We start from the raw sequence: 144179 nt of genomic DNA on the forward strand, positions 1-144179 counted from the left end.
AGAATATCCACAAGCCATGGGATATTTAGAGAGGAAAGAGAAAGTGCAAAGTATGGCATGGTGGTGGGGTGGGGGGAGAATTTCTAACATCAATTTTACTTTATTTTATTTTTTGTATTTAGCAAGATTAGTACTACAAAGCAGATGAAAATTACTACTACCCAGGAATTAGTAGGCAAAATTTTTTAAATAGTCAAAGAATGTCTAAACTGCTCCATGTCACTCAAACCCCTGTGAGTTTCTCAACAAGGGATGAACGTGGCCTTGACATTGTGCTTGTCTGGTCAGGGCTTCATTCTTTGCTGGAGCCTTGTGGTTCTGTCTTCTGACTGAAAATCATGCATTCACAGATTGTCTGAGCTGGAAGAGATAAGAAAAAGCATCATATTTAGTTGCTCAATTTTATAAAAGTAAGGCATGTAAAAAAGAGAAAATGAAGACACATTTGTCTAAGCTGACTCAATGAGTTTAATGTTGGTGCCACAACTGGTTAGGATTGCAAATTTTGAAATCAGAGAACCATGGATTCAGATATAGCCATGTAAGCTTATTTTACATGTAGGTTTAGGCAAATTATGATTCATTCAGCTTCAGTTTTCTTAAAAAAAATTTTTTTAAATGTTTTCAAAAGCAATGGCTGAGATAAAATGGGTAAAATGGATAGTATACTGTTGGCAGATAGTGAACAATAAATGACAGCTGGTAGACGTGGTAATTAGAATGGTGACATCAAAGAGGAAAGGAAGCATAAAAACTGCAAGATCAAGTTGAAAAGCCAGAAGGTCCTCAATTTTGTTTTCTTCCTTCATTTGTTTGAGTTACTATTTGTATTAGTCAGAATTCTCCAAGGAAAACACAACCAATCTAATACCTGTGTATAGAAATAAATATAAATCTCCTTATATATGAAGAGATCTGTTATCATGAATTGGCTCACATGATTTGGGAGGTGGGGGGGGGGGGCTGATAAATCCCAAGATCTGAAGACTGATTCTACAGAGTAGAATGCTAAAATAGTACATATCTTAAAACGAAATATCAGAGAACATAAAAGTTATATAGTTTCTAGAGACCCAAAGAATTAATTAGATAGTTCAGGCCATGCCCAAAGTCCTGAGAGCCAGGAGAATCCACAGTATAATTCCCATCCCAAAGGCTGGGAGGCTAAAGACTCAATGAAGAAAGATGTTTCAGTTTGAGTCAAGGCAGGTAAAAAGCCGATTTCCCAGTTTGAAAACAGGTGGGGAAAATTCTCTCTTATTCATGGAAAAGACTGCTTATTTCTCTGTACAGATCCTTCTCTCTGGCTGCTGCGCACCTGCATCTGGAGAGGGCAGTCAGCTTGACTAAGTCTGCTCACTTCAATGTCAACTTCACCCAAAGCATCATCACAGAAACATCCAGAATATCCTTTGATCAAATGTCTGGGCACCCTGTGGCCCACTCAAAAGAACACATGAAATCAACTATAATGTCATCTATCAACTTAAAAGTGAAAAACAGTAATGATTTTATGTGCTTCCCACAGGATCATGAACTCTGCTTCATAATAACCCATTCTTTCATCACCCATCCGCTCATCCACCCTCCATCCATTGACATACCAGTTAACAAAAATCTAATGCTCATCTCTCCATTTTAAGCCTTGTTTTGGTCCCTGGATTCAGTGTTTCCGAAAAGGAAAAAGAAATGATTCAGGCTTTTCAAAGATTTGACAATAATTTGAGGTATCCAGGAGGAGGGATAATTTGGGTGCATTTCCTAGGTTTGCCACAAAGTATAGAAAATAATCACTGAGTTTGATGAAAGACTAAAAGGGCATTTCATCTCTACTTCTCTCTCCAAAATAGTTTATACCGAAAAGCCCAGGAAATTCAATATAACATTGTGCATAACAACGAATCTACTGTGCAGAATGCCTTTGAAGTGAACCTTCCTTATCACGGTCATGTTCACTGTGTTAATCCAACACATATTCTCCTGGGAATTTTTCCCTGAATATTTGTACTATGGCTCATAGTTAATAAATACATTTTTAGTGTCGCAGGACTTCCTATAAACTATGTAAATTCTAATCTTTTGTACAGATGGGTGGCTACTTCTTGAGTTTGCTTTGAATTTAAGTTAGACTTTGTAAATAATATTTTATTTTGGAAAATGAACAACAGTATGCAAACCTGATGTTAGCAATATAAAAAACGATGCCTTAATTAGAATCATATCATTTTTACATCCTGATGTGTGTCTGCATCTGGTCCTAGTCAGCTGAGCTGAGAAAAGCTGGAATTGATCTCTGTGAGTCAATTATGATGAGATGACCTTTGTAATCTCTCAAAGGAACTCTGCAATCACATCTCCACTTTGACAGCTGTTTCCCTATGAGGCAAAACCAGCAGGGGGAGGTAGAGGGAGGCTCAAGGCTGAAAGTAGAAAAAGGGATTTGCTCCTCCCTGTCTGCTTGTTTTGCTTTGTTCCTGTGAGTGGCACCCAGCAATGCTGCATAATCCGGAAAGCAGCAGATCCTCCCCTAGAACTAGATGAATTCTGTTTGCAGATTTTCTGTCACTCACAGAACCAGCTTCTTTGTGTTCACTTTAGAGACACCAGAACCTGGAAGCTAGGGTCTCCTTACAGATCTGAGTCCCTGCCCAGTGAAGAACCTTCTTAAAACCTAGAGACCCAGCAGCTGCCAAGTAATGTTCCCTTCCTCATAGATCTGGGTCCCAGCCTTATGAGGCTCCTTCTCCAAGGTCAGAAACAGCAGCACCAGCTGAACAGCACCCCCCCTCCTCAGTGGTCTGAGTTTCAGCTTCCTCTAAGTTTCTAAGTTTTAATGTTTCTAGCATCTTCCCTGTATGATCATAGCAATCTTAGTAATGTTGTTTCCTATATCTGCTCCCTCTTTGATACCTTGATGTACCCATGTTACCCAATTAAGAGGAATCTTTCTAGCTAATAATTATTTTTATGTTTAAAATCCTCTTAGCTAAAACAGTTTCTATCTACTAACAGGATCCTGACTAACGTGCTACTCCTCTGGTATAGCTAACCTGGCACTGGGAGTCTGAATGGTCAATCTTCCCATCCCTTTCTGCTATACTCATCTTTCTTCTGGCATATCATGGCCCAATCCTCTCATGCTTTCTCTCTCTGACTCCCATCTTTACCTGCTTGCAACTCACTATTGGATTGGAGTGCACAGGAGCAATTCACTCACAGACTAGAATGACCTGCTGTTTTCTGCTACCCTCTTCAGTATTATATGTCATCTCAAAGGGGAAAAGGTCTTCAACAGCAGAACTATATTTCAACAATTGCATCTGATGTTTAAATAATAGATACAAGATAAAGCGGAATGTTGTGGATATTTTAGAACGGGCTTTCTTTCCTTTTGCAATCACATCACAAAGGAACAAAATTCTATCATCAATTGCTAACACTGTCCCAGGGTGCTATTTCCACTTAAAGAGTCTTCATTCATCTAATCTTTTACATTCTTTGTTAATGCTTTAGATACTGAAGTAGGCTCAGAAAGCAGCAAGCATCTAATAAATACTTTGAATAATGATCAAGAGCTATCTTGCAGAACAGGTGTGTTGTCTCCTCATCATGTAAAAACTATCACTCACTTCGATTGCCCTCATATTGATTGGACTCTTCCCAAACTTTCAAAGAAATTACTGAAAAGAGACTTCTTGCCTTTTCTTTCTGGGTGAGTGGCAGGAAGATGAAGGTACAAATTTCCAAGGAGAGGAGGTTTTGTTGCTGGTGGCATCTTGAAAGTTTAATTAGATCTGAGTTACACCAACTAGGACAGAAATCATTCTCTTAGTCAGCAGGACACTGAACTTTTTTGGTGAGAAGGGGCAGCAGATCTGGGAATTGACTGTGGTAGTTCAGAAGATATTTGGCTTCCCCGAAGGCAGCGTAGAACTTTATGCTAAAAAGATGGCCACAAGAGGTCTGTGTGCCATAGCCCAGGCAGAGTCACTACAATACAACTCTTAGGAGGGCTTGCTGTACAGAGGGCCTACTATGATGTATGGTGTGCTAGGATTCATCATGGAGAGTGCTACATACCAATATTGAATCAGTTCATCTTGACAAAAAGAAAGATCTAAGGTTTCCTATCTATATACAGAATAAAACCAGTTGGGCATGTTGCAATAAAGATGTAAATCTTTGTCCTGAGAATTGGTAGTGAAGTTCAAAAAGTTAAAGATTTGGGGTCAGACTTTTTTTTTTGAGGTATACTAGTCTATTCTCAAGAAACCAGTTGTCTCTGGATTGCTAGAGAATTATCTCAGAGTCTGGAAGTCGACACTGGGTGAAGTATAGCCACAGAACCGGGTAAATAAGGGTAGGGGAGGAGTCAATTTGCACAACAAGTGAAATATCTGGACTATAAACAAGCAGGAGAACAAAATAAAGAACAAGTTATGGGGAGGGGGATAATGTGTAGTTACAAATTATGGGATAAAGTTGATGTCTGAATCTGGAGTATCTAACCAAACTTGAAGATATAGAAAAGTCCAGTATCTCAATAGGTTAGCCAAAGTAGATAGCAACAGGTTCTACCTATGCAGAACATTAGGCAGGTTTGAAATCCGATTGTGAATACTTTTAGGATAAACATTTCAAAATTTAGGCCTGCAAAAAAACAATAAGTAGAAAGTAAATAACAACAACAAAAGCAAGTCCATCTGATAATAGAACACTAGTGCAAATGTTGATACTATAGTCAGATGTTACATGAATATCGTCTCAATTGATGACCACAATAAATGTACAAGATAGATAATATCATTATACACAGTTTTCAAATGAAGAAGCAGTGATTTACTTTAGTAGTTCCACTTTCATTAAGTGGAGCTGGATGAATTTAAGCCTTGGCCTGTGTAGTACATGTAGTGTGCAGAAGTGTTCATTCTCAAAACAACTAAAATATGACTATGGTTACCAGGGCAGTTATCAGCTAGGCTCTCTATACACAAAGATTGTCTTTTAGGTAGGGGCAGTGGAAAATGGTATACTTGCTGTGATTTCTGATTGCTGTCTGTGGCAAAAGTTTCTGGAAGACCCCACTCAATCCCAGGATAAGCATACCTCAAAGATCATAGATTTGGTTCCAATCCAGTGCAATAAAGTGAATAGCAAAATAAAATAAGTCACACAATTGTTTTGGTTTCCCTGTGCACATAAAAAATATGTTTACACTATACTGTAGTCTGTTAAGTGTGCAAAGGCATTATGTTTGCGAAAGTATGTACCTTAATTAAACAGCCTCTATTACTAAAAAAAAAAAAATGGTAACAATCATCTGAATTGCTTGAAAAATAAAACTGATGGATTTGCTTGATGCAGATTTTATAAACTTTCCATATTGAAAAGATTGAAATATCTGAGAAGCACAGTTAAACAAAGTACAATAAAATGAGGTATCCCTGAACTGAAGAAGACCCAGCTATGTCTCTAGAAGCACATTCAGAATCACCAAGTTGTACTTAGAAAATAAACACTCTTCTAATTCAGGATATTGAGAGTAGAAAGCATCTGAATAATGAAAGATAATTGGCAAGGAATAAAAGCGTGCACTTATTCTGTTAATCTCAGCATCTCAGATTTGATGGAAAATTGTTTCCAAACATTTACATAATGGAATATCATCAGAAAATAATATTAAATCCTTATAAAAATGGCCTTGAAATGGACATAATGGTAAAGGTTGATATTACCAGAGAACCAGGCTTCCATTTCTGACATTGATTCTCTTAGATTAGAGCTACAGGTGACAACTTCAGAGTCCCTTGTGCTGATGTTTTAGATATTCACAGTCACTCAGAAAAGAGCTTCAAGTTCTAGTTAGAATTTGAGTTGTGAGAAGCCTTGACCCAACTTGTCCAGACTGCTACAGCTAATGGTAGGTATCCCTGTGCAGGGTCTGTGACCCAACAGAGGGATCCACAGAGTCCCTCAGCCCATGATCCCTGTCCCACTGCTGATTAATCTTCATGTTTTCATCCTTCTGCACTCATTCAGCTGTGGAACCATATTTAAACATGGTCTTGAATGACATGAAGGAGCAAATATAAGCTGAAAAGTCTTTAGCCTAACCAAAAAAAAAAAAAAGGTTCTCAAGATTATTTCAAAGAGGACTTCCTAAAACCAACAGATTGATCTGTAACCTGAGACTTTTGGATTGGCATGCAATAGCCAATAGGTGATTTTTTTTTTTTAGGAGTTCTCCTGTTTTATAAGATTTGTATATTTAAACACTATATATATATTTTAACTTCAAAACAAAATTAATACTTCAGAAGACTTTACATTTCAGATAATAAATTATGCTTATCCTTTAAATTTAAATATTGTTTTGGTACCTCATTGTAGTCCCCTTGGGGTACATGTACCTGAACATAAGCAAAAAATTGTGGCTTTTTTCTTAGTGGAGAGAGATTTCTGGGAATAGCCCAGAGATTAGGGATTGCTTCTGAGTATTTTTCATAATCACCATGAAATTTACAGCCAGAATGGGTCTCTCAACCCTGACCAGTTGATGTGTTAACATGTTGATTTAATCACTTGAGAGACAAAAGGAGAGAATGTATACAGATTAATACAAGTTCTTTACTACTAAGAAGAAACCAAAAAGAATTCTCATATAAAGTCTTTAGAAAGAGCACACATTTTTTACAACTTTACTTCATTCCTAATAAAAGGGTCTTGCTCATAGCAAATAGCATTTGCTTCGTGAATGGCAATGACTACTTTTTGGTGTGCATAATTGGCACTGCCCTCTCTTTTCTCTCCTTTCTCACTTTTCAAAAAAAAAAAAAAGATTATTTTTAATACAATATCTGTGTTCCTTCTGTTCTATTACATTTATATCCTCCACCCAAATAATTCTTATCCTTCAAGGGTCAACTCAAGTCCCACATCTTCAAGGGAATATCTCAGTGAAAACTCAAAAAAATTTATTTTGGACACTGATAATTTAAAAGCAGTTAAAAGAAGAACTCTAATCCAACCTGAAGAGTGATACATTTCCCAGAGTTACACATGAAATGTTAACCGTGGAGGGAAAATCCAGATGAAAACATCTAAAGTCTGCCATCCTACGTTGATCTTAGAGGTGGTTTCCTGGAACGAAAGGTAGAATAAGGTTTGTGTTAAACATTAAGGATGTGAGATGAGAAGAAAAAGCAAAGGAAAAACATAGACAAAGGAAAAGTAAGCTTAAAATCTTTTGGTCCAAAAGAATAAGAGAGAAAACCATCCCTATTTTTGACCGTCTTAGATGCCAGTCTCCTAACATATGGAATTTAGTTTGGTCTTGAAGTAGAACTGAGAACTAAGTATTAGTGATATATTTTGTAGATTGTTGTGGTCATGATATTGATATCCAGAAGAACCAATTTGTAAGTTACATCTTCTAGTTTGTTGAGTGTTTTATCGTGAAAGAGGTTTTTGTTTTCTTCTATTTTTCAACAGTTGAGATAATTACATCTTTCTCACCTTTCATTCTGTTGGTGAGAAGTACAAATTGAGTATCCAACTTGTCCAAAATTCAAAAGTTCAAAATCTGAAATGTAGGCTTGGGGTATAGCTCAGTGGTAGAACAGTGGCCTAGCATGTAGGAGGTCCTGGGTTTGGTTCCCAGAATCTTTTAAAAATGCACACACAAAATATGAAATGCTCCGAAATTTAACACTTTTTAAGTACCATCATGCTGACACAAGTAGAAAATTGCATACCTGGCCTCATGTGGTATGTTTAGTCAAAATGCAACTGCACCAAAAAACATGATATAGGATTACCTTCAGGCTATGTATATAAGATGCATATGAGACATAAATAAATTTTATAAACATCTGTTTAATTACAAAGTTAATATATGTCTATTTGAAATTAATATATGTCCATTTTGTGTATCCTGAATCTTTAGAGCTTCTCAATAAAGCTCTGAGAAGATCTTTTATGGTCCATGTATTCAGTTGGTTACCATCAGTCCTCTGTAAGCCCACATATACCCCACAAAGGTTTAACTCTCTTTTGGTGAAGGATAAAAATGGACAGCTGGTATTGACTTCTCAAAGTAATGGTTAGTCACAAAGATTCATGTTGCCTTTTTGCCTAGTCTTCTGGCTGGGCTGCATTTCTTTGCCCCCTTGCAGTTCTCAGTGACTTTGTGGGTAAGTCCTCACTCAACAGGGAAAGCAACAGTCATGTTTACAACTTCAGGGACAGCGACCCTGTTCAACAAGATGCATACTGAAAATGACAGAGCTTGCATTAGGGTCTCATACTAATTCATGGAACAGAGGTACTTGCTACTTTGAGACACATACCCTCAGCTGTTAAATGAACAAGAAATGAACTTCTCTATTCCTAGAACTAATGAATTGTGCCCAAATCTCTTATTATCATGGTAGCCTTTAAGCTAACCAATAAAACGATCCTACTTGAAAGTGGGACTTAAAAAAAAAAAAGCTGTTTCTACACATGTGTTGCTTACTCAACTTTTGGAGAATGAATGGTAAATTAAGATGCTTTCCTAAATACCAAATCTACCTTATTTTCAGGTTGAGTCTGGGTGGATATTAATTCCTAACTATAAGTTTCAATGATTCTCATTTTAACCTTAGATATGGCACCATCTTACCTACAAAATTAGACAGTCAGTAAAAATAAAATGATGTACAACAATCTCATAGAAACAGATTGATAATACTGAAAGGGAATTTAAAGTTGTTTTATTCTCATCATGCATTTAATTTAGCATCATCTCTTCAAAGATACTTGTCTGCAAGTTTACTTTCCTCAGTTGATAATTCATCAATGATCACCAAAGGCTTACCATTAAGTATTTATGTCATGTGTTTTCCTGGTATGTTGGTGAATTTTCTTCTGGAAAGCTATATCACATGCCATTCTTGGCATTATTTTAAGAAATATTATTCTCACAGTTATATTTAAGGAGTTTCCTCTCCTGAAATATAGGATCATTATCTTCCCTCCCAGAAGGTGAAAATTTTTTATTGGTAAATCCACCTGAGAATCACCTCAGAAATAACTATATTAATTTCCTATCTTTTGGTGCATATCAAAATAACCTTACATCTTCCAGTCTTCATATGCTTCAAATACGCTTTTTCACTTTTTTAAACAATAGTTTTCCACTTGAAATAATTTGTCTAAATTTATTGTATATAAAGCAAATGCATCTCACTAATTATCCAATCTATATTCCTTTCATTTCCTCCACAGAAGATTGATGAAGTGATGAAGTTGGTCAATAGTTAGCACCCTGCTTCTCTTTTGTTTTCTCTGATTTCCTTTCATAAGATCTTGGATATATTTTTTGAACCTGATCCTGATGAAAGATGATTTGAGCATTTATAAAATATCTGAGTTGTTCAGAAGCCATGATGCCGAAACAGAAGGATCTGTGTTGGTCAGAGATAGGTATTTAGAGGAGAATTTTAATTGTGTATGGTGTGTTTTAGAGGAGAGTTCTGAGGGGTTCTTTATAAATATGGAGAAGATTAAAAATGAGAACAGTGACGAAACATAGTTCAGTATTCTAACACTAGAGCAGAGCTAACACCTCTGGGTCTAAATAGCAAGTAGAGGAAGGAGGTACAGAAACATGAAAGAACCATACTATGGAAGTTCTGCAAAGAGCTTCCTGATAGACTATTGGTGGGAACACACAAACCTCCTCATTGTAACACATCAAGGAAGTAGTCTCCTATCAATGCCTCCTACCTCCATGCACCAACCCCAACGTGTAGTGAAAAGGCAAAGTAGCCTGACAGTGAAGCCCTCGTGGTCAGAACCCAATGAACACAGAGTAGGTTGAAGAATTGTGGAGTGATCTGGAGAGGCACATGGAAAACAAAAAAGCACAGCAGCATAAATGCAAAGATGGGTCTATCTCATACACAAAGAGATCTAAGACAAAGTGCTGGAGAGAAAAAAGCATTGGGAGGCCACACTGTGTGTCAGCTGATGGCACTCTTACTTAAGTACAATCCGAAGTCAGCTTTGGGAGGTATGATTATCTCATTTGACGCTATTTCAATTTTAGTGAGGGTTACCATGGCTATAGCATAGTTAGAACCAAAGTCTATCTGGTTTAGGAATCTATCTGCCTTAAAAATTAAAAAGAATCTGTATATGGGGTAAAAATGGGAGCTCATAACCCACTTGAATCAAATTGTGAAATATGATATATCAAGAACTATGTAATGTTTTGAACAGCCAACAATAAAAAATTTAAAAAAAAATTAAAAAGAGTAATACAGATTCTGAGACACCAAACACGTGCCAGCTAAGACCAAAATGAATATCCAGAGAGAAACTCAAGAGACACTAGAGAGAGAGTAAAAGTAAATGAGACATCAGAATATATTGGCATTATCCTTCAATAAGAAGGTAACTAAGAACTCCTTATCCACAGATGGCTCTCATTCCGCATAGTGCAGAGGATGGATCTCTATTTAGAAGACCCTTCCATGGTGATAGGATCCTTCCTGCTCCTTTCAATCCCCTGTATCTAAGTGGCCAACAGTTTCTTCTATGCCAGATGAAAAGGATAATTTAGATTTTACTATGCTAAAATGTTCCATATTTTATAAGGTAAAATCTCTACTTTCTACTGGCAGTGTGCTAAACGCTAGTGATTTTAGCTGAGGAATCTATCAAAATCTGCATTTATATTGCTAATTACACAAAAGTATTTTGGAAGCATGACTCTCAAAAATGAAGAGCAGTACTGCTTGCTATGAGGGTTTCCTAGACACTTTTGGCATTAGAATTGCAAATGTAGCATTCCCAAAGTGGTAGATGGCAAATACAGGACAAGAGAGAAGTGCTGTGCTGGGGCTCTTTCAGTCCATCAGGATTTAAAAATCCCCTGCTTTTAAATTTAACTACGTAATGCCATGGAGTCAGAAATTTCAAGGGTACAATCTCACCTCCAGGACCCCATGGGTATTGTGTTTAAAGAACAGTTATTTCACCTCTCCAGGTCTCACTTTCTTTATTTGTAAAATAAATTATTTGAATTTCATGATCCCTTGTTATACTTTCTTGATTATGACTAGGCTGCCCAGATACAGGGTTAATTACAAATAAGGAGGTTTGATTTCAGTATGATTACCTAAAGAACTCCAAACTACCCTCACACATATTTTTCATATTTTTTAATCAAGCTTTTATATCAATCTTTAAAAATTAAATTCAAACTCTGCCACCTCCATCAGCCATCATTTCTTTACAATTTTCCCACAAGCACCTATAGTTTTTTTAAAATACATAATTTGCATCCAGTAATATTCACCCTTTTGATTGCATAATTCTTCAAGTATTAACAAATGTTAATGTCATGTAACATCCAACATATTTAAGTTCCATCAGGCACAAAAGTTCCTTAGGACAACTCTTTAGTCAATGTCAGCTTCTATAGTTTGACATATACTTCAGAATGTCATATTAGGATTACAGAATATTGTACCCATTTTCATCCTTCTTTTCTTATTCAGAATAATATATTTGAGATGCATCTCTATGGTGGAAAACATTCATAGTTCATTACAATATTTTTTCCTCCATTCTTGAAAGTATGGAATTCTTTCTTTGGTTTTCACTCACTCAAATATTATGTGTCTGGTATGAGATTTTTGTGAAGGGTGTGTGAGTGTGTGTGTGTGTGTGAGTGTGTGTGTTTGCTACTCTCAGATCTTAGATCAGTGGGTTTGTAGTCTTTCTTTAGTTTGAAAAGCTGGCAATTATTATATCCTCACATTCTTATTCTCTCTCTCTCTCTCTCTCTCTCTCTCTCTCTCTCTCTCTCCCTCTCTCCCCCTCTCTTGGGTTCCACTTACTTGTAGTTTATGTCATTTTATATTGTCTCATGGCTATTGGAGACTCTGATCTGTCCTTTCCCCACCCCCATGCCTCTTTCTCTTTGAACACCAGATAATTTGGATAATTTCTATTAACCTAACTTCAAGTTCATCAATTTCTTCTTTAGCTCTATCAAGTGTACTGGTGAATCATGTAGGATTTTTTTTTTTTCATGTATGCTATTGTTTTGTATTTCTAGTATTTCTATTTCATTTTAGTTAGAGTTTTCATCTTGCTGCTAAATTCCTCAGCTGTCCCTACATATTGTCAGCCTTTTCAGCTAAAGTTATTGAAGGTATTGATCATAGTTGTTATAAACTCCCTCTCTGATAATTCTAACATCTGGGTCTTATCTGAATCTGGGTCTACCGATTGAGTTTTCTATTGTCAACATCTTGTCTTCCCTCTCCACACCCACCTCCAATAAAGGAAAGCTTTCTTTCCTCCCTCTTTTTCTAGTAAGGTACCAAGTCCCCCCAAATAAAAATCCAAACCCCTGTTTCCAAATCATTAGACTCTATGAACAAGGGGATTACACCATGAACAAATTCAGAAACATATTTATCCAGGAATTCTCTCTCCTACCATGTGAGGCAACGTCAGGAAAGATGATGTTTGGTTATTGTTTGTGAGTGGTTTGGGTTGCCACAGATGAAAACTGTAGCTGACAAGAGCAATTACCTAAAACAAAGGTTCGAAAGAGATAACTGTTGTGTTTGTAACCCTAGTATTTGAAGTCATGAAAGTTGACACATCCATTCTGATGTAGGAATCTCAGCAGGCATGGAATAATAAGGGTTCCTTTTCTGTAAAGCTGCCTAGTCTCTTGAGCTTTCACAGCATGACCAAATGCAGGACATGCTACTTAGGCCACTCTTATGCTCATACCCAAGATTGTCTATAATTTTGAGAATTATTTTCTCCTTTTTCATTAAGAAAGGTATTGAGGTGAATAGTGTAGGTATATCTGAATCCTCTTGTTTCCGTAAAATAAAATGTAATAAATACCATAGATCTAAAAAAAAAAAAAAAGTTTACCTGCAGAAAACAGGGAGATTCTTTGCTCAAAAAAAGTAATAAAAAATTAAATATCTGTTAAATTATTAACATAACTTCAAACTTGAGCATATAAAGTTTTTATATCTATAATTCTTTGAACTTGGAAGATGTAAGATATTAAGACTCTTTAGTTGTGAGTGACAAATGTTACTTGTTATAATATTTACATTTACAGATCAAAACATCGCTAGTGGGACTGCAAATTGGTGCAGCCAATATGGAAAGCCATTTGGAGATTCTTTGGAAAACTGGGAATGGAACCACCTTTTGACCCAGCTATCACACTCCTCAGTCTATACCCAAAGGAATCAAAAACAGCATACTACAGGGACACAGTCACATGTTTATAGTAGCACAATTCACATTAGCTAAACTGTGGAGCCAACCTAGATGTCCTTCAATAGATGAATGGATAAAGAAAAAGTGGCATATATACACAATAGAATATGACTCAGCAATAAAAGAGAATAAAATCATGGCATTTGCAGGTAAATGGGTGAAGTTGGAGAATATAATGCTAAGTGAAGTTAGCCAATCCCCCCAAAACAAATGCCGAATGTTTTCTCTGATATAAGGAGGCTGATTCATAGTGGGGTTTGGAGCAGGAGCATGGGAGGATTAGACGAACTCTAGATAGGGCAAAGGATGGGAGTGGAAGGGAGAGGACATGGGGGTAAAAACAATGGTGGAGTGAGATGGATATCATTACCCTAAGTACATGTATGAATACACAGTTGGTGTGAATATATATAAAAAAAAAACTTTGAATATTCAAGTCCACATACTTAATGAATGTGCTATTCATTTTTGCCTTTCTTTCTCTCCCTTATCTTTTCTTTTGAAGAATGCTATTAAGAGGAAAACAAAACAAAAACTTGGTAAAATTTGCATTTTTATCCCATCCCTCCAATTCCTGCCAGCTACAATCAAAAAATGGGTTAGGAAGAAGATGGGGTCAAATGGATACATTGCTGTTCGGAAATTATTTGTTATCTTCAGAATTCTATGTTCTCCTCAGCACCACCAGAAAACCTGGAATTAAAAAAAAAAAAAAAAAAAGGAAAATAAAGACATTAGAGAAAAGTGGAGAAGCCCTAACTCTAGGGAATAGAAATGGAATTGCTGGCCACTGACACAGCAGAGTCAACTAATCTAAATACAAATAAACTCCCCAGGTTGTCTTCTCATTAGCTCAGTTAAATCTCTTATAAATAATTTTGGTCTTTGTTGCACTGCACATGGGCAAATAGCATTTTGGACACCATCTGAAAAGAACATAAATCCACTTGTCAATATTAAAAAATGGGATGAGGAAAACAATCTCAACAAGATAAAATGTTGGATTATAAAATATCAATGAATAATCTATTTTACAGGGTAAAAGAGGCACTCTCACTTAAAGTGTGGAATTATGTAGTATAAACAAATATTATATTTTGCATTGTATAGCATACGTAGCATTTCCCCCTGTATCTTATAGCAATGCTCAGGGATAGATGATGTCATCCAAGTCCTTTTATCTCTTTTTATAATATTACCGTGTAAATTTGTAGGCAAATAAATATTTCTCTTGTCCTTAACTTGATGCATTTTTGAGGGTGCAATCAGAATAGGATACTTTCTGAACGCTTAGCTGAGAACTAGCTGTTCTGCCTTAGCCAGTTATCTATAGTTCCTGGCATGACTTTAGGGATATTGTTCACTAGATTACAGTCATTCTCTTTCCCATGAGAAATTTGTAATCTGTAATAAGTAAAGTTCTATTGAAATCACTGTGAGCTTAAACTACAGGACTATACTTCTGACACTGTCTCCATCTCTGTCCTATTTGCTCCTCTAGGTACAAGGATCCTACCCAACATGGACAGCCACCTCTCTATGGCCCCTTAAGTTTTCCAAAGTGGTGATATTTGCAGGGAAGTAACCAGTGAAAATCATAGTCCTGACCATGGAGAGTAAGTTCCAGAGTGGTTCAGGGAATTTCTCAGGTTATACAGTTAAAACGAGATACAGACATAGCAGCCAGGTTTCCTTGTTCCAAATTCAAGTGGGACTTCATAATATTCTGGTACTAAAAAAAACAGCAGTAAAGCAATTAATGGACATCAAGTGTATGCAGTCATCCTTTGGTGTCTATGGGGAATTTGTTCCAAGACCCAAAGAGAGTCCTATATCCATGGATGTTCAAGTCCCTTATATAAAATGTATTATTTGCATACAACTTATGTACATCTTCCCATATACTTTTAATCAACTCTGAATTATTTGTAATGCCTAATATCATGTAAATACTATTTAAATACTTTTAATACTATATTGTTTTGGTAATAATATCAAGAAAAAAGTGTATACATATTCCACATAGACACATTTTTTACATAATTTTTATACACAATTGATATAAATATATATGTATATTTGCCATCACATATATTTTATATTACTATATTGACATTTTATTATTGAAGTTTTTATAAGAACCCTCTATGAGGTGACCCCTTTCATCAAAATTTCACACAGGAGGAAATGATGGCCTGATGTTAAATAATAAGTTCTACAACTGATAAATAACAGAACTAGTATTCAAAGCTGTGCCTTCTAATACACTAGATTTAAAGAAGTGGAGTTTCATGACTTTCAAATATAGTACGTTTATAAACTTAATGACAAAAGCTTTTTCATGTTTTTCTCTTTCTGCCTGAATTGTTCCATGTCTTTTAAAGAAGGTCACTGCTTTTGAATCAATGTGGTACATGATTAAAGCCTTCTAGAGGGGCTTAAATTTGACTTGGGGACTTCAGTTACTAACCTGAGGGAACTTACAAACCCCCACATAAAATTTGACCTAATATTGGAGGCAACAGGGAGATAAAAGAAAGAGAGTTTATGAATAAAATTAGAGTTCACAATGTACCTCCATCATATCCAAATTATAATCTTTGGAGTCGTTCAATGCACAAGATTTGTAGCTAAAATTCACAGGATGGAGCTGTATGAAGGAATCCTTCGTATTGAAAATGCTTCTCTTTCTTTTCCTGTCAGTTGCCTGAGGCAATCTATGAAAATCATTCTCTATTCACTTGACCTAGAAAACCCTACAAAATTATGCAAGTCCAAAACTCAAAGGTTCAAATCTTTGGCTCACTTTAAGAACATTGGTGGCCAGGCATGGTGGCACATGCCTGTAATCCCAGCAGCTTGGGAGGCTGAGCCAGGAGGATAGCAAGTTCAAAGCCAACCTCAGCAAAAAGTGAGGTGACCCTCTCTCTAAATTAAAAATACAAAATAGGGCTGGGGATGTGGTTCAGTGGTCAAAGGCCCCTAAGGTCAATCCCAAGTAACAAAAAATAAATAAATAAATAAAAAGAACATTGGTGAAACTGCCCTGTCCAACCAGGGTGTATCCAAAGCCACAAAGTAACTGAAATATGGCATTGTGTCATTACAATGGTCAAGTTGGTAGGTGTGCCCAGGTCAAACATTGGGGCTGGACCCAGGATCAATGTCCCAAAAGAAAGTGGTGCTGAATTTTTGCTGCACATGTGTAAAAGTGAAGAAGGTAATGCTAAGCTCAAGAGTTTAGAGGCAGATGCTCTTGTCACTGAACATATTCAGTGGAACAAAGCATCCAAGATGCCCCACAGTACTCACAGGTCTCACAGTTGCATTAACCCATGCATGAGCTTTCCCTGCCACGTTTAGATGATCCTCACTGAAAAGGAAAAAATTGTTACTAGACCCAAAGAGGAGGTCACACAGAAGAAAAAGGTATCCCAGAGGAAACTAAAGAAGAAGAACAACAATAACAAAAAGGTGGCATGGGAATAAACTGGCATAAAATAAATGCAAATAAAGTTTAAGAAAACAAAGGCAAAGAAGAAAATGTTTCTGAGGACACTGAATTTTTTAAAATTATATTAAATTGATAGGCATAGTGATGCCCATTTGTAATGCTAGTAACTCAGGAGGCTGAGGCAGTAGAGTCTCAAATTGAAGGCCAGTGTCAGCAACTTAGACCTTCTCCGATATAAAAATATAAAGGGCTGTGGTGGATCTCAGTTGCAGAGTGCCCTTGGATTCAATACTCAGTACCATTGGGGGGAAAAAACTATTTTAAACAATTTAGGGACTATGAATAGGCCTTGTGAAGTATGAAATTCTTAATCACAAACACCTAAATTTTTTGCCTACCCTTTCAATCAAATCTTCACTTTTTAGTTATTGAGTCTTGAAACACTGATAACATATGGTCAATTGCGATATATATAATTTCTTATTGTAGAAGCTAAAACACCAAAGTCACAAACAAGTAATTTCCTATTTTATTCTTTTTATGGAACTGTGATGATTCAGTTAAACCTAAACCACCCATCTCAACCCCTGGCTTTCTTATGGGAAAGGGAGAACTGACATCTGGAATTCTGACAATCTCAGGCATGTGAAAGTGACCCAAGACAGAGGAGCATATGAGAAATGAGGAACAGAAACCATTGTGCCCATAGAAGAAATTTTGAAAAGATTGTCCTGTATTCAGTTGTACTGCTAAAGCAGAAGAGGCAAATATGCAAATAGATGGAAAAGGAATCTTTGTTATTTTCATGCCTCCTAAAATTCTCGAGCATTCACCCCTCCATCAGGATAGGCATGTCAACTCCTGTGACTTCAAAAGCTGACATAGCAAAGCAGGACAGTTACTCTTTAGAAACTCTTTTTCGGAGCAGTTCCCCTCGTCAACTGTGATTTTAATCAGTGCCAACCCAAGTCATCCATAAACAACAACCAGGCATATATCTTTTCTGACATTGCCTTTAATATGGGAAAGAGAAATGCCTGTCCTTGATTAACATTGTGTTTCTTAATTTAATCACAGTGCCATCTGATCATTTGTAGACTCTAATGGGCTTGAATTTTTTTGTCGGATCTCTTGTATACCAATAAAATAAAGGCTTGAAAGAAGGAAAAAAAATTCCTTCAGACGGGTAGAAGTCATAGAATATTTTCATGCTAATTAAAAGTTACGAAATTTTTCTTTTTTTTTTTTTTTTTGGTACCAGGGATTTATCAGGGCACCCAACAACCACTCAGCCACATCCCCAGCCCTATTTTGTATTTTATTTAGAGACAGGTTCTCACTGAGTTGCTTAGCACTTTGCTTTTGCTGAGGCTGGCTTTGAATTCACGATCCTCCCACTTCAGCCTCCCTAGTTGCTGGGATTATAGTCTTGTGCCACCTTGCCTGGCTCTAAAGTTACAAAATTTTCATGTTCCTGTTAACAAACACAAGAACACATAAGTACACATAGGTCAGCAATAAAACACACCAGGGAAAAGATTAGAGGCAAAGTAGCATTTTGGTGTGTTGAATATTGCCCTGCTGACCTGAAAGGTTTACTGCTAACCATAACATATTAAATTATTCTAAAGAAGATGATTTTAAGCAAATATTCTCAGATAACATGATAACATATATCTGTCATATTTATGTTACCAGCATTTATTAAGTCTGCCAAATTTAGTCACCTTTATTGCTTATACAACTTATATACAATTACTTGGTAATGAACTGTAAATATTCAATCAAATTATTAAGTTGCATTTTAATTTTGTGATAATGAATTTTGTATTGGACACTGCATTTCCAGTATGTAATACCTAGAGAAAAAATTTCGAGAATGCAAACACTTCTGTAGTGGATATGTAAGTAAAAAGAAGTGTCCAAAGAAAAACAAGGGAGTGTGCTTGTATAAACCCACATAGCCTTTTGATTCTATAAATGCCTTGAGTTTTATGACTTACTTGTTTTATGCAGTTTTGAAAATCCAGATGCTTGGAGACCAGGCTGCTGAGAGGCGAGAACCATATCATGGAGAGGGAAGTTGAAGAACAATTGCAACCTGGCAGCAGGATGAAAATTGTAAAGATTTTATTCTTCCCTCTGTGCGCACATTGTTGTCCACATGGTCAAACAATATTATCCATAGCCCCATGCCTATTACATAGGTTAGAACCAGAGGAAGGACTTACATTATGAACAATTACACCATAAGCAAGGCATTGTTAGTCAGGCATCATTATCATAAATCACCACTTGAAAACTTTCAGTCTTTCTTTGCCTGTACTATAAAAACATGGGGACTAGAACAAAGACATTGTAATGCAGAATAAAAAAGCTGCCATTAAAACCGTTAGGGATCTGGTAAAAAGATATATTTGAATGGCAATTGCTGCAAAGAGTTCAGTTCTAGATGGATGCTGAGCTAATCAGTGGCCACTTCTAACTGTGAAAATCATCCACCACTCCCATGCCTCTGTAAATTGCTTCCTTCTTGTGTTCCTCTTGTGCTGTATTCATATGGATACTGTTGGGTCCATCCAACTCTGTTACTATTTTTTGTATGAGTTATGAGCAAATGGAGTACCAATGTTAAATTCTTTTGATGACTGTATTTTCTACCTGGCTCCATCAGATCATGGGATAGTTTTCTATGAGAAGAGACAAGGAACTTATAGACTATTAATGGAGGCAATGAAAAGGATATTTATGTTTGATACAAGAGAGGTGAAGGCAAATAAGGAAGGTAAGGTTTGAGTATTACCAGGGCATGGAGAAATGTAATGTCATCCCATCTCAGAAGTCTTCCTGGAAACAGGAGTGTTGGATTGTTTCATGAATGAGTAGATAAGCTTAACTAGATTACAGGTTAGGTGAAGAAATGGAAAACAATGATAGATTATATCAAAAAAGCCTAGTGACAAAAAAATAAAGCTGTGCATTGCCAGAAAGGAGGCACATGATGGAATTTGCTGAAAAATTTGTTAGAAGAGCCTAGACTTTATGTTTGATACATGGGCAGTTAGAGGGAAATTTTTATAAAGGAGAGAACTAGTCATATTTCTATAGCTACTATGGTGCATTTTTGTGTAAAGGATGAATTTGAAGTTCATAATCCTGGTGACTAGAAGCCTAACTAGTATTAAGAGAGGTTTTAAAAATCTTGTGCTATAGGTGTCTTATTAAGGAATTTGGGGCCTAACCCCATGTGATGGAGATTAGGGCCAACTTTTTCTTCTAGTAGATGAAGAGTCTCTGGTTTGATTCCTAGCTCCTTGATCCATTTTGAGTTAACTTTTGTGAATGGTGAGAGAAAGGGATTCAATTTCATTTTGTTGCATATGGATTTCCAGTTTTCCCTGCACCATTTGTTGAAGATGCTATTTTTTCTCCATTACATGCTTTTAGCAACTTTGTCTAATATAAGGTAGTTGTAATTTTGTGGGTTGGTCTCTGTGTTCTCTATTCTGTACCATTGGTCTACCAGCCTGTTTTGGTGCCAGTACCATGCTGTTTTTGTTACTATTGCTCTGTAGTATAGTTTGAGATCTGGTATCACAATACTGCCTGTTTCACTCTTCCTGCTTAGAATTGCTTTAGCTATTCTGGGTCTCTTATTTTTCCAGATGAATCTCATGATTGCTTTTTCTATTTCTGCAAGGAATGTCATTGGGATTTTGATTGGAATCACATTGAATCTGTAAAGTGTTTTTGGTAATATGGCCATTTTAATAATATTAATTTTGCCTATACATGAGCAAGGTATATCTTTCCATCTTCTAAGGTCTTCTTCTATTTCTCTCTTTAGGGTTCTGTAGTTTTCATTGTATAGATCTTTCACCTCTTTTGTTAGGTTGATTCCCAAGTATTTTTTTTTGAGGATATTGTGAATGAGGTAGTTTTCCTCATTTCCATTTCAGAGGATTTGTCACTGATATACAGGAATGCCTTTGATTTATGGGTGTTGATTTTATATCCTGCCACTTTGCTGAATTCCAAGAATCAACAAATGGGACAAATTCAAACTAAAAAGTTTTTTTCTGAGCAAGAGAAATAATATGTGAGGTAAATAGGGAGCCTACATCCTGGGAACAAATTTTTACCCCTCACACATCAGATAGAGCTCTAATATACAAAGAACTAAAAAAGTTAAACAACAAAAAAATAAATAACGCAATCAACAAATGGGCCAAGGACCTTAACAGACACTTCTCAGAAGAGGATATACAATCAGTCAATAAATACATGAAAAAATGCTCATCATCTCTAGCAATCAGAGAAATGCAAATTAAAGCTACTCTAAGATACCATCTCACTCCAGTAAGAATGGCAGCCATTATGAAGTCAAGCAACAACAAGTGCTGGTGAGGATGCGGGAAAAAGGTACACTCATACATTGCTGGTGGGACTGCAAATTGGTGCAGCCAATTTGGAAAGCAGTATGGAGATTCCTTGGAAATCTGAGAATGTAACCACCATTTGACCCAGCTATTCCCCTTCTCAGACTATACCCAAAAGACCTAAAAAGAGCATACTACAGGGACACAGCCACATCAATGTTTATAGCAGCACAATTCACAATATGTAGACTGTGGAGCCAACCTAGAGGCCCTTCAATAGATCAATGGATAAAAAATGTGGCATTTATACACAATGGATATTACTCAGCACTAAAAAACAACAAAATCATGGCATTTACAGGGAATAGATGGCATTAGAGCAGATTATACTAAGTGAAATTAGCCAATCCCTAAAAACAAATGCTGAATGTCTTCTCTGATATAAAAGGGGTGACTCAAAATGGGATAGGGAGGAAGAGCATGAGAAGAAGATTACCACTAAATATGGAAGAGAGGTAGGAGGGAAAGGGAGGGAGAAGGGGAATTGCACAGAAGATGGAAGGAGACCTTCATTGTTATACAGAATACATGTATGATGTTGTGAGGAAAAAGAAAAAAAAGAAGTGTGTCACATTAGATTGGGTAGAGAGAAGTGATGGGAGGGGAGGGGAGGAAAAGGAGGGATAGGAAGGGCAGCAGAATACAATAGACATTATTATTGCTCTTTGTATATATGTGACTGTATGACCAATGTTAATCTGCAACCTGTACACTCAGAAAAATGAGAAATTATACCCCATTTGATTCAAATGTATGATATGTCAAGATCATTGCACTGTCATGTGTAACTAATAAAAAAAATCCATTTGAGGGGGCTGGGGATGTAGCTCAATAGTAGATTGCTTGCCTCTCATGCACAAGGCCCTGGGTTCAATTCTCAGCACCACCAAAAACAAAAATCTATTTGAGGATTTGTAGGGGCCTGAAGTAAGGGGATGAGGTAGTGAAGAAAGAGAGCAGTACTTGGTTCTCCACTTTGGCTTCATGTGACAGCATGTAAGGAGCTATGGATTGTCCTGTTATCCAGTCCAGTCATTATGCCCAGATTAGTTCAGTCAAACTCAACTGAAGTGATAGTACTTTTTAACATTGTCCAGGTGCAGCTAAGGTGGCACTCCTGGACTAGAAGGTTAAAAGTAACAGATATTGATGAACATACAGACAGGTGATAAGTATGAAACCAGATTTCTAGTTTAGGAGATTGGGTATAAGTTTGTTGGGGCAGGTCCCATAATGGCTAGTTAGGCTCCCTCACCAAGGCTGGGCTACGTTATATTTTTAGTGTATAGCCAGGGCTAGAAACTAGCTATATTATGATTAGGTAAGGGCCAGAAACACTCTGATTCACCATATATATTCAAGGTTATAAACACCAATTTGTGAGCATGAGTCCACTTATGTAACCTGTTGGCAGTTTACCTTCTTTGTTTGTTCTACATAATAAAAAAAAGGCATATGGAAAAGACTCAAGGGATACAGGGGGAAAAACAGGGGACTAAAATGGAACTGGCTGGGAAGCTAAATCTGCAGCTGGAGGTTGGAGCCTGGTACCACCTCTGAATAAAGCATGTCTATTATATTAACTTCTTCTTGCATCTTCCTCCACGTGCTGAGTACCAAACCTGTTTCCTGGGTCTGAAACCCCCCACCCCAACCCATGGCAATGTTGTTACTAGATCAAGAATACAGGGGAAATAAAGAAGATTTGGTAGAACTTTGGTGAGATCAGTTTACATATGCCTTGCTGAAGTGAGGGCAGAGCATACAGGAGATATCCAGCCACCAAACTTATGACATCAGAACAGAAGAGATTTCAGCTACGAGTTTACCCTTGAGCAGTAAGTACCCTCTAAGAGAAAGGGTGCTATGCTGCACAGAAAAATGGAAAGAGCCCCAAACCTGCTGAAAACTTTCAAAAGTTTTGTGGTGTAGAACAAAATAAAACAAAAATCTACAACTATCTAAAAAAGCTGTATTTGTTACATTCTGCCTAAGAGAAAAGCAGAGAACATCTGCATAAGGTTATGGCAAGCACAGATTTCAAGGATTAACACAATCACAGAGGAACAAGTATTCAGTGACTGCTGGGGTCAACTGTGGATTTAGGGTTATGAGGTGCATCTGGTTAGTTGGCTGGTTTCATAAGCATGGTTAGTGAAGCAGCTGTCATAAATTGAGTGGTTTGCAAACGCGTTCTGGTGATAATTTGTTAATAAATCTAGTGAATAATTATTATCTCCAAAGAACCAACTTTTGGCTCCTTGGTACTTGTGACTGTTTGTTTCCTATTATATTAATTAAAGTACTTGTTGTTTCCCTTTTTCTATTCTCTTTGGATTTTGTTGTTCAATTTCCTGTTGTCTAGTGTTCATGTTTGAGATCGCTTTTTAGCCTTTCTTCTTTGTAGCTAGAGGCATGGAAAGCTGTAAATTTCTCTGTAATTATCACTTTGTTAGTAATCCTTCATTAAGTCAGATTTATTGAGGTCCGACTCATAACAGTGATATTTAGTCTTTGTAGCTACATACTTGACAAGTTTTTGACAAATATGTTTAGTTATAAATCTCCACCAAACTTATGACATAGAATATTTGCATCAATTTTTTTTTCAATTTCTTAATACATATTACATATTCTTCTTCTTTTTTTAGTATTTATTTATTTATTTATTTAGTTTTCGGTGGACACAATATCTTTATTTTATTTTTATGTGGTGCTGAGGAACAAACCCAGTGCCCCGCGCATGCCAGGTGAGCGCATTACTGCTTGAGCCACGTCCCCAGCCCACATATTCTTCTTTGACTCTCCATCAACTACAATGAATAAGTGGTGTCCTTTCTGTGAAAATGCACAAATCCTTATTATCCTCTTGACCTTTCACAGGTTTTCACATTTCCTTCTGTTGTGGTTTTGTTTTTTGGGCGTTGTTGCTTTTTGTGTTTGTTTGTTTGTTTGTTGTTAATTCTGAGCTCATGTTCTTTGTAGATATATTTCAATGCTTCTACTGAAATTGCGTTCATTCTGAGAGAAATTTTTCTTACATCTATTGGATACTCAGGTTCACCACAAGCCTGGGATCACTTTTAGTAAATATCATCTTGAGCTTTTTTAAATATCTTGGTTCTACATATAGAGACCATGAACCTATATGTAAGGGAGATTTCAACCTTCTCCCTTTCTCAGCTCAAAATCTAGAAAATCTTGTTTACTTGTACTTCACTTAATATTTGTCATTTTACTATCTCTTACCACATGATGAGCTTTTGCAGTGGCCTCCTAAAAGATGTTAATTACCTTCAAGACCTCATCTCCCCTGCAACTACTAAAGTGGACACTCTAAGGCACACGTGAAAGCTAGCTTCGGCATTCACCTGCTCATGTCCTCACTTGGACTTCATTTCATCTTCTGCAAATGACTCATTTCCTTGTCAGCTCAGCAATGAATTTGCAATTATTGTTTTAGTGCTTCTTCAACTTTTATAGTTTGTTTTAATCAAGAGGGCCATTTGGAGTATCTATTACACTATGCTGTGGAAAATAGAAACTGACTTCTATATTTTGAAAATGGTCCCAGGAAAGTCCATATGTACACCTAAATTTGAAAACTACTAAACTAAACCTCATAAAATTTATGACTAAATGTCTGTATGTAGAGTAGCAAGAATCTGAGAAGATTTAAAAAAACAGTTTTAAAACATTTTAAAATGTTAAAAGAACCAAAGCTGTCATTTAAGTAGATTTAATCCAAATCTATTTAATATGAATATGTAGACTAGCCAGTCTTTACCTCCTAACTGTGGTAAGAAGGTTCAAAAAAGTGCCATTCACAATTCCCACATGATATTACTAATGTTCATAAAAGAGTTAGACCTAAATATGTTCATTGTTGTATATTAAATAAATGAATGAGCTCCTTCAACTCTAAAAATGAAGAGGGTAAAGTTGTTGGCAAGTGATTAATGACTCCCACCCCGAACTGCCTTAGAAAAAGCTGGATTTGAAATAGCACAAGTTAAGAGACATTGATTATGTATAGGTAGAGAAGTGATAAAATTCTTGGTAAGAACAAAACTTTGATCAAGATCTCACAGGTAAAAAAGGACATGTAAATCCAGGCTGGAGCGAAGAGGTCAGCTGGGCTGATGGTATGGCAGAGGTGGTCCATAAGGTATATGATAAAGGAGTCAGAGAATCTGAATTCAAACCCTGGCTTAACTGACATTCTCTATCATATACCAAAGAATACTTACTATTTAATTGGGAATAGTCTTAAGCAACCCTCTACATTGTTTAATCTTTATTCTTTTTTGTTGTTGTTGTTGTTGTTTGGCTGGTCACATGTTATTTATTTCTCACATGTGCCTTGATTGAGGGTAGATGATGTACCTATCTGTGTTGGACACAGTAAGTTGGAGGAGGAACAGAGATGGATCTATCTGACCCTCAGCCTTTATGGACACCACACCCTCCAGAGAACCCTGTGAGAAGGAGGCTGAGCTGCCCCAAGAGAGAAATGCTCTCCCCAGAGGAAGAGCTAATTGTAGTGCTTCTCCCCTGCACTGGAGACCTCAGTGTGAACTCAGAGGTCCCATGTGTCCCAACCCCCACTTGGGCTGGATCACTTAATCTTTATTCTTGAGTGGTAACAAATGTCACTCTTTCAAGCAAGGAGATAATAGATTTAAGAGACTAAAAGCAGGAAGATCAACTAGAGGGAAGGGAGGTATGCTGACATTTTCTGGGATCAACTAAATATGTAACTGACTCCCACATAATTTCTTATTCTAGAATATTGCCAAATATACTAATAATTGGTTAACACCATTCAGATATATGTTACTGTTGAAGTTTCAATGCTGCTTCTTGTCTAATCCAAGGAAGACTCAAACTAATGGTGTTAAGAGAACATTTTGACTTGACTGTGTCATATGTGAAATAAGGCAGTCTTCAGCTGTGAGAAGGCTGGAACGTCATATATATTTGAAAATAATGTGCACAATATATATTGACATTCATACTATAATAAACTTTCAGGTAAACTGGCAAAACGCATGTATGACTCTTGTGAAATACAAGTAGCTCATAGATTTTGGATATTTGCCATTTTTATATATGTAACTGCTTCTTCATTGTATGTGTTAACTTAATGCTAAAACAAGGATACACAATTTTCTATTCTACTGAAAACACAGAGCACTTTGATCCTCCCTGATTATGAGTGCCATTCCTTTATCAACAAAGAACAGGAGAGAGCTTAGTGGAGGTGGGGATGCAGGGATCACTAAAAGTTTATTGAGCAATCATCATGTCAGGCTCTTTGCATCTATCAATTAATGTTAACATTCATAAAAACACTATTGATTACACCTATATTCCCTATTTTGAATGTGGCTCATGGAATTTAAATAACTTGCTCAAAATTTCACAACAGAACAGAGAATGATTTGGGCAAATGTCAGATTCTTTGTGCTCCTCCAACCTAGCAACTGGTACTTAATATTGACTGAACTTTTGACTTAGAAGTGCAATGGGAATATTGCTTATAATGATGAACTATTATTTATGAAGACCAGAAAGCAGGAAGGCATTTGTGTGTGGGGATGGATATAAAAAAATATAAATAGTAACTTCTATATTATATTATATTATACTGTATTATATTACATTCATACATATATCTATATATGTTACATATATTGGTACTTAGAATATGGTGTCCAAAATATGGTAGGGTTGGCATGCTGAATGTTTTGAGATGAAGGAGACAGAGAAAATTGTAGAAGAGGGAAGGTCATTCTTTGAACTTTTCCCTCTCTCCTCTCCTGAAGAGACTTTTATGTGGTAGTTGTCCTGCTTTATGTGTGGAGAGTAGAGGAAAATATGACTAAGAAGAATATGAACAAACTAAACTTGCTATGTTATCCCCAGTTTGTCATCATTAGGTCATACTCTTTGATCCTCCAGACACAATTATAGTCTGCATGACTACTATACAAATCCACAGACTGCGTATCTTCATTTATGAACATTCCTATAGCATGCAAAACTCTTTAAACAAACTGCTCATGATTTTCTTTCTTTATTACCTGTTCTTTGTTACAGTGGTCCTAGACAAAGATCTTGCAACCGATGAGGAAAAGTTATTATTCTTGCCAACCCCACGCCCACCCCTCCACACACACACATAAATATATGCACACATATGTTCCCTCATAGATTGAGTCAATAAGAAGGTATACAGAGGAGCAGGAGTTGTGGCTCAGTGATAGAGTACTTGCCTAGCATGTGAGAGGCACAGGGTTAGATTCTTAGCACCACATATAAATAAGGGAATAAATATACAGATCCATCAACATCTAAAAATAGTTAAAATAAAAAAGAAGATAAATAGAAAGATCTTAGAGATCTTATTTGCAGAATTAAATAAAATATTCTGTTGATGTTAAAAGACAAGAGAGTACAGAGAATATGGGAGAAGTGGAACCAGGATGCAGATAAGGTGGGAAATAAAATTTGCCTACAATGGGCAGAGTTTCGACCAGAAGGGATGGATAGTCCAACCCTCTGGCCTTCATAGTCCTAGGTCACAGCCAGAAGTTAAATGGTTGCAAATGCTATGTTAGCCCCCTCAGGATGGAAACAGTTCCATGAAAATCTTCAGAGTAGTAGAGACTTGTCTCTACTGATCATTTCTGTGCCAGTAAAACCAGAATTACCCATAGTCTGTCTCGCTACTTGTCAAAAAATCCTTATGTTTCCAACAACACACATGTATTTACCTTTACATTTATTTCTTTATTCTTCAATAAAACAAAGGTTTTCAAGTTACAGTCAGTGAGACTATGGTGATAGACGGCTGAACAGAAAATTTGGACCAGGAAGTTTACACAGATCCACAGGTGGGTCCCCACCTCCCTGCCTCATTCAAGCAGAAGAGCTCCCACTTATTTATATAGATATTGATACACAGCACATATTTTATTTAAAAATAAAAGTCTGATGCTAAAATTAGTTGGAAAACACCTGTGCTAGTATATGGTGAGTGGAATGGATTAATCAGTTAGAGCAAACACTATTGATTTTAGTGCTTAAAGTTGAAGGGAATTATAAAAACAGTTTTCAAATTGCCAAGAGAGCCTGAATCACAGTCTAGAGGCAGCCATATATGTTGCCTAAAATAAAGCTGGCTGATGCTCCGGCAGACAGTTGGAATTCCTGGATTCAGCTCTTAAACTTCCTTTTTGTTCAATTTTCTGGTTCCAGTACTGATTGATGGTAACCTCTTGTAGCTACCTCATTTCTCTCGACTTCAAATATGGCCCTGTCGCATAGTACCTTACTTCCATGAAAGATTACCTGATACATCTGCACACATCCTTTGGAATGCTTAAAATAAGTCTTATTTTTAAAATAGTACAAAGATGATAAATAGCAAAAGGTAGAAGATTTTTTTAAAAAAGCAAATTCCCCTCCTATTTAGATCTCCCAACACCTGAGATTTCCTCTCAAGGAGCCATGGCTAATAGATTCTCTTGTCTGTGCAGAGGCATTCTCTGTATGGACAAGGAGACAAGTATGTTATTTTCCTTTTTTTAAATAAATCCCAACAATTCTTCTGTACATGGCTTCTATAATTTAACACACATTCTGACAATTGTTCTATATCCATATATGATGATCTTCCTCATTCTTTATTAAAAGAAAACTCTTCTATTATGTAAATATTACATGACTCCTTTAACCATCCTTATTATTTAGGACTTTTTAAAACATGCTACAACAAACAATGTTAAAAATGAATATTTATGCAAGCACAACCATAGAATAAATCCCCTGAAGTGGAATTACTGCTTCTGCTTCAAATAGCCATAGATATTGCCAGAGTATTTCCATGAATATAGTACCATTTTATAGTCCCAGAAAAACATGCAAGAGTGTTTGTTTCCATAGCCTCACCAATACAATGGATAGAAACATTTAATTTTGCTAATTGATAAACTTTACCCTATTTTTAAGTTATATTTGCCTTCTTATAAAGGAGTTTGAAGTTAAGCATATTTCTATACTTTTGAGCCACTTGTATTTGCATTTCTCTGAACTGTCTAAACCTTTGCCCCTTTTACTTTAGATTGCTATTATTTGTTCTCATTTTTTCCTAGTAAGCAAATTAACCCATTTCCTATTATATAAATTGGAAATTTATGTTTTGTTTCTGACCTTTTTAGTGTATTTGCTATGTTGTAGGATAGTTTACAAGTATATAATCAGATTCATGATTTGTTCTTTTATGACCTGTTTTATTCAATAATTAAAAATGATGTTCCCATTATGATATAAAACCAATTTTTCTTCCTGTATTTTCAGTTTTATTCTTTATATTTAAATCTTTAATGCATCTGAAATTATTTTCTTATAAAGTGTGAAGAAATATTCTCAGTTGATTCACCAAATTGCCTCTCTTAAACGTACTAATCATCATTTTTTCCACCTATAATTTCAAATGTAAACTTTGCTATATATAAAATCCATCTCTCTCTCTCTCTCTCTCTCTATATATATATATATATATATATATATATATATATATATATATATATATATATTTATGTGTGTGTGTATAAAATTTTTATTTGTAAACTTTGAGGACCATTCCAATGATCTATTAATATGTTAATTATCCACTATTTTCATTAGAATGCATTGTTTAAAATATACTAGAACTAGTCCCTATTTTACTACTTTTTGAAAAGTTTCCTAAGTCCAAAGTTTGTTTCTTTGTTTCTCTCTCTCTCTTTAAAATATAAATCTCAAGAGTAGATAGGAACAAGGTCAGTTTTGACACAACTTGATCTTAAACACCTGGTAGGAGAGTATAGGCTAGGCACAGTTCTACATGAACATTTAAAAGGAAAAACATTTTTTTTAATGTAACTTAAGATCTACACTTGTGTCAACCCTACCAAAAGTAAGTAAAGTCAGAGGTTCTTGCTTGAGAGTGCCTAATAATAATGATCACAAAGGACTCTAGAGTCACAAATTTGTCCTAAGTTAATTGGAGTCTGATCTCATAGACCTACAAATCTTCCTAATCTCCTACATTGATAACCTTGATCTGCTTTTATTGATAAAATTATGAGTTACTGTCCTCATGGTTTTCAGAGACTAGCTCAAATGCTAAATGCTTTTGTGCTAAGTGTTTACAAAAAAGTAATGTTTTGCTGTCTTATTTATTGCTGGCTTAGCATGATCCCTGCCCTATGGGTGCCTTGTATAATCATCTACCATCTGTCACTGTAGACCTCTGGATGGCTCTGATGCAGAATGCTCTTAACTGTCCATGCCCCACCTAACTGAGAACAAAGACTTTGGGTTAGTTCCTCCAACTCCACCCATTTTCAGCAGGAAGCAGTTTGGAGATGTTGTTGCCCATTTATCCATAGAAATGGAGTATAGAAATTGACTGTGGGGAAATATAACAGTGGTACACTTTATGCTTTGAATATAGGCCTTGCTGCTCTGCCTCTGCAACATATTTTTAAAATGGATATGTTTCTTTTCTCTTTCTCTCTCCCTGCTCTTCCCTAATCTCAGGGGAAACAGGATTTTCTTCTCCATCCTAGGTGGATTTATCTGTCCTTGAACACATACCTATCTCAGGAATGCAATTATCCACACTTTGGGGATGATACCAGAACATCTCAGAAATGACTATCTCTCAAATTAACAAGTGAATTACAACTGCAACAGAGAACACGTGGAATATAACCTTTGAATCACCTCTTTAAAAGCCTCCTGTTCCACCAGCAATGTACAAGTGTACCCTTTTCCCCACATCCTCGCCAGCACTTGTTGTTGTTTGACTTCATAATGGCTGCCAATCTTACTGGAGTGAGATGGTATCTTAGGGTGGTTTTGATTTGCATTTCTCTGACAGCTAGAGATGTTGAGCATTTTTTCATGTACTTGTTGATTGACTGTATGTCCTCCTCTGAGAAGTGTCTGTTCAGGTCCTTGGCCCATTTGTTGATTGGGTTGTTTGTTCTCTTATTGTCTAATTTTTTGAGTTCTTTGTATACTCTGGATATTAGGGCTCTATCTGAAGTGTGAGGAGTAAAGATTTGTTCCCAGGATGTAGGCTCCCTATTTACCTCTCTTATTGTTTCTTTTGCTGAGAAAAAACTTTTTAGTTTGAGTAAGTCCCATTTGTTGATTCTAGTTATTAACTTTTGTGCTATGGGTGTCCTATTGAGGAATTTGGAGCCCGACCCCACCGAATGTAGATCGTAGCCAACTTTTTCTTCTATCAGACGGTGCGTCTCTGATTTGATATCAAGCTCCTTGATCCATTTTGAATTCACTTTTGTGCATGGCGAGAGAAAGGGATTCAGTTTCATTTTGTTGCATATGGATTTCCAGTTTTCCCAGCACCATTTGTTGAAGATGCTATCCTTCCTCCATTGCATGCTTTTAGCCCCTTTATCAAATATAAGCTAGTTGTATTTTTGTGGATTGGTTTCTGTGTCCTCTATTCTGTACCATTGGTCCACCCGCCTGTTTTGGTACCAGTACCATGCTGTTTTTGTTACTATTGCTCTGTAGTATAGTTTGAAGTCTGGTATCGCTATACCGCCTGATTCACACTTCTTGCTTAGCATTGTTTTTGCTATTCTGGGTCTTTTATTTTTCCATATGAATTTCATGATTGCTTTCTCTATTTCTACAAGAAATGCCGTTGGGATTTTGATTGGCATTGCATTAAACCTATAGAGAACTTTTGGTAATATCGCCATTTTGATGATGTTAGTTCTGCCTATCCATGAACAGGGTATATTTTTCCATCTTCTAAGATCTTCTTCTATTTCTCTCTTTAGGGTTCTGTAGTTTTCATTGTATAAGTCTTTCACCTCTTTTGTTAGGTTGATTCCCAAGTATTTTATTTTTTTTGAAGATATTTTGAATGGAGTGGTTGTCCTCATTTCCATTTCAGAGGATTTGTCGCTGATATACAGGAATGCCTTTGATTTATGCGTGTTGATTTTAAATCCTGCCACTTTGCTGAATTCATTTATTAGCTCTAATAGTTTCTTTGTAGAGCCTTTTGGGTCTGCTAGATATAGAATCATATCATCTGCAAATAGTGATAATTTAATTTCTTCTTTTCCTATTTTTATGCCTTTAATTTCTTTCGTCTGTCTAATTGCTCTGGCCAGTGTTTCGAGAACTATGTTGAAGAGAAGTGGAGAGAGAGGGCATCCCTGTCTTGTTCCAGATTTTAGAGGGAATGCCTTCAGTTTTTCTCCATTCAGAATGATGCTAGCCTGAGGCTTAGCATAGATTGCTTTTACAATATTGAGGTATGTTCCTGTTATCCCTAGTTTTTCTAGAGTTTTGAACATAAAGGGATGCTGTACTTTGTCGAATGCTTTTTCCGCATCTATCGAGATGATCATATGGTTCTTATTTTTAAGTCTATTGATGTGGTACATTGCTGGTGGGACTGCAGATTGGTGCAGCCAATTTGGAAAGCAGTATGGAGATTTCTTGGAAAGCTGGGAATGGAGCCACCATTTGACCCAGCTATTCCCCTTCTTGGTCTATTCCCTAAAGACCTAAAAAGAGCATGCTACAGGGACACTGCTACATCGATGTTCATAGCAGCACAGTTCACAATAGCAAGACTGTGGAACCAACCTAGATGCCCTTCAATAGACGAATGGATAAAAAAAAATGTGGCATTTATACACAATGGAGTATTACTCTGCATTAAAAAATGACAAAATCATAGAATTTACAGGGAAATGGATGGCATTAGAGCAGATTATGCTAAGTGAAGCTAGCCAATCCCTAAAAAACAAATGCCAAATGTCTTCTTTGATATAAGGAAAGTAACTAAGAACAGAGTAGGGACGAAGAACAGGAGAAGAAGATTAACATTTAACAGGGATGAGAGGTGGGAGGGAAAGGGAGAGAGAAGGGAAATTGCACGGTAATGGAAGGAGACCCTCAGGGTTATACAGTGGAGGGGGTAGAGAGAGAGGAGGGGAGGGGAGGGGAGAGGTGGGGAGGGGGGAGGGTGGATGATGGGAAAGGCAGTGGAGCACAACAGACACTAGTATGGCAATTTGTAAATCAATGGATGTGTAACTGATGTGAATCTGCAATCTGTGTATGGGGTGAAGGTGGGAGTTCATAACCCACTTGAATCAAAGTGTGGAATATGATATGTCAAGAAATTTGTAATGTTTTGAACAACCCACAATAAAAAATTAAAAAAAAAAAAATTAAAAAAAAAAAAAAAAAAGCCTCCTGTTCCTGTTGACGGGCATAATCACAGCCTCTGGGACAGCAGTCCCCTGTGTTTCTTCTTTGCTAGCAAAGCAATAAACTTCATCTTGCTTTTTCTCCAAAAAAAAAAATTAGTTAATTAATTAAATTAAATACAAAGCTTTGCTTAATTACTCTAGGTATTTTTATTGAAATCATATTAATTTTATAGATTGAATTGGAGGAATTGACATTATTATGGTATTAAATGTTTCTAATCAAGAACATGAAATATTTTTTTTTTCCATTTTCAAGTCTCTTTCTAAGACCTTCAGTAAAATTTAAATTTTTATCTTTATCTAGAATTTGTCTACTTCTTACAAATAAGTTATTTGGAAGTCTCTTTATTCAGTTTTTTAAAAAATTGTTTTGGTAAATCAGGTCTTTTTTTCCATTAGATAATCTATCTGGTTATTTCTGTTTCTTGGATGGTTGTCTGATCATTTCCTTTACATATACTCAAGTAGAAATAGTGTAATTGACTCTGTGTGTGTGTGCGCGCGCGTGCGCACGTGCACACGTACAGCATACATGTGTTGGTTTGGTGTGAGTTATTTTAAACCCTCTCATAAGGGTGGTTAGTTAGCATTTGAACTACATTTATCAGAAATATTCACTCAAAGACACACTTGATAAAATATCATCACTGTCAAAACATACACAAGAAAGTTTACTGAATAGTAAAAGTGATATCAGAAATTTATATCATCTCCTTAGATTAATGGTATTTAAGCCATATGATAAGGCTGAAAAGCTTTGAAGGATGGTATTTAAGCTATGTGATAAGGCTGAAAAGCTTTGAAGGAACCCCACTTTCTTAGCATAAATGAGGTGAGAGAATCCCAAGGAAAGTCAACAGTTTCCCAAAAGTCTGTAGCGGTGATATTGGTCTTGGAGATCAAGAACGGGACCTTGTTCCCAAGTGTTGATGCTTACATACCCAAGAAATTACAAGGCAATGTCAAAAGAAAGTTTTATTTAATAAAGTGATAGCAGCAGAATTCTCTGAAGAGAAGAGACTCTAGAGTTGGCTGTTCATAGGAGGGCTTGTGTCTTACTCTTCTATACCTTCCCAAATCCCCCTTTTAATCATTGCCTTCCCTTTCTTCTCTGTGTATGTGTCTAAGAGCAGGGTCACAGAGGTTAATTGTTAGCAATTCAGAGTGCCCAGGAACATGATCACAGAGGTCAACAACCCACTGTCCTCTCCATTTGATAACTAGTCATAACCAGTCATCATGTTCTCTGGACCCTCATCATTCATTACCTATACTGACCAACTGAACTTCACCCCTGCCTAGGTCAGGTGGGGCTGCAGGCAGATTGCTTTTTGACAAAGAAAGTATGGGGGGGAGCAGTATTAGCACAGTGGACCCATTTTATAGAATTATTCTCTTAACATCGTGTTCCCACCATTCTTGTATATCTGTCCCTTTCCATGAGCATGTAAGACACAGTCTTGTTGATTTTGCATCATTCATTTGCTGGAACTGACCATGGAAGAACCCAGATGATTTGCCATTCTCCAGAATTCATGACCACCTCAGAGTGAGTCTTTTCTGATGGATATTGTTCAAAGTATATCTTGCTTTTAGAGTCAAGAACTAATTACGTGGCCATTTTGGGAATGCGTGAAAGTCATTGTTTGGGCCTTCCTTATCAGACCTTGATCTAAGTCCTGAATTCATCATTAAATACTATGTGGTAATGGGGATGTCTGCTGGCTGGTGTCCTGACAACCTTGTATGAATCCATATAGGCTGCCTAAGGAAGGTTTGGCCACAACTGATCTTGCTGTAATTCTCCTGGAACAGGAGAGCTTGACTCTCTTGAGAAGTAACTGTACAGCCACTTCTTACCCATCTCCTAGAAACTACCTGTAAGAGGGTTTCCTTCTCCTCCCCTGAGGATTTGGGTCTTGCCCTCTCCCTAGCTTCTAGCTGCAGACTCAGGTTAGCTGCAGCATAAAATGAACTCCCAGGCAAGTTTCATTGTCTTCTGCCCCTTTTGTGTTGCCATTGTCCCTTGTCCTGACGCTGGTACAAGAATGTAGTGACATACCACCTTTTATGTTCTTGACTTAGCTGACCATGAAGTAACATATGTCTGAACCTATGAAGGGCTTTAACATCCAGCTCTTTCAGACTTGCTGGACAGGTTTCAGGGGAATAAAGGTCTTATCTCCATAGACTGCTAAGGTTTGGAGGCTACTGGCATTTCCCCAAATATTCTAACAGTTGTTGAATAGAAGAAAAGGTTCTAGATCATCATGTTGGTATATGTGAAGAATATTGATTTTTTGCTTTAAAAAAAACCTTGTCTCCTTATTGAATTCTTATTACATTTTGTAAATATTTTACTTTTCCTCTAGGGATTTCTCATCTCTTTTGATTTGAGATGACATTAGACTTCCATTGAAAAATGGTCTCTAATGAGTTTTGACTGAATTCAGTCTAATTATAGACTTATTCATTGCAGTTATGTTCTATAAAATGGCAGTGGGCACTGATAACAAATGCTCATAGGGGAAACTATAATCCCATATAATTATGAAGAAAAATGACATATATATGTAAACCTCTATCTATTATAAATTATAATATTAAATCCTTAATATTATTTATTCTGGTGGATTACAATTTCTTCTATTTTACAAAATAGAAAAAAAATGGGGTTCAGGGTGTTCAGGGATTTGCCTGTTTTATACCCCTTGGGTACCAGTGTTGTAATTCAACCCAGACATTTTGCACCACACTGAACAATCTTGTGCCCTGTTCATCTCTGTATGAGTGGAAGTTGTATGAGAAGTGTGCCACCATTCTACTCTGCAAATTGTAAACAAGGAATCCCATCCTAAGAAAAGTCCCCTAGCATGTCCTTGCAGTTCCTCAGCTCACACAGGCCCTGGACAAGCAGCAGTGGGTGCAGTGGGCGCAGTGGACAAGTTCTCCCAGGGTAGAAGATTTAGCAGCCCCCTGGTGGGACAGGATAGGAGCCTATATCTGTGACAACAGCAAGGCCTTGAATAGGAAGACTTGTGGAGCATTGCTGCATGTATTCTCTGTAAGAGTTTTTGGGCTGTGTGCCAGCCCAAAAGATAGGCCCTGTATTCAGAAACACAATGGCTCCAATGAAAGGAGGGCAGACATACCCTGGACTTAGAAACAAAGAGATTCAATGAAAGTGGAAACCTGAACACAGGCAAAACCCAAACAGCAGATCACACAAGATCTTCCTCATGTGGAACAGCTGTAGGAGGGAGGTATGCAACCTGCCACATACTTCTCCACATAGATTCCAGTCAGTGAGGGCACCTGGAGCCATTTGGAGGCAAGGGGGCCCCACTGCCCCACCTGGAAGAGACATCGGGGACTGTCTTTTTTTGTTGTTGTTTTATTTTTTAAAATATTTTTTAGTTGTTGATGGACCTTTATTTTATTTATTTGTGGTACTGAGAATCGAACCCAGTGCCTCATGCATGCTATGCAAGCACGTTACCACTGAGCCACAACCCCAGTCCCCATTAGGGACTGTTTTACCTAGAACACTTCCCCCTGCTCTGCATTTCTCTGAACTTTCTTTCTGGATGGCAGAAACAATTCTTAAAAAATTTCTATTTCTCAAAAATCTTATGATAAAAAATGATATTATCAAGTTGTTTAAAAAAAGGTTGCAGTCTCTAAAACACAAGTAGGGGAATGAATAACTGAATCAAGTAAATTCACATAATTGTTTGCTGAGAAGTTATCCTTCTTAAGTGGTATAGAGTTTAAACCATAAAAAAATTCTTCTAACTGCCCCACAAGAGGCCTATAATTATGTACTCCATACCTCATGGGACGTGATCTCTGCCTATGAATAGCAGACTCAGTGATGAGACTGCATTTAGGGGAAGCAACTAAATAAAATTTTTCTCTTTTATTAGTTTCAGTTTTATATACTGTGTGCATGTTTGTCACTTTGTTTTTATTCCCTTGATTTTAACATTATTTTTATGGCCATATTCATTCAGACATTTTTCTTGTATAAGTCACATTACTGCATGAGATCTGGTATTTGTCCTTTGGAATGCTTCTCCTTTCTCCTTGCCAGTTCTTTTAAATAACACTAATAAATTAATGCAGCTCTTTCTTTGGATTCTAGATTTATCAGCTCAGTAATCAGCTCCCAGTATTGTGAAGCTAATTTTTTAAAATTTGTATTATGATGATTATTATTATTGTTGTTATTAATAGTAGAGGATTGAATCCAGGGGTTCATAAACACTAAGGAACATTCCCAGTTTTTTTTTTATTATTTTTTATTTAGAGACAGGGTCTCAGTAAGTTGCTTAGAGCCTCACTAGGTTGCTGAGGTTGGCCTTAAACTTGTGATCCTCCTGCCTCAGTCTTCCAAGTTACTGGGATTACAGGCATGTACTATAATACCTGATTGAAACTAAATTTTCAGCAGCACCAATATCCAAGTGTATTTGATCAAATCCAGAATTGGGTTTCCCCTGGTAGCCTTTAGCTTTTAATTTTGCCCTGATCGCTTGTCTTCCTCGGGCAGCTGATGATCACAGGGCAAGAAGGGGAAGAAGTAAAGAGCAAGTTCATGGGCACTCCTCTTTGGGCAGAGTGAAGCTGGAAGGATCTATGTGGGTCAGGCAAGACCTAACCTCAGGGTGCACAGGCTTAGATTAGACAACACAGTCTGCTTCTCCAGTTTGTCCAATGCTGGACCATCAGATATGTAGCCATTGCCTCATTTCTGGTTACCAAATATGCCCAGGTATCATAATGCCCATAACCCAAGTAAATCATAATCATCACTACTAAGAGTTCTTGGTGGTTGAAGAGTTGGTTGCTAAAATGAGTCAGTGAATATCCCTTACCTTAGATCAGCCATGGGTGCTCCATGATTTGGTATAGGCTTCTTTGTGGGGTCCACAGTCAGTGACTGACTGGTAATGCTTCATATTTGGTGGAAATATGAGTGGGAATGGTATACCTGCATGCAGGACCTGTACATTCATCTCCACAAAGGAGATATCATTAAATGGGAGGCACCCCATGACCAAGAAGTACAGAAGGACACCCAGGCTCCAGATATCCACCATGGGGCTGCATATTCTGTCCATTAGTAGAGACCTGGGGCATGGTAGAATGCTAAATATCATGTCAGCTTCTGTCCAGCTGTGAACTTGCCACCCAGGCCAAAGCTGCAGAGTTAGATGTTTCCCACAGCATCCACCAGAATGTTCTCTGACCTCAGATCTCTGTGCATGATTCCTTTCTCATGACACTACTGCACAGCACACGCAATCTGCCTGAATGTTCTTCTGGGCCACCTCCTCCTATTGCCAATGGCCTGGGATGTGGATCAGTAGCTGCCCACAACCTGCAAGCTCCATCATGAGACAGATGTCTTCAATGGTTTCAGTAATATAAAACAGTTAGATCATGTTTAGCTGTTCCACAGCTTTTACTGTTACCCACAGTAAAAAAGAAAGTTCTGCTCTCTTTCTCAAGACTTTCATACCCATCTCTGTTACCATGGGGCTATGATGGACCAGTTTCACCTGGGAAAATCCTAATGTCCTACAGAATCTGATAATGCCATGTGAGGACAACCTCAGAGGAGGAGCTGTCTGAGAGGCCCTGCCATACTTTCATAACCTATTTCCTATGACTATAATCACTTGCACCTTCTGAGCGATGACACCAATTAAAGATGAAGGAAGGAAGGAAGGAAGAGGAAGGAAGGAAGGAAGGAAGGAAGGAAGGAAGGAAGATCAAAACCAGAAACACAAATCGACCTGAGTCCAACAGGCCACCACAGAGAGCTCCCTGTTCGTATGCACAACAAAAACAAGCACAGCCACGGCCTTACATATATGGTATCTGAAATTTCCTCATACTGTTTTTTTTTTTTTTTGTGAGGTTAGAGCAACAAATGGCCCAGTCAGAGCAAGGTGTAACCCACAGTGGTTTTCGCAGTTTTGGACTTCCAGGACTTTTTCCACTTTAATGCTAGGAAGAATTCTACAAGCTCTTTGCTTCAGTGTTTTAGAGAGAATTATACTTTCTTGTTTAGAAATTAAGGCATGGAGGATGTTTCAGCAATGTTTTCATTTTGAGTCTGAAGAGCTAAGTAAATTTTGGCTTTTATAAGCCTCATCATACCCACATTCAAGATATTAAATTCCTTTTCCTTTCAACTCAGAAAAGTTGTTGTCAAAACTGATGGTAGTTCTTCACTCACATCACAATGCTATAACAAAGTTGTGTATTCCCTTGGTCACCTCAGAGCATGTTATTAACATCTATGGGGCTGAGAGGAAGGGAGCATTTGTCATAATTTTCCCTTAAGGGCCTCATCAGATTTGTCCTTAGAAACCCTGGAACCCAGAAGGCAGTGGAGATGGTATATTCAAAGTGGGAAGGATAAACCTGTCAGCCAAGAATCGTATGACCAACAAAAATGTCCTTCCCACAGGAGAGAGAAATGCAGGCATTCCAAGACGCTTCAGACCCTTCACGCTGTTGTATCAAAAAAAAACCTTAGGCTGAGTAATTTTTAACAATAGAAATTGATATATCACAGTTCTGGAGTCTGACAAGTTAAGATCGAAGTGCCAGGAGATTCAGTATATATAGAGGACTGGTTTTCTGCTTCTAACATGGTACCTTGTTGCTATCTCCTAATGTGGGGGGAGGAAAAGAAAGGATTGAAATCCCTCCCTCAAGGCCTTTCCATTATGTCTTTCCTTCTTTTTTGTTTTTTTTTGGTGTTGGATACTGAAACCAGCATATCATGTGTGCTAGACAAGCACTCCACCACTGAGCTATATAACCCCAGTTCTTTTCATTTCATTCCAACACAGGATCTCATTAAGTTGTCAGTGTTTTTCTTGAACTTGTGATTCTCTTGCTTCAGCTTCCCAAGTAGCATAATATTGTGTGTGTGTGCGTGTGTGTATGTTGCTGAGGATAGAACCAGGCCTTGTACATGACAGACAACAGCTGTTATCTAAATAACATGCCAGGAAGTCATAGCATTGTGGCCCAACCACCTCCTGAAGGTCCAAATTCTCTATATTTGCCTTGGGTTTGAAGTTTTAACGGAATTTTGGAGGGGCACACATATGTAAACCACAGAACCATATAAGGAAGAGTCAAGGGAGTTGGCCACCACTGGACATTCCCTGCATAAGGTGTGTGTGTAGGGGGTTCTTTTAGGTTGAACAGAAGAACATTTAACAGAACACAGAGCTGGAGAAAGACAGAAAAATCTCTGGAAAGGCAAAATCATGACAATTATAAAAGCCAGTGCTACTTACATTTTGATTCAAGAGACTAATTTAGCAAAAACCCCAATGATTACCTTATGTATACATAAGTGTACATTAAGTAACCCAATGTGCACATAAGTAACTTTGCGGCCTCAGTAACTGAGAGGGGACGGGGTTGGAGCTGTTGCAGAATCTTTTATGTGACTGAAGTTAGGCTGCTCTCAATTCCCATCAGACTAGTATCATTTTTGCATGTTAAATGATGCCCTCTGTGAGAACCACAGAGAAATAGCTATAGTATATACCCTAAATGAAAGGGATGGAAATTAAAGCCTTGTGCTGCAAAAATCAACTAAATAGAAAAGAAGATAATCATGCAGGAAATGAGGGGCAAAAAAAAAAGCTATGAGACATATAGGGAACAAATAGCAAAATGACAGAAGCCAGTCCTCCCTTATCAGGAATTGCTTTAAGTGACAATTCATTAAATAGTCCAATGAAAAGACAGTGGATATCAGAATGAAGAGAAAACAGGACTTTCTGGCCACAAGAACTGAGGAAAAACACTCAGATCTAACAGGCTCTGGAGAAGTGCGTTCTATTCTAGGCAGAGAGAATAGCAAACACAAAGGTCCTGGGCATAAATGAGCTTTAGGTAAAAGAAGGCCTGAGCATGTGACTCCAGTGATGGAGTAGGAGCAAACAAAAAGCCAAAGGTCATATCAAGGACACACTAGAAACTGGGAATTGTTTGTTCCTATTTTGCAGATGAGGAAACTGAGGCTCGGGGAAGTTGAGCCATCCTGCCAAGGTTCTTCTCTCATACCCTGGTTCCAAAGTCTTTTCTCCTCTAAAATATTATGCCATGGTAAAAAACAGTTCGAAATCCAAACAACAGATTTTGAAGTACCTGAAATTCACTATTTCCCAGGTGGAAGAAAAGACATATCAGTTGTTTCAATAAAATTAGACAAATGTAGTGGGGAAATACTGCCTAAGTGAAAGTTTGAAGTCTATACATATTTATAAAAATTACTCTATGTTAAAAAATATGGAAAATATTTTAAATAAAATAGATAATAAAAAATTTTCCCCTGTCTTTCTTCAATGCTTTACTCCAAAAAATAATCAGGAATTCACTACATTCAGTCCAACCAGAATTTTTTCTATAACTGTGATGACTTGCTTCTCCTGAAGAACACAAATCAGAGGACAAAGCTTGGTGAGTTCTTAAATATGTCCCAAGTTTCAGAACAAATATCTGAAATATGCAAATAGGCATGGAGATATAACTTGCTCTGAGCACCAGGTGGTGGGGTCCCTATGGACTGAATCACCAGGTCAGTTTCAAATTGGATTCAGCCAATGGGCAGCAACATCAGGAGCCTGGGTATAGAAAGCAAGAAATGTTTGACTGTTTTATGCATGATATCTGCTGGCTTTGATACCAAGTTCAACTACTACCACCACCATTCCTGACACAAGGCCCTCCTTCATGACTTCATCCATCTCGGGATACTGTATTATTAAAATTATCTCTCAGAATACATGAAGGATTTGTTCTAGGTCCCCCTGAAAAAATTAAAATCCACATGTGGTCAAGTTCCTTGTGTAAAATGATGTAGTAATTTATATAACCCACACACACATCCTCCCATGGATTTTAAATCATCTCTAGATTATTTTTACCCAATACAAAATAAATGATATGTAAATAGTCGTTACAGTATATTGTTCAGGGAATAATGAAAATTAAAAAGGTTACATGATCATGTACACATATTTTTTTTTCTCCAATTGAGATTGATTGAATCCATAGATGCATACATATCTATGGGGAACAACTGTATTTCCTTCCCTGTATCTTCCTATGGCAGTAAAGACTAGTATCTGGGCATCTCAGCAACTATCCATTTCTCTCAACTAAAAATAGCTCTAAATCATTGAGCTATTTGCTAGACTAAGATTTTTTTGAACCAATTTTGGTCCTAAATTAACCTTTCGTAGGGGTGCCAGAATCAATTCTTCATGTACCATCTGCTCTCCATCATGAATTTTATAACACATCTTGTTTCTATCTTTGGCTCCACATTGTTTCCCTACCATCCCAAAGTACTAAGCAGCAATCCCCTTCCGCAAAGCGCATACTCCATTGAATTCGGGGTCTCCTACTCATTCCCCATTCTTCCATGGTCATTCTGTCTTCCTGAACGGTCCTCTTTCCATTTTTTTTTTCCATCTGGAGACAACTAACCATTGTTCAAGTCAAATGCCAAACCTTGCTTTACAGACTATAGTCTATAATACAATAAAGTTGAAAGCAGAAAAATATTAATGTGTTGTGTACCTGTGTTCACTAAGAATCCCCCAGTCTCAACTTATGATAAAATTCAACAGTAAATTATACAATTCTCAGCACAGCACTATCTATATCTCTATATGAAAATATTGAATGTTCCCTAATCAATGGTATTTCTGGTTAGTACACCTGCTACATTTCATTTACATTGTGCAAAAATAGCACCTTCAGATTTAAATGAATCCTTAAGTTTTGCCATGGTGACTTTCTTTTTTATAGTCCTTTAGACTTTTCTTGTGCCACATGTCTCAGTGTACTTAGTCACTTCTCAGACCCAAATGTTAGCCTACTCATCTATGGAAACCTTTGATAATTTGTTCTTTTCCTACCTAATCATCAATTCTGAAGCATCCAGCTTGACAATCTCATATCCGCAGACAATACGTAAACTATCCTAATTATGTTAAAATGGAGCGATGTACAGAAATTCATTATCAGTAGGCATTCTCAGTACCCCTGCTCATCTTGTCAAGACTCCAGGTAGAGGTCCCTGTATCAATCTTGAAGAACCAGCTCAAATAGAACCTTCCCTGTAAGTCCTTCTGACTATCCTTGGTTCCAGAGAGTTTCTGTTGCCTTCTCTGTGCCACATCCCTTTTATGTATGTGACATGACATAGCATTGTTATTTTATTTACACACATGTGTCTGTGGGTACCTTGTGAATTCCTTGAATGTAGCTCATATTTATCTACCTTCAGCTTCTAACATTATGATGCCTTCCATTTAAAAAAATAAGAATGATACAATTTTGAATAATTAAAGGCAGGCACAAATGACATGGATTAAGTTACCAAGACCTCCACCTTGAATATGTATCCAGATCATGTTAATTAGGCTTGGATATGTTCCTCATCTCCTAATCACAGGAATGGTTTCATTTTATTGATTTTTTTTTTCTCATTCTGAGCTTAGACTTAGTTATTTGATTTCTAGGGAGTAACTTTACCATTCGTTTGAGAGTGTATCTTTTTAGCCACTTAGATTTGGCTTGTCAGTAGGGCTGACAGGAAGCTGAGCATATTGATGGCTTAACTTTGTGAAGTGAGAATCTTCAGTGAATCAAACATTGTATTACAATTCTGTGTCATCTTCAGCTGACTGAATTATTTTATTAGCTTCCAAGTTGAGGGACATAGCTAATAACTTATTTGTCTAGAACAGCATACATTTTCCTAATCCCTGACTTAGAGAACATATGCCTGTATTCAGGTCTTAAATAGAAATGGTTTATTATAGTGACCTTAGTAGTATATAAACCATTTTGTAAACCCTGAAGTGGTACATCAAGATAAGAATAAATGTTATCATTGCAAATGATAAATGAAGCTCTAAAATCATTTCTAAAAATCATTAGAAAACTGATACTCTCTGCATTACAGACTGCATCTGTCCCTGTCAGCTTATGAAGATTGTCTTGTTGGTGCATTGTGCATTACTGTTAGTATTATAAACTTGCCTTCTGAATAAGGTATAAAAAATTACTACTTAATAAAAAATATTGAGAGCCATGAAACTATTTTTCTGGACTCTGCTGAATACCAAATGAAATGATTTCCAATTTCCTCCTGGAAATATCTAAACTTACTTCTGTAATTTTAGTTCTACAACTTTATCTCCTATTATATAAGCAAACACACACACACACACAAACACACACACACATATAAAATATTTTTAAGAATCACATGTTTCTTTTTCCTGCTTTTCCTCCACTGGCCTTGTGATATTTTTATTAGTGACCAATTCACACTCATTCTTGAAATATTAAGGAACTTCAAAATCATTTAACTAGCAACTCAGATATCATGGGTGGCTTTCCAATACACAGTCAGAAATGATATATAAAGTCTGCTTTAAACAGCATACAGTTCAGTATAAAATTAAAATTTGTTTTGAAGAGTGCTCATAATTCATGGATTTTTTTATGATTATAAATTAATTTTTAGGTCTGTATAAGTATATGAGGGGTGGGAATTGCATATTTATATAGTCAGAAATTCCTTTCTTATTCTTTCATTTTTTTTTCTTTTGCTTTCATTCTTGCTGGGTTTTGCCCTAAACTCTCCATATTAGTCAATACGTAAGAAATTGGTGTCATAAAACTTCAAGATAAAAGAGAATCTTAATTGTTATTCCATCATCATTCTTGCAGAGTGTGATTAAAAGCAGGTATTGCTTAACCAATCTGACTTGTCCAAGAAGCACATAGTGGACAGGAAGAGGAAGTAGTAGGCTTCTTCTCAGTGAGATTACCTTGGGCTACAAAGGTCAACAGAAAATAAAATGAAATAATGCAAAGGCAGATGTAGATTCAGGCAACCCTTTTACCATATCTCAAATCTTTCAAACATTTTCTCGGTATAGCGATCCTTCTCAGGCAGATGTCTCCCATTGTACCCCCTTCTGACTGTCAGGAGCTCTTGCTTATACCTACCCTTATTCACACCGAGTGGGAGACAGGACATATCCCCGCATTTCCAGCACCACAGTGAGATGCACTGCAATCACGTGTTCCAGCTCACCTCATCATTGAGCCATGAAGACAGAAAGCATGATTCCATTGTTCTAGGTTTTATGCCTGTAACTACAGATGGAAGGAAGAAGAGAGAGATGAACGCTGAGAAAAAAATAAAGATGACATCATAATCTCCTTTTTAAGCATAAATGGATCCAAACACTCTTATTTGTCTTTATACAGGAAATGTTCTCTTCTAAATTTCAAAGAATTTTTTTGTCAGTATAATGAATTTTATTTCTTTTATGTACTTTATTTTGCCACCTTGCCATCCTGGTTGGAATGTGCCTAAACAATCAGCAACACTATGAGTCCAACAGCATTATAGACTTTTCTGTGTACTCAATAAATACACTGCATGGGGCTTGGCACACAATAAATACATAGTAAATAGTGAATTGGTATAAATTACTATCTAGCAGATTATTTTGCTCTATCAGGAGGCAGCACATCTTTTTCGGTTTATTCTTCTTGTACCATGCAGAGATTTCCAAGATCTGCAATGATTTAGAGCCAGTTCTATCTGTCTGGCTTTGAATTTATCATTTGCTTTAGGGCTTTGCTTTTTTGAGGAAAAAAAAATCACATTTGGAACACATTCTTTGTTCTGCATGCATAATTAAAATTTTAAGGGATAGTCATTTTCATGAGGACTTTGTCGACTCAATTAAAATATTAATTTGTGTGATTCTGTGTTTGTGGGCCTGGTGCAGATTTAATTTGCAGGTAGAATCACTTAATGATGTTGAAACCATAAGAGTAATAACATTAGGAATTATGGAAGTTCAAGGGAAATGAGCTGGTTTTAGAAAAATAAGTACCTAAACCTCTCTTTGAAAATTTTTGTTCTTCTCTTCCCCTTCCTGCCCACACACACCTGTCAGTAACTGTGGAAGCATACTGAACAAAATGAAAGCAAACTATAGACTCTGAGTTTTTATATGTATCCAGCCACACCCAGCCACCCCATAATGGTGTTGTACGTATAGCCTTTGACAGAACTTTTTTCTTTTTTGGTACTGGAGATTTATCCCAGGGGTACTCTACCACTGAGCTACATCCTTACCCTGTCTTTTAAATTTAATTTAATAGACTTATTTTAAAATTTTGTGACAGGGACTTGTGAAGTTGCTTAGGCTATCCTTGAACTTGTGATTCCTCCAGTCTCAGTCCTCCAAGTCACATGCCACCATGACTGGCTGACAGAACTATCTTTAAAGATATGGAAAATTCATCCAGTAACAACTAGGTTGCACCAGCCTGCCTTTTTGAGGTCCTCATACTCTGAACCCTATTCTGAGCCACAATTAACTCCTAGTGATTACTCCATATCTCTGGGTCATTACATGTGCCATGGACTCCACTTGGAATGTTCTTTTCCTTTCTTTTCACATGGCTAACTTCAATTCAGATTGTAGCTCTTAACACAATACCTCTTACCTGATGTTTTTCCTGATCCATTAATATTAGTTAGCTGTTGTGTAGTAGCACTCTGAAGTTTTACTTCGTAGCTCATATATTTAATTCAAAGCTTGCTGTATATTTATTTTGTTGATATCTGCCTTCTATATGACCAGGAGGCAGAAAACAACATCTATTTTGTTCATAGTTTTGCTGTCATGGCCTAAAACAGTCCTTGTTTATAGAAGCCATCTAATACTTATTCGTGTTTAAGAAATGCAACTTTAAGTCTTTTTCTGAATAATCATAATTGCTATCTAAGGTTATTATATTATTTCCAAAGGTAAACACTGTTCATCTCTTTTTTCCTGTGTACACCTAGTTCTGTGCACAGTATGAAATGGAATGTATCTTCCCTTTCCCTGAATCAGGGCTGGCTCTTAAATTTGCCTCAGCCTCAGCCAATAGAATGTAGAGAAAGAGATGTGCCAGTTCAGACCCAGCCTTAAAATGTTTGACTACTTCTTCCTCTCTCTTGGAAGTCATACCATTACTGTAAAGAAGACTAGGAAAGACTATTGAATGATGAGACAGAGAAAGAGACAACATAGAGGAGTATATTCAGGTAAGCATGCTAGAGTAACTTTCCTGGACCCTCCAAACCAATCACCTGCTAGCTAAATGCAGGCAAGATAAGAACTCTAACCAATGTCCAGGGGTAGAAAAACCTCCCTGCTCAACTCTTCTTAAATTCTTAAGAGCAGAATCATAAAAAAATGATTAATTATTGTTCTTCTAAGTCTTGGGTATTTTTGAGGCAGCAGTAGAAAACTAAAATTGTGGTCTACCAGGAATCTTCAACATCTCTCTTAAAGAAAAGGGAATGTCAGTGAAATTTAGGCCATCTCTCCAGTTACATAATCAGTAAAAGGTAGAATCCAGACAGTGTTGAACATTCTTGTGTGTTTTTTTTTCAGTCTAGAGCTTTTGTTGTTGCTGTTGTCAATATCACATGTACATCAATGCTAATAAAATATATGTCTGAGTTCCTAAACAACTGGAATGTTAAGTATATTTTGTGTTACAAAAAATACAAATGGTAACAGAGTGATTAGAGCTGTTTTGGAAAGAGAAATTAATGGATTGGGAGTTAGAAGAGCTGGGTTGGAGAGTGTTACTGCCCTCAGCTCAGAGCACAGATACTTCATCTATAAAATAAGGAGGCTAGAACTCATTTTCAAGGCCTGTGATGAACTTTAAATACGATCAGGCACATGAAAACCCTTTGTAAGCTGTAAAGAGCAACAGACATATTAGCAAATAGCTGGCCTGAAACTTTAGAATCCAATTGAGAACACTTCAAATTATTTAAAGGTTTACTCAACTGTGGATTACCATCAAATTTGGAGACATGATGTTTATGTGACTAATACTATCAACTGAAATTCTAGAAGAAGCATATACTCTCAGGAAGAAATTGTCTATCTGAATTTTATTAATAACTTAAGAAAAATAGTCTTTGATAAACTACCATCAACTCACTGAATTTCAAAGTTTGAAATACCAGGAGGGTCCTCCATTATCTATATGTCATAAGCTCAGAGATGAAATTCATAAACATAAAACATTCATCTAATATTGCATTCCACTAACTGGTTGACACCATCCACTTATCATATTATTGATAAGATATATTTTTTCTTACAATGGAAGAATAGAGGGCTAATATAAAGAACTAGATGCTAAAACAAAAAACAAACAAACAAAACAGTTTTCCAAGGTTGGCTATGCAGAAGAAAATTAATAGAAGGTTAAAATCATTGGGATCCAGAACATTTTTACCTGTTTCATATTTTGGACTGACATCAGAGCATCTCAGAGGTTAATTAGGTAAAAAAATAATCATTGTTGTATTTTGATTAATGATTGGCTTTCTTCTCACTTATTGGCTCTTTCCAAAACTTCCACCTGACCATTTGATTATCTCTGCTTTCCTTAAAAATAGCACACAGGTTAGGCATTGCTAATCGATTTTGCTGATAACAAAACCAGACCATTCAAAAATATTTGTAGCTGACCTTGACGCTTTGCCTGCAGATTTGTAGGCTGAAAAATAATGGCAGCAGCTGCGATAGACTAACTAGTCTTCCAGGATATGAATCTCTGTAGATTTTGTGCCTGGCAGTCATATATCATTTCTGAAACCAAACTCATCCCACCACTCTTACTCCTGTCAGCTCAATGAGTAGTTCATCTTCCTCCATAACATTAAGAGAGAGAAATCTTCTGGATGGGCAGAAAACAATTTAACTCGGTGACACCTAGGAGAAGAAAAACAAATTGACTCTGAGCCATCTAGACTGTAGCCCAGAGACAAGATGGAGTTGAAATTAATACAAAAACTTCAAACCATCATTTATTTTATAAGTTTCAAATAAGAATCATAGAAGAGGAGCAGAATCCTGCAAGACAGGATCAGATTTAATTCCAAATTTTATGTCTTCTACTTGGCTATGGTCTAACTGCAAATCAGGCAAATTCAGTGGTGTCCAAACTCTAACAATCAAAGCACCAAAGGATTTTGTGAAAAACACAAATTTGGGGTCTCCTTCCTAGATATTCTTATTTCTAAACCACTTTACTAGGGGATCTCAAAGTCCCATTAGAAGCCCCAAAGGCTATGAACAATATTCATTGTATCTGCAGTATCGTACACAGAAAAATTAAAATATACAAAACCTAGAGGGCAAGGTCAGAAGGAAAAACACTCATCATTTTTTTTGACTTTTATATCTTCCATTTACTCTGGAAGAAAGGCAGAACTTCAGAATTATAAGGACTTTTTGAAATTCATTATTTACTGGTGCAATTGTCCTGCTAGCTTTTCACAATGGGGTGAGAGCTAGAATTCTTGGCCCAAACACCTGTGAATCCAAGATCTGCTAGGCCCATCTCCTTTGCTGAAGTCCTACATTACCCTGAAGCAGTTCTATAGAACTGAGTCACTTAGGAGATGGAAAGCTTTGGTAAAGATTTTTTTTTCAGACACAACTTTACCTTAATATAAAATTTCACTACTTCCTATGGCCCTTGCCAGACCTTCAAAGGAGCCAACCACTGCTATTTTAATGGCTACTGCACTTACCAGCTGGACATCTACTCAGGGAAATAAAATAAAGAAAATTTAATTCCTACCTTCCACTCATAACAATAGGGCAGAGAAAAAGCAGAACAAAAAGGGAAAGAGTAATACCTAAATACAGTACAATAGTTGTCCTTGGGTATATTGTTGCTTTTGTTCAGACATGTGTCTTATAAACTGCAGTGTATGGGGGTGGGGGGGTGCTGCCTACTTGCAAGTCCCTTCCATTCCTTGTCTCCAGCCATTTCCACCCCTTGAGCCCAGTGCTTTCAAGTCCTCTTGTTTTCTTGAGTTAAATAAACTCCCATTTGAGGATTATACAGTTAATATCTTACATAAATTCCATCAGTATTCTCTTAAAATGATCTAGCATGTGAAATGTTTGACCCAAAAGAGATCTCAACTGGCAAATGTTAGGTCTCGGTAGGACCTAAATTTAGGAAAGGGTTACCATACCATGTGTGCAACATATTTCTCCTACATGCCCTGAAAGGAAAGTCTCCCATATGCAGCACAAGTTGTACATTTTTAATCTCATTCACAGAAAATTTCTCATCAAGCACAATTCTAAACACCACTCTGAGACATTTCCTGAAATGGTCAGTGGATAACTTAAATAGGAAAAATAAATAAATAAACTCCCTTGGATTATCAAACTAGATGATAGTGAACTAGATATTATAAAATAAGATTATTGGTCAGCTGTAGAGCAGATGGGACAAACTGAGGAAGAAGTCACCAGTGGATTAATTTATAATTTGTTTCCTTAAATATGTAAAACCCTTTATCTAACAAGAATCAAGAAGATTCTGAGACAGCATCAGCAAAATTAAGGACTAGGGTGTATAACCAAAAGTTCAGAGTAAGCTTGACTTGACCTCTAAATAAGGTGAATCTATTATCTATGGTACCAAATAAGTTACTTTTAAAAATAAAAGGAACTATATCTTTATTTGTCTGAACAAATATTTCCAATCCCTCTTTCTTCAAATAAAGTAGTACTTTCCTTCAGCCTGGGCAAGTACTTGCAAAGTCTGAAGAAAAATTTCCTAATTTGAAGGAATAGTAGCATGAGGAAAAATGCTCAGGGTTTGGAAAGACTACAATGGATGTATTTTTGCAATTTCCAATCAACAGATTACCAGTGTAAATTCTGCGGAATTGCTGCATGACACACAGCCACATTGCCAAGAATTTGGAGGGAATCCTGTTATGTTCAAACAAGCTTCACAAGGTGGCTGGTGCACTCTACTGTAGGAAAATTTCAAACCCTAAGGGTGCAAGGCATCATCCCAAGAATGCAGCATTCCCCCAAGTCAGTTCTTGTAAGCAAAATTCTACAAAGAAGGTTTACTATGAGCACTGTGTACCTTGAGAATAAGAGAAGCTAACAGGATGACAGAACTGAAAAATTTGCTTCTAGTATAATAATTTTTAGTAAATATAGGGGTAAATATAGGAGGCAAAATTATTTAGTTAGGAATGCTTACAACCATAGATCCTGTTTTACCTTCCTCAGGCTGATTAATAATTACACTGGAAACAGAAAATATATCATCTCAGAAAACATCACGCTATGTGAAATAAACCAGTCGTAGAAAATTAAGGGTTGAATGTTTTTTTCTCATAAGAGGAAGGTAGAGAACAATCAGGAAAAAAATCAGGGAGAGGGATCAGATATCATGTACAGAAGATCAGTGAAGTAGAAGGAGGAGGTTTAGAGGGAGGGAGGTGGAATTGAAAAGAAAAGGAATGAATTTAATGAAGTCTTGCTATGTGCATATATAAATACACCATAGGGAATTCCACCTTTCTTTATATGTAAAAAAAGCACCAATTAAAAATAAAGAAAGAAAGAAACAAAAGGAAGATCATTAGAGTAGAGAAGAGAGGAAATGAAGGAGAGAACACAGAAGGGGGAGGAAATGGGGACTGAAACAGAGTCATGCATGTATGACTTTTTAAAAATGAACCCAATAACTATGTATAATTATAATGTTCTAATAGAAAAAGAGAAAATACACCATGTTACACTCTAGTCTACTGTTTTATTAACAGAATAAAAAAAAATGTATCAATTTTAAAAATGCAAAAAAGACCTCACTATACTAAGTGGGATAAGGGTTTCATAGTAACTTAAAATGATACGAATTTCTCATCACAATTTCTTGTGGGTCAATCATCTAGGCATGGCCTGCTGGCCTCTGAGTCTGTGTCCCATAAAACTGGCATCAGGTCTTATTGGTCAGGTCTTATTCTAATCTGGAGGATCAATTAGAAAAGAATCTGTTCCCATGTTTATATAGACAGTTGGTAGAATTAATTTTCTTGCAGTCACATGAGGTCCTAGCTTCTTACTGGTTGTAAGTGGGAGGCTGTCATCAGGTTCTAGAAGTCACCTACAGGTTCTCTATCATATCATCATAGGGTGCTCTCAGCATGGCTCTTTGCCTTTTTCCAGATGTCAGAAGGGGCAGGTAGCTAAGGTGGAGTCTCAGAAATGGAGTCTTGTCTACTATATATCATTTATATAAGTGACATTGAGTCACTCGGCAAATAACCTAACCAAGGAGGTGACATAATGTTATGGTTGAGACTTGAGGTGTCCTCCAAAATTTTATGTGTTAGATAATAGAAAAGTTTTAGATTGTTGTAAGCAGAGCTTAAATGATTGATTCTGGTGGGAGCTCAGAAGACCAGAATGCTGATAGACTATGAGCAGTAAACATAGAGCTCATGAGGTTTCAAAGGACAAGGAGGACTCTTATTAGAAATTGGACTAGAGGCTATTAATGTTACATTCTGGCAAAGACATTGTCAACATTTTGCCCTTGTCCTGAGATTTCTGTGAAGCTGAATTTAAAGATGATGGACTAATTTATCTGGTGGAGGATATTCAAGACAGCACAGCATTCAGGGGGTAGCATGGATATTGCTGGCAGCTCTTTTCCAAGTTTACTGTGATAATCAGGAGCAGAAAGTAGAAAAGAAATATTTGAAAAATTTTCAGTTTGGCCAGAAAAGTGAGAGTAAAACTGGGGTTAAGAAAGTAGTGGTTGTTAAAGATCTCACAGTCAATAAAGAGATACTAAATAACTTACCAAAAGGCAATAGAAAAAAAAATGGTTCAAGGACCAATCAGGGATGGACAAGAAATATCTCAGGCTAAAGGGTATAGAATTAAAAATTCCTTTAAGTTTAAAAACCTATGGGGACACTGCTTGCACATAGGGACCTAGGAATTTTTTTTTTTTTTTTTTTTTTTTTTTTTTTTTTTTTTTTTTACCATGTAGCCCTGGGACTCAGAGGTTGCTGCAGTCCTGGTTACAGGAGGCATTACTACTGGTTGAGATGGTAGCAGATCTTGGTATCAACCACATGGTGCTGGGTCTGCAGGAATGCAGGATGTTGGAGTTAGGGGGTCATGGAGGCTTCCACTGAGATTTTCAAGGAAACTTTGGGAGGCCAGGCAACATATATCAGGATGAAAATCCCTGCAGACTGCCCCTGAGAGAGCAATGCATAGAGAGGTGAGAAGAAAGCTGAAGCTGCAGTGGGGACCCCTGAGATTAAGAGATGCCAGTAACATGGTATGTATGCTGAGGAAAGATGCAGGAATCAAGCAGAAACATGCTCAAGAGAGGCCATAGCAGCTGCCACCAGCAAGGCCATAGGGGTGGTGCTGCTCAAGTCCTTTGGAGAGAACATCACAATGCCATGTACCCCAGATCCTGAACATGGAGCTACAGGACTGGTTTACCCAGCTGGGTTTCAGTCTTGCTTTGGTCCCATCCTTTCTTTTTATTCTCCTATTTTCCCATTGTGGAGTAGAAACGTTTACTCTGTACAATTTTCTATTGTATATAGGTAAATTGCTTTTGATTTTACAGGGCCTCACACTGAGAGTTTGCCTTGAGTCTCAGAGGAGGCTTTGGACTTAAACTTTTGGGTAATGCTGTAACTTTTAAGACTCTGGGGACGCTTGGAAATGGACTAAATGTATTTTGCATTGTGAGACAGGCATGATCCTTTGGGGGCCAGAGGCAAAATGTTATGTTTAGATAGAAAGTGTCCCCCAAAAGCTCATATGTTAGTGCAAGAATTCTCAGAGGTGAAATGAATGAGTTATAAGGCCCTTAAACTTTTCAATACATTAATCCACTGATATGGATTAACTGAACAGTAAGTATAGCAGGTGGGTGTGGCTGGAGGAGATAGGTCACTAAGAAAGAGTAGGCCTTTGGGCTTTATATTCTGTCCCTGCTGAACAGAGTTCTCTTCGTCTTCCCAGCTGGCACGTCCTGAGCTACCTTCCTCTGCCTTGCAATTCTGCTTTGCTGTTATGCCTCATGTCATGTCCAGAGCCATGGAGTTTGCTTTCTATGGACTGAGAACTCTGAAAGTGTGACCGTCAAATTTCCTCTTCTAAAATTGTTCTTGTCAGGTCTTTTGATCAGAGTGGTGAAAAGGCTCTCTAAAACACAACTCATCACCTTTGTATATTCTATTGGTGAGAAGCTTGTCAGAGTTTCCACCTAAACTAAAAGGCAGGGGAATATATTCTTATATAACATATATAACATATAAGGCATAACACACTGAAGGTCACCTTAGGGTATGTCTGACAAATAGTTGAACCAGCCCTGCAGAGAATATCTAGAAATTATTTTGGGAATGTGATGGTATTTATCTATTTGTTGAAGCTTCGAAGTTTTTGCAGGAATTGAAAGCAAAATGAAAAGTCCCTGCCAACTTTCTATTAAAAAAATTCAAAATAATTGAAACTTTGGATTCTATGAAAGAAAAGGAGGATTTCAATAAGGCATGCAAGAGATATGGGAATTATTAATGTTTGTGAAAGATTTAGTTCATGTATCTAAAGTACATTTTAGACATCAAGTTATTTGCGATTTTTAAGTATTTTAGTTATACAGCTAACACAAAGCAAGAACAAATAGATAAGAGAACACATCATAATATTCAATAAAATGACATAGTTAAATAAGAAAATTAAGGACAGATAAAATTTTTTTAAGTAATAATATGGATAATAAAAAGAACCGACATTATACAAAATACAGAAATTGAAGTAGAAAGCAAGCTCATATGTAACAGTTAAAAGAAAATAACAAGTATACCTAATATTTTCATAATTTTCATGTAATCATATGATATCTCATCAATATTGATAAATTGAAAAATATGGATTTAAATGTTTTATAAATAATTGAATACAATCATATGTAGGATGAAAAAAAATCACCTATATTGTTTTACTAGAAGAAAAATATTTTTGATTTGAACAACACATAAAAAGAATAACTGAAGAAAATAGAAAACAAAATAACTGAAGGAAGAGTAATAAATCCAGTATGATAAACTTTTGTGATTAATCTTCCTTTTTGAAAAGAACTGATTTAAACTAAAAATTAAAAAAAAACATAATACACATATATAGTGTTAAATAGAATCACAACCAAAATTTGAATTGTGAAAATTTAATACATTTAATAAGGTTGGACCTTTCATGGCTAGGAAAATTAGATGTCACTTTTTTTTTTAAGGATTCTTTTTCTTTGGGGTAGGGACAGTACAGGGGATTGAACTTGGGGATGCTTAATCACTAAGCCACATCCCTAGCTGTTTTTGTGATTTTAATTTTTTAAATTTTGAAACAGGATCTCACTAGGTTGCTTAGGACCTTGTTAAATGGCTGGGGCTGGTCTTGAATTTGCAATCCTCCTGCCTCAGACTCCCAGGTCACTAGGATGACAGGTATGCTCCACCATGCCCAGCTAGATGTCACTTTTTGGTGTGAGAAATGTCAAAAAATTTGCAGATGCTAGTCAGCACTACCACAACTTGTTCATGCTCTTATTGTTATCTCTTCCAAGACTAGATCAAAAAAGGAGGAATTAGGGGCTGGGGTTGTAGCTCAGTGGTGGTGTGCTTGCCTAGCATGTGTGAGGCACTGGGTTCGATTCTCAGCACCACATATAAATAAATAAAAATAACGTTCTACCAACTTAAAAAAAATATTTAAAGAAAAAAGAAAAAAAGGAGGAATTAGACAAAATAGAAAGTCATTATAATTTGGCTGTTGATAATGGCAGACATCCACCCTTCCTGAGGCAAACATGCTTTCATGGGTGTATTTGTTCTATCTTTGGAAATTTATTCAGAAGCCACCTTCTCCACTGCCTAGTTCCCTGAAGAAGTCTTGCAAATATGGGGCTAAATCCTTTCAGGCTTCTTCTCCAAGTCTTGACTATATTAGTGCCACCACCCACATCCTCTTTCTATAAATCTCCATCCACATAGAAAAGTCACTGTTATGGTTGGGCACAGTTGTGCACCGAAGCAGTTACTTTTACACTGGTAATAAATTCTTCTTTGCCTGACAAGTGGTAGAATGATGCTTGCCTAACACTATCTGCTCTTTTCTTGTCTCACTATCCCAGGCAGATCCAGCCTGCTTCCTTCTTTCAGTCACTCTGTGTGTGAGAAGTGGGTGCTGGTTTCTTCCTTCAGGTATGCCCACGAGACTGCAGGGACACATGGCAGTTTTTTTCCCAATTCTCCCACCATACTTCACAGTTTCACGCATATAATTGGGGTGGAAGACAAAAAGGGAAGCCAAGTATATATCTATACTTGTACCAGCTCATTTCGAACAATCGTCTTTAAAATTAAATCTTCAGCAAAAGTTGGAGGTGGATCGATGGTGATATGGCAAGGCAGGACCAGTTTTGATATATTTTGTAAGTTTTCATGAATGTGTCTAGCACTTTTCTTTAAAATTTATATTAAAAAATCTCTCTGCTATTGTCCTGAGCTTTGTGGTTTTAGCCAAAAGTTTGAATAGAGAGAAGTTCCCTTTTATATAATGAATGTCCTACTATAAAATAATGATATTACAAACACAGTGTTATCTAAAACTTCATTTTGTATGCACAACAATTTGAAGAACTAAGCGTTGATATTATGTCAATTTTATGGATTTAGGTAGGATATTCCAGAAAACATATTCTGAGATGGAGAATTGCCAGCTAGAGATTTCCTGGGGAATGCTCTCTGGACCAACTCCTAAAAACAGGTGAGGGTAGCAGGAGTGGTCAGAGAGAAGTGGAAGTTTGTGGCAACTGCAACAGAAATGACAGCTGATCCCAAGGGGAGCTCCAGAGTTGAGGTTACACTTCAGATGTGTCCTGAATTAAGGCACAGGGGCCAGACAGGACTTTTTATCTGTACACTGACCTCTCATTGGACTGAAGTTCCCTATGGGTATGGACAAGGCCTGCAAAGGACTCAATTGCAAGTCATGAGTAAAAAAGAGCAGCAGTGCCTCAGTCCTGAAAACATGAACTGAACACTGCCCCACAACATGTATTGCATGTACTGGTGACAATAATTGGGGTGTACATGGGAACACAGCAAGAACGTTCAGACTTAAAAGTGGAAAAAAATTAATAAACCATGGTGAAAGAAGAAAATTCAATAAAGATCTCCTGGGAATAAAAGCACATTGACCAGATGGACTTATACAAGAATTTCATCTAAACTATTGTTTTAGTTCAGGGCTATTGTGACCTAAAGATCTGAAAAGAATAATTAGAGGAGGAAAAGTTTATTGGGGGGCTCACAGTTTCAGAGTTCTCAGTTCATAGACAGCTGACTCCCTTCTTTGAGGCCCAGGGTGAGGCAGATGTCATGATGCAAGTGTGTGGCAGGGGAAAACAGGTCAAGCCATAGCACCAGGCAACACAGTGAGCACCACTCAAAAAGGACAAAATATACATCCCAAAGACATACCCCTAGGAACCCACTTCCTCCAGCCACATCCTACCTGCCTACAGTTACCACCACTCTTAGGGAATTAATGCATTGACTAGTTTAAGGCACTCTTAACCCAATCATTTCACCTCTAAACCTTCTTGCATTGTTTCACACATGAGCTTTTGGGGAACACTCACATCCAAACCATAACAACTATAAAAACTGCCAAAGATAAAATAGTGACAATAGCAAGTGCTGATAAGGATGTAGAAAGACGATCTTTGAAATATTCTTGATAGAATACAATTTGGGGGGAGGAGGGAGTACTGGGAATTGAACTCAGGGGCACTCAGCCACAGAGCCACATCCCTAGCCCTTATTTTATCAGAGACAGGGTCTCACTGAGTTGCTTAGCGCTTCGCTAAATTACTGAGGCTGACTTTGAACTAGGGATCCTCCTGCCTCTGCCTCCTGAGCTGCTGGGATTATAAGAATACAAAATGGCATAGTTGCTCTAGAAAATGCTACAGAAATTTTCACATGTTTACCATATAATTCAGCAATCACGTTACTGGGAAGGATAATGGAAAATTATGGTCACACAAAATCCTGTAAGAGTAGCAGGGCATTTTTAAATCTTTACTTAAAAATCATCAAAGATTTAAAAAAATCCAAGGGGAATTGCTAAACTGAAGACAATCTGCCTAACAGAATGCTACTCCACAAAATAAACTGTTGATATATTGCAACTATTTAAATTGAGCTCAAGTACATCTTGCTGAGAAAAAAAATACAAATAAAAAATCCATCTTAAAATATTGCAACTGAATGATTCCATTTATATAACATTCTTGAAGTGACAAAATAATAGATATTAGCAGATTAGTAATTTCAAGGGAGACAGGAATGGAAGTGGGTGCAAATACTAAAGTTAGCATGGCAGAAATCTTCCTAATGGTAGAATAGTTTCTATCTTGATTGTGGAGGTGATTTCACACATGCACATATCTATCTGTTGATAGATGCTAAAAGTGCATTGGGTAAATTTAGCAGTCATTCCTAAGAAAAACCATAAGAAAACAATGAAAAAAAAATACTGTTATGGTTTGGCTATGAGGCCCAAAAGCTTATGTGTGAGAAAATGCCATAATGGTCAGAGGAGAAATGATTAGTTTATATGAGTCTTAACCCAATCAGTGAATTAATCCCCTTGTAAGGATTAAATAAGTGGTTACTGAAGTAGTAGGGTGTGACTGCAAAAAGTGGAAAATTGGGGCATGGTTTTGGGGCATATATTTTGTATCTGGAGATTGGCATCTCTCTCTCTCTCTCTCTCTCTCTCTCTCTCTCTCTCTCTCCTCTCTGATCACCATGTGAATTGCTTCCTTCCGCCACACTCTTCCGCCATGATGTTCTGCCTCACCTTGAGCCCCAAGAATGAAGCTGGCCTTCTATGGACTAAGATCTCCAAAACTGTGAGCACTCAAATAAATTTTTCCTCCTCTATAGTTGTTCTGATCAGGTCCTTTAGTCACAGTGGTGAAAAAGGTGACTAAAACAAGTACCTAATTATATTGCTTTTCAATAAAAACTAAAATGACAAAACAGACCATTTCAATTAAAATACTTTCTTCCACAAAATGTTTAATAGTAATTGAACAATAAGTAATTGCTATTAAATTTTTTTTTCTATTATACTGTTATATTTTGGTATATGCTAGTAAATTGACTTAGAGTTAAAATGATAGATTCATAGATAAAATGTAATAATTGATAAATTAAAAAATAACAGTCATAGTGATGAAAATCATTTAGTTGCTGGTGTACCATGCTCAAAACCCAAACTGTCAAATAAGTCCCAAATGAGACATAGAATATGCAAATGTGTTTCTATTAGTAAATTAAAGATTGCCAATTTACTTTCAGGAAAATACTATCACCCATCATGTCAAATAATTTATTTAAATTTTAATAGGTTTGTAGTTTTATTTTGAATCTTATCATTTGTTTTCACTTTATGGTAATGGACACGCACACTGAAATATCTTATGGAATTACATATTTAAATAAAATTATTATGAATAATTTGATTCAACATTGGTATCTATGAGGATTTGTTAAAAATTCCCTTCTCTATCCAAGTTTGATGAATATTGTTGTATTTCAGGCATATACTCCTGGGACCATTTCATTACACAACCAGAAAGGGCTGAAACTTTCTTGTAGGATTATGCTGTAATAAATCATTATAGGTCCAATTTTGCATCATAAAACTATGATAAATATTTAAATGCTAATGTGATAAGCATGCCATAAACACAAGAAAAAATAATTTCATATCAAATGATTGCAGCCAAGAAATAAAATATCTGACCAATAGATTTGCAAAATAAAGGAGACACATAATCAGCATAATTCTCTAGGAGAGTAAAACCCCATGATTATAAAAGCTCCAAAGGAATAAATGTGCTGAATGGTATTTTTGTAACTTTGCCATGAAAATATGAGCTTCTATAAATTGAGTCCCTTTCTGCTTTTGTGTTAGATTAATAACACTAAGAAGAATTAAATTATACAGCTTCAATTTTGTATATACATAGAAAAGATAATCTTTAGTTTAGTAATTTTAAAATAAGCCTTGCCTTTGTGTGTATGAGGGACTCAAGGTCTATAAAAAAGTGATGGGACAGGGAAAGAAAACATCTATTCATTTTCATTTAATTTCTATTTTAAAAATTAAAAAAATATAATGTTTGGTCCCTTAAGTTTGAGTACTCCAAGACTAAAATCACTATTTATCATCTTTAGCATATCATGGATAATGTGAAAGAGGAATAAAAATTGAACTTAGAGATTTGTATCTTGATTTTGAGAGGATAAATATAGTTTCTGGAAGCCAAAAAACAAACTCTCCATGAATTAAGAACAAAATTGTGAACTGCCATTTGGAGGAGAGAAATCAACAATGTAAAAAAATCAATTAAAAATACATAGATACATCTTATTATATTACCAATACTCCATAAAAATAATTACCATAAAGTCCTTGGCCTAAGCCAATAAATTTGCATTCTCTCTCATTTATGGAAGAACTAAATCTGAAATTAAGGTATTGGCAGGGTTGGATCTTTCTGAGGGATTGCAGAAAACTCTCATTCCATGCCTTTCTTTTTCTTTCTCTGGTTGGCAGAAATCTTTGGCATCCCTTGACTTCTGTCAATCCCAGTTCTGACTCCATTATAACATGATCTTCTTCCCTGGGTATAGCTGTCTCAAATCTCCTTCTCTTTCTTTAATAACACTAAACAGTGGCTTCAAAACCCAAATTTAATCAAGGCTGATCTTATCTTAGGAATCTTAATCATACTTGAGATAAATTTATATAGCATGTACAGGGAGTTAAGACTTGGACTTAACTTTTTGGAGGACACAATTCCAGACCACATTAAGAATATATCCTTTAAGAATTCATGCCATGGAATGAAAACGTGAGCAAATCAAGAATACCAATCCGAAGGAAGACTGCTAGACCAGGATCACCCTTCATGTTTAAAGTACATTTGTCTTTCCAATTAGCTGAACTTTCATGTATATGGCTTTTGATATGGTTGTTGCATATCATATTTCTAGTGTTACATCGACCTGTCAGATTTTACAGTAAAATCTCAGCAGTGCCAGATTCATACAAATTTTGTGGACTCCACATTCCTCTACATCAAAATTTCAAGCTAATGGGAGCAAAACCTCTGGGGGTTCAATTTTTTACTTCCCCAGTTCCTAGAGGGACATTGTAAAGAACAGAAGTAAATTCTTCATCTAAGAATGGTTTTCCAGGGCATCCATGTCAAAACACCATCTTTCTATTTGGTACAATTCTGGAAAACTGAAACCAAATAAACACAGTAGGAGAGTGAGTTATAAAATCACATAAATAAGGTTCACATCATATTAAGGACAACAGTCAAATTGTATGATATTTTATATGTGTAGAAACTGGCCAGGGTGGTAATAATGATCATGATCAGGTGGAAGAATATGACAAGAACTATGTGAGGATTTTGGGTAAAACACCCAAGAACATGAACTTAACTTCTGATACTCATCAAAATAAGTAAACCAGTCAACATCGTGTTTTTAAAATATTATTTTACTGTGCCTGCAATAGTTTTTTTGGTATTTTACACATAATATAAAGCCAATAACTTATTATCATAACCCAAGAGGGGATAAAAAATGAACATGCCAACCAACACAAAATTTTGATTTTCAAGCTATTGTGTACCCGACCTGGTACCTCTCCCAGAGTTTCATCCTTTCATACTTTACTTTTAGGAAAGTTATTTGTAGTCTTTAATTTCTTTATCTGCAAACTACTCTGTTAGCTATTACCTAGATTCTACACCAGAATTCTATAAAAACTGCTGATATTATGGATTTTCTTGATCTTGCTATAGTAAAATTCATCAGGTACCTTCCCTATCAACCGCATTAACTTATAGAAATATTCTCCCAGATACTCACCACTCCTGATTTTCCTCATACCTCTAACCATGTGTATTAGTTAGCTTTTTGTTAATGTGACCCATATAGCTGACATAAACAACTTATAAGAATATTTATTTTGATTCATGATTTCAGCATTTCCATCCATGGTCAATGACTTTCATTGCTTTGGGCCTGAAGTGAGGTAGAACATCATGGCAGAAGGGCATGGTGGAAGAACGCTGCTCAGCTCATGACAGCCAGGAAACAGGCGTGGGGCAGGAAAGTGGCTGGAGACAAGATACAGTCCCCAAGGGTTGGCTCCTTGTGTCCTACTCCCTTCAACCAAGTCCCACCTCCTACAGTTTTCACTTCCTTCTAGTAGTCCATTCAGTAATCAATGGATTAATCCAATGATGAAGTCAGAGCTCTCATGATCCCATCACTTCCCAGAAGCTCCACTTCTGAACACTGCAGAATGGAGGACCAAACTTTCAACAACACATGAGTCTTTGAGGGACACTTCAGATTCAAACCATAATACCATGTATATTTAATCTACTTGGCCAGTTTATCATTTCTACTCAATCTCATTGAGACTGTGTCTTAAAAGTATTATGCTGCACGCTCTCTTGCCTCAACTACCATCCATTTATTCATGACTGAACACTTTCAGATTCACACAGTCCAGACATCTGAATCAGATCCACATAACTATCTTCTTGACTTATCTTAGATGCAAAGCAATTATCTTAAATTCATCATGTTAAAACAAAACTAAACATTTTCTTACTTCCAGAATATACTATCCTCTAGTGTTTTATAATTTGGCAAATAGCACAGACAGTCTTCCTGTTGCTTAAACCAGGCTTGAAAAGCATACTTGAGCTTTTCAATCTTATTACCTACATACATTTCATCAGCACTCAGTAACTGAACATGTTGTGTACATACATACATACATACATACATACATATTGTGAATAAAAGTAACTTTGGACTATATTATAAGAAACTATTTGATATAGTGTCACAAAATCAGAAGTATTTCAGGCACTTACATAAAACAAAATAATTAGCCACAGTAATATGTATACAACAACAATTTATTTATTTAGAGAATATGTTGAAGCTTGTAATTCTACCATCACATATACCTCTGTAAATACTACAGCTTTTGTGTACTTATTTAAATGAATAGTTATTAGGTCCACAATTGAAATTTGTGGTCTTTGACTATATCCTTAAGTCTAAGCTACTTAAAACACACACACACACACACACACACATATTGAACTTGAGTGAGAAACATTCAGATAGCTAGATATTTCTCATCTCTTCTGTTGTAGAAATCAGTACAAATTCATTTTTATATGAGTACAACCATATACCAGTAAGTACCAGTAAGTCAAGGTCACTTTTTATTCTCTCTTTTTTTTTTCCTAATATCTTTGGAAAGAACAATGATTGAGCAAGGAGATTTGTTTCGTGTATGTTTCTGAGCCACTTACTTAAGCACAGCTACTATGGGGAGTATATTCTTCCCTTGGTGTCTACTCTATGTTGTCTGGTGATAGCATACAATACAGAAATTACAGTTTTCACTATGTTCTTGTTACCTTCAAAATGGCATACCTTGTTTTTCCTAATAGCACTACCATACAAATTTTATCTGTGCAATTACAAAATGTTTGGGGGATAACTAGAAAAAAAAGAAACAGAAGAGAAAATGTACATACTTAATTTGCTATAAAATAATTTGTTATGCTAATTGTGACTTCAGCTATAAGTCAAGGTAATAAATAAGAAACAAGTAAGTGAATAAATAAATAAATAAATCCCTGATTAGATCATCTATTTCTGTGTAACAAACTACCCCAAAACCTATTATTATCTTTAATGTATTTGATTTCATATGCATTTCTGGAAAAAATTGTTTGAGCCCAAGGCTATTATCAGGAAACATAAACTAAACTTGTAGACATTAATATTACATTTATCTAAGAATTTTAAAATTATAGTTTTACTGGTTCATAGGAGCATATGTAATGGTGGAATATCAGACTTCAGAATGCCCTTTAAAAACAAAAGCCTTTGAAGAATACATCCTGTTTCTGATTTCATCTCACCATTATAAAAGTTTTACAAATTTGTGAAGCTATAATCATCCTAGTCCTTATGATTTAGTTCAAAATTCCATCACATATGTATGATTTTAGTATATATATATATATATATATATATATACTCACACACACATATATATATACACATATATATCATATACATATATACATACATATATGCATATGTATGGAACTCTAATTCAATATATAATAAAACTATGTATATCTGTATGTGCATGTGTATGTGTGTGTGTGTGTGTGTGTGTGTGTGTGTGTGTGTGAAAGAGAGAGGGAGAGAGAGAGAGAAACAAATATCTGAGAAAAGAAACTTAGAGGAGGAAAGATTCATTTGGACTCATGGTTTCAGAGGTTTCAGTTCATGGTTGGCTCTTTGTTTGGGGCTGAATACCAGGCTGAATATCATACAGAATGGTGTTGCAGAGGAAATCTGTTTAGCTCATGGCTGTCAGGTAGGGGAATCAGGGCTGGGGACAAAACATACTCTTCCAGAGTACACCCCCCAATGACCTACTTTCTCCAACTAGGTCCCATCTTCTACATTTTCCACCATCTCCCAATAATTCATTCAAATTATTAACCCATCAAATGAATTAATCCATTGATGAGGTTAGAAACCTAATGATCCAATTATTTCTTAAAATCCCCTCCTCTACACATTGATGTATTGCAGACCAACCCTTCAACCCATGAGACTTTGGAGGATATGCCAGATTCAAACTATAACAATATAAATACATATTTATGTATGTAGATGTATGTGTGTATGAATCCTATTATGTTCAGGCACGGAGAACTGAAGAAACATATGGGAAATAAGAGTAAGGAATGGATCCAGTATGGTTTCCAAATTTCTGGGTTAAGTACATGATGATTATTTGTACTGTTTAACAAATTAAACAATATTTTATTTCTTCTCCAAAGTCTAGAATCAATAAACTCAATGGGAATATTCATACTTCAGGGACTTCTTACATTTGTAGTCAGATGGTAGATGATATTGAGGCCACCTGAAATGTTCTTTAACATATGTTTAACATCTGGACTGGAATATTGGGACAGCTAGAGGCTAGTCGGGCATCTATGACTTACTTGAGCTTTTTTACTGAGTGGTAATCTCAAGATATTCAATTTTCTACAGGGTCCCTGGTTTTCTCCAGAGCAGTCATTTCTAGGGACATAATGGAAATTATTATTCTCTGAAGTTCAGAATCTAGAAATTGACATAGCACCATGTATGCTATATTCTACAGATCGATATAATCTCAGATTTAGGAAGAAAAACAACAGGTCCCATATCCTAGGGATAAGAGTATCAAAAAATATGTGCCCATCTTTAATCTTCTATGATCTCCAATAAGCTGAACAATTCATAAATGTATCAAAATGGCTTTAACCCAATTTTAACAGTTTAAAATTTTTCTTCTGTCTCCTCAGGTCTACAAATAGATTATATAAATACACATAGATCTCCATTCTTTTTTTTTTCCAGAAAATGTATCCCTTTCCCAATAAAGTTGATCTTCTTCTGTGATCCATTAGCCTCTTCTAAAAGTACATTTCTACCAGTCTAAATCATGCAATCTAAGATAAATCCTCAAGAGCTCCATCAAGACAATCCCAGTAGAGTAATTCCCATAGAGCAAGACATTTTGAAATGTCTTCACATGCACAGATTCTGATTTGTCAAGAAAGAAACTCATGATTCAGGCAGGCTTTCATGCACACACATCTTCACACATACATAAACACACATCTACCATCAACAGGAAGATGATCAATTTCCATTAATTTTCAAAACTACTATAATTTAAAGTAATAGTTGACACATTTATAGGTAGTTGAGAGCCAGGAGATAAATAAGAGTTGGGAGGATCCATTCTAAGAAAATAGGAATGCATATGGTAGCAAATGAGATCCCTTGTTTCTCATCTAAAAGATAGGGCTTTCATAGTTCCACAGTGAAATGCAGGACTAACATCACCCAGGTCCCAGGCTGCTGAGAATAAAAGGCTGTCAATAAATGAGACATGTAATCTTTCTCTTAGATAAAATATGACCTCAATATTAGCTTATCTATCATTTTTCCAAATAAAAATTCTCAAAATACTTTTTTAACCACTTTTTTACCACCTTCAGTACATAAGTCAGAAACTTGAATGAAAATGTTCCAATATCTAATGGAATATTAGTTTATTAATTTAGTTCTACATAATTACTTAAAATCACACGTTAAATGCAATAGTATGTTAATTTAAAAATAGTTTCACTAACATTTTATAAAATATTTTAATTTTTCACATGCTTCCAACATTAGTGTAGTTATCACTAGAGTCAATTTTTGATCATTTATCATGTATTTACGTAATACAACATATTCCTTATTTGCTAAATTGTCTAAGACAACACTTTTTAAAATTTAAGTTTGGTATTTTTTCACTGAAAATGTTCTCAGTGAAAAGCAAATGCTTAATGATATATAGTGTTTGCTGTTTTTCCCATTAATTTTGTGGATTTATCTTCTTAATTTTTACAATCTTCACATATCGCTGTATATTATTGCTGTATACAGTGATCTTTAAAATTTTATGAAACACCAACTAAGAATGGTATCTAACATCTGAAATTATGAATTGATATCCTTAGGAATAATGGAATAATTGCCAAATTTGTATTTTTTTTTTGCCTCTTATTTTGTTTTGTTGTTGTTGTTGTTATTGTTGTTTTTTATGGTGGTGGTGGTACTAGAGATAAATCCAGGGCCTCATTCATGAGATAAGCAAGCACTCTACAACTGAGTCACATCCCCAGCCCTCTGTGCCTCCTTTTAATCAATTCACTGAACAGAACCCTAGAGATATCCTAAATTAGACTTAGATGAGGGTTTTGTTTGTTTGTTAAATAATATCTAGTGCTTCAAATTGAGTAATTAAAACAACACCCTATAAATGAAAGAATTCATAAAGACATATAGATGGCAAATTTTAATCAGCTTCTGCTAGGTTTTGCAACAGTCACAATATTACCAGTTATTCACAACAACAGAGCTCACTTCTTATTCACTGTACATGTCAGTTCTGTGCTCTTTGTTTATGCATCTTCTTTATTCGGAGATCCAGATGGGAGGAGTAGGCCTTACCAATGACATGGATCCCCATAGAAAAATTGTTCAACAACCTTTAAAGCACAGACACATCTACTCACATTCCATGGATGGAAGCAAATCAGAGATATGCACATCACTGGGATGGGAAAGTGTACTCGTCCCACAGAGTGACTCTGCAAGTGACATGACAAACTGGTAGAGATATGTCGCCTCTCATCATGAGGACAGCAGACAAGAAAAAAAAATACAAAAAAAAAAATTTCTGGCACAAACTTTTCTAAGTAATAATATTAAGAAGCAACTCTGTCTTCTGTTAGTGCATTTGTAGAGTTTCTTAATTTCTGCTTTTAGCTACACATAGAAAAACCCTTGACCTGGGTACTTCTTAGAGATTAAATTTTTAATCAAAGTATCAGCTTCTTTTCTAACCTGACTGGAGGGAAGGAGTATGGTGATGAGGGAATAGTTGACTTCATTTTCTCAAATAAAAATGAAAAGAACCCAATACTGGCATTTCTACACCTATAAACTTATTTTTCCTCTCCCCCAAACTTGAGATTTTCAAATGAATCCTATGCTAACTGACGTTAGAAATTAATTACTTTTATTATGTTTGGGGAGTTCAGTTGCAATGTTGCTGGAGTAAAAGACTGCAAAATCTGCTCTTGAGACATGTTTTTACTATTATGATTAATTCTATCTGGATCCCATAACATTTATTATTTAACCATAACAATAACACAAAACAATATAATTGCTTAGGTGCTGGTCATCAATCTTTTATGGGACTTTAAATGAGAAAACATAAAAACAAAAAGAATTTAAGGAGTGTTTCACAGTTTTTTGTTCCCATTATCACAACCCTCAAGATTTAGCTCAAGTGTAGTATGGTGATTAAAAATACCAGTTTTGTTTCAGACAGTCTGGAGTAGAATCGCTAATCAGCTGATACTGTGACATTTATTTAACTCTGTGCTTCAGTATCAGCAGAGCAAAAATAATAAGCTCGAACCTCATTTATTCTGAGTGCTAAAAGAAGTACCACATTTAAAAATCATGGCTTATCACAGAATAAATATTCAATAATTGTAAGTAGTTCCTGTATTAGCAATTATGACTCACACCTTCTTAATGGTCGTGAGGAGTACATGAGTATGTTTTTGGAAGTCATTTATAACAGTGCATGGTACAGAAAACACCATTAAAGTGTTACCTCTAATATATTATTATGTACTGTTACTATCGTGGAATACCAATGATAGTTGAAAAAAGAGGTAGAAATTTATATTGAGGGACCAACTGTTGACATACACAGTGATTTCTTTCCCAAACCTGAGTCACCATTTCCCTTTGTTCTTTTCAATACTTCTTAATCTAATATTGTGGAATTCAGAATATTTATTTATTTATTTTAACTTGTCCACTTAATATTCCCATAACCTTAAAAAGTTACTTAACTATTTTTAGGCCTCAATTTGCTCATATTTAACCTACATGAACCATTTATTTCACAGGGACTATTGTATGGTTCAAAGGACATTTTGATGTAAATTAACAGCTTTTGAATAATTACTACTTGGAAAGCATCATTAGTGTGTATCCCCAAGTGTTATTCAGCCTCAAAAAAAATAATGAACTTCAAAATTTCACTTATTGGAAATAAATACACCTTTCTTCCCAAAGTTTTGTCAATTAAATTGCCGCCTTATGTATTTAAGGGATAGTTCAGCCCTTGCTACTTTTTTAGGTAACCTAGTCCATAAACTTATAATAGTATTTAAGAATATATTTCCTATATCTTTTCCTTAACACTTCACATTTAAGTCTCTTTATGACAAAGGATTCCCTGGTTACATACGCTTGAAAAATGTATGATATATGCACATTTCTGAGATTCAAAGTAGTAGAGTCATCCCTCCATATCCAAAATCCATGGATATTCAAGTCCCTTGTGTAAAATGGCGTAGTATTTGTGTATATTTTGAATCATATCTAGATTATTTATGCTACCTAATACAGCATAAATGATATGTAATTTTTTGTTATAGTATATTCTTTAGGTAATAAGAAGAGAAAAGCTATGTTCATGTTCAGTACATATGCAGTTTTTTAAAAATGTTTAAATCCATTTAATATTTAAAAAATATTAAATCCATGCTTGATTGAATCTGAGAATATAGAATTTGTGAATAGGAAAGGAAGATTATATATTAAAGTTATGCGAAATCCTGCCAAAGAAATGTGTTACATGTAGGAAAAATTTAGGAAATAAACTTCATTGTGACTCAAAGTATATTTTACATATAACCATCATTAACATGCTGGAGTTCTGGGAAACAGTTGGTTTTATGCCTGTCCTTACAATTACTTGAAGTCACTAATGTATACTGAAGGAGATATGAGGTTGGGAAACAAGGAGACAAAAACTGTTGCTCCTTGCCCAGGAGAAATGGCACAAGAGAAATTCTTGTTTAAAGGTCTAAAAAAAAAACTATGCAAAAAGGATCTGAGAATATGCTAAAGAGGCTGGGGTGTTTTAGCCTGTAATTGAAAGACATAGCCTTGGTCAAAATAATTGGACATCTGGGAAATAAGTACTTGTTTCTTAACTCCTTTTGAAAAATGCATTTCCGAATTGCATGAAGGGATTTCTGCTCTGACTATAATGGGAAAATCTTGCAGCAGGCCAATTATCCATTCCAAATAAACCAGATAAGCCAGATTAAATTTAAAAAGAAATCTGTTCAAAGGCCTTAAGAGTTTGTGAGGCAGCCAGGACTTGAGGGACTGGAAAGCAGAGGCAAGGAAATACTATCAAAATGTGCCTCATCTTCTAGGTTTTGCTCTTCTCCAGACCTTTACATACTCTTGGCATGAGGCAAGAGGCTGAGAAAAGAAGGAGGAAGCAGCTATTGAGATACAGAGAAATCATTCAAGCTATAAGAAAACTCACAGGAATTAGGAATGAACTTTGGAACCTGAGGTTGCCACAGCAAATGGGATCAAATGATGGAAATCCCAGATGGAGAGGGATTCAGAGAGAAGAAACACTGACCATAAGCATAGTTTTTTTTTTTTTTTTTTTCCCCTCAAGGCGATTTTCTTATAGAGTTGTACAGAGCAAGAGGATAAGAAATTAAGAATAAAATGACTGAATAACAGAGCAGACATTCTTATTATCTCTTAGACCTAGAGAGAAAAAGTAGAACTCAGGGTCCACGATATGAGTGCAATGCTGATTCTTAGTTTATATTTCTGCGTAACTTTTCTTGAGAAGTTAATCCATCGAATTGGTATGAAAATAAGTTTTACAAATACAGCAAAGCAGCCTCAAGTCAGATTGGTCTCTGTTTTAGTCAGCTTTTTCACTGTTGGGCCTAAAAGATCTGACCAGAACAACTGTAGAGGAAGAAGTTAATTTGAGGGCTCAAGGTTTCAAAGGTCTCAATCCATAGATAGCAGGCTCCATTCCTCAGGACTCAAGATGAGGCTGAACATCATGGCAGAAGAGGGTGGCAGAGGGAAGCAACTCACATGATCATCAGGAAGCAGAAGAAGAAAGAGAATCCACTCTCCAGATAAAAAAATATATACCTCATAACCGCTCCCAATGAACCATTCTTTCCAGTTGCACCCCACCTGCTTCCAGTTACCACTCAGTTAATCCCGGATTAACTTGTTGATTAGGTTAAAACTATAAACCAATCATTTCTCCTCCAAACTTTCTTGCAGTGTATTACATGTGAGCTTTTGGGGGATACCTCACATCCAGACCATAATAGTCTCTAACTAGATTGAAGTAATTTTTCCCTCTGCTGCCTTCTACAGAATGGCAATAATCTTGATTAGAAAGAATTAAATCATCCAGAAGCTCTAATTTTTTACATAAAGCATTCAACATACAATTAAAATTTATTGCCAGAAAGAGAACCAGCATAATAAAACAAATAAGAATAGAACAATAGATGACCTACACATCAGTATTATTAGATGTAAGCTTTAACAGTGATTAACATGCTTTAAAAATGAATAAAATGGAAACTTTCATTTAAGAATTAGAATCCACAAATCTATAATGGAAGGTAAATTGAAAAACAGTAATCAGTGTTTAATTGAAAAACACAGTAAATTAAAGAACTCAGTGGACAGGCTTTATTACAGATTAGACACAGCTGAAGAGAGAATTCATGAGCCAGAAGATAAGATATTTGAAAATATTCTTTGAAACACTGTCAGCAAAACCTCATGTCTCACGAGGTTAAAACATTTTGCTAAAAGGAGGAACTCAATTCACTAGGTCTTTGAAAACTTTGATTTTAAAAGACAGATTATGCTAAAAGTCCTTAAACACAATTTGATGGCAATTAATTTCCAGAGTGCAACTTATTAAAATATTCTCTGTAATTTTGTGAGAAATTGAATATGAAAAAGAAATTTGCCTCCCAAACTATTGAATGTTGCTTATGGCTTTGCCTAGAACTATATTATATTCAAAATATTAAACAATCATGTTTAGACACAGATTGGTTTCTAGATTATCAGTACTGCTTAATACTGAAAAAGAATTAGTGCTAAGTAAGGCTCACTCACTTATATGTTATATTTTTAATGTTCCTAATTTAATGTTAGAAATGATGATTTTAAAAAACATTTTTTACTTAAGTAAATCTAATCCTTGTGCCTTTCGATATACCATAAACTCAATGGTATTACAAATACTTTCCTTTGGTTCTCCAGATAAATTTTTCATCTCCTTTACTATCTACCTTCTAATGGAGTAAATTGGGTTAATACAGATGAGCTTGCATGATTAAATAATATGATTTCTCTAGTTTTAGATCCCTGAAAACTGCTACTTAAAATGGTTCTAGGAATCACACTCTATTTCTTTCCAATCAAAGTTCCTTCAGAGTTAGATTGTAGAGAGTAATTCAAGAAGAGTGGAGTGGAAATAAATCCAAGAAATTTGGTGAGGTATTCCCAGTGAGAACTATTGCATTTGGTAGATACCTAATCCTCAGGCATAGATATTTGTTATTCTTTCTACCCTGGAAATGAAAACAAGCTACTTTGTTATTGAATATAAGATTAAGTAATACAAAAGCAAGTGGATCTAAGCAATAATATATATGGGTTAAACAAACAGTAGTCAAGAAAGAGATGTATATGACTTCCACATTGTGAACTGAAGCAATAAATACAAACATCATTTTTCTACCCTACAACTGTGCCTTGAGGTTGACACTGTGTCCTGGAAGCCTCACTTAGCCAAACAACTGGAAAATGGAGTAGGGTAACTGGACAGGAGGCTCGAGTGGAGCCTGGAGTCAAAAGCTCCAAAATAGCAATAAGCAGTAATGCCCCAGAAGGTAATTGGGCATTTGTCCACCCAGTGAACTGAAAAGGACAAAAATTACTTTTCTTATGTGATGGAGCCAGGGCACTAGAAATATCTGATTAAAAGGCTCATAATCAAAAGAATGAAATTGACCAGTTCAACAAAAATCATTGCAATTAAAAAAGAATTATGTATATAAAATATATATATTATGTATTTTAAGATTCACTACTGAAGATAGAGTTAAAACCTTCAAGATATAAAAGTTCTAATTCTGTTACTATAATGTAAGTCCAAGACCAAGTTCCACTGGGGTTGTTCCAGAAACACATAAAGGTGCATTCACTCAGCTATAGGAAAAACACTGAAAAAAATTAGTTATCTATTTTGAGGGTAAGATTAGGGAAAGTGAAAAGTCTATTCTTGACTCTAGAGTTTTCCACCAAAATTTAAAGCAGTTCTATATGCTCTAGAATTGGGAGCTGTGCAACTCTTGGTCTTAAAAGCTGTAGATATAATCAGAAGCTGTTGAACTGAGCTTCTACAGCCTGTGGTTAACTACTGATGGGCAGTTTCAGGGGTGTTTCTATTTGGATTTCAACAACATAAAATTTCACAAACAGATTCTCACCACTGCTGTTCAAATACAGGAAAACTTCTACAATCCCTCATCTTGGAGAGAAACTATATTGTGCAGAAATTCTGTTTCAGCACATATAACTCAAAATAATCCTCCTCAATCATCTGAAATCACAATTGTTCCTCTTTTGGAGGTGAGTTGTGCAGAGCTAGACGAGAACAGAACTCACTTTGTTGCAAACTCCTAGGGTTGTGCTGTTGTTGTTGTTGTGTGTGTGCGTGTGTTGCATCTTTCTTCTTTTGAAGTTGAAGATAGTTTGAAGTTCTTGCATTTGCAGATGTTTGAATGGAACAATGAGATAATGGCATCATTAGAAAATGGGAAGACTCTGAATGAAGTTTGAGAATCTAATGGTGTGTAACCAGCACCAGAGAGAAAAAAAATTGTTAAATACTTCAAGAATTTTGGGGTCATTTTAGAGGATACAGGTTACCAAAGGCAATTCAAGTGTCCACTGCTGACAGATCATTCTCAATACCTCTGAGATATTGAGTGCTGGTGCACCATGAACATCCTCAAGAAATCTCTCTCTGTCATGGAGATTTCAATTTGAAAATGCTTTTTTTTTATTCCAGTCACAGATAATAAAACTAGTTTTGTGTTAACCAATTATTCTTCTCATTTTTACACTACAGATTAGTACACAAACAAACCACAGAACTGAGAGCACAACTAAACATTAATAGATAAGAGGTTCAAAAAGACAGTAAAATCACCAGGAAAAGTGGATGTTATGATCAAACCTAGTATGTAGTTTTTCCTTTCTTATAATAGAAACATACATATATGCAAACAGTATATCCCATTTTCTTGTGTTAACAACTAGATTGGTGAGAGTGGCCTGCAAAAGGGAAGGGAGGGAATGTCATTTCCAAGGTGGAAGAAAGGATTGCAAGAAAACATCCTTTTACCATATCATTTCACCAGGTTGAGTTTGAATGCTAACAAGGAGTATAGGAAGTAAAGGGAACCTTCAGACAACCACTCCCTAGCAAGATTAGGAAAGGGGGGAGGTAAGTTCCAAGAACTCCAGCCTCTAATTTACTTTTAAATTCTAAATTATGTTAAAGAGGTTCTTAAGACTGCTGCAGTTATTGAATTAGTGTATTGAGTGAGAGGTCTTTTTTCTTTTTTTAATTTGCCAATTTACTACTTTAGACTTCTTTCCTAGTATTAAAACTGAGCATGTGATCAGAGTTGTCAATGTACTAATTATGCAGTTGTAGGTTTAGAGAGTTAATGAGCAAGACTGGGGATTTTTTTTTTTTTTTTTTTTGTAGAGGAGGAATGGAAATAATATTCAAATCAGAATGTGGAGAATTTTGAAGGAAGTCATATGCATTGGGGCAAATCCTCTGCAGGTACAGAGGAGTTCTGAGCTAGGATTGAGGCCTTGGAACACTGAGTATGAAGCTGAATTACTAGGCATTCTTTTGTATGACAGTGGAAGAATCTTAGCTCCAACTGCCTTAAGTCAAAAAGGAAATGTATTAGCTCATAGTCTAAAAAGTATAGGGATCAAAATCTGAAACATATCTTGAATATACAGAATAGTATATTGATTAAGGCAAGAACTGCAAAGCCAGACCACCTGGAATTAGATCCCAGTACTGGTAGTTACTTGCTGTATTAATTGAAGCAAAGTATATAATCTTCAGTGAATGACCCAGCTTCCTTCTCCTGGGCTAGCATTTGTGGTAAGTTTCTCTTTTGTGATGCTGGGCAGCGGCAGTGAGCTGCAACTCCCAATTGTATGCAAGTTAACAGGGGAAACAACCAGTATTCTCAGTGTGCTGTGTGGCTTAGCTGTGAGGTCTGGTATGTTGGGTGTAATAAATGCATTTTCAGCTGATGATTTACTGTGGGTTTAACAGGACATGACTGCCATCATACATTGAGGAACATATGTTACAAGATATTTGATTCTCATGAGATTGACATGTAAGTCACATTGAAATCCTTGGTGTCGATAGGGATGGATGATTTTCACTTGCTATGTCTGGGTCAACTGCCACCCTGTAGCTTAGAGTTAGGCTCAACTTCATGGAAATTGAGGATTAAGCAGTCAAAATTTAAACAGATGTTTGAATCTCGTAGTCTTTGACTTTTCTCTACTTTGAGAGACTTCCCTTCATGAGTCATTTCTTCCTGCTTTGCTTCTCTCCAAGTCAGTGATCTTAGATTAGGTCAAAGACAGGCCTGAGGTCAAGTATTTCCACAGTGCTTTGAAGTCATTCCATCCTCAAAGTCTCTACTTCAGCGAAGCACTAAACACTGTTTCCTATTGCCAAGAAGATTTTTCTACTATTAAGTTATCGAGGCCTTTTGGACTAGCACCTGTGGCCATCCACAAGCATTGTGACATGAGGCTGGAGACCAGTGAATCAATGCAGGACTCCTTCCATTTTTCCAATCTCACCCATTTCCTGAACCCTTCCCCCTTCCTGGTCTCCCTCCATATGCCCAGGTCTTCTCTGACCCACTTTATGCAAGAAACTTCCCTAGATTCCTTTAACCCAGACTGGCCTTTCTCTTTTTCACAATCATGTAATTCAGCTAAACCACACATTCTATTTTTCTCTTTTCCAAACATTTATATGATACTTTATGCAATTAATAACTAATGAATGACTAATAATCTACAAAATTCTGCATGTAACTCCAAACAAGTTCATGCAATACTGGGCCAAGCTTTCTGTTAAAATTTTATTTAATGTCCCAAAGCATTAGCCCTAGGATGGGCACATCACAGACACTCAGTGGATGAAAAGCTTGTTGATTTTTTCTAACATAAAATGATAGTTTTCTCCCTTTTTTGTTTCTCCAACTGTGACTAAGTTGGTTGGGGGCTGAAACACCATTGTTCCGTTCCCTCTCTCTGTGCTTTGCTGTTGCTTTCCAATGGCATAAAATCAATTAAGGCTCAGTACTGAGTCTTATCTAAAATATTCTGGTGTCATAAAGCAAGGACCTCTTTTATTGCCCTGTCATTTTTCTATAGAGAACAAACCAAACCTACTATTAGAAAGAAAATGCAATCTACTCTAGAAGTTTTCCCAGTATATATAAAAAAAAATAATAAATTCTCACTTTTCAGTTACAGTACACCTGCAGTAGTCCTGAATTTATGACTCTGAACAGAGAATACAATTGCCATCCCCATCTCCTCCTGTCTTCTTTGTTGCCCTGCTTAATTTACTGCTATTCGATAGCAATTAAAAACAATACTCTCATCCCAGTCTGTAGCAACTGAAAATCGTTACATGCCACAGCTTCTGGGTGATGGGAAGGAGGGTGAGTATAATCTCTAATCCATATGAGAATTATACTCAGTAGTAAGGGCTAAAGAGCAAGCAGAAAGTAATCTTGTAGGGCAGAAGAGTCCAGAGTAAGGAATATAGTACTGGAGTAGGAGAGAGAAACAATGGGCGCCAGCGACTGACACTACCCAGGTAGGCTCTCTTAAGTGGAGCTGAAACAGTAATTGACTTTTGGAGCTGTCCATGTAAATCTGCAACAGAAGGAATGAGGGAGAGCCAAGTGACTAGAGCAATAAACTGGAGTCATGTGCTGTTTTGACACTGACATTGTGATTAACTCAAGAGTGTCATATGGACTTGATTACATAGACAGAATACTAACAGCCCTGATAGAAGCGCACTGGACTAGGATTAAAGATGCTTGGGTTTCTGTCCTGCCTATGCTCCTGTCTTAGCAGGTTAAAAAAAAAAGGCAAATCCCTTAGACTCACTCACTCTCAGTTTTCCCATCTATAAAACTAGGAGATGTTGCAACAATTGAAACTCAGGTGATTTCTGAGCACGATAAGCATTTCAGAAAATCCAGTGGCTTCAAGAACACAAGAAGGATTTGTTCTTGGTCTAAAGTCTTCTAGCACTCAAAGTCAGGTTTTAGAAACCAACAGTTCATATCTTTAAGCACTCAGTTTTTGCCTTAAAAGTAGGTGATTTCTAAATCCTTTCTAGCTCAAATATTCTTTGCATATGAATCCCTGGAGAGCAAATGTCATTATGTAAGCAACTTCCCATCTTAGTCCTAGTATCTAATAAAGGGCGTGGGACAGAGTGATGGCAAATTATAGTTTGTTGAGTGGCTGGCCATTTTCTTTTCATCTTGCCATTCAGAGTGGAGTCCCTGCTTTGTTAGTTTTAGGCTGCTCCCTCGGTGGACAGTTGTTGGCTTCCACCTGCTTAATCACTTTCTTTACCATCCATCTAGCTCGACCTCTCTGTTAATCCCTCTTTGAGCTGTGGGAAGCACCGTTGTTTGTAGTTTTATTGGAAATTCCAGGGACAACATCAGCAGCTACATTACTCCATAAGCAAAGAACATGGCAAAGAAGCCAGCAGTTATCCAGAAGCCCTGGGAGAAGGAGCATCTTTAGCCCTGCTGCATGTTCTCTGCACCCTCTTTTAAGGAGTAACCCCTTCTCTGACTTGAGCCCTCTCTCATGGGCCTCTCTGTTTGGATACCTACTCAATAATCCTTTCAGCTCAACAGCTATTTCTCTGCCTGCTCTCCCTACAGAGCTGACCCAAACTCCAAGCTACTTCTAAGTTATTTCAAGAGGGCTTCCTAGATCAGCTCCCTGGAGGGGCTGCAGAGCAGAACAGGAGCTGTCTTAAAATTGGACCAGATCCACGTCGTAAACAGCTCCAGGGAAATTTCCCTTATTTACACGCCAAACACATAAAATGCTCACTCATTCCTTCTCAAGCCCAAAATGTCTGCAAGACAATCGCAATATTCTTTTCCTATAAAACTTCAAGAGGTCTTCCAAAGAATCCACTTGAGTGACAAATGTAAAGCCCACTCCTAGAAATATACAGGTGACTCTCTTACACTGTAGGCAAACAACAAGTATTAAGTACTTAGAAGATGAGTTTGCATGCTTTCTTTCTCATAAGAAAAATGTGGTATATATTTGAAATGTGGTCCTTTAAGGAATTTTAGCACAGCACTTGCTTTCAGTTAAGGTCCAGAGCAATAAACAAAGTGGGATAATGATATCTTGGAAGAAGAGATAACACCCCAAAACTAACTGTCCTTCTACCTTTTAGGTCCCCATTGCTTTGCCTGCAAATAACTGAGATGTGTTTTGTGCAATTCCATTGTGTTTAGCATGCTAAAATGACTTGGAAAATAGGAGAACAGCATGGCGTATTTCCTTCCCTAAACTGAATGAACACCAAGGCTTTTTTGGTTCAGGAAGCTACAGGAAATTATCATAGATTGGTGGCTTAAAAAACAGAAATTGGTTTTCCAAAATTCTGGGTGTTAAGTCCAAGATCCAGGTGCCAGCAGATCCAATGTCTGGCAAGGGTCCATTTCCTGGATTATGTATGATCACCTTCTCTTGAATCCTCACATGATAGAAAGCAGAGAGAAAGCAAGCTCTCCTGTCTATTTTTATAAAGGCACTAATCACATCAGGAGGGCCCCATCCTCATGACTCATCTAAACTTAACTACTTCCTGAAAGACTTGCTTTCTAATATCATCATCTTGGGGATAGGGTTTCAAAATAGGAATTTGGGGCATAGGGCATAAACATTCAGACCATAGCACATGGGAACTGTTTTAGTTATCTTTTTCATCTCTGTGACAAAAAGACCTAACAAGAACAACTTTAGAGGAGGAAAAGTGTATTGCAGGCTCATGGTTTCAGAGGTCTCAATACACAGATAGCTAACTTTATTCCTCAGGGCTCTAGGTAAGGCAGAACATCATGGCAGAAGAGTGTGGTGAAGAAAGGCAGCTCAGGATATTACAACAGAAAGCAAAAAGAGAGCTCCACTCACAGAGAACAAAATATATACCCAAGAGGCACACTCTCAATGACCCACCTCCTCTATCCACTCCCTCTCTGCTTATAGTTACCAGTCGGTTAAACCCTGCAGGGAGACTAATACACTGATTAGGTTAAGACTCCCATAACACAATCATTTCACCCTAAACTTTCTTATATTGTCTCACACATGAGCTTTTGGGAGACACCTCTTACCTAAGCCATAACAGGAACCATCTGAGGAAAGGAAGACAACTCTGAGGATGGAACCGCAGTCATGTGTCACATAACTACAAGGATATGTTCTAAGTAGTGCATCATAAAGCTCTTTTACCATGGTCCAAACTTCACAAAGTATACTTACACAAACCTGGCTGTTACAGCTCAATCACTCCATGTGGCTTCTTGATGCAATCCGAAGACATGATAAACATGAGATGTCTGAGTCTGCCGTGGTCATAACAGGGCTTAGAGTTTTACAGTAACCTTTTCTTTATTACAAGTAGAAGAAGTACAATCTAAAATGATGAGGAAAAGTATAGTATAGTAAATATAGTAAACACATCAGTGAGTTATTTATTATTATTATCAAATATTAGGTACTCTACATAGTAGGATGTGCTCTAATTTTATACAAGTGGAGCACAATTGATTGTTTTATCCCAGCATTGCCACACACTTAGAAGCAACACATTGCAGCACATTATGACAGCTACAACACCACTAGGCAATGGGAAATTTTTTGCTTCATTATAAGACCACTATTATATATTGGTCTCCTTGTGGGACCAATGATGATAAGTATCTGACCTGTTTGCATATGGCCATCTTCTCTTGTAACCTCAGAAAGCAGAGAGTGAAAACAAACTCTCCTGTCTCTTCTTTTGTGTGTTTAAGGGGTTTGGGGGTGGGGAGCGGGGGGCTACTAGTGATCGACCTCAGGAGCATTTGACTCCTTAGCCACATTCCCAGCCTTATTTGGTATTTTATTTAGAGACAGGGTCTCACTGAGTTGCTTAGTGCTGAGACTTAGTTGCTTTTGCTGAGGCTGTCTTTGAACTTGAAATCCTCCTGCCACAGCCTCCTGTCTCTTCTTATGAAGGCAATAATCATATCATCAGAGCCACGTCTTCATGGCCTCATCTAAACTTATCTACTTCCCCCAAACTCCTCTTCCTAGTTCATTGCATTGGAGTTAGGACTTCAATATATGAATATTAAGGTGTTATTCAGTGCACAATGATAACAGGAATCTTTCTGAGCACAACAGAGGAAATATGATTCAGTTGAACCAAAAAGTATGGGTAGTATCTGAATGGAGAGAGGTAGATGTGGGTTGCACGGAAAGTAGACATTTTGTTTAGATAATAATAAAAAAAAAACAGTTGTGACACAAGGAAAATGTGTTTGTTGAGTCCAAACAGAAATGTGCTAAGTTCTAGCAGATAGGAGGGAATATATTTAGGATAACTTCAAAGACCAGGGAAAGAAGTTAAGGTCTGATGCATGAGACAAAGACTAATAAAATACCTTGAGGACAGTAGCAATCTTATGGGAAAATAACTGTTTATAGTTGGAGAAGAGTACACTTTTGCCACTAAAAACATGACAAATTAGAACTACATTCAGGTCCTTGTCCCGGCCCTACCACCTTGTTTTTTAACATTGAGGAGAAGAAAGATTGTGTAATTTCCTCGCCACTGAACTTGGGAATTATTGTTTTTAATGCCAGGATGGCATAAGAGTGATGTTACTTATGAAATTAAGGTGCACTCTAGGATTTTCAGTTTCCTAGGTGGTCTCTTATATCTTGAGTAGTTTCTAGAAATATCTACTGATCTTTGATTTGGAAGGACTGTTTTCTTACTGACATGCTGTTGGTGCAGGACCAAAATTGGCTAAGCTCCCTTACCAAGACTTCTAATGCTCTATGTTATATTTTTAGTGTGTAGCCAGGACTGGTAATGACCGGTCAAGGCCAGAAACACTCTAATTCAGCATATAGACTCAAGTCATAAACATCAATTTGTGAGCATGCACACACACACACACACACACACTGACACACACCCCATTATGTAACCTGTTGGCAATGTGCCTTCTTTGTTTGGCCTGAATATAAAAAGGGCCTAAGGAAATGGGCAGAGGGAGGGGCTAAAATGGAACTGGCTGGGGGCAGATGCTGAGGCTTAGGGCTGGCATGGTTGTGGTGACCACTGTATAAAGAATATCTTCTATCCAAACTGCATCTTGCATCTTCTTCCACCTGCTGATCCCCAAATCTGTTTCCTGGGTCAGACCCCCTGACTTTTATAGTCCATATCATAATCCTTAATCCAAGCCTCAATATTTCCATCTGTAAATCGGGTTACACATGCTGACCTTTTGAACTGTTGTGAAGAAATACATATGCATGTAATCTGCTTAATGTAAAAGTCCACAAACCATTAGGCAGTTTCCAAACTTTCCTAGAAAACTGAAATCCCTCTGGATGTCATGCCTGTATGTCCTGTATGGTAAGAAATGTAAGAAGAAAAATTACAGCTGAGCCAAAGCCCGGAGCCCTCCTCAATGACTCACTCAGCCCTTCATTGTCAGAGTCCACAAAGTGGATGGGTGCCAGCTCCCCACTGTCACACTGCAGAACCATTTTTAAATGGGAAACCCCCAAGCCTGTTCTGGGAAGTCAACTGAAATGTGATCCTGAGAAACACAGGTAAGGGAGAAGGGAAAATGAACCAAGGGAGAGAGAAAAATCAGGGAAGGAGTCTCATTGCGTAGATACCACTAAGAGTGGCCTTTCCCAGGTATCTGTAAATGTGTTTCCGTGTTTTCACAGCGGGGATGGGCAGCTGATGCATTGACCCACGAATTCCAATCCCATATGTGTTGAAAAATATCCCTGGAGGCATTTCATCCCCATCATTCTTGGCAGCCCAGATGGCTGCCCATTGCTCAGAGCATAGAAGCCATGCCCTCAAAGAGAACCAGGTATGAAAAAGCAGGCTGGTCATGTGATCAAGCAGTGTCACCTCACCTGAATTCAGAGGGGGACATGAGGCATCAGTATTTTCTGCTATAGGAAATATGATTTTTTTGCAAACACAAAATACAGCAATACCACAGAAAAGATATTCACAAATAAATTAATCAAAGGAAGATACTATAAATACAGTTGCAGAAGGATGGTGAGATTTACAAGTATTTCAGCTGTGGAACTTGGGAACCATCTATGTATCCTCCTCAGCTTGCTTAACTTCCCACCAGGAAAAAGGTCAGGGTATAATACTCTCTAATGACTAAAGTTTAAGTGTCTGTTAAAAATGAAGCCGAATGTCTCAGTGAAAATAATGGCTTAGCCATTCCTAGTTATCAGCTAGAATTATCCTATTCACACAGACGGAGAATTAGGTATACCACAAATTGTAATAAGTCTTTGAAAAGACACTTCTTGGATAATCTGCAGTAAGACTAACATGGGGAAAGATAGAATCATTGCCAAATATTTCATACAAGTTTCTGAAAAAAAAATGAAAAGTAGGGTCAAAATATTTACATTGCCAAGGGCAAGAAAACTAAAGAATGTGAAAAGTGCCTCAGATTTGGAGGGGGAAAAAAAAACAAATCTCAAGAACTCTTTCCAGAAGGCACAGGGGCCTAAGTTTAAAATTCTTGATCCAAAATCTTGGCGCCTTTATATAACAACCAAAGACATTGTGTGAACCTTAATTTCATTTTGAATCAAACAGGAAGGAAGGGGAAGGAGGGAGGCAAGAAAAACAAAACAAAACAAAACAGGTAGCAAGAGGAAGCTCTTAGAGGTCAGCAAATAACATTTTCTGAACATGCCTAACCCTGAGAAGCATCAGAGTCTCACAGTGTAAGTATCAAATTAATTAATTATATCACTTAAAGATTGATTTAATGTCTAATTAATTAGTTAATTACTTGACCTAACCATCCATTCAGACAAAATAATCATGGTGACAGTTCTGTCTAGACACTGCCTGATTTTGTCAAGGTCAACATCTAGAGATCATCACAGAAGCAAATTCCCAGGGCAGTGTTCACAGAATTCACAGTGGCTCTGAAGATAAGAGAATCGGTTAGACTTTTCTCAGCTGGCACCTCCTTGTTCACTTGACATTGGGTACAATTCCTGGCCAAAGTTTCCAAAGTTGGATGGAACTTAACAACATTGAGAACTTTCCAGTTACTAATCTTCCAGGACAGGAACTGAGGGCATGTCAATTCAACCGGAATTGCACACATGTGCCCACCCACGTCTCCACTGCAGACACAACAAAAATGTCATAGTCTGTCTTCACCCCAGAACATGTGCAAACAAATGCAGTCAAATTATATACGGATTTCAAAATCTAGTGTAACTTGTCAGGTGTGGTGGCGCATGCCTTGTAATCCCAGAGGCTCCAGAGGCTGAGGCAGGAGGATTGAGAAGCAACTCAGTGAGATCCTGTCTCTAAATAAATACAAAATAGGACTGGGGGTGTGGCTCAGTGCTCGAGTGCCCCTAAATTCAATCCCCAGTACAAAAAAAAAAACCTACTGTAACTTTTGTGTGCTGCCCTGGTCTTTCAAATTAAAGCCATTTATGAATGACTCTAGGATTCTTCTATCATATTCTTTGGACCTTAGAACCTAAGTAACAGTAAAAAGAAGTGTTACTATACAAATATTATTTATTGGAAACTCTCCGTGAAAATAAATATATGAAATAATCAAAATATTTTTCACCAATCCATTCCCTCATTAAGTTTTTCTGAAGGCCATTTTCTCTGTAATTCCAACACGTAGCTTTGTAATGAAATTAGTAGATCAAAGGAGTACTATGTTAATATTTTTGAATTCTCCAAATTACCTACTCATAAGTAGTTTTCCTTAGCCCATGTAGATGTTTGGTTTATTTGATATTTAAGAAAAAAGAGGTAAAGCTGATAAAATTGCCTTGGTAGTTGAAAGGATGCTTTTCAGGACAAATAGCTCTTTTTGATTAAATGCAAAAGCCAACTTTAGATCATAGGTATTAAAGGCAGAAATTTTAGATCATAGGTATTAAAGGCAGAAATTTTTCTCAATTCCTTTAGAACATGGGCTAGCAGAGTACAGCTCTTGAGACAAATCCATTTTGCTGCCTGATTTTGTAAACAAAGTTTTACTGAATCATAGCCACGCCCATTAATTTACTATTTCTATAGCTGCTTTTGAGCTACAACAGTGGAATGAGTAGCTGCAGCAGAAATCATACGACCTACAAAGCCTAAAAACTTACTATCTGTTTCTCTATAGAAAAGTGTGCCAGCCCAGTACAGTATGCATGCCTGTGTTCCTAGCAAATGTAGAGGCTGAGGCAGTAGGATTGCAAGTTCAAGGCCAGCCCCTATAACTTGGAGAGTGAGACTAAGCAACTCAGTGAGATTCTGTCTCAAAATAAAAATAAAATGGTCTGGAGATGGAGCTCAGTGGTTAAGTGCCCCTACTTTCAATCCCTGGTACCAAAAAGATGTGTGTGTGTGTGTGTGTGTGTGTGTGTGTGTGTGTGTGTGAGAGAGAGAGAGAGAGAGAGAGAGAGAGAGAGAGAGAAAGTTTCCCAACATTTGCTCCAAACCATTATGGTAGCCAGTAGTCACTTGTGAGCATTAAGCATTTAAAATGGTTGGTATGAATGAGGAACTGAAATATTAATAGAATTGAGATGTGCTTAAAGTATAAAATTTACTGTGACAGTGTTCTCCAGAGAAGCAGAACAAACAGGAGGTATGTTAATGCACACACATGCACACATCCTACATGAAGAGAGAAAGCAAGTGAGAAACAGAGACAGATTGATGATAAGGAATTGGTGCCCATGTTTATGGAGTCTGGCAAGGCCAAATCTATAGTGTGGGAAGGCAGGCTGGAGACCCAGAAGAGCTGAGGCAGTTCCAGTCTGAAGGCTGGCAGCCTAGAGATCCAGGAAAGCCAACAGTGCCAATGAGACCTAAATATAGTCTTCTGGAGAATTCCATCCTGCTTGGGGCAGTTCTTGGTTCTATTCAGGTCATCCACTCAATGAATAAGGCTCACCCACATTGTGGAAGACAAACTGCTTTACCCAGTGTCGACTGACATAAATATTTACCTCATCCATGAGTCCTTTCCAAGTTGACAGGTACAATAATTGCACCTATTTTTAAAGACATAAGATTGCAAAGACGTGTTTTTAAAAAAACAATAAATATCGCCTTGATTTTTTTAATACTAAATACATGTTAAATTTACATTTTGGATATATTCACTAAGTAAAATGAATTAATAATACTAACTACCTCTACCTTTCTTAACTCTATGATGTTGCTATAAGAATATTTTAAATTATTTTTGTGGCTTAGTTTAGACCTCTTTTGACTGGACAGTGTTGTAGAGTATTCTCACACCATAAAAATCTTGTTTCTCCTCCTCCTGTGTTTCATGTGGTTCTCATCTCCTGAATTTGAATGAACTATCTTTATACAAGTTTTTGTAGACCTGGTATATAAGTTACTCAAGAGGGTATTAACTTGGGTATTCTTACTCCTGCTGTTTTATTTTTTCTCAAATTAATTTATCAAGGGCCTTCCTAGAAACTACTGATGCAATTTTAATTATATAATTCAATATATATTTATTATATTACATAGTTTTATAAAATGCAAATATATATATATATATATATATATATATAGAGAGAGAGAGAGAGAGAGAGAGAGAGAGAAAGAGAGCACTAAGTACCAATATGTTCTTCCAAAGTTATGATCTGAGTGTGATATTTTATTTATTCTAAAGCATACTGCATTCCTTCCTCTTTGGGGGAAGAGGGTAGGTAGTAGGGATTGAACCCAGGGGTAAATTACCATTAAGCTACATCCCCAGCCCACCCTCCCCCCAACATAATCTTCCTGCCTCAAATGGGATTACAGGTGTGCCCAGCTGTTCAATGATTTTTTTAAATATTTATTTTTTTAGGTGTAGATGGACACAACACAATGCCTTTATTTTTATGTGGTGCTAAGGATCGAACCCGGTCCCGCTGGTGCTAGGCGAGCGCTCTACCTCTGAGCCACAATCCCAGCCCTCAACAATGTTTTTAAGTGGTAAATTTTTAAAACCTGGGATTTAAAGACACATAGATTTAGTATCTTTTTTTTTCTTAAGGAATTCATCTTTATTATCCCTCATAATATACTTTATTCTGGAATCTGCTTTTTAAAAAAAATATTAATATGGTCACACCAACTTTATTTTTATTAGTGTTATCATGCATTTTTAAAATCCTTTTTTTATTTTTCCCTATCTGCAGCATTATATTTAAAATAGATTTAGTTGTATATTCCTTTTGTTCTCCAATCTAACAATTTTAGCCTACAATTATTCATATTCTATATTAGTGTTCTACTTGTCTGATATTCTGTTTTATAGCCTCTTGCCTATTTTTAATTCATTCAGCATTCTTAATATTCTGTTATATCTCCTCTACAAACCTATTGCCTATACTCTTTTCAGTATATAGTTGCTTCTCTATGTCTACAAAATAAACCTTTCACCTATCATAATCTATCTTTAATATTATGCTATTTACCATATAGTCTAAGAAGCCTGTTAATTATATTTTCATTTATCTCATGCTACTATCTTGTTATAATAGTGTATATACTTCTCTATATATTATAAATTTCTTAAGACATTGTTATTATTTTTGGTTAAATAGTCTACTATGTATTATTTTTTAAATGTTAGAAAAAACAAAAACTCTATTTACATAGAGTTGACACCACTTCTAATATTTACACCACTTCTAATATTTTTTTCTTAAAGTGCCTTGTAACTATGGATGTGAGGGGATTAAACATTCTTGTGGTCCAGGGCTACTGATAAAAAATTTTCTCAGATTTTTTTTAATATTAGTTAGCAGACCTCCAGAAATCTCTTTATGAAGTCCAGCTACATCACTCCTCCCACAAACTTGCATCTTTGTCTCCTTGGTTCAACAAGACTGCTGTTCCGAAGAATCACTGCTTTCTATGCCAAAATCCAGGCCCCAAGGCCAGAGCTCATCTTTTATTTTTTTTACCTTTTATCAATTCTCATAGTCCTGAACCACCTACTGCCCAATGTTGCTTCAGCTGGTTCACTAGTATTATCTAGTTTTTTACTCATTTTTCAATAGGTAGAAAAGTTCTATAATGGCTTCTATATCATAGCAAGAAGTGGAAATTTCCACATATATTATTTTCAAAATTTATTTCCAAATACTACAATCTTTCGGTTTTATGACATTAATATTTAATTATATCTGTGCAAAAATTGCTTTTGCAGAACAGTACTATAAATAAGATTTCTAGAAACCTGGTGAGATTTTTTTTTTTCTGAGTGAAAGAATACAGATAGTCTTGGGTGGATATAATGGGATCAAGGGACTAAAGGAGGAAGAGGGAGTAGGTGAGGTGAGAAGTTTCAGTGATATTGCATAAATAGCTATAAAAGTCATATTCCTTGTACAGTAATTAATGAATTCTATGCTTATTGATTTGCTTGACCAATACGACTTACACAAGGGGCATAACAAATACAACAGCCAGGAAACCAATATATCATTGTGTCATCTGTTTATGCAGAGACCCTCGGATGCAGAACTTGTGACAAACAAGGCATACCAAAATAGAAATCTATTGTGTCGAGTGTGTTATACAGCTTATTTTCCAGCACATGCTGAAGTTGTTACTTCTGTATAAAGTTCAACTCTGTTTTATGCTTTTTAAACAGGTCTGCCTGTGGCATTTTATTTAAAATATCTCATGCTGGAATTTCAAAACAAATTACCTAAGTATAAAGTGGGTAAAAGTGAAGCTCTATGCAGGGACCTATGTTAGAGTTGTTGAAGAATAGATTTCATAGCAAACTAGGTATGGGTTAAGTCTGAATAGCATCATCTAACACCCTAATGTAATCAGTAACTGGATCCATTGATAAAATACCTAAAATATATTCCCATTCTTTACTGTCAAGACCATATTCACATAATTGTATTTCATTGTTGGTACCTTCTCTTTAATAGGGAACAAATTTTCAAGTGAGAGAGATCAGGAGGTTAAACAGTCTAAAACTCCTGTCTTTTGATCTGTGCTAGACTACTTCACTCTAGCTAGACTCTCCTGCTAGGTGAAAATTTTCTAGCGCTTTGCAGAGAATTTTATTATATGTTCATTTAACTTAATTCACAGCATTCACTGATCATGAGGAAGAAAGGTAAGGAATCTTGTGACAGTTCTCAACCAGTATTATATCTTGCCAAGCAAAAAGCACTGGCCCCCAATTTGCATAGATCTTTCAGCGGAAGAGAGGCATGTGAATAACTAGACCCATATCTGTTAGACAAAAGGCACATCTTACTTTTTCCCAATGTTTAGTCTTGGGAGAATGTTTCACACTGCTTCCATATTGCACCATAAATAACTTATCAACACATTCCATTCATCGGATAAACTACTACCATGGGAAGAAAATCTAGTAAACCATTGTTTCCCTATCTCATTACACATTTGGTATCTTTCCAATGTCTCTTATAGGTTAACAGTACTATAAATAATATTTCTAGAAACCTGGTGAGATTTGTGCTATTTGCTAATTTGTGCTAATTTTTTACATAAGAAATATACTTTGTGAAAAACAGTTGGAAAAATTAGAAGCTTTTAGTTTAAAAATAATTTATTTTATCCAGTCAGGAAAGGCATTGCAACTTTCTTCAAATATTACGTTCTGTGGGTTTATTCAAATGTCTCAGAGCTTATTTTCTCTGTTGAGCTCCCTCCTATTTATGCTTTGATGCACTATTGTCTGGCTTTCCTCCCCACTACTCCAGGAAATGCTACCTAGGTACAACTAGCATGATAAGGGAATGTTAGGGAATGCTATGAAATATTCTTCACAAATATATTTGAAACTTGAATGGAATTTACCACTTTATGAAAAAAATACAAAGTCTTATACTGGCTCAATATGAAATAGATCATCACATATCCCCATCCCCATTAAGGGAATCAATGAATAACTTCAAAACTCTCCCCCATTTCCCTGCAAAAAAAAAAAAATCAAACCTAGGTGGAATTACTGGAAATATCTACTAAATGCTTAAAAAATTAATACTAATCTTAGAAAATCTCCTCCAGAAAGCCAAAGAGAATCCTTCCCAATTCATATTATGATACCAAAACATAAAAAGTTTCCCCCCACCAATTACTAAGAAACAAGGTTATTATACAGACAAAAACTCTTAGCAACATATTAACAAATAAAATTCAATAATAAGTAAAAATAATGTTAAACTAGATCAGATGGTATTTGTTTTATTATACACACCTGGCTAAATATTTTTAAAAATCCATTATACAAACCACCATCTTAACATCACCATCTTCAAAAGAAATATCACATAATACTATCAATTGATACAGAATAAAACATTTAATACAATTCAGCTCTCATTCAGAATAAATACACATAACAATATAAATAGAAGCTGAATTTAATAAAGAATGGCTTAAAAAGTGTTACACTATGTTACCTATAGGTAACATTGTACATAAGGATGAAAGACTGAATACTTTCCTCTAAAACTGTGAATCAAACATAGAAGAATAAGAGAAGTTTTCTTCTCTTACTACTGTTACCAAACATAATACTGAGAGTTTTATTAAGTGCAATAAGCAAGAAAAGAGAAACAAAACAAAACAAAACAAAAAAGACATTCGGATCAGAAAGAAAAAAAAAATAGTGTCCCTGTTGCCAGGAAAATCACAAGCAATCTACCAAAATACTTCTAGAGTGCAGTAAAGTTGCAGAATAAAAGATAAACATAAAACAAACAATTGAATTTCTGCTCATTAGCAAGAAACACACAGACAATGAAATTCAAAATGAGTCATTTATAATAGCCCAAAAAGTAAAAATTTTTGGAGGAACTCTAATAGAATTTGTATAAAACTTATATGCTAAAAACTGTACAATATTGCTAGAGAAATCAAATAAGATATAAATAAATGGAGAGATACACTATGTTCATGGGTTGGAAGAATCAACACAACAAATACGTCAGTTCTACTAAACTGATATATTAGCTTAAAACAATTCCTATCAAAATCCCAGCAATTGTTTTTTGTTGTTGTTATGGATGTTCTGGGGACTGATTCCAGGGTCTCATCTATGCTATGCATAACCCTACCATTGGGTGATATCCCCAGTTAGCTTACCTTTTTTTTCAAACATAGAACAGATTATCCTAAAATTTTATATGGAAAGAGCACACAACAAATGTAGGTAGAATAATTGGGAAAAAGATTAAGATGGGAAGAATCAATCCATCCAGTACTCTACCACTGCCATAATCAAACACATGGGTAATTGGAAGATATGACACATGGATCAATGAAGCCTAATAGAAAGCTCAGAAATAGAACCACACAAATATACCCAACCAGTGTTCCACAAAGACACAAAACCAATCCCCTGGAGGAAGGGCGGCTTTTTCATCAAATAGTACTACAGCAATTGGACAGCTATGTCCCACCCCCAGAAATGATACAATTTCATCTAATTCCACAAAAAATAAGTAAAAATGAACCATGGACTTAAGTAATAAAGCTACAAAACTTTTGAAATAAAATATTAGGTAAAGAGTTCACAGATGTGACATAAAGTCATGCTCTATAAAAGGAAAAATTGTTCAAATGAACGTCATTAAATTTTTATGTGAATCTTTTAATGTGAGAGAGATTCTATTAAGAGTTGGAAAGAAAATCTGAAAAACGGAAAAAAAATTTTGCAGATCACATAAGTACAAAGAAGGAATATCTAGACTATTATAATTCAAATCTCAACAACAAAAACAATATATTTAGAGAACTGAACATGAAGATATACATCCCATACGACAGGACATACAGATGGCAAATAAACTCATGGAAATATGTTAATCATCATTATTTACTAGGAAAATGTGAATGAAAACCACATTGCCAAGAAAAATGTATAATTATACAGTACTTATCAAAAACATTCTGGTCATCTTTTAAAAAAAATATGCAACTCCTATAGAATCCAACAATTGTACTCCTGATCATTTAAACCAAAGAAATGAAAATCTACATTGCCTAAAAAGCCTTACGCAAACATTTATATAAGCTTTATTACTAATAGCAGGGTGGGAAATGGGATGCAGGGGATGAAGTCTCTCACCAGGTAAATGACAAAATGAACTGTAATATCTATTCTGTGGAATACAACTTAACAATAAGAAGAAGCATAGGACTGATACCTGCAACAAGCTTCATGAATCTCCAGAAATTGTTTTATAAAATAAGCCAATCCCAAAATGATATACACTGTATGAATATATTTATATATAACACCAATGAAATGACAAGAAATATAGCAACAGAAATCATATTGGTGTTTACCTGGGGTTACAGGAAAGTTGAGGGTGGAAGGAAAGCTGGTTTGGCTTAAAAAATGACAGCACAAATTGAAGGATTTGATGGTAAAGGAAATGTCCTGATCTTGACTATGCCAGTGTCAATATCGTGTGGTGATATAATTTGTAATATGATACCCTTAAACTTGGTAAAAAAAATACATGAACGTCTTTATATCATCTCACAAACTGCATATGCATATGCAATTTTCTCTAAATAAGACACACGATTTTTTAAAAGAGGTGTATAGGGGATTTTGGCTTACCTTTTTTTTGGTTGCAAGGTCTCTGGTTTAATTCCAAGGTCCTTGATCCACTTTGAGTTGATTTTTGTGTATGGTGAGAGATAGAGGTTTAATTTCATTTTGTTATGCATGGATTTCCAGTTTTCCCAGCACCAATTGTTGAAGAGGCTATTTTTTCTCCAATGTACATTTTAGGTGCCTTTATCTAAGATAACTGTAGTTATGAGGGTTAGACTCTGTGTCCTCTACCATTGGTCTACAGGTCTATTTTGGTGCCAATACCATGCTTTTGTTGTTGTTTTTGTTACTACTGCTCTGTAGTATAGTTTAAGGTCTGGAATTGTAATGCCACCAGCTTCACTCTTCTTGCTAAGGATTGCTTTGGCTATTCTGGGTCTCTTATTTTTCCAGATTAATTTCATGATGCTTTTTCTATTTCTATGAGGAATGTCATTGGGATTTTGATTGAGATTGCATTGAATCTGTATAGTGCTTTTGGTATTATACTCATTTTGACAATATTAATTCTGCCTATCTAAGAACAAGGTAGATCTTTTCATCTTCTAAGGTCTTCTTTAATTTCTTTCTTTATCATGTTGTTGTTTTCATTCATAGTGGTATTTCACTTCTTTCATTCAGTTTATTCCCAAGAATTTTTTTTTGGAGGCTATTGTTAAGGGGGTGATTGTCCTAGTTTCTCTTTCAGTGGATTTGTCACTGATGTACAGAAATGCCTTTGATTTATGGGTATTGATTTATACCCAACTATTTCACTGAATTCATTTATTAGTTATAGGAGATTTTAGGTGGAATGTTTTAGGTCTTCTAGTTACAGAATCATTGTCTGCAAATAGTGATAATTTGAATTCTTCTTTTCCTATTCATATACATTTAATTTTTTTCATCTGTCTGATTGCTCTGCCTAGAGTTTCCAGAACTATGATAAATAGAAGTGGTGACAGAGGGCATCCTGTCTTGTTCCAGTTTTTAGAGGGAATGCTTTAAATTTTTCTCCATTTAGAATGATGTTGGCCTGGGGCTTAGCGTAGATAGCCTTTACAATATTGAGGTATGTTCCTGATATCCCTAGTTTTTCTAACATTTTGAACATGAAGGGATGGTTTTATCAAATGTTTTCTCTGCATCTATTGAGATGATCATATGATTTTTATCTTTGAGTCTATTGATGTGAAGAATTGCATTTATTGATTTCCATATGTTGAACCAACCTTGCATCCCTGGGATGAAACCTACTTGATCATGGTGCACTATCTTTTTAATACGTTTTTCTATTCAATTTGCCAGAATTTTATTGAGAATCTTTGCATCTATATTCATTAGAAATATTGGTCTGAAGTTTTCTTTCTTTAATGTGTCTTTGTCTGGTTTTGGAATCAAGGTGATATTGACCTCCTAGAATAAGTTTGGAAGTGTTCTCTCTTTTTCTATTTCATGAAAAAGTTTGAGAAGTATTGGTGTTAGTTCTTCTTTAAAGGTCTTATAGAACTCAACCGTATATCCATTTGGTCCTGGGTTTTTCTTGGTTGGTAAGCTTCTGATGGCATCCTCTATTTCCTTGCTTGAAATTGATCTGTTTAAATTGTGTATATCATCCTGATTTAGTTTGGACATATCATATACCTCTAGAAATTTGTCCATGCCTTCAATATTTTCTATTTTATTGGAGTAAAAATTTTCAAAATAATTCCTAATTATCTTCTGTGTTTCTTTAGTGTCTGTTGTAATATTTCTTTTTCATCATGAATGCTGGTAATTTAAGAGTTTTCTTTTTCTTCCCCTTCATTAGCATGACTAATGGTTTATCAATTTTATTTATTTTTTCAAAGAACCAACTTTTTGTTTTGTCAATTTTTTCAATTTTTCTTTTGTTTCAATTTCATTGATTTCAGCTCTGATTTTAATTATTTCATGTCTTCTACTACTTTGGTGGTTGCTTTGTTCATCTTTTTCTAGGGCTTTGAGATGTAATGTTAGGTCATTTATTTGTTGACTTTTTCTTCTTTGAAGAAATGAACTCCATGCAATGAACTTTCCTCTTAGAACTGCCTTCCTAGTGCCCTAAAGATTCTCATATGTTGTATCTGTGTTCTCATTTACCTATAAGAATTTTTTTAATCTCTGCTTTGATATATTTTGCAACCCATTGATCATTCAATAGCATATTATTTAGTCTCCAGGTGTTGGAGTAGCTTTTATTTTTTATTTTATCATTGATTTCTAATTTCATTCCATTGTGGTCTGACAGAATGCAGAGTAGTATCTCTACTTTTTTTGTATTTACTAAGTTTTGCTTTGTAGCATAATATATGGTTGTCTAATTATGCCCCGACTTCCTTAATAAGACTCCTATAGCACAAGAATTAAAACCAAGAATCGATAAATGAAATAGATCAAACTAAGAAGATTTTTCTCTTTTCTTGCTGAGTAATATTCCATTGTGTATGTATGCCACATTTTTTTCAATTCATCTACTGAAGGGCATCTAGGTTGGTTCCATAGTTACTCAACAATAAAAGAGAATAAAATCCTGGCATCTGCAGGTAAATGGATGCCGTTGGAGAAGGTAATGCTAAGTGAAGTTAGCCAATCTAAAAAAACCAAATGCTGAATGTTTTCTCTGATATAAAGAGGCTGTTTCATAGTGGGGTAGGGAGGGGGAGCATGGGAGGAATAGATGAATTCTAGATAGGGCAGAGGGGTGGAGGGGAAAGGAAGGGGGCAGGGGGTTAGCAAGGATGATGGAATGTGATGGACATCATTATCCAAAGTACATGTACAAAGACATGAGTTGGTGTCAACATACTTTATATACAACCAGAGATATGAAAAATTGTGCTGTATATGTGTAATAAGAATTATAATGCATTCTGCTGTCATTTATTTAAAAAATGAATTAAAAATAAAAATAAAAAATAAAGATTCTTCTCAGCAAAAGAAACAATCAGTGGGGTGAATAGTGAGCATACATCTTGGGAGCAAATTTTTACCACACACACATCAGATAGAGCACTAATCTCTAGGATATATAAAGCACTCCAAAACCTTCACACCAAAAAACCCAAATAAACCAATCAATAAATGGGCCAAGGAACTGAACAGGCACTTCTCAGAAGAGAATATACAATCAATTAACAAACATATGAAAAAATGCTCAATATCTCTAGCAATTAGAGAAATGCAAATCATAACCACTTTAAGATGTCATCTTACTCCAGTCAGAATGGCAGCTATTAAGAATACAAACAACAATAAGTGTTGGTGAGGAAGTGGGGGAAAAGGCACACTCATACACTGCTGGTGGGACTGCAAATTGCTGCAGCCAATATGGAAATGGGAAACTTGGAATGGAACCACCATTTGACCCAGCTGTCCTACTCCTCAGTTTATACCCAAAGGACTTAAAAACAGCATACTACAGGGACACAGCCACATCAATGTTTATAGCAGCACAATTCACAATAGCTAAACTGTGAAACCAACCCAGATGCTCTTCATCAGATGAATGGATAGGGAAACTTCTGTATATATACACAATGGAACATTACTCCACATTAAAAGAGAATAAAATTGTGGCATTTGCAGATAAATGGATAGAGTTGGAGAATATAATGCTAAGTGAAGTAAGCCAACCCCAAAAAACCAAAGGCCAAATGTTTTCTTTGATAGGAGGATGCTGACTCATAAAGGCAATGGGGGAGGGGGAGCATGGGAGGAATGGAGGAATTTTAGATAGGGCAAAAGGGAGGGAGGAGAAGGGAGGGGGCAAGGGTGTAGGAATGGTGGTAGAATGAATTAGATATCATTACCCTAAGTACATGATGAAGACACACAAATGGTGTGAAAATAGTTTGTGTACAATGAGTGACTTAAAAAATTGTGCTCTATATGTGTAATATGAAATGAATTGCATTCTGCCATCATGTAAAACAAATCAGAATATATAAATAATTTAATTAAAAAAAAAAGTGTATAAGGAAGCAGAAGCCACACTGCAAAGAAGAGGGTGGTAGGAAATAGTACATAGTACATATTGTCCCCTAAGGCAAGTTTGATATGTATTGGTTAAATTTATCTGCTTTTCTCTCTCTGTATCTTACTCCAACAGAATTATTCACTCTAAGCCAGTGCTGGGTTCTGTGCTCTTCTCCTGACACTCTCCTGAGCTTCTCCTGCTTTCTCAAGGTTTTAATGGCCTGTATGCTAATGATTTCTAAATTGACAGTGTCAGTCCTTTTCCTCCAACATTAGTTTCTTACAGTCCATTGCCAAGCTAGCACACTCATGAGGATGTTCTGCAGACAAACTTCTCAGAGCAGGATTCCTCGCTTTCTCTTCTTGCAGTCTCTATTTCAGTTAGTGTCACTACCCTCCAACTATTCAGCCTAATTAGTAACCTGGGAATTATTCTTGACTCCGATAGAACTTTGGGACCCCTTGCCATTCAGGCGCCGAGCTTAGATACTTTATTTTGTCATCTATTTTTGCCTTGTTCGGGTTCTCATGTTTTTTTTTCTCCTCCATACTGCTGCTCTATTTTTCTAACTGGTTTCCTTTCCTTGAGATATTTTTCCCACCTCAAATTATTCCTTTGCACATCTGCCAGAGAATTCTAAATTGCAAATTATCCTTATTATTCCCCACTTCCCACAGCAGAACACTTCAGATGAATGTCACAGTGTTAAAGTCCACTGCGATCTGGTCCCTTTTATGCATCCAACCTCATTGAGGTCCTTTGTCTGCCTGAAACTTTCTGCCCCAGTAATATTGACATGCAGGTAAGTGTTCCATATCAGACATCTTGCCTTTATTTGTAATGACCCCTCTGGTAGCAAGGCACTATATCTTTCCCACCCAATCTTCCCAGAGAGACCATTCCCCACACTTTTTCATCTACTTTATTGTATTTCTAACTCTCACGGAGTACAGTATCTTCTTTCTTAATACTGAAAGATTGCATAGTTGTTCCCCTGCCTTCCCAGAGCAACGTGTATATACCTTATCCTGGACCCTCGTGAATTCTATTTATGTATCTGGTTTCCCTGCTAGACTGGGAGATAGTCAAGGGCATAAAAAAGAGTTCACAATTCCAACAAACATTATGATGCAAAGAACCTTTCAAAGACTATCCTAGGTTTCATCTTACAAAGATAACTTTTTTGTTGTTTCCCTGTGGTGCTAGGGATTGAACCCAAGGCCTTGTGCATGCAAGGCAAGCACTCTACCAACTGAGCTATATCTCTAGCCCCAAGAGAACTTTTTAAATAAACTCTCAGACCTCAGAATATGAGGACATTATGAACTTACTCATTCATTCAATCAATTATACTGACTGCCAACCAAAGTGCCAGGGACTAGAAATGAAGTGAAGGCATATTTCATAACCTCAAGCTTATAGTTAAATGTACTGTCACTCTGTAAAATGTTATGCAATGAAAAAAATATATAATTCCAGAGCAAGTTTTACAATGTCATTACAATGATTGTGGGAAAGAATGTTAGCATTTCTACAGGATGACAGAACCCAAAAGGTGAGTTAAGCCAAGAAACCATTAATAAAAAGATCTTCACACAAAAATAAATATTTGGGGTCAGTGTTAGGAAGGAATTGAAGAAGTTGAGTTAGAGAAAAAGATCACATGAGATGCATAACAAAAAAAATGTTTGCTAACCATACTTAGGTTTGGGGGGATAGAATGAAATGTGGGACATAGTGATGCTAATTTTGAAGAATGGGCAGAGGACTTGCCTCTAAGTCCCAAGTTCCAGCTCCACATCACTGAGACTTGACTCCACTGTGGGAGATTCTGATCCCTGCTATAGGGACCATCTTTTTTGTAGATTGCAATTTTCTTCTAACAATGAGATGACACTCCATTCATTTTTAATCCTCACTCTTCTACCTTGTTAACCACTCATTTTTAATCTTCACTCTTCTACCTTGTTAAAATCAAAAGCAAACCAAACCCTTGGCCAGAATGTTCTCTTTGTTTTGCGGATGCTAACAAACAATAGAAGGAGGAGGAGAATAGAAGTTCATTGGATTAGACAAATGGAAAGGAAGGGAAAGAAAGAGGAATGGGAATAGGAAAGATAGTAGAATGAATGAGACATAATTTTACTATGTTCATAAATGAATATATGATTAGTATAACTCCAAATCATGCACAACCTCAAGAATGGAATCCTAATTAGAATAAATTATATTCCATGTATATATAATATGTAAAAATACACTCTACTTTTACATATATCTGAAAAGAACAAATTAAAAAAAAAAAAAAAACAACAACGTTGGCCATCTCATCCCAGCACTGATCCTCTGGTAGGTTCTATTGTCTCTCCTTTAGAACTAGAGAACAGGAATCTCCTTTTTTGCTTAGGACAAGTCCTTTGGTTAGAAGACAGGTCAGTTGTATCAAGTGGGCAAAAAGGAGGGATCAGGTCCAAGGCACCTGGGTCTCCTTAAGACAAGTGCCTGTCTTCAGTTCTTTTTTTTTTAATCTTAAAATTTTTATTATTACCTAAAATCTTAATCATTATTTATGGATTCCTTTCTTTCTTTTAGTTTTATTGATTGCTTTTAAACACATGACAGTGGAATGCATTACAGTTCTTATTAGACATATAGAGTACAATTTTTCATGTCTTTGTATATAGACTTTGTTCACACAAATTCATGCCTTTACATTTTTGCATTACAATTCTTATTACACATATGTACCACAATTTTTCATATCTGTTTATATATAAAGTATGTTGACACCCAATTCCAGTCTTTAGTTCTTTTCTGATTTTATATAATCCGAAATTGTTACAACGACTCCTGTCTCACCCCAACTCCCAAGTAAGCTCAAGTCCTTTTTAAAGGGCTTGGATCATTCTGTTCCTGTATTGTCTTTGGAGCAGCCATTCTTTCCCAGAATTCAGAATGACTCCCTGCCTTTGCAGGGGCCTAGAAAGCTTGCATTTTGTGGGTTGTACATGCATGATCACAGAATGAAAGTGGTTAGAAAAAGAATCAGGAATTGATAAAGAACTGCTTTATGTACCATGATTTCTAACCCTTCAGTCATGTCTGGAAAGTTTGGGAACTCTGCTAGTGACAGAACTCATTTTCCATCCTCTGATTCATTAACCCATTCATTCAGCAAATAAGTATCAAGCCCTCTATTATGGGGTGGACGTCATGGAGTGCTTGGTTCCTGCTTCTTTGGCCCTTTCAGTCTAGTGGCTCTCGCCATCTGGTTTACACTCTGCCTCTCAGTCCCAGTCATTCATGTTCAGAGGTGTAGACAGCATGCAGTGCCTGAATTACTCTTTGATGTATATAACAGCAATTTCCAGACTGTGCCTCAACCTGAGTTACTCCATTCCGTAAGCAGTAATTTGCCATGAGCTGCTCCATTTTGAATACAAATCCCAAGGTGGAATGACTCGTTTGTACAAGTAAACAAGCACCATCAGCCTGGCATCACCATAAGGTACAAATTGACAAATAACCTATATCTGCCAACTTTTCAAACTAAATCAAGGAGTGCCTAGACACATGCACATTACCAACCATATCAGGAACCCAGGCATGGGAACTTACCAGTCTCACCTGATGAAAACCCCTCACTCTATACCCATAAAAGGAAGAGCACCAGGACTGGAAATAGCAGCACCATGACCCTGTCACCTTGTCACTTCTCATGGGCCTTGCCCAGGAAAATCACCACAGGGATGAATCTCTAATTCCTGTCCCTATGGGGCTTTAGCAAAATGAGGTTTCTCTTGCCTGTGATGACCACACAGGGCCTATCCACGCTGATCCCTCACGTTGACATTCTGAAACTGAAAATGCTGTCTATCTGGATCCTCTGCTTTGACAACTCTGTGAAACTGATTCATTAAAGTTCTTATCTGACTGTGACTCTTTGACTCTGCATTCATCTCTCTCTCTCAGCCTGTACTCTGGATACAGCATCTTGTAACTCCGCAGCTGCTTTAACCCTTTCTTAGTCTTTCTGTGACCTATTCATTGTGTGAAGGATGTGTGACTTGAGTGTTGCATATATTAGAAGTTAAGATTGGAACAAAAGAACATGTGTTGCCAGCTTATGACTATCAGGTGACCCACAAGTATTCAGTGAACTGCCAAAGACGAAAGTGGTGTAACCTGTGAAATTATTATTATTCAATAAACTCTGACATTTGGAAAGACACAAAGGTGTTTGGTCTATGTTAATGGCCTAGCATGCTCATCACAGAAAGGCATACACAAAGGGCCACAGAGAAGTCTACCCTTATCTAAAGAGCAAGCACCTGTCTGGGGTCTTCACCTCTCACTCTCTGTCTCTCTCCTAGAATCCCAGACTTAGGCATTTCCCTTGAACCCCAGCCTAAGCCTCAGTGAATCTCTGTAGTCATTCCTCACCTTTCACATCCCATTTATTAGATAATTCAGTTAAAACATAGCATGTGGCTATAGCATACCTACAAATATACTGTCTGCCTAAGTAGGGTTGCTATTCTCACTACTATCAATTCAGCATCTGATATACTTTGGCATAAAGTAGAATATCACAATGTCCATAGGGGGGCAGCTCTTCCCCCACCCTTATTGATCTAGCACATTTGCCCGAACATAATTCCTCCTTAAAGCAGGAGTGCCTTCCTAAACTCCAGTCCATTTGTCTGGAGCCCCAATTTCCTTCCATGTTCTTGCCAAGTTCATCCCTAGAAGAGTTGTTGAACTTTTCCTCACATTTTCATATTCACTTAATAAGGTTCTCCTTCCAATGGACCATTACCCTGAAGTACCACCATTTTGCATACCACCTGCTCCTGCCCACCTGATTTCAGGCACTTCTACAGTCTGTTGCCCTGCTGCTTTTCTAAGCCATCAGTTCTGCATTTTGCCAGACCCCAGATGCCTCCAGTAACAATTATCCATGCACAGATGGTTCAAGGGTGGCCTGAGGCTGCCATCTTGTATGTGATATTTCTTTCTACAAGACAGTAAGTGTATCAGTCAGGGTTATCCAGAGAGACAGAACCAGTAGGATGTAGATAGATGAGAGGAGATTTTTTTAGAGGAGTTGGCTCACATGATTACAGAGGCTGAACTGCCCCATGGCAGGTTGTCTGCAATCTGGAAACCCTGAGATGCCAGTAACATGGCTGTCCAAGTCCAAAGGCCTCAGAACTGATGGTGTAATTCTCAGTCTGAGGCTGAAGGTCTGAAAAGCAAGGGAGCCATTTGTGTAAGTGCTGTAGTGCACAGGTCAAGTCCTTATGTTTAAAGTAAAAAGAGTGTATCCCAGCTACAGGAAATATAGTCACATTGTCCTTACCTCTACTTTTCTTCTAAGACCCCCATCAATTGGACAGACAGAGCTTGCTCACACTGAAGACAGATCTTCCCTCTAGTCAAACTCACGTGCTAATCTCTTCTAGAAACACATTCACAGACACACTCACAAATAATGCTTCCTCTAGATAGTCCTTAATCCAATCAAGTTGACACCTCAAATTAACTATCACAGTGAGCAAATTCAAAATTAAGCAATAGCATGGGTTGAAATAATTTATAGATATTTTTAATGCTGGAGAAGAAATAATGATCCGATTAAATCTTCCCCCAAGAAATCATTATTCTATTGAGTTCATCCAAATAGCAGGGTGTGCTTTTAATTATTATAATGGAACTTAATTGTCACTAAACTGAGGAGTTAATTATTCTGAAAATAATTGTGTCATTCTTCTACAAATAAAATGATATTAAAATGTATTTTGTGGCTCTGAGTTTTGAATAATACCAACACAGCCAATATATTTACTCATGTGAAACTTAAGCAATAGTCACTTGTGATTTACCCAATTTTCTCCCAAGACTTGGATTTGCAATTTTAAACTTGCAAATTAGATGGAAGCTTCATTATTTCTCTAATGGGAAACACAAAATCTTACAGAAGTACCTCAAAATTGGTATTTGCTATCTATCTTAAATGCCACTGTGTGGTTGGCACATTGTTATGGGTCTCATTGAGGCTGTCTAGTTGTTTGTCTTTTCTATTTCATGACTCTTGATCCCTGGGATGATTTCCAAACAATCCAGCAGAGACACAAAGACATGAAATTATCAGACAATCAATTATCCTCAAGGCCACAATTGTCTTACTGGAGAAAATTGGTAAGTATTTTCAAGGTTAAAATTAAATGATGGCTATCAGGACATGATCTAAGAATAGCCTTAGGCAAAGATGGTAAGGTAGACATAAACACAGTTAAGTAAAAATATTTCATATCTTAAATCCACTTCTAAGTTTCTGAGAAATAATTCAATTAAGGTAAGCCTCATTTCATACCATATTTCCAAGTTTCATTGTGCTGGTGAATCTGAACTCATCAGCTCCCCTGCCATAGCACCTTTCCACCAGCCTATGTTTTAGAACTTGGTCCTATTTTCCTCCAATATTAATGGTTTAATTAGAGTTCTTTTTTTCTCGTGAAAGCCTTTACTCTGGGTACCTGAACCCATTAGCATCATCAATATGATTTCCTATTATAAAAGGCTTTTGATTTAAAACTATTTTGGATGCTTATGTGTCATACCTTAAGATACAGGAGTAGAAATTACATAATTTAGAATTGGTCTGTACATGTGTCAAATATCAGAGGGGTAGGTAAGAGTGGAATTTAAGCTTTAGGTGAGGAAGAGCCATTTAAAGACTACCTGTAAAGACCCCTTTGGGCTCCACTGAAATCAGTATTTGCTATCATGGAAAATAAACTACAAATTCAGAATTTTAAGACTATTGTTTTTAAAAACTATAGTGAAAAAAAAAGGAAGAAGGGGCTGGAGACCACCACATACCACTTCCTTAGCTTATCAAAATTACAGCATTTCTTTTATAACTGATATATTCCAATATTTGCTTAGGGGTTAGCAATGAAATAAGAACCTTATGACACTCAGATTGTAAAGATGAGAAGATGCAGGAACCAAGAAAGCAGTACAAGAGGCCAGAGAGAGGCAGGGAGAGGGAAAGGAAATGCAGAAAGAGTTTTGTGACAGGAAACTCAGGAAGCAAACCATTTTAAGAAAGAGGCAGAGGTCACCTATAGCAGATGTTGTTCCGAATCAAGTGAATTGAGAAGAGAAAAATGATCACGGACTTTAACAGCCTGGATGTTATTGGCGACTTTAACAAGAACTGATTTAGTGGAAAGCTGAAGACAGAAAACAAATTAGAAGGGCTAAGGGGTAAGTGGCCGGAAATGGAGACAAGAAATTCCACAGTGAAGGGAAGATAAAAGATAGTGAAGCAGGAGAGATATGAGGTTTGTCTACTTTGATTTTTGTACTAATTGTGGGCAGGGGATTTAAGAATCTTTAAAACTAACAACTCAGCTGAGAGGAAGTGGTTGAATAAGAGAAAGAGAAGGGTTTAAGCCATCCCTAGGGTATGGGTTCCTGAGCACGCAAACACTCATGGGATCAAAACAGAATGTAAGGACTGGCCCCCAGTTGGGGAGGCGGCAGATCTTGACTCTCATTAACTTTTAAGAAAAGCCTCCAAGGTCAGTAATTCCATTTCATCAGTGGAGACCTGCTTCTCTCTTCATGAAATACCAGCAGCACATTAGAGGTTTATTCCTGGGAGCCTTTTACAATCTGAGATGGGGATTACATTATATTTTCAGTGATGAGAAGGCTGAAACTCCACCTGCTGCCAGATCAGAAGGAAAACTTTAGATAACCCTGAAAGTATGCAGCACAGTCACTCGAGGGTACCCCTAACTACCAGTGACAGCTCTGGCTACATTGCTTACAAATCCTAATTCTAGGAGTTTGAGTTAATTACCAGTGGAGAATGAAAAAACAAATGATGGAGATATATTCTAAGTGTCATTTGTGAAATTCATATTTTTGAACAAAAAAAAAGGGGAAAATAAAAAAAATATATTTGTTGTTCAATTTGTGGCTCATGCCACAACTTTGGCAAAGTCCGTAATCCTGCATGCATTAGCCCTGAGATCATGGGCATGCCATAAGAATAAAATAAGCTACCAGTAGCCTAGAACAGAATTTAGAACTAAGCACCCAGATGAACCCTACATACCCCTTATTCTTACAAAATGGGGTCTTATTAGAACTCAGTTATGCCCACTTATTTTTATGTGTTCTTTGTGGTTGCCCTTATTCTACAATGACAGAGTTGAAGAGTTGTGGCAGAGACCATATGGCTGTCACAGACCAAAATATTTATCCAGCCCTGTTCAGAAGAAACTAGAGGACCCCTTAGCCTTGAGGAAAGAGTAAGCCAAGTGATGCTTCAGGGGACTGATAGGAAGGGAGGCAAGGGTTGTAGAGGAGTTTCATTTCTAGCCATGGAGAGGATGCTTTCAGACAGATCCCATGCTAAGAATCCACAGATACAGTCAGGAGGGCTAGATTTAGAGACAGGTCCAAGTCCTCTTAAGCTTATGAATAAATAGGTCAAATTATTCTACTCAGTTACATGACTGAGATTCTGAAGGAGACCAAGGATATGGAAACAAGGCAAAATCCAAGAATTAATAAAACAATGCAAAGAAAACAATGTAAAAACAGTCATAATGCTCTCCTAGGATCCCTTCAAATGAGGGGGATAGTGGCTCTGAGCCTAAGGCAGAGGACAAGAGTCATTGTACTGAAACAGGCAGGCAGTCGAAAGCCTCAAGAGCTTAAAGTTCTTCATAAATTAAAATTTTAAAAATGGCCTTGACTTCATTAGTATTTGTGATAATAATAGCTAACATTTGTTGAGAGCTTACTATATGCAAAGCACTCTGTTAAGTTCTTCACATGAATTTAAAAAATGTAAACCTCACAGCAATTCTATAAGGTAACTTCAATTTTAACTGTCAGTTTACAGATAAATAATGAGAAGCTTGAAGAACTAAATATGCCCAAGGTCACACAGCATTTCAGAGTCATCCCCCTTTTATTTTAAATTTAGCATGCTGCTGTTTGTCTTGGGATGTGTTTTAGTCAGCTTTTTCATGCCGTGACTGAAAGAGTTAACAAGAATGACTAAAGGAGAAAAAGTTTATTTGACCTTCAAGGTTCCAGAGGTCTCAGTCCATAGACAGCGGACTAGATTGCTCTGGGGCCCAAAGTGAGGCAGAACATCAGGATGGAAGAGTGTGGTGGAGGGTAAGAGCTTAGAACATGGCCACCAGGAAGCAGAGAGAGAGTGCTTCATTCATCAGGGCCCCAGGTAATCCACATCTCCCTGCCACACCTTACCTGCCTACACTTACCACCCAGTTCATCCATCAGTGGATTAATTCAGTTAGATTAAGGATCTCATAACCCAATCATTTGACTCTGAATATTCTTATATTGTCTCACACATGAGTTTTGAGGAACATCATATATCCAAACTGGGATAGGATGACATTATTTTGGAGATAGTATAAAGATGTTAAAGAAAAAACAAATCACCTACAAGCAGAACAGAATATAATGTAAATATTATTGAGAATAGCTTTAATTCTTAAAAACAACTAACTAGAGAAACACATGGTATCAAAATACCATTCATATTGGTCTGATCAGACACTGAAAGAAACTCAATATAGTTTTTCCTTGGATTTAAAATAGTTACATAAAGGGAATTACAATCTGTTTTAAGAAAGAGGCCTAAGAAAGGGACTCCATGAAACTTGGGTAGATTCTAAAGACCCCCGTTTTATACTTTACTTTTGAACCATCACCAATACACTATTTAAAAATGGAACACATGACATGGGCTGGGGTTGTGGCTCAGGGGCAGAGCACTTGCCTAGCATGTGAGAGGCACTGGGCTCAATTCTCAGCACTTCATATACATAAATGAATAAAGTAAAAATGGAACTCATTTCCCTGGTTTTAAAGGCATTTCCTCATAGGCCCCACCCACACCACTAAACTTATTTTATTAAATCTGCCCCTCTATTTGTGCTTCTTAAGATCCAGGTATAAATCTCTCTACTTTTCCTTGTTTTCCACCATGCATCTTTATCACTGCTGTATAAATGTCTCTCTCTTCACCTCCATGTGGATATATTCTATGTCAAGAACAACGGAATTCTCCATCAGAGCCTTTCCTTAAACTTCACCACAAAAATTACTAAAGCATTTATCATTTGGTCAGTTAATGTTTTTTTATCCTCTAAACTATACTCTTTGTTAAACTATTCTTGATTTTTTTAAATATGTAAGTATTGCCCTCATTTTAAAAATTAAACTCTTGCATTTTGAGATACACGCAGACTCACAGTTTTAAGAAATAATAGTGAAATACCATATTTATATTATAATTGTTAATGTTGATAAAATTCACCCAACCTTTTCTCTTTTTTAGAAGTGTTGCCTTAATGCTTTAATCATAAGGACATCTGTTTAACTTGTCCTTTTTAACTGCCTCTTGATATTCCATGGTATGCAGGTACAATGTGCAGCCATTCCCCTATTGATGACCATCTAGCTTGTTTCAGATCCTGTGTCAACAACACCTATGGAAATAGTGTGGATTTTGACCACATTTATCCTTTTAAATGATTATTGCCATACCATTCAGAGAATTGCCATTTTATTTAGCCAGGTCTTAAAATAATGAGCTGTTCTCTGTCCCTACATAAAATAGTCATGAGTTTGAATTCTATCTTCTGTAAATTCAACTGTGATCTTGGATAAGTTATTTAACTGGTATAAGCCTCAGTTATGATCTGTAGTATAAAATGAATGCAATTTTTTTTTTCAAGGTATTGGTATAAGCACTCCCAAAGCAAGTATTGTATCTATTCTGGTTTAATACTACATAGCAGCATGCATAAAGAATGATGCTGATTAAATAGAGATCAGAAAGTATTTAAATAAAGGTCAAGATAATATGAAATAATGTTTATCAGATTCATCACCGCACGTAGAACTCAACAGATGTCTAAATCCTGGAACTCTTTATGTGTCCATTGGCTGTACCACTGTGTTCAGCTTAGATATGATGATTTTTATTCTTCTTCTTCATGTTATACGGGGTAACACCCACTTCCTCACCAGGCTTCACAAGACACATGGAAGATGAGAGCAATTATGGGACTTGCAAGGAAGGTGCTACTTAGGGCATACAGGTTATTTATGAAAATAGGAAATACGTCACCCTGTCCTATCTACAATTATAAAGATGATGTGGATCACAGTATCAAGCATCACTTCACCCCCATGGAACTCATGATTTATGAAGTTCTCACATTCAAGAAGAATAATTAGCAACTTATTTTAAATCAATGGGATTTTGTTCTGATTCCTAAATAACGGGTTTAGAATTTTTATAATGTTCTCATTGGCCTAGTTGTCATGGTAGAATCTCAACAAGCCCTCTGGAGTGCAGAATGTAACATAACCAGATATCCTGGCCTTTGTCCGAGGAAATTAAAGTTTAGAAAAACATTTTTCTTGACCCTCCTATCACTTTAATTCTTAAATGCCTGGCTAACATCATGGAGCACGGAGCACAAATGGTTCCCCAGCAGCTTAGTACTCATTGTAGGCTGAGAAAGAGATTGTTGGAGTTGTGATAATATTAAAGGCTCTTCAGAGGTTCCTCAGACACAATAGGAGAGGTGACATAATGTGAGAACCCTGAGCTTTGGCAGCAGACCAAACTGTATTTGAATACTAGCCTTTCAGTCCATTAGTTTTGTGACTTTGAAAAACGGCTTGACTCTTGCCTTAACGCCTTGCCTTCATCTGTGGAATAACAACTGAATTTCAGATGCATTGTCAAAATTGCATGGAATGAAAGTGGTTATGATACTTTACTGCTTTACATTTCAAAATTTCCCTCATTTGAGGCCAAGTGGCTCTGATTTCAAAGAGGATTATAAAGCAGGGAACAACAAAGTCTCAGAAAGCATCCTGCAGTGTAGGGTAGTGTTCTAGCTGCTGTCACAGACGAATCCCCAGAAATCTTAGTGGTTCAACACAATAAAAATTAATGCCTTGCCAACAACCTAATGGGCCCAGTTGGTAACCCAATAGTCATAACACATACTGAGGGGCCTCATCTCTTCTGTCTCACAGTCTCACCATCTCTTAGGATGCCTGACTCCATTTCTTGCCATTGTGCTGAAAAGAATAAGGGAGATCTGGAAGGCTTTATATACCAGTTCTCAAAGGGACACTCATCTTTTCCCCCACATTTCAATCACCTTAGTTGTATGTCATAATTACACAGTGAAAGAGGCTAGGAAATACCCATTTAGCCCTCTGCTCAGAAAGAAAAGGAAACATACGTGACTAACGGATAACAACTTGTGCCACAAGAGGTAAATACTGATCACCAGAGGAATATGGTTTACGTGGACACCAAGTATTTAAATTAGTAATTTAGGAGAAACTCTCCTTTTTATCAGGACTTTCAGAGGAAAGTCCTTGTGGAAGGAGAAACAAAATAATGGTAGACAATAAGCAGAACTCAAAATGACATGTGTCCTTTCAATGAAAAGAGTTAACAGAGAACCCAGGAGTCTGATCATCTAGAATTGAAGGTCTCATTCCATGCTTCAATGTATAATGTTAACATTCTCTTTAAAAATCCACACATAAAGCTGGATGCAGTGATGTACACCTGTAATCCCACTGGTTTGGGAGGCTGAGGCAGGAGGATTGCTTGTTCAAAGCCAGCCTTAGCAACTTAACAAGGCCCTAAGCAAACTAGCAAGACCCTGTCCAAAATAAAAAATAAAAATAAAAAGAGCTGAGGATGTGGCTCAGTAAGTAAGTGCCTTTGGGTTCAATCTCCAGTATAATAATAATACTAGTAGTAGTAGTAGTAGTAGTAGTAGTAATGATAATAATAATAATAGTCTCAAATATAAGTAAAAATTAATTAGTGATAAGGTCTAATGGTACCTAATTAGTTCTATCTGGGAGGAATTATGAATAGAAAGAATTTATTTCTATTCAGAGGAGGAGTTTATTTTACAAATGAAAAAAAAAGTCTTGTCCTTATGAGGAAAATAAAATCTCAAGGTTTAGGGCTTATTAGAGATTGAGTAAATGAGTATCAAGTGCTTCAGAGAATGTTTGGTACTACTGACTTTAATCACAGTGAATGTTCAGTGATGTGAAACATAGCGGGATATCTACCCTGTTGTGCATGGGCTACTCTGCATAGTTATTGAGAGATAATTCCCTATAGCATGAATACTGACCTCAAAGGCTTTTGTTTCCTCCTGGTTTGGAGCAGTCCCTGAAGTCGGCCTCTTGGATTCCTTCTCCCACAATATCAGTGCCCCAAAGGATCACGCCAACTCAGAACAGCATATTTGCAAAAATCAGAAGGAAGTGACACATCATGAATTTTTCCTTAGCTGGCTTCCTTTTTCATGTTCAGATGATTTTACTTTTCTCTCTGTACTGAAGATTCGGGGGGGTGTTGAGTTGGCTCTGTTACTCATTTCTTGATTATGCCAGTGGTTGTTTTATCCAGAAGAAATTAGAAAGTTTCACTGTGTTAGGAAGCACTTGGGTTTGAACCAACTCTTCCTGGCTCCCAAAGAATTGGAGGGAGATTTCAATTCAGCAGATGCAGTCCCCTTCCTCAGTAATCCAATTCTCTTGCCATAATGCCCTGGACCAACCATCTCATTTCCTATATCATTTTTAGTTTCCATCCCTCTCCTCTGCCTCTTCCAGTTTTAATATCAAAGAAATTTACACCTCTGCCAAACCAACAACAACAAAAAAAAGTCAATGAGAAATTCAAGTTAGATGGAGCCAAATATAGAAGGGCTTTTGGATAGGAAATGCTTTGTAGGCTACAAATAATCTAGATAATCAAGCTTCAGCCTGTGGGCCAAATCTAGCCTGCTGTGTTTTGCCCTGAACACAGCCCATCCTGTCTGTTTATGTATTGACTATAGCTGCTTTCCCACTGCAATTTCAGAGATGAGCAGTGGTCAGAGACCTATGTGGCTTCCTGGGCCTCAGAGATTAGAGTATTTATTATGTAGTTCTTGGCGGGGGGGAGGGTGGAGGACAAAGAAAGAAAAAATTTTGCTGATTCCTTATCTTGATTTCTATAGAGGGAATTGAAGGATACTCCAGTTTTAAGGAATAGAGATTTTGTGACAGAGAGGCAAATATGAGCAAGTTCTGAAATATAAGCAACAAACAGATTATAAATTATCGTATGTCAATAATAAAAGTTACACACACATAAAATAAGTGAAGAGAAGCACTTATTTGGGGAACAGTAATCTTATGTTTTGCTTTAAAAAAAAAAATCAAAATCCTTCCCTGTACTTACAGGAAGACTAAGAATGCAGGAAGTAACAACCTTGCTGGTTTACCAAACGCATTGGTTTTCCAAAAACTTCGTGAGTCTCATGTCTGTGTCTATATCTATCTATAAGCTCTTATTTCTGTTGTCAGTTTGTCTGGGGCAATGTTGGCTATTTTAAAATGGAAATTCCTAGAGGAACTTGCATTTATCCCTGCTCAGTTAATGAATAGAGGACATTCTATTCTTCTTCAGGGTCACTAAACTGGAACTTGTCTTGCGAATTAAATGTACTTTAATTAAAGCTTAAATATAACAAGAATGTTTGCCACTTTTCATATTTTTCTCATAGCAAGGCTTCAGTGGTAATGAGACTAAGGTCATGGATTCGATCCCCATGTGGGCCTCTTAATTCTATTTCATTCCAAGTTAACAAACACTATGAAGTTTCTACAATGTGCCAAGCACTGTGCAAGTCATTAAGACTATTGAATAAAGTGCAGGGGTTTTCTTCAAGGATCCTAGAGTCTTGAGCCTAGTGGAAAAGAATGGATAGGTACACCGGATTGGACGGAGGAATGGGGGAAAACTAAGGGGAGTGGGAATGGGAAAGACAGTAGAATGAATCAGACATAGTAACTTTCCTATGTTCATATGTGAATACGCATAACTCCACATCATGTACAACTACAAGAATGGGAAATTACACTCCATGTATATATGATATGTCAAAATACTGTCATGTATAACTAAAAATAACATAAAAAATGGATAGCTATGGTGCATAAAGGACTGGAGTTAAAAGTAGCATTATAAGAAATAAAAATAAATCATGGCAAACATTAAAAAAGGAAACAGTAGGGGGAATTATGGCGGCGAGGGGAGTGCATTGCCCCCGTGTGCTGCTTCACTGTGTGGGAGTATGACAAGTCAGGACGGCTAAAGGCTATCTTGTTAGGAATTTCCAGCAATAGTGGGGTGCTCCGGAACCTGGAGGAAGGATTTCCATCGCACGAGGATCGGCTACGGGGACTCAAATGCGAGAGGTTTGTCGCACGGAGGGTAACACTGCTTATTCAGCAAATCGCCCTGCGGCTAGAGTCTGCAGCGCGCGCTGGGAAACAAGGAGATAGCGACACAGGGATACAGCGCTGCAGTTTCTGCCAGCCGTGCAAGCACCGTACTCAGGGCTGAATTCTGGGTTCGAGACGGGGGAAGGAAGCGGTCCATCTCGGTTCTCCACACGGGTCAGACCACAGAGGAGGCCAGCAGCCACCATGTTGGAAAGCTGACGTCACCATCCCTGTTTTCGACTGACCGCAGCTCATTCAGCCATAGAACAGGTAATTTCAGGCTGTCATTCGCCTGCGGCTTGCAGACAGATAGCTAGGGTTCAGTGCATGGGTGCTTCTTAGAACCTGATCGTATCGGAGCAAACACCGAGCGGGGGGCGGCCGAGTTCCGGCTCCTGGAACTGCCCTGGCCCAGGGCTGCGGAGCCTACAGAGGCTGCTTCTTGGACCCTGCTCCTATCAGAGCATACACCAAGCACTAAGCGGCCGAATTCTGGCTCCCGGAACTGAGCCCGCGGGGACTGCTTCTTGGAGCCTACCTTTATAGGAGCTTACACGGAGCACGGAGTGGCCGAGTTCTGGCTCCCGGAACTTCCCTGGCCCGGGGCTAGGAGCCCGCAGAAACTGCTTCTCGGTCCGGGTCCTGCTGAAGGCGGTCAGGACTCACCCGTTGCTTTGGTTGCCCGGCAAGGGGAACGAAATGCTGCCATTCGCATAGGATACCAACATGGCAGAGATCTGATGTCATCAGAAAGCGGCGGAGGAGAGAACTTCATCAATACCAGCGGCGACAGAAACAGTTGGTCTCCTGGTAGGGGGGGTGAGGCACAGACACCCGAGTCTCCTCAATTTGTCGTCGAGCCAGAGGGGAGGAGCCGGGCCGCCGCCAGCACCGGGAGCAGGCCCAGCGGCTCGCCAGCGTGGTGACTGCATGACCCCAATTGGAGAGGGGGCAGAGCGGAGCCGCCACCCGCACCCGCAAGGTGTGCAGACCCGCGACCCAGTGGTACATGGGCGAGGTAGGAGGGGCAGGGCAGAGCCGCCCTTCGCGCTTGCAAGGTAAACAGACCTGTGACAGCCTGGCGGGTCAGGCCCAGTGGCCTGCAAGTGTGGTACACACGTCACCCCAACTGGAGTAGGGGCAGAGCAGATCCTTCTCCCACGCCCGGATCAGGCCCTGCCAGTGTGGTGGCCATGTGACAGCAACTGGAGTGGGGGCGGAGCGGAACCGCCACCCGTGCCCGCAGGGTGAGCAGACCTGTGACCAACCTGCAGATCAGGCCAGGGTCGCAGCGTGAGGAGGGCGGGCGATCCGCGCCGCGCTCAGGTAGAGCTCACAGACGCGGATCAGCCAGGACCCGGGTACACCACCTTGGAGTAGGGGCAGAGCAGAGTGGCCGCCCGTGCCAGGAACAGGCCCAGCGTCCTGCAGGCGGGGTAGTCACGACACCCCAATTGGAGTAGGGGCAGAGCAGAGCCTCCACCCGTGCCCGAAAGGTGGGCAGATCTGCGACCGACCAGCGGGACAGGCCCAGTGGCCTGCCGGTACGACAAACACATCACCCCATTTGGAGTAGGGGCAGAGTAGAGCCGCCGCCCGCGCCTGCAGGGTAGGCAAACCTGCAACCGACCGGCGGATCAGGCCTGGTGGCATGCCGGCGTGGTACACTCGTCACCCCAATTGGAGTAGGGGCAGAACAGAGCCACCGCCAGTGCCCAGAACAGGCCCAGTGACCTGCCGGCGTGGTAGCCACGACACCCCAATTGGAATAAGGAGAGAGCAGAGCCGCCGCCCGCACCTGCAGGAAAGATACGCAAGCAGTATGAAAAGACAAGGAAAGAAAGGACCACAAGCAATGCAGGTCAATGCAACTTTAGAAGAGGTAACAGCTGCAGCAGATGGAATGTCAGATAAAGAATTCAGGATATACATGCTTCAGACGATCTGGAATATCAAGGAAGACATTAAACAGCAAAATCAGACAATGAAAGATCACTTCGACAATGAATTACGCAAACAAATCCAGGAAGCAAAGGATCAACTATACAGGGAGATAGAGGTTATAAAAAACAAACAAACAGAAATCCTAGAAATGCAGGAAGCAATAAACCAACTTAAAAACTCAATGGAGAATACTACCAGCAGAGTAGAACACTTAGAAGATAGAACATCAGACAATGAAGACAAAGTATTTCAACTGGAAAAGAACATAGACAGCTCAGCAAGACTGTTAAGAAACCATGAGCAGAACATCCAAGAAATATGGGATAACATTAAGAGACCAAACTTAAGAGTCATTGGGATACAGGAAGGTACAGAGCTCCAAACCAAAGGAATGAGCAGTCTATTCAATGAAATAATACAAGAAAACTTCCAAGACTTGAAGAATGAGACAGAATCCCAAATCCTAGAAGCCTACAGGACGCTGAATGTGCAAAATCATAAGAGATCCACACCTAGACACATTATAATGAAGATGCCCAACATACAGAATAAGGAGAGAATTTTAAAAGCTACAAGAGAAAGGAAGCAGATTACATTTAGGGGTAAGCCAATCAGGATAACAGCTGATCTTTCAACACAGACTCTGAAAGCTAGAAGATCCTGGAATAACATATTTCAAACACTGAAAGAAAATGGGTTCCAACCAAGAATTGTGTATCCAGCGAAATTAAGCTTCAGGATGGAAGATGAAATTAAAACCTTCCACGATAAACAAAAGTTTAAAGAATTCGCAGCTAGAAAACCATCTCTTCAAAACATCCTCGCCAAAACATTACAGGAAGAGGAAATGGAAAATAACAATGAAAACCAACAGTGGGAGGTAGGACAATAAAGGGGGGGAAATAATCAAAGAGGAAAACAAACCATGTTTAGTAACAGAAATAAACAAATATGGCTAGAAGAACAACCCATATCTCAATAATAACACTAAATGTTAATGGCTTAAACTCACCAATTAAGAGACACAGGCTAGTAGAATGGATCACAAAACAAGACCCAACAATATGCTGCCTACAGGAGACGCATTTGATAGGAAAAGACATACATAGGCTGAAGGTGAAAGGTTGGGAAAAATCATATCGCTCATATGGACTTCGGAAACAAGCAGGAGTGTCCATACTCATATCAAATAAAATAGATTTCAAGCCAAAGTTAATCAAAAGAGATAAAGAGGGACACTACATACTGCTTAAGGGAACCATACACCAACAAGACATAACAATCATAATTATTTATGCCCCAAACAATGGTGCAGCTATGTTCGTCAAACAAACTCTTCTCAAGTTCAAGAGTCTAACAGACCACCATACCATAATCATGGGAGACTTCAACACACCTCTCTCGCCACTGGACAGATCTTCCAAACAAAAGTTGAATAAGGAAACTATAGAACTCAATAACACAATTAATAACCTAGACCTAATTGACATATATAGAGTATACCACCCAACATCAAGCAGTTACACTTTTTTCTCAGCAGCACATGGATCCTTCTCAAAAATAGATCATATATTATGTCACAGGGCAACTCTTAGACAATATAAAGGAGTAGAGATAATACCATGCATCTTATCTGATCATAATGGAATGAAACTGAAAATCAACGATAAAAGAAGGAAGGAAAAAGCATACATCACTTGGAGAGTGAACAATAGGTTACTGAATGATCAATGGGTTATAGAAGACATCAAGGAGGAAATTAAAAAATTCTTAGAGATAAATGAAAACACAGACACAACATATCAGAATCTATGGGACACATTGAAAGCAGATCTAAGAGGAAAATTAATTGCTTGGAGTTCATTTCTTAAAAAAAGAAAAAACCAACAAATAAATGATCTCACACTTCATCTCAAAATCCTTGAAAAAGAAGAGCAAAACAACAGCAAAAGAAGTAGAAGGCAAGAAATAATTAAAATCAGAGCTGAAATTAATGAAATTGAAACAAAAGAAACAATTGAAAAAATTGACAAAACTAAAAGTTGGTTCTTTGAAAAAATAAACAAAATCGACAGACCCTTAGCGATGCTATCGAAGAGAAGAATAGAGAGAACTCAAATTACTAGCATACGGGATGAAAAAGGCAATATCACAACAGACACTTCAGAAATACAGAAGATAATCAAAAACTATTTTGAATCCTTATACTCCAATAAATTAGAAGATAGTGAAGGCATAGATAAATTTCTTAAGTCATATGATCTGCCCAGATTGAGTCAGGAGGATATAGAAAACCTAAACAGACCAATATCAATTGAGGAAATAGAAGAAACCATAAAAGGACTACCAACTAAGAAAAGCCCAGGACCGGATGGGTATACAGCAGAATTTTACAAAACCTTTAAAGAAGAACTAATACCAATACTTTTCAAGCTACTTCAGGAAATATAAAAAGAGGGAGAACTTCCAAATTCATTCTATGAGGCCAACATCACCCTGATACCTAAACCAGACAAAGACACTTCAAAGAAAGAAAATTACAGACCAATATCTCTAATGAACCTAGATGCAAAAATCCTCAACAAAATTCTGGCGAATCGGATACAAAAACATATCAAAAAAATTGTACACCATGATCAAGTAGGATTCATCCCTGGGATGCAAGGCTGGTTCAATATACGGAAATCAATAAATGTTATTCACCACATCAATAGACTTAAAAATAAGAACCATATGATCATCTTGATAGATGCAGAAAAAGCATTCGACAAAGTACAGCATCCCTTTATGTTCAAAACTCTAGAAAAACTAGGGATAACAGGAACATACCTCAATATTGTAAAAGCAATCTATGCTAAGCCTCAGGCTAGCATCATTCTGAATGGAGGAAAACTGAAGGCATTCCCTCTAAAATCTGGAACAAGACAGGGATGCCCTCTCTCTCCACTTCTCTTCAACATAGTTCTCGAAACACTGGCCAGAGCAATTAGACAGACGAAAGAAATTAAAGGCATAAAAATAGGAAAAGAAGAACTTAAATTATCACTATTTGCAGATGATATGATTCTATACCTAGCAGACCCAAAAGGGTCTACAAAGAAACTATTAGAGCTAATAAATGAATTCAGCAAAGTGGCAGGATATAAAATCAACACGCATAAATCAAAGGCATTCCTGTATATCAGCGACAAATCCTCTGAAATGGAAATGAGGACAACCACTCCATTCACAATATCTTCAAAAAAAATAAAATACTTGGGAATCAACCTAACAAAAGAGGTGAAAGACTTATACAGTGAAAACTACAGAACCCTAAAGAGAGAAATAGAAGAAGATCTTAGAAGATGGAAAAATATACCCTGTTCATGGATAGGCAGAACCAACATCATCAAAATGGCGATATTACCAAAAGTTCTCTATAGGTTTAATGCAATGCCAATCAAAATCCCAACGGCATTTCTTGTAGAAATAGAGAAAGCAATCATGAAATTCATATGGAAAAATAAAAGACCCAGAATAGCAAAAACAATGCTAAGCAGGAAGTGTGAATCAGGCGGTATAGCGATACCAGACTTCAAACTATACTACAGAGCAATAGTAACAAAAACAGCATGGTACTGGTACCAAAACAGGCGGGTGGACCAATGGTACAGAATAGAGGAATCTGAAACCAATCCACAAAACTACAACTACCTTATATTTGATAAAGGGGCTAAAAGCATGCAATGGAGGAAGGATAGCATCTTCAACAAATGGTGCTGGGAAAACTGGAAATCCATATGCAACAAAATGAAACTGAATCCCTTTCTCTCGCCATGCACAAAAGTTAATTCAAAATGGATCAAGGAGCTTGATATCAAATCAGAGACACGCCGTCTGATAGAAGAAAAAGTTGGCTACGATCTACATACTGTGGGGTCGGGCTCCAAATTCCTCAATAGGACACCCATAGCACAAAAGTTAATAACTAGAATCAACAAATGGGACTTACTCAAACTAAAAAGTTTTTTCTCAGCAAAAGAAACAATAAGAGAGGTAAATAGGGAGCCTACACCCTGTGAACAAATCTTTACTCCTCACACTTCAGATAGAGCCCTAATATCCACAGTATACAAAGAACTCAAAAAAATTAGACAATAAGAGAACAAACAACCCAATCAACAAATGGGCCAAGGACCTGAACAGACACTTCTCAGAGGAGGACATACAGTCAATCAACAAGTACATGAAAAAATGCTCAACATCTCTAGCTGTCAGAGAAATGCAAATCAAAACCACCCTAAGATACCATCTCACTCCAGTAAGATTGGCAGCCATTATGAAGTCAAACAACAACAAGTGCTGGCGAGGATGTGGGGAAAAGGGTACACTTGTACATTGTTGGTGGCACTGCAAATTGGTGCAGCCAATTTGGAAAGCAGTATGGAGATTTCTTGGAAAGCTGGGAATGGAGCCACCATTTGACCCAGCTATTCCCCTTCTTGGTCTATTCCCTAAAGACCTAAAAAGAGCATGCTACAGGGACACTGCTACATCAATGTTCATAGCAGCACAATTCACAATAGCAAGACTGTGGAACCAACCCAGATGCCCTTCAATAGATGAATGGATAAAAAAAAAAATGTGGCATTTATACACAATGGAGTATTACTCTGCATTAAAAAATGACAAAATCATAGAATTTGCAGGGAAATGGATGGCATTAGAGCAGATTATGCTAAGTGAAGCTAGCCAATCCCAAAAAAACAAATGCCAAATGTCTTCTTTGATATAAGGAGAGTAACTAAGATCAGAGTAGGGACGAAGAGCATGAGAAGAAGATTAACATTTAACAGGGATGAGAGGTGGGAGGGAAAGGGAGAGAGAAGGGAAATTGCATGGAAATGGAAGGAGACCCTCAGGGTTATACAGTGGAGGGGGTAGAGAGAGAGGAGGGGAGGGGAGGGGAGAGGTGGGGAGGGGGGGAGGGTGGAGGATGGGAAAGGCAGCGGAGCACAACAGACACTAGTATGGCAATATGTAAATCAATGGATGTGTAACTGATGTGATTCTGCAATCTGTGTATGGGGTGAAGGTGGGAGTTCATAACCCACTTGAATCAAAGTGTGGAATATGATATGTCAAGAAATTTGTAATGTTTTGAACAACCAACAATAAAAAATTAAAAAAATAAATAAATAAAAATATAAAAGTGTGCACCATCAAAAAAAAAAAAAAAAGAAAGCATCTATACTTGCTGTACACTGCAAAGGTATATATATACTAGGCAATAAAATTGAAGAGGAAAGGGGTCTTGGCGGTGCAGAGTATAAACACTGAGCTAAAGAAAAATACATGATGTTTAGTAAACAACTCAAGATTTCACATGGCTCATAATATATGATATAAACCTCAGAGTGATGTGATTCAATGTTTGTGGAGTGTCTGGAAAGTCAAATGGAAACATGTGAGTTTAATTTGCTAAACTAAGAAGATCCCAGGTGGATTTTAGCCAGTGGCTATGGAGAGTGGCTAAGAAGAGCAGCCTAGAAGATTCAGTTGAGTTTGAACAAGCAAAAGACATGGAGGAAAGTTAAAAGTCTACTACAGCATGTCTAGGAGAGATGTATACAAGCCCTATCTAGGATATTCTTGAAGATAGAAAAGAGATCAATTTGAGCACAGACAGAGACCAAACCTAGAAGACTTGGATTATAATTTGCAATAGAGAAAGAATACTAAACATCACTTTATATTGAAGCCTAGAATGCTGTTTTTTTTTTTTTTAAAAAAAAAGCTGTTTTATTAAATAGAAAACTAACAGACCAAAGGAGGAAACGAATTTATGGAGATGAATGCATAACTATGGAAACCCATACTTGCCATGTTGATACAAGATGTAGTTGAAACCTTCAAAAAATCATGCAATAGGACTGAACCTGGAGAAATATGGGGAATGTACCAACAGACAAGATCATCTTCTACATAGAAGTTATTTTCATAGAAGTTGTTGTGGGTACCATTTTAGAAGATGGCACATAGAAAGAGACAAAATGAGGGCTAAGAACAGAATCTGAGGGAATGGTGATATTTGAGAAAAAGTGAAGTCATCATGGGAAAAAAAATAGGAAAGTGATATAAGAAATATGTGGATTGTCAGAGTAGTTGTCTATCTAGGCTGAAGGCCACATTTCCGGCTTCCTAGCACAAATGAGAGACAGACGACTGGAATCTGCATAAATTTTTCCAGAACATGTAGGCAAGGTATTCTAGTAGATAAGCAAAAGGAGAGCATAAATATTCTTAGCAAAAATGTTGAAATATCATCTTAAGGACTAAGCAGAAATCAGAAGCTGAGGAACTTGAGGGGCTTCCAGTGCCATCAAAGTGTCCCTGGTTTTGTTGCAAAAGAATGTGTGTGAGTCTATCTAATGCAGTCACAATCAGTTAGTATGCACCTTGTCTGGAAGATGACTATGGTAACTAAATGAGTGGGTGGAATGAAGCCTTAAGAAAGATGGCTTGAATTTTTTCATGCATGTCTAACACTGTTCTGGCCAAAGAGGATTTTTAGAGGAATTTCGATGTGTATTTTCCCTCCTTATCTAGTTTATCCAATTTACATGCCTAAGTTTATCCTAGTTTTGTGATTTCTGCCATTGAGAACATGGGGCTAAATCAGGCATGATAACATAGGCCTGTAGTCCAAGTCACTTTGTAGGGGGACCATGGGTTCAAGGTCAGACTGGAAAACTTATCAAGACCCTGTCTCAAAATAAAAAGGGCTTTGGATGTGGCTCAATAGAATAGAGTTACCCTATCATGGACAAGATTGTGGGTTCAATCCCAGCTAGCATGCACATGCATGTGTGCATGTGCACACACACATACACACACACACACAGGAGTATAGGGTTAATTCTTCCTGTTGGATTCCATGCCCATCATACAATGTGTTGATGATAAAATGGCCATTCATGTAGGTTGTGGAACAGAGAGTAAAGATGCTGACTAGGATATATTCCAGTTCGTTGGCATAATACATATGCTAATTGGCATTCTGGTTAATGTTAACTATTAATCTCTGATATATTGACAAATTTGAGTATCTGGACCTGTCTTCATGAGACTCAGATGTGAAGCTGACTTAACAAGGAAGAGGAAGTGGAAGCTGACTCTTATCTTAAAAACTGGGAAGAAACTGATACACAACTTCTCTTCTGCTAGATTTTATTTGTGAAAGCAAGTCTAGACGGATTTAAGAAACAATAAATAGATTTCAGCTCTTGATATGAAGAATAATATGCACATATGGTAGAGAAGAAATCGAAGGCTGTCATCTCCTATTTATAGGACAATAAGTACATAATAGGCACTCAATAAACATTGAATTAATGTCAATAAATAAATGAATGAAAAGATTTCCTTTAATTTATTCTTATCTCAAAGAACCTTATTTTAGTGTTAAAGTTGAAAAATCTAATATTTTTGGACAGCTATTTGCTTTGACTTTTCATACAAAATTCAAGAGAAGGACTATCAGAATAACTGTAAATATTAATGATAAATAACACAGAGGGTTTTCTATGGGCTAGGCATTCTTATAACCATTTTATATTTAATAATCATAAATCTTATTGTATAGATAAGGAAACTAAGATGAAAAGCAGATAAGTATACTGCCCCAAAATACATTGCTATTAAATCACAAAATTCAGATTAAACAACTCTTAACTGCTGTATTATTCTATCTCTCTCCACTCAAGGAAATAATAGATTTTATGTGAAATAAATTGTTTTTCTTACATTCTTCCGCATTAGCTTTGTATCCTTGCTTTTTATCTTCCCTGACCCCAGAAAGATTAGAAATTTAATTATAAAATAGTGAGGACAGTGATAAATTGCCTTTACATGATACTCCAAGTACATGAATGTTTGCTTACTAATTAAATCTGTCTGTATAACTGGGAGTATTTGATTTGGGAATAGGACCCCATTAACTGATTACCATATGCCAGACCTCAGCTCACCCACCCTGGAGAGCTAGGGAAGAAAACTAGAACATTTTAATGAGAAACAGTTGGGATTTAGATATTAAAATAGGTTTCCAGTCAGATTTGTATTAATACTTTTCATTTAGGACTTTTAATATTCCCATCTACTAAGAGAGAAAATCTAAAGAGAATCATACACAAAACCCTTGGGAACCTTTTAATTTTTTTCTTCATATCTGAATTTAGTTCATAATTATACAAATAGTCTTTTTAACTAACATGTCCAGCCAAATCAAATACCTATTTTATTTTTATACATAGAAACACCTAAATTTCTTGTTTCTATGTATAATGAAAGAAAACTTTGAGAAACAAATATTTAGATTTGGTTCAGCAACTTTAGTTTGCAGGCTTATCCTCAGGTATGAATTCTGAACTCTGACTTTTCTCTAGCTGATTAAGTGAGTTTGAGAGTATTAGCTATATCTCAAAAACATTTTCCCCATCTATAAAATGAACAAAACTATACTTATCATGCCTTAAAGAAGATAAAGAGAATTCATTTAAATATCTATTTCTATGTCTGGCATAGGGTGTGAATATAAACGGTCATTCTCTTAATTTCAAATTGTTATTCATAAAGCTACTTGCTATTAAAATGCTTTGAAATATGAATCTTTTGAAATCTTCTATATGAGACTTTTAAAAAGTTCCATAGCTGATGAAAATTATAGTAATACCATATTTTATATAGGTTTATAATTTAAAAATTATTTTTGTTTCCTGGAATTTCTATGACCATACATTTAAAAAGCAATAATTAGTGTTACTATTTTCAGAGTAAGGATATGGAGGCTGCCAAGCTTTTATTACATGCCCAGACTCCAGATCTTTCTGTACGACTCAACCACACGTAGGGTAGATATAGCCTTTAGGATAGCTTAGTTGGAAAGGGAAATCTTTCATGATGAATGTGCTATTGGGAAGTTTTACCAAAGATGTGCATTTTTTAATTCCAGCTCAACCCTCAAGCTACCTTCCCATCTGTCTCCCTTCTTCAAATAATACAATTCTCAAAATAGTTGTCTCTACTCAACAGCCTCCCTTTCCTCCTTCTCATTTCCTCACTTTAAACCAATCTCATCCTATCCTCACCACAGCTTAAAAAAAAATACCACTGGTACAAAATAATAGCTTCCATTCTTTTCCAGTCCAGCATGACTCAGCCTCAATTTTCCTTGATTTTTCTATTTCCATTTACACTAAGGATCAGCCACTCTTTTAAGTTTTCTCCCTGTATCTTCTTTCTCTTTATGATTTTTCTTTCTGTCTTAATTTCTGTTTCCACTGAAGAATAGGCAGATGCTACTGATGGCTTTTCTTCCTTTCTGATAATGTCCTCCAGGATATGTCACCAAACCAGGAGTCAGGAAGTCCCAGAGAGCAAGGTGCATCTACAATCCCACCTTCCAGGTTCTTAATTTTGTCACAGAAAAAAAAAAAAAAAAGTTTACGGGTGTGTCATGTATAAGCAGCAGAGCAAGCATTAGGAGCATAGGCCATCTCAGAGTTTTGAGAGTGACTCACCTCATCTTGTTCTGGGGTTTTAACATTTCTAGAGAAAGAATAAATAGTGAGCAAAACTAGAGGTGGAGTCGGGGCAGGATTATACATTTCTGCACCAGTTTTTCTTGTGCCTTGAATTACCTACACATATTCTGATCATGCTATTTCTACAGTTTGGGTTTCACTAGCATCTTACATCTCTACCCATGATGGTACCTCAGACTATTATAAGAAGACTAGGGTCATGTCTCAGTCACCAAAATCTCTAAAGAAGCACGCTCCCTAAAGAAGTAGTTACTTCAGATGCCTGTGGCTATCTTGTGATTTTTGTCTTTTTCTTCAGCACTCAATCAGCAAGCTGTGGGCAAGGGCACAAGCCCAAGGACGTGGCTCACCAGTGATTCTGCGTTCCAACCGTTTATGGGCTTTTAACTCTGAGGCCCAGTGCTCTCTCTGTATCCCTAAATTCCTTTCTCAGATAAACTCCCCTATGTATTGCTTCAACTCTGACTCATATTGATTGTCCAGGTCTGTGTCTTCAGTCCAGATCTTTTGATGTAGCTTCACATTCATAGTTCCAACTGTTTCTTGCCTACCTCTACACCAAGGTGAAGAATTGGAAGACAGATTGAAACCCTATTTAGAAAACTTGTAACTCTACAGGGGCAGTATTTGAGGCATAAGGAGGTGTGAACCTGTGTGACAGGCACCGAGATAAAGGTCTCCTATTGTGGCTGGAGAATGAAGCACATGAAGGCCAGGACTGCTAAACAAACTTGCAAGGGCAGATGGAAGTGCAGACTCTCAATTTTGGATAAGAAACTTGTAGAACCTTAACTTTTCCTGTTTCTTTCAATTTCTAACCTGGTTTTCTGCCTTAAAATCCATTAAACAGTCTGTATATAGAATGGCCAGTGCCCAATATGAATGAATGTAAAGCATCTTAGTTTTGCAAATTGAGTTATGCCCCAAATTATTATCTATTCTTATCATTATTATCTCAGGGGAGATACTGGGGATTGAACCCAGGGACACTTTACCACTGGGGTTTTACACCCCAGTTTATACATCCAGTCCTTTTATTTATTTATTTATTTTTATTTTGAGACAGGGTCTCAATAAGTTGCTGAGGCTGGCTTTGAACTTGCCATTCTCCTTCCTCAGTCCTCCCAAGTCACTGGGATTACTGGTATGTGTCACCACACCTGGCCATCCTGAATTATTTAGGTATTCTACATTGTACCATATTTATCAAGTATCTTAGTTTTTAAAACTCTTGATTTTTCATGTCTATTCTTGCCTTTGGTCTTGTGGAAATGTAACACTTCCCCTCGAGCATTGTCCACTCAGGTGCAACCTATTAGGCCATTAGACAATGCATTGTTAACCCCTATGTACATAGAAGGTGCACCTGAGTCTATTTTCTCTATACCTCCCATAATTAAAAAAAAAAGTTTTTAGGTAAACTGAAGTTGACAAACCAAAATATTTTGCTGAGCTGAAAAGATTTCTGCATCCCATGTAAGTGAGCACAATATTTCATGAAAATCCCCTTTGGAATAAGACTAGAGAACATTTCACATTTCACTTGCCAATCTATTGGATCTATTAAAAAATTGCATATTCTAGAATCAGTCTCATTGACACTAGGTCTTTGCTCAGACCTCGCTTTTAACTCATTCAGATTCGAACATACTAACAAATATACAAACAAACAAACAAACAAAAACCTGTAATGTGCAACTCATTTGCAAGGATCTCTGTGTCCCAGAGGTATCAGGGCAAGGGAAGAACTGAATGTCAATATTGATTCTAAGCCTGGTCCTTTCTCCCCCACAGGTTTGGAATCAAGTATTAATCTACAGCAGAAAACTCAGGACTTTCAGCCTTATTATCAATTCAGGCAAACTTTTCACCTGGCTATCATCTATTCTAGAGCTTTTTTTTTTATCATCTATTCTAGAGCCTTTATTGAATGAGATATTTTGCTTTGGGCAAATAAAAATACCTGAAAGATTTAAATAGAACATTAAATTAGTTTCACCTGCTTTCCTCAATGCCAATGGAGTCTTGGAGAAAACAGAGTGAAACGACAGATCTATTTCTGCCTTTTGCAAAATGCATCTGTGTATACAAACCATTCTGATTATCCTCCTGATAAATTAACCCTATGTGCTACTAAGATGCCTCTTCCTACAGCTCAAAAAGGCATGTGTTGCATCTTCTCGCACTCCAATCAACTCTTTTCATTAATTATAAAACTAACTATATTAACAAGCATTTCTTGGGAAACAAATATCCAGAAATAGACCACCACTGTGTTCCTGCCACATAACTCTCCTTCTGCCAGGCTTGGGGAAGGATGTTCTATTGAAAAAGGTAGTTTCTGACCAGAAAGAAATCATAAGTATTGTAGAGACATATTTATACACCAGCTTACAACCAAGGTCAAAGGCAGCCTCTGAGAAGACCCTTGGAGCTGATCCATGAAGCTGAATGCAATTGCAATGACACAGAGTTTCCTGATGGGGGAAGAAAGGCTCAGAGGCATAAAAGGATATGGCATATTCAGGAATTCTTCCACGGTGACCAGAATATCACTCATTGAGGGAGGAGTGAAGAATGAAACTTCAAGGATGGGTCTCAGACTGATATATTTGGGCAGGATGAGGATGAGGACACAGGGGTAGACATGCTTATCAGGGACTTGAATATTAGGCAAAATAACACTGTACATTTGCCAGTCTAAATCCTACCAAAGGTGTTGTTATTGTAAGACAAAGTACTTATTATGATTTTAAGACAAAACAAAACCATAATTTCATTTATGTTCTACTCCCAAATAGAAAGTATACTAATTGAAATGCCAAATATTGGCTTTAATTAAAGCCTATTGGGGTGTGTGCATATTTTTATTGATCCCACCTTTAATCTGAAACACAGAAAAACTTGAAAAACTATCATAGGTGCAGTGACTTGCATATTTTTTAAGAAAGAATTTCCATAGTGAGAGCAATAATATTAAGTAGGCTTTATTGAAAAGCTACTATGAGCCAGGTATTTTATATTGTTCATGTTTTATACTAACAATTATCCAGAAAATTAAATATCCTAATTTACAGGGGATAAAATTAAGGAAATAATGAGAAAGTTTAAGTATGTTGCCTCAAGTCACAAAGCTAGTACGTGATGGAGCTGCAATTTAAACAAGAGTGCCTGTAACACCAGACTGTCAATTACAGCTAGCTGCTTGAGGGACTCAGCAGTGCTGAGTACTCAACATTCAGGTTTCTACCTTATGAGCCTATAATGCTTCTAAGAGTATTTTAAGGCTTTTAATTATTAGTAACAATAGCTATAATTTTATTGTATTTTTAAAGTTTTATTTGATTTTTTATTGACATAAGTGTACATATTTGGGGTGTAGTATGTCTCCACACATGTACACATCATGTACTGATTAAATCAGGCTATTTAACATATCTGTCACCTCAAACGTTTATCATTTCCTTATGGTAAGAATATTTGAAATCCTTTCTTCCAGATACTTTGAAATATGCAATATAATATCCTTCATTATAAGGACCCTGCTGTGCAATAGAAAATCAGAACTTATTCTTCCCATATGGCTACAATGTTGTATCAGTTGTCCATCTTCTCCCCAACTCACTTTCCCTTCTATTCTCCCTAGATTCTGGTAACCAATATTCATTCTTGTTATGGGCCAGGCTATGTGAGCAATGATCAAACATTCCATTTTACCCTGAGATCCATATCATGTAAGAAATGCTTCTTCCATAAGAAAACTCCACCTCTGCCATCCTGATCCTGTTTATCACACCCTGCTTAGAAACACAAATGCTTCTGTTCTTCTTATACAATGTAAAATTGTTCTCTTTTTGGTTCCCTTGTTTTTTGGACGATGTACCCTGTCAGAGAGTGATTGTTTAGGTGTTAGTAGTCATTCTTTAACTTTACTCAATTAGGATCATTTTGACCCACTTTCCCTTCTGCTTATGATTTTAGATCTCATGATGTTAGTTTATGAGTTTGAATCATAACAACAGCCACTTATGATTAATGTTATTTTGGATTACTGGAGGGGATCAAAGAGTGTAGACTTGCAGCCCACCCCTTGGCATGCCAGCTGGTGAATAAAGATGGTTTTGTCTCCTGCTTTAAGATTGACTGAGTGATTTATTGCAACCTCACCATAACATTCTACCCAGAACTTCTATGAGATCAGCTTTTTTAGATTCCACAAATAAGTGACATCATGTGATATTTTCCTTTCTGTGCCTGACTTATTTCACTTAACATAATGTTTTCCAGGTTCATCCATACTGCCAGAAGTAACAGGGTTTCACCATTTTTATGGTTGAATAATTATCCATATTTTGTGTGTGTGTGTGTGACATTTTCTTTCTTTCTTTCTTTTTGATTGTGTACTACAGTTTATTTTTTTAAATTTCCTTATTTTTTTATTTGTTGCTCAAGACAATACAATGATCTTGACATATCATACATTTGAATCCAATAGGGTATGAATTCTCATTTTTCCACGTGTACAGATTTTCTTTATCCATTCATCTACTGATGCACACACAGGTTAATTACATAGTTTGGGTTATTGGGAATAATCATGCAATGATTATGGGAGTGTAGGTATCTCTTTGACATACTGATTTCATTTTCTTTTGGTAAATAATACCAAGTAGTGAGGCTGTTATTTCATATGATAATTCTATTTTTAATTTCTTGCTGAAATTCAAAACTGTCTTCCGTAATGGGTTTACTAATTTACATTTCTACCAACAGTGTATAAGTGTTTCCATTTCTCCATCTCTTTTGTATTTTTGATAATAGACAATCAAATAAGAGTGAGGTTTGTATTCAAATTTCTGATGATTTGTGATGTTGAGTACTTTGAGTCATTTGTATGTCTTTTGAGAAATGTCTGCTAATGTCTTCTGGCCATTGATAACTGGAGTCTTTGTGAGTGTTTACAGGGGTTGTGTGTGGTTTTTTAAATTGTTTTTGTTGTCCTTTTATTTGTTACTATGGAGTTTTTTGAAAATATGCTATTTATGACTTTATCCATAGAATTTTGAACATATAACCTCTCTGCTTCATGAACTTTCTGGAACCTCTTATTGGCCAAATGGGTTTAAAAAAAAAGTCACCCTTCCTTTTCCTTGACATCTTTGAAGAACTCAACACTCTTGACTAATTTTTCCTCTTGAAAATCTGCCCTCTTCTGGTATTGGTTACACTCATATCTCATGAATCCCCCCAACCTTCCTTATTGCAATTTTTCATTATCTACTATTAAAACCTTTTACTTCTATTGCTCGTTAAAGACCAATATCTCCTAAATAATCTTCTACTCTTATGAGTGTGCACATTATTTTTCTGTGAGATTATAGTTTCAATTTAAATCCTCCCCTACCCCCCTATCCCCTTACCCCCATTCCCCCATGGTAGGATGAAAATGTCCTCCCTCACACACAAAATTGCCCATATTCTAATATCCCAAACCTGTCAATATGTAATCTTACTAAGGAAAAGTGAATTTTCAGATATGACAGGGTAAAAGATTTTAAAATAAGGAGATTATTTTGGGTTAATTGTATGGGCCCACTCTAATTATATGGGCTTCATAGAAAGCAGAACAGTCAAGGAAAATGACACTATAAGAACAGAATGAGAGAACAGCAATAAGAACAGATGCTGAGTTGCTGGCATTAAAGATGGAAAAGTGGGCCACAAGTAAGAAATGCAGGTTTCCTTTCGATGTTCGAAGATGCAAGGTAAATGATTTCCCCTCTAGATATTCTGGTAGGAATTCAGGACTGCCAACACCTTGATGTTAGCCCAGTGAAACTAATTTAAGCTTCTGATTTCCAGAACTATAAGATACTAAGTATATGTTCTTATAAGATGCTATTTCTAGTAATGTGTTACAGTGACAATAAAAGATCAATATCTTCCTACATACTAAAAACTTCCAGTTCATAAATCCATGCCTCTCCTGAACTCTGGGATTACATACACATCTATTTGTTGATGATCTCAACCCAAACATTCCACAAGTATGTGAAGTATTTCACAAGTAGTGAAACTGAGCCCCACCATCACTACCCCACCCTCTGAACAGCAAGAACAGGCAGAGTCCCTCTTGACCTCTCCATCTTTATCATAACTCACAGCCAAGCTTTGTCTCAAAAGAAGTTCTTCCTCTATACGAAGATAATTGAATGACAGATTAAGCCACAGTTCTGCATCACACACATTCATGCAAAGTTTATCTTGCCAGAAATCTATCAGACATTAAAATGTCTCAAAAAGACAGAGATAAGATTCTTTAGCTATAAGTCATGTATCTTATTGATGAACTTTGAAATATAAGCTGGCTTCAATGGAAAAGGGAAAATAAAAATAAAAAGCAGAGGTATGTACCAAACATGGAAAAAAGGAATTCTAAATGTAATTTTCTGAGAGTCCTACCACATGGTGACTAAAGGAATTCAGATGCTAGAAATACCAGACAAATATACATATTACTCTTCATTTTGCATTTGGGAAATTATAGTCAGTACTTGATGGATGACACTTTTTTTTGACAATATCAGATTAATGGGCTCATGCAGAAAATAACCAAAAAGGATGAAGACAAAACACCATATAATTCTGTATGAGGAAATAGTAAAGAAAGAAAAAGAAAAAGAAAGAAAAAAAGATTCAGGGAACTAAAAGTATTAAAGCATCAACATAATGTGATATTAAAACTTGAATTAAAATGAATATCTGAAGATGAATTTTAACTCAGTAGAAAATTAACCATAATTAAATGATAATTAATTGTCATTCACATGGAGTTATTTATTTCAAAAACACAAAGTTTGACATTATTATTAGCAATTAAGAAAAAGATAAGTAATTATTTAGTACCAAAGGTATACAGGGGAATAATATACAGTGGGAACAATTGGGCCATGGAATAACAATGACAAAAACCAAAATCAAACAAACAAAACTTGATTTTCATTCATACTTTGTAATTACTTTTTGGCATGTGAATATACACAAGTATTTTATCTCTCACAGCCTTGTTTCTCTTTTTTTTAATATTGCAAATAATTTTTTATATATGAACATTTTTGCAAGTTAAATAATGCATAAAAGCACTTAGAAATCAGCCTGGAGACATCAATTTTCCATTAATGGTGGCATTATTAGAGGGAAAACTGGGTAATACATTAGTCTACATGAACTCTAAGTCATATCTAAAATGTTTCCAACAATATAACCCAATAACTAATGAAAAAAAAATCTTTGTTTTTAAGTAAACTATGAAATGTGAAGAAGTGTAAGTAGCATATACTTTAAAATATAGATCTGAAGAAATACAAAAGTTCAAGAAATTCCCAAGAACCAGAATTTGAAGAAGAATTGAAGCTGGAGTGGTCAAAGTAAGGTTCTGCCTGCTCTATGAGTATATACCCATCTCACAACCTCAGAGATTCCAGTCTAAATGGCATCAAAAAGACTGGAAATAATGGTCCATGTGGAAAGGGGAGAAAGAAGTGAAGTCCTGATAGGAAAACAGAATCCTTGGTGCACAGAATGAAAAATACAAGGACAATATAAAGAAAGAGGGAAAACAAAATAAAGGCATTTTTTTTTCCTGAAGAAGAGAAAAGTTCAGTCCTAACCTAAACTGGGAAAGTGAGTGATTCAGGGCCCACCATGTTGAGGATTTACATAAGAAGAAGCATAAACAACAAAGACAAATCAATTGGTTCACATTTAGTTTAGAACACTTTAGATTCTCCAAAGTACACACCATCTAACACAACTCCAAATTATAAAATTAAAACTCATAAAAAAACAACCGTGAGAAGTAGGCAGTAACCATTCTTGATAAAATGTATCTGAAATTTAAAAAATATTGACAACATAATTATTGAGTATAAAATTTTAAAAATTATGTTTATAATTATTTTTATTTGTTCTAATTAGTTATGCATGACATTAGAATGGACCTTGACATATCATATATAAATGGAGTATAACTTCTCATTCTTATGGTTGTACATGTTGTAGAATGATACCAGTCATGTAGTCATATATGCAAATAGAATAATAATGTCCAATTCATTCAATCACTCTTCCTAACACCATTTGTCCCCCCCTCCTGTCACTCCATTCTAATAAAAGGTTATTCTATTCTTCCCTAGCCTCACCACTAACTTATTGTGAATTAGCATTCACATACCAGAGAAAACATGATATTGAGAAGCATGAGAAGATATATGAGAAGCATGATATTCTCCATCTGTATACCAGCCAATGCCATCATCATTTAATTTATCTTTAAGGCTGAGATAGTCCATTGTGTATATATATCATATTTTCTTTATCCATTCATCTGTTGAAGAACACCTAGTTTGGTTCCATGGTTTAGCTATTGTGAGTTGAGCTACTTATAGTTTATAACATTGATGTGGCTCTGTCACTGTAGTATACTGATTTTAAATCCTTTGAGTATAAACCAAGGAGTAGGATAGCTGGGTCAAATGGTGGTACAATTCCAAGATTTCTGAAGAATCTCCATACTGCTTTCCAGAGTGGTTGCCCTAATTTACAGTCCTAACAGCAATGTATGAGTGTGCCTTTTCCCCAACATCCTTGCCAACACTTATTTTTGCTTGTACTTTGATAACTGCCATTCTGACTGAAGTGAGATGAAGTAGTTTTGGTTTGCATTTCACTAATTTCTTGAGATGTTGAACTTTTTTTTCCAAATATTTGTTGATGGGTTGTATTTATTCTTCTGTAAAGTGTCAGTTCAGCCTATTTATTGATGGGGTTATTTGGTTGTTTTTGTTTTTATTTATTTATTTATTTATTTTGGCGCTAAGTTTTGTGAGTTCTTTATATATCCTGGAGATTAATGCTGTATCTGAGGTACATGTGATAAAAATGTTTTACCAGTCTGTAGGCTCTCTCTTCATGTTACTGATTATTTACTTTGCTGAGAAGAAGCTTTTTAGTTTGAATTCATCCCATTTATTGATTCTTAATTTTACTTCTTACACTTGTTAAGGAAGTCAGATACTAAGCCATCATGGTGAAGATTTGTGCCTACTTTTTCTTCAATTAGGCACATGGTCTCTGTTCTAGTGCCTAAGTTCTTGATTTACTTTTAATTGAGTTTGCTATATGGTGGGGTAGGGGTTTAATTTAATTTTGTTACATATGAATTTCTAATTTACCTAGCACCATTTGTTGAATAGGTTATCTTTTCTCCATTGAATGTTTTTGGCACCTTTGTCTAGTGTGAGATAACTAACTGTATTTATGTGTGTTTGTTTCTATGTCTTCTATTCTGTACCATTGGTCTATGTGTCTATATTGGTGCCAATACCATGCTATTTTTGTTACTATGGCTCTGTAGTATAGTTTTAGGTCTGGTACAGTGATGCCACCTGCATCATTTTTCATGCTAAGGACTGCTTTGGTGATACTGATTCTCTTATTTTTCCAAATGAATTTCATGATTGCTCTTTCTAGTTCTATGAAGAATGTTATTGGGATTTTAATAGGAATTGCATTAAATCTGTATAACGCTTTTGGTAGTATGGCCATCTTGACAATATTAATTCTGCCTATCAAACTCATTCTATGAGGCTAATATCACCCTGATGCCAAAACCAGACAAAGACACATCAAGGAAAGAAAAATTCAGTCCGATATCCCTGATAAACATACATGTAAAAATTCTCAATAAAATGCTGACAAATCACATACAAAAATACATTAAAAAGTTCACCATGATCAAGTGGGGTTTATCCCAGGGATGCAAGGTTGGTTCAACTTACAGAATCAATAAATGTAATTCATCACATCTATAGACTTAAAAAAAAGGAATCATATGATCATCTCAATAGATGCAGAAAACCCATTTGATAAATTACAGCACCCTTCATGTTCAAAACACTAGAAAAACCTAGGGATGGTACAAACATACCTCAACATTGTAAAAGCTATATATATATATATATACATATATATGATAATTCCAAGGCCAACATCATTCTAAATGGAGAAAAAATTGAATGCATTCAAGACAAGGATGCCCTCTTTCACTACTTCTATCCAACAATCCTTGAAACTCTAGCCAGAGAAATTAGACAGGATAAAGAAATTAAAGGGATACATAAAGGAAAAGAAGAATTCAAGCTATCACTATTTGCTGATGACATGATTGCATATTTAGAAGATACAAATATTCCACCAGAAAACTTTGAGAACTAAAAAAATTAGTTCAGCAAAGTAGCAGGATATAAAATCAACACTCATAAATCAAACACAGTACTATACACCAGTGATGAATCTCTTGAAAAGGAAATTAGGAAAACTACCCCATTCACAATACTCCCCCCCCCAAAAAAAAAAAAGAAAAAAAAACCTGAGAATCAATCTAACAAAAGAGATAAAAGACCTCTACAATGAAAACTATAATCATTTAAAAAAATAAAATATGAGAAAAATCCAAGACAAGGTATACTTTGAGAAATATCTGATATCCTTTCTTGAAACAAAGTCATTGAAATTTTAAGTTTACTATTTTTGGTGTGGGATGCTAGTTATTGAACTCAGGGCGTTTTTCATGACAAACATATATCCTGGAGATCTATCATTCTTCTAAACCGTCAACCCCATCAGTTGAATTTTTAAAGTAATAATTAGCATAGCTGAAGATAAAGTTAATAAACTGGAGATTAAATTTAAACAATATTTCCAGAAAACGCCACAGAATGATAAAGAGGAAAATCTGATAGAGGTATAGAGAAAATAAGGAGATTATAATGGCTGAGAATTTTTCAGCCTTATGAAAAAAAATACTTAGGTGTGTAAAGTATAATGTGTTCCAACTAAAATAAACTAGACCATCCTAAACATGTAGTGAAATGGCAGAATACCATTTAAAAAGAGGATATTTAAATAAGCAAGAAAGATAATGTAACGTTTTGGTTTTCTAATACTAACAAATTACCACAAACTCGGTGCCCTTATTCAAGACATTTTCCCAGTTTCCCTGGTTATAAATCTTGGCATTGCATCATGGGCCTCTGATTAGATCCCACAAGAAGGCAACCTGCTGGTCAGCAGGAAGTTTTCTCATCTCAGCCAGGTCTTGGTTCTTGGTAGAATGCAGATCCTTGCAGGTAGCTATAGATTGGAGGCACTGGGCTTCTAGAGGTCTGCCCTCATCTCATTAGGGCAGGTCACCGCTTGATTTTAGTTTCTTTAAGGTAAACAAAGGAGTATCTCTGTCTTCAGGAAGGTCTCAGTCCATCCTTAAAGGATTTTCTCATTAAGTAAGCCTCATGCAGCAGAATCTCCCTTTGGCTTTCCTTTAAATCAACTCTTGTGACACCTTAATTACTTGTGCAAAATCACTTTAGCTTTGCCAAATAAAATACTGTAATAATGGGTGTGTTATCCCATCTTTCTCAGGTGGAGGGGATATTATAGGATGAGTACAAAAGGGTTGGAAACTTGGAGGCTATCTTAGAATTCTACCATATAGAGATGTCTTTGGAATGGAATTGCATTTATATTGAAAGGATCTCTATAGCAACCATGGACAGAAACTATAAGACAAGGAAATAATATTCCAAAATATTGAGAGAAAATAACTGTCAGAATAAATTTATTAGGGGAAAAAGGAAGAGTTTTCATCCACTAGTTCTCACTAATGTGTAACTTATAAAAACAGTATTTTGAAAAGGAAATTAAACACTGAAGGAAGGGCTAAAATACAAGAAACAAAAAGAAGCAACAGATTTATGAAATGTCTGGGGTAAATTTTAAAATTATTGTCTATACAGTAGTTCATGTGACAGAAAGGAGATTATTAGAATATAACCCAAGTTTCTTTCAGAGTTCAGGCCAAAAGAGGTGATATTAAGTTTAGTCTCCTTAAAATTATTTATACACATCAAAACTGTCAAACTATGCACTAATAATAATAGACGTTGTTTCTGTTACTTGAAACAATAAAAGCAGAAAAATAAGTTCAGGAAGGCAAATAATAAGTCTAAAGAAGACACTAAAGGAGAGAATAAGAAAAAAATATATCATAGAAAAAGTCATGAATATAGAACCCACTTCATAATATGCAATTCATAAAGCCATCTTATTGACTGATGTTCTATAGTTTTGTTAAAACTAAGGTAATCAAATATAGGTTCTTGGTCAAGTGTAGGGCTAAACGTTCCAGCCAAGATCCATCCTGTAGGAACAGTTAGCTCTCAGATGCTTGAGGAAAAAGCAGTAGTTTCTTTTGTTTTGTTTGTTTGTTTTGTTTTGTTGGGTTGTTGTTATTGTTGTTGTACCAGGAATTGAACCCAGAGGTGCTTTATCACAGAGCCACATCCCCAGCCCGCCTTCTCTTCCTTCTTTCCTTCCTTCCTTCCTTTTTATTTTGAGATGGGGTCTCCCTAAGATGCTTACAGCATCACTAAGTTTCTGAGGCTGACTTTGAACTTGCAATCCTCCTGCCTCAGCCTCCCCTGCTGCTGGGATTCCAGGAGTGCACCACCATGCTGGATAAAAGCAGTCACTTCTTAAGTAGATAAGTAAGCTTGGAATCCTTTGACATCAGGGCAGTAACTAGGAAAGTTATTCCAACGGGACAACCTGAAGTGACCTAAGGTATAATAAATTTGGAATACTTTTAGGGATACTTGTTTCTTTACCATAGGGCTTCCCCAAAACTTCAGCAAACTGATAGACTTTATAAAAGAGGGAGACTTCAAAATGCAATGTTTGCCAAAATTCCTTACTCATGTTTTCTAGTTTATGTGTGTGTGTGTGCGCGCTCACACACGCGCACATTTCTGCCCAGGGTCTATTGGACCACTGAATACCTGCCTTCATGAATATGGTCAGAAACTCCAGTATCATGAGATATGCACTGACATCATCATGAGGTGAGACCAGAGAAAGAAATTATGCCACTTAAAGCCCCAGGGAAACAATCTCCCTGAGGAAGCACTCAAAGCAAAGAACATTTTTGGCACTATATAGTTTTCATTCACCCATAACTGGCCTTCTCTAGATACAAAAACTGAACAACTGATTGAATATTCATAGCTTACTTAAAAAATAAATATTTAAATGAATATGCATACCAGTTGCTCTTATAGTATTATTTTCTTCTTCATCTTGGAATAATTATGTGTCCCCTTACTTCTTACTCAATCAAATATCTCTGTCCAGGTGAGACTCATCTCTGGTAGCACTTTGGTGAACTGATCGCTACTACTATGTTAGCAAGGATGTTTTTTTCTTTCCTCATAAATAAAATATTTGCATCTTATTGTGGGCTTTCAGAGAGCAATGCTTTAACCTCCTGGAGTTGGATCAGAGCTCAGCCCTCCCACTGGTTTGAAAATATGAACAAGTTAGCACTGAGCCCAGCACATAGTAAGCCTTCATAAATATTTGCTATCATTTCTACTCTTCTTTCCAGCTAAATTAGCTTGGAGTCTCTTTGAACTTCTGCTCCTTCATCTTATAAAAGGGACATAATGACAATAAATCTCCAACTGAGCTGCTGTGATGATTAAATAGCATATGCAAGAGCCCCTGGTGTGGTGTCTGCCATAGAAGTTATCCTCTCTGTGCAGAGGCTTCTTTAACATCAGCAGCAGTGCTATTTGGGATCAGCCTGTGAAACAAAATCTATTTGAGAGGGAATGCTAAAAAAGATGAGGAGTGGGCTTGGAAATGAACAAACCTGTGTTCTAAATGCGAGGTCTAACATTCTTGGTGTGACTCTGAACAGATTGTTAATCCTCAGGGTCTTTGTCAAATGACAATAATAGAACTCACTGCTCCAGGTTTTTATAAGTATTCAAATTCTGTGCGTGTGTGTGTTTATATGCAACAATATGCAAATATGTAAACTATTTAATACATGAGAATTATCATTATTACCACTGTGAGAACACTCTTGGGAAACTCCACCTGGGTTTCTTTCTCTCTCACCCGTGTGTCCAGGACTTATTGCAATGGCACTGTTAACTGGAATTTCAAGCCACGTGAACCAGTTTCTAAAAGGACTAAAGTGGGACAGAATATCCCTTTCTATCTAATCAATTCCAAATCACTTCTCATCTGCAACAAAGACCAGGTCTTCTGTTTCTCCTGCCACATAAGAACTAAGGCAGTGCCACAGCAGTCCAACAGCCTCGGTGATATTGCTGAGGCTGAACAGGGAGTTGCCACACATCCTTGGCCTCAGGCTGCCTCTTCTTATACTATATGACCACAAACAAGTCATTCTTTCATCTTAAAATAGCAGTAAATAATCAGTGGTCACACTCCTTTCTCCTGCTTATTCTCTTCTCCTGAAGAGTCCTTCAAGTACTGGTTGCTCCTTTCCTCAGTCAGTGTCTTAAGGAGTTGGAAAAGGACAGATGAAATACAAGAGGCACAACAGTATAAAGGGCATACTCTTTTGTTTTGTGGAAAGTTCTTAAGGTACACCAGTGGCAATGCTACCCTTATGACCAATTAGCAGTAGGCATGAGGGCAGGTGGGGATAGTGTAACTCATGAGGAAATGTAAATAAACACTGTGCACATCATCAATATTGTCATGAGTTACAGAGTCTTCTTACCTGGAAGGATCTTCTTAACCATAATTGCATGCTGCATACAATTCCACCCTTAGAGAGTCAATCCTTTAGCTTAATAAGGTGGCATGCAAGTTTCCTGGTAGTTACAGATGCCATGTGAACCAGTTTCTAAAGTGGGACAGAATATCCTTTTCTATCTAATAGTACAATTATGATTCACTTGTGTTCTGAGCAGTCTAGTTATTAATTCTTCTTTGAGGTTACAAATATAAAACACTGATTTAGAAATAACAGGGCTAGGGTACAAGGAGAGTGTTGCAAAACTGTCCCAGCCAGGAGGTCTTAGGTGAAGACAGGAGAATGCTGAGAGGAACGAAGCCAAGGACCAAACAGTTATTTTTCAAAAGACAAAACAGTTATTTTTCAAAGAGAGTGGGACACTTGGAGGGTAGGCCTCAAGGATTTGGATTTGAAATCACTTAGAAGTTGGAGGGGAGAAGAACCATGAAAAGAAGACCAAAAAAAAAAAAAAAAAAAGATGAACCACAGTCCTCTGCCACTGTCCCCTGCTCAGACCTGTGACTTTCCCAGAATCCTCTAATTTGTATTGATTTTAACAACAAAAGATCCAAGATCCAGCCCTGAGCCAAATTCCAGGAATAGAGAAGTCGCAGCAATTCATATCAAGTGTAGATACACATGTCTCTGATGAGAAGTTGGGGAGTAATAAACACCAGTGGTAACCATGAGGAAGTAAGACCTCTAGACATTTTGGAATCGTCACTTGACTCCACTAGGGGAAGGACAGGGACAGAATGGCAACCCCACCACTGACTCAGATGGGATACCCTAATGGGCCTAAGTAGGTCCTTGAGTCTCCACTCTCCCCTCACCCCAAATTGACTGTAGATGAAGAAAAAAATATCCTCCTCCTTTTCTTTAGCCCAGACCCCTACATACTTCTAAGTCACAGTGGGATTACGGCATCAGGCTTTAGGGCTCACTCTGTGGGCAACCTTCTGTTTCTTGAGTAGACAAGTTATTATGAAAGATTCCTGGATCTAGTGGTAGACCACTAGTGGTAGTGTGTGACCACTTGACATCTCTAAGGGAACAGACTTAGGTCTGTCCCACAAGACTCTCTGAAATCACTGTTAAAATTTCCCACCAAAAAAAAACCATAGACCCTATCATCAGGGTTAGGGTTAGGGTTAGGGTTAGGGTCAAAATTCCCCACAAAAAACCCATAGACCCTATCATCAGAACACAGATAAACTGCCTTAGATCTTCTCCACTGTATTTTACTTCTTTTTCTACTTCTATTCTTAACATATCTACATCTATATTTGTATCTGTATTCCCATCTATCTATGCCTTTATGTATCATATATGTGTTTATTTATATTTAAAAATGTCTTCTGCATTACCCTATTTTATTTTTTTAATTTAGATCGGAACCATTCACGTAGGGTGTATTTAGCCAAATATCTTTTCTTTTTTCTCCTCCCAACCTTTGGTCCCTTCCTTACAGGCAGGACAGTCTGTCCAGGGCTTAAACTGACCACTGTCTTTTTGTGGAGGACTCAAAAATCAGTTGTCTCACAAGTTGATTAGCTATTAAATGGTTAGGAGTCCTCTTTTGATCTTGGAAGTTGATATCTTGCTACCTGCCATTTCCAAGGGACCTTTAGCTAAGAGCATTCTCAGTAACTGCTGTAGGGCTTATGGGATTTCATGGGAGATGAAACTATTTACCTGATGATAAATCAATACCCTTTGCAAAAGAGCTTCTTATAAATTCAACAAAGCAAAGGTGACTTTTTTCTTTGATCCATCTATTTTCCTTAAAAATCTTCTTTCCTTACTGCTGACCTGACTTTTTTTTTAAAAAAAAAAAAGCATAGAAGTATGTGTATATGTGTGGACATGTGCATGACTGTATACATGCGTCAGAGCATATGTGACTATGCAACACTGTGTGTGAGCCCTGAAGTCTGACTGCGTGTTTCTAAATATGTGAGTGTATTTTTTGGCTTAGAAAATACAGCATGAATATGCTGCTGTTTCATTTTCTCTACACAGCCGGGCATCATTTTTTTTTCAAATATTCTAATCTGCCAATTACCACCAATGTAAACATGCAAAGCAAATCTTTGCTTCCCAAGAGATTGCTGGCAACAGAGAGTCATGAGAGGGGAATGCTGGTTTGCACACTTTAATGGCATCACGTGCAGGGTCAGGCCATGCAAGTTCATGGACATCTTCCTCTACATCTCTGAGAGAGGCTCACTTCATGTAACTAAAGCTCAAGAACATTATATGAGGATGACTATCTGCCTCAAGTCCCCTTTCTTTTTTTAATTAAAAAAAGAGAAAAGAATCCATATTAAATCTCCTACTTTTCATACAAGCTGTTTGATCAAAGTGTTCCCTTTAGAAGACATTCACATTCCTATCATCACCCTTATCTAGGCTGAGTTCATCTGCCTGACTCTTTAATGGACCCTCTTTCTTCCACCTTCTCTCTAATCCATTATCCTTGGGGTTGAACATATGATAACCTATTGATCTACTATAGCACTGAGGGTTCATAGAACAATGACTTTTTTCACCTGAATCTCAAGTGCCTCTACAATCCAGCCTGAAGACCACTCACCAGCCTTATCTCCAGCATATTGGGGGTCCTCACCTCTGGCTTCTCCAGCCCAGGACTAGTACCTCATAACACATGCGGAAGCTGGGGGCACCAGCCATCACTCACCTTTCAGGAACAGGGATACAGAACTCTTAGAGCTAAAACCAGGAAAGTCTTAAACAAACAGAAAAATGTGAGGGGCCTGCATCTCCCCTACTTTCTCCAACACTCAACCAAGGAGGGCTTACATGCTGCACCAGCCCTTTGTCACCTCCAGCATCTGACTCTTCTCTCAACTGCTGTTTTTCTCAAATTCTCCTGCATATTGTTCATCTTCTCATGACTTGGCTAATACGAAGTGTGGCCTTCCTCACCTGGGTTACCGCAAGGTTTCTCCCCAGTTAATAGCAGTTCACGAACCTTCACTTTCACATTGAGGCATCCGCTCTGCTGTCAGATCACCTCCATAGGAAAGATGAAAGTCCTGCTCTCTAACTCCCACGAAGAGCATCAAACAGCCTCCCCACACACAGTTCAGCTTTCATCATTGAGGAGTTTTTATATTTATAAAAAGAATAGTTAACATTTCAGTTTGAAAGATTCCGGTTGGCATCAGTCCACACAGTGAGTCTTCACCATGAACAATGAATAAGATATTTGTCTTGTATTTCAGTGACAAGATAGCTACTGTGATGGCTATTTCTAAACAAAAGAGGTTTATTTCAAGGCAACCTGTTTTCTTTATCTATAGACACTGTTGGAAACTTTTCAATTTAGTCTTCTTGAAGGCTATCTCTAATTATCTCACTGCAAATCCTTACCTAGTATATATGAATATATATTTCTATTTATGTTTCCGTGTTTTGATATCTCCCCCTGTCTCTCCTTATCGTGGGGCATAATAGAGATTTTATAAATGCCTCTGTGTGTATATTCTCTCTCTACTTTTCTTAATCTTTTTGTCTTTTTCCCCATTTATTTGAAACTAGCAAAAAAGAAAAGTATTTGAGTTGATGTGTCCACACTATTTGGAGTTTGAATAGTCTCCTGAAAGACTAGAGCTTATCTATAAAATAATTTGGGGATGAAAAGAACGGGAGCCAGCCCACCTGATTCTGGGACTGAAGACTTCATGGTAGGAAAGGGAACAACAAAAGAGGAGAGAAGAGTCAGACAGAGTAAAGAAAGGGAACACCGGGATGTCTTGTGAAAAGTCCTTAAGCCCTATGTACAGCCAGAGAGGATATTATAAGGCCTATGTAGGGGAGGGTAGGTCAGAACAAAGGGAACATGTTAAACAGAACTCCAGTTATTAGAAAACTTTGTAGATAATCCTCTCTCCTTACATTCTGGTTCTAAACTGGGAAGATAGAAAATACCATGACAAGTAGGCTTGAAGTATTAGCAAGTCCTTTAAGGCTCAGATTTGATCATCAGCTAAATATTTCACCTGAACATAGAAGAAAACAACAAAGCAGTTTTCAAGGTTAGGAACAAGAGAACACATACAACATCTTCATAGATGGTTAACCAAAAACCAGGGACAAACTTGAATGTCTCAAGGGAATACCTGTGACCTGTGATCAGCTTCCCCTCTATCCCAGTGTCTGAGATTTCCTCTCTCAATAACTCAAATATAAACTTGGGTTTAGTGGGTAGAAATAAGAACCTAAGCTTTTAAAGTGTTGATTTTTAAAATTAAAATCTGATATCACAATAATCCAATGGGCATAAAGGTTACGTAATCTGCCAGTGGCCAAAGACTGAGGAAGTCGTAGAAATCAGACACAAACATTTTGGGCTCTGAGCCACAAGCTTTTTCCACCATACTGTCTCCCCCAAGTTTTTCCTATTCTTTCTTCTTCTTTTTTTTTTTGATTCATCCATCTTCAAGTCTATTCTCTCCAGGTCCCAGTAAGAGCAGATCCTAATATCCCTGGTAAGTTGTAAAATGGTTAGTTGGTCAGAAGCAGTGTTGTAGGGCATACTGTGACAGTGAACAGGGCATCTGTTAAATTCACAGGGGGGATAAATACATAGAGCATGCAGGGAAGGCAAATCCATATTCCTGCAGAGTCTAAACATTAATATCTTTTCCAGTGAGAATAAATCACTCTCATTTCTATGGGGAAAAGAGGGGATCTCATGCAATTGACCCGCCATGAGTTGCCAGTTAGTGCCCTGGGGTTTGAGACTGTATTGTGATGTAACATTAATCTCTATTGCTGGCAGATGGAGTACTCTGCAGTGGCACTTACCTGTTCAGTCTAGTGAGAAATTCATGTTTTTGAGTCTATGCTTAGATTGCCTCACTGTGACCACAATCACCTTTATTCCTTTATTTATGCAAATGTAGGGTGGCAAGGCATATAGACGAATTTATACCAACAGCTATCTTGTTCAGGTGATTACAAAGACTTATGATAATCATTGGCAGGGTCCACTTGAGCACACATATCCTTACTTTGTGGACAACTTTAGGAAATGCATTTGTTAGCTTTTTTATCTCTGTGACAAAATATCTGGGAAAAACAACTTAAAGGAGAAAAGATTTATTTTGGCTCATGGTTTCAGAGATTTCGGTCCATGGTCAGCTGGCTCCATTTTTTCTGAGCCTGTGATGAGGCAATATATCATGGGGAAGCACGTGAAAGAGCAAAGCTGCTCACCTCATGGTAGCCAGGTAATAGAGAGAGATAGGAAGGGGTCATGGACAAGATACACCCTTCAAGGACATGCCACCACCATTAACCCAACTCGTCTAAGTAGGCCCCACCTTCTAATGTTTCCACCATTTCCAATAGCACTACACCTGGGACCAAGCCTTCAACACATAAGCATTTGGGGATCAATTTATATCCATTAATCTCCACCAAAATCTCTTTTTCAATAATTATTCAATATTTCCTTTTAAAAAAATCTTTATTTTATTCATTTATTTTATGTGGTACTGAGGATCAAACCCAGTGCCTCGAATGTGCTAGGCAAGTGCTCTACTGCTGAGCCACAACCACAGTCCCTCAATATTTCCTTTAATTCTAAGTTTAAAAACATCTTTGTAAACCATTTTCTGTTCTTTTCTACGATATTAATGTATATCCATTTGATACAGTGTCTTCTTTCAAAGAAAGATGATAATCATGTTTAGTTAGTACTTTTTGCCCAGAATTAAAATCTCTTATATTGTTCAGGTTTATCCTTGAGAAGCATCATAGAGAGAAACAATCAACCTTTGGCTGATGTCCATATATTAGGCTGAATTATCTATAAATAAAGCTCCCCCAAAATTAATTGATAATAGAGGTATTCATTATGAGAACATAGTTTGTTTAGAAGTGACAGTGCAGCTGCAGGAATAGCATTGAGAATTTTAGTCATATGACCATGCAATATTCTTTGATCTTTGAGACATGCTTAGACTCAATCTTACATATCTTATTTCCTATGGAGACTGTATCATGCTGAGCAAGCTCAACTTTGTAGCATTCCAGTTTGTGGTAGCATCTCAGATAGCATATATGGTAACTTGTTGACCCATTATATCAGTCAGAGGTCAACCAGAGAAGCAGGGATATTTGTATATACCTACATACATGCATATATGTACACTGACATTTCTTAATCTCATCATTATCTTTTTGGACATAGAGAAGCCCTCTCAGCACTTGGTATGTCCATTTCATCTTTTTATCCTCTATATGCCTTTGTATTTATACTTTGACAAAACTAAAGAATTATAGACATTTCAGTTTCA

This window comes from Marmota monax, unplaced genomic scaffold, assembly GCF_021218885.2.
Source record: "Marmota monax isolate L192 unplaced genomic scaffold, Marmota_monax_Labrador192_F-V1.1 WCK01_AAM20220418_F8-fsc00357, whole genome shotgun sequence".
NCBI lineage: Eukaryota > Metazoa > Chordata > Mammalia > Rodentia > Sciuridae > Marmota > Marmota monax.